Source organism: Colias eurytheme, chromosome 14 (genome assembly GCF_061535395.1).
Source record: "Colias eurytheme isolate Ceu_HAF_F1 chromosome 14, ilColEury1 Martin Lab GWU primary, whole genome shotgun sequence".
Lineage (NCBI taxonomy): Eukaryota > Metazoa > Arthropoda > Insecta > Lepidoptera > Pieridae > Colias > Colias eurytheme.
The window spans coordinates 5,995,392-6,139,570 of NC_142993.1; the positions used below are offsets into that span (position 1 = coordinate 5,995,392).

Below are 144,179 nucleotides of genomic sequence, written 5' to 3' on the forward strand. Positions count from 1 at the left end.
CACAGTTATCAATTAGAGGTAAAAAATAGTTTATGACCCACTATCATACGTACTGTAAAAAATATAAAATTGACCAATTTCTATAATATTTAGTTGACGGAAGTCGCGGGTTCGAGTCCCGCTTCGTGATCATATTTTTCTATTCTATAAAAATTTATATAAAATTGCTATTCAAGAAGGAGTTTGAATATGGATGAGAGTCTCTGTTAAAAATGTTAGGCAAATTTATGTAGTTTGAATTGAATAACTATAGTGATGTCTTTCTTTATTTCAATTTCAATTATAAAACACAGAAACCGAAATACCATGCATGCTCGCTGCATTCGATTCGCGTTTGCACCGAGAAGTGACAACAGTTTTTCTGAATATAGAGGATACATAAATACACTTTGCGAAATGACTACCGAAGCCTCAAAGGTGACGTGCTTCGTATATTTTTTTCCTATTAAAATGAACGGTTTGTATCTACCGTTGCACACAACAAACCTTTCAAACGCTGCATAATGTATAGTTCGTAGGCAAACACGAGCGTTTTACACAAACATTTTCACCAACAAAACAATAACATGTAAATGCATCCACTACACAAGAATCTCGGTATAAAAATCCCCATTTGTAAACAGAAAGTGCAATATAAATTTCTGCAGTGCCATAATCCTTTCTATTTATTCATTATTATAAATAACAGTAAAGCAATTTGCGAAAGGTGGCTAAGGAACGCTTCTGCAAACCGGAAGATATTTCCTTGTGAATTTATTATTCATCGCAGCACGAAAAGTTTAGAGAAATTCTCAGAGTTATACGAGAAAAATGTTGGCACAAACAGAATAAAGATGGCCGCGCGATAGATCTGCCCATTCGATTTATAAATATTGTTTGCCGACAAATAGCTGTGATTGTATAATATACTCTTTATATTTTTATTGAGATCTTCTTTTCAGAATTTATGTACTGACCTGTTTGAAAAATGTATTTTTTTTTATTTTTTTATGTCAAATTATGTTGTATTAATCATCGCTGACCTTTGTGTCAACTATGAGACAATTTATACAAAATAATAAATACGATAGTAAATCATAATATAAACCTGAAATATTCAAAATCAATTAAATTAAACGATTTATTTGTGAAACTACAAGATTGCGGTAATTGTTTTCTCAAATAATATACATAATTATTAAAATATTGCGGCCACCGCCTGTTCGAACTGATTAAAATACTTTAAACGTCCTAACATAAATTACATTAAATTACGGCATACATTATATTAAATTAATAGCCAGGCTATTTTCGATATTTCCAAATTATTACGGCATACATCTGCTTATTAAATTTTGCGATACAATTTAGTACAATTATAAATATGTTCTCACTTATTTCGTGTATAAATGATACGAATTTTGATATTTCTTAACTTTTTAATGAGCCAATTATAAGATTTAACAGTTAACAATACGAATACGAAACTTAATGAAGTCTCAAAATATAAAATATTCCAAAATGTTGTTGAGAATCGCTAAAAATAATCTCATCATTATTTCAGGCTTGTAAGGAAATTTAAAAGAACCACAAATCTCCACATAATTTAACAAAAAAAAACCTCTTATAAATATTTTAATGTAATCATTACTTTTGTATGTATATTTCTCAAATATTTTTCAAAGAACAATCTTCCTAAATTGGCAAAAGTTATTATCATAAATTCACTCTTTATTTTTCTTTACATACCTATTCTGTGTTGTGTATTCATGATTACGTTTTCTCTACTCTAGGTACACTTGGAATTATATTTATCATTATCATTTATTATTATAATAGCGATACCGATACATACAAAATTTAATATTTATTCTTTGCGAATGCTATCAAGTTGTAAAATAGTAATTATATTTGAAGAATTTTAATCCTACTAATATTATGAACGCGAATACGAATACGCCATGATGTATTTTTGTTACTCTTTCACGCGAAAACCACTGAACGCTATTTGATTATTTCCTATGATAATGGATATGCTATAGAAATATAGCTGTTTACTTTAACGCGGGTTAGCTACTATGAGATATGGATAGCTAACTTAGCAATAGAGGTATTTTCCTTTCAACTAATCGGTGGGTTTGAGGTGCAAGTTTATGATCCATGTAGTGTCAAATCGAACCGATCAAACAGCCAATTTCGCATCTTCAATTATCTATTTCAACCAAAGTTTTTATTCTTTTCTTTATTGTGCGCTTGGATGCTGAAAATAAATATAATTATAAACAATATAAAAAAGAAACGCTTTAATAAGTTAAATATAGAGTAAACCATGCATACGATTTGTTGTCGTTGACTGTCGGCTGTCGTTATTTCAGCGATACAAAGATAACCGACACTCAATTCTACATAATAATCCATATGCACATTTACCAAAATCTACGGCCAAAATCCTTTCATTTTTTCTCAAAATAAACAAAATGTTTACTTACGTAATTCTAATTATAGCATTTCTAAAACGCACGAAGGCTGTGGTTAGTATGAAATAAAAGTATCCATAATTGTTTTTCCCATTTTCTTTCGTCCCCATTAACCAGGCTCGTAATTTTATGAACCCTTGCATATGTCATTATAATTCAACATGTAATTAAAATTGACACCGATTCAAAATGGGATCCTCATTCGGGTTGTTGAACTATTTTTTTTTAACTTAACAATGTTGACTTGCATTCATATGACCCCATCTATAGTATTTAATATTATAAAGCGGAAGAGTTTGTTCATCAGAGTTTGTCAATCTCAGGAACTACTGGTCCGATTTGAAAAATTATTTCGGTGTTAGATAGCCGATTTATCGAGAAAGGCTGTATATTATCATCACGCTAAGACCGGAGTGGAGCAATGCGGGTAAAACCGCGGAGCACAGTATCATCATCACTTAGTATAAAACAAAGTCGCTTTCCCTGTCCCTATGTCCCTATGTCCCTATGTCCCTTTGTACGCTTAAATCTTTGAAACTACGCAACGGATTTTGATGCAGTTTTTTTTAATAGATAGAGTGTTTCAAGAGGAAGGTTTATATTTATAATAACATCCATTAAATAGTGGAGAAGTACTGTTATTTTTGAGGTTTCTAATGTGATGTCGTAAAAAATTACATTTTTTCCGCTTACATTGCAAACGCAGGCTGAACCCTACGAGTTTTATCAAAATAATGTACTAAGTATTATACACATTGAAAAGGTCTACAGAAAAGTCCGCGATGGTATATGTCTATCTCTTATGGATAACCCACAATAACTTTTTTTTGTCATTTACTTTTTACGACAAATAATGGCTAATTTTCGATGCGATTTTAACCAATACAGCATTAATCCTTAACCAATTAAATACCTTCAATACATTGTTCATTTAATATAGATCTATATGCCCCTTTACACCGTATGATTTAAGTGAATATTTTCGAAGATATTACAGATTTAAAAATTGCGGGACGTAGCGTTTGCGGCGGTACCGGCCGGCTATATAAGGCTATCTATTTTATACCCGTGCGAAGCCGGGGCGGGCCGCTATGTTTTTATATACAACGTTCACAGTTTTTCTGTAGTGTATTTAGTATCAGCATTGCACCCGTGCGAAGCCGGTCGCTAGTCATTAATAAAAAAGACCATAAAACATAAATCATTATTTGTAAATCCTACTAGTATTTAAAATTTAAAAGATTGTATGTATTTTTCGTACATATTAAAAAGTAGGCTTTTTGGATTAAAACCTGTGTGTGGCGAGTAAATCGTAAGAGCAAATTTCGTTTTTAAAAACATAATTTATTACAATACTTACACTCTGACTTTTTTTAACGCATAGCCGCTTGTAAGATAGGCTAGAAGATATACTTTAGATATAACGAATTGTTGAGTTGAGATGACTGTTCATTTACCCAACATATTTTTACAATTGAGTAGATTAAAATAATTTCTTACATCTGAAATAAAATCTTGTAAATTTACATTGTTAACAATCTAACTGTACATGATAACTAAATGAATAATTTCCTTAATTACATAGTCTCTCTTTACGTTATCTGGTTGAAAACTCATAATTAAGTTGAGTGTCACATGAATATAAACTGAGATTAATAAGGGCCTTGTATGTAAAATATTTTCAACGTATTTGCAAAATTAGTCCTCAAAGTAGTGTCACATAATATGACATAACACGAGAGCGTGAAGCGGCATCAATTATTATGCTTCGCGTTTGAGAATTTTGTATATAAAACCACTGAAACGTGGGTTTAAAATGCACATAATTTATGTATAAAGCGATGAATAGGAAGTGTATAAATATGTGGTCCGGTTTGCTGTGGACATGGATCTCGAAATAGTAAAGCTTTCTGAACTGTAAGCTTTTACATATATATTTAAAAGACTGTATATTAAAGGATTTAATTAATCTATACTAATAAATCATAAAGCTGAAGAGTTTGTTTGAACGCGCTAATATCAGAAACAACTGGTCCGATTTGAAAAATTCTTTAGATAGCCCATTTATCGAGAATTGGCTGGATAGGCTATAGGGAGGATAGGCTGTATATCATCACGGTAAGACCAACAGGAGCGGAGCTACGCGGGTAAAACCGCCTAGCATCTATAATGGCAGAACACAAAAAATATAAGAAATAGGGTTGTCGTTTTTTAATCTGTTACTGGACTACACGAATTCCGTAGATGTAGAGCATATTATTTAATTAAAACATAAAACTAAAATTTACACGAATTTGAAATGTTCATGTTATTACACTCATAAATTGTATGAAGAAGGAAAATATGCACGAGTGTCTTCGTATATTTCAACAAAATGCATTCTCCTATCTAGGGAGCACAGTCTAAGACGTGGATTACGTACACAAATAAATGTGTTCTTACTGATATTCAACGTGATATGGATATAAGACATTGTTTTTCTTGACAGTGTATAACGATTCTAATGCTAGTTCACGTTATTGAAGTTTAAATAAATAAATAAATAAAACATTAAATTTATTTGTCGCATGAATATATTATCTATGCGATTAAAGCCACCATATTATATGCTCTTCTTTTCATTCGGTTTCATTAAAAAAAATCTCAAAAATAACGTGTTTTTCAAAAGACATTTTTAACACAAAAGATCATTGCCATTCCCATATTTTATAGTTCGTCCATCCCATAACAGTAAAATATATTATTTTTTTGAGAACTCGTATGATTGTTAAACGAGATATTAGACTTTGCATATAGACGGTAATTTTAGTAGTCTATAAAGTTTAGAAGTGAAATTTTAAAATGCACTTCGAATAAGGGTCACTGGTTACTACTATTAAATTCAATAAATAATCAGCTGATATAAAAATGTAACTGCATCCAAATCAATCAATAAAATCAATTAAAAATCTATCGCAACAATTCAAAAGCAAACAAACCCACGGACGGAGCTTGTGTCAACTGTCAACACGAAGCATCAATTTACAAGCTACTTTCCGAGCCTAATGTGTTAAATATGGCATCGTTAAATGGCTCTTATACGTAATTAATCAACGTTGGACACAAGTGGAACTCATTAAAAACTACGAAAGCCACTTCGAAATATTCGATTTGCCAATTCACACTTCAACATACGTAAATCAACCGTGAAAAAACGTGAATGCCGTGTTTTATAAATGAATACTTCATTTAATATCACTTCATTTAATATGGGAAAAACAAATGAAAATACTTGTTTAAATACCGGTCAAATGTGGCTACTTGACCACATTTTTTTACTTTTTCTTAGCTAACTTATTTATATTAAACTTTTATTAACATTTTATGATTTGTTCATGTCATGAATGATTTCATCATTCACTTTTACTAGGTATTTATTTAAAACTAGCGGTCCGCCCCGGCTTCGCTCGTGGTACTTACATGTTTACGTTTTCTCTACATAAGAACCATCCTCGTACTTCAAGGAATATAATAAAAAAAGAATTATCGAAATCGGTTCAGCCGTTCTCGAGTTATGCGCTTACCAACACATTTTGCGATTCATTTTTAGGGTTCCGTAGCCAAAATGGCAAAAACGGAACCCTTATAGTTTCGTCATGTCCGTCTGTCCGTCTGTCCGTCTGTCCGTCTGTCACAGCCGATTTACTCGGAAACTATAAGTACTACAGTGATGAAATTTGATGGGAATATGTGTTGTATGAACCGCTACAAAAATATGACACTAAATAGTAAAAAAAAGAATTGGGGGTGGGGCCCCCCATACATGTAACTGAGGGATGAAATTTTTTTTTTCGATGTACATACCCGTGTGGGGTATCAATGGAAAGGTCTTTTAAAATGATATAAAGTTTTCTAAAAAACATTTTTCTTAAAGTGAACGGTTTTTGAGATATCAGCTCTCAAAGTCGTAAAAAGTATGTCCCCCCCCCTCTATTTTTATAACTACGGGGTATAAAATTCTAAAAAAAATAGAGGTGATGCATGCTAATTAACTCTTTCAACGATTTTTGGTTTGATCAAAGTATCTCTTATAGTTTTTGAGATAGGTTGATTTAACTGTAATTTATTATATTTGCTGCTACGGAACCCTTTGTGCGCGAGCCCGACTCGCACTTGGCCGGTTTTATTATATATTATAGATATATTAAATCTGACATTATTTACAAATAAACGTAATACAGGTCAAGTTGACACTGATGTGGTATCTTGACCTTGCACATCAGTTTTCATAGGTAGATGCTTAACATTCTTGTTTTAGGCTAAGTTGCTATTACTTTTTAATTCTTCGACTTTTTAAATATTGCAGCCCGAAGCTTTACAATAAACTGTTAGGCTCTGGCTACCTGGTCAAGTTGCCACGGGATTTGTAATGATTTCATACAAAGCATTACATGTCGGATAGGGTTGTCACAAACAAGACACAAATTTTAATGAACTATTTATTTATTAAACTAAATTTAATACATATGTATATGTATATTACTTAATACTTATAGGTATTTATTAATAGGTAAGGAAACATTTATTTTTCATTAGAAATAAACTAAATCGTTGTCATCAAAGAGAGTATAAGTATCTGGATTGTCCGAAATTTGCAGCAAATTTATTGATTTTACTATGCAAAACTCGAAACAGATAAAAAAAGGAAAAAATGCAGTCACGTTATTTTTTGTGTCAACCCTAGGCGTAGGTCAAGTTGCCACGCAGCGGTCAATGGCAACTTGACCTAACCTGAGGCATCAATGCCCAAGCAAATATTTCGACAGATGAGCCTAAAGTTGGATAGTTCCCACTGTAAAATCAATCTCTAGGGTTTATTACACAACATATCAAAACTGTACTCACCTGAGATGTGCAGTTTAAGCTCTACAAACATAATAATACTGACACCGGCAAAAGATCCTTAGTCACAGTCACACTTCGATACGTTATATTGCGAGAACCAACAGCGTTACCGCTTTAAAATTAAAATATGTTGCCAATGAATATTTTAAAAACCTACCAACATCGATACGTTAGGTCAATTTGCTTTCAATTCTACAAAATTTGATATTTTGTTGTTAAACGGAAGGTGTGGTCAAGTTGCCAAGTAAAGGTCAAGTAGCCACATTTTACGGTAACTCTTTGTAACGCTAGCTAGTGTTTTAGATAAACGCTAAAAGTTAACAACTATCACGAATTTTGGCAATGCATTGCAGAATTTGCGGATGAGTTTTACTTTTTACTATATCGTTTACAAAATAAAATAAAGGATGTTATAAACAGATTAAAAATACCGTTGTTGACTGACTGCTTCCTGAAATAGGTTTAGAGTAAAAGTCATTTAATTATTATCTAAGTTATTTATTTTTTGTACAATTATTTGTCAATGGTAGAGTATGAAGGTAATTTTTTGTAAATAATTTCGCATACGATTTCATGTAAGTACATAAAATTATATTAGTATATCTTTATATACATTTTTAAAGATTAATAAAAATTCATTGCCAATCCATTTCGAGGCGGAAGGCGCGGGTCCGAATTCCGTCTCGTGATCGAATTATTTCTATTCTTTAAAAATATATAAAGTTTTAGCTTCAAAATAATAAAATTATTTTGAAGCTGAAGCTGAAAGCTGAAAGCTGAAGCTGAAGAAGAATTAAGCTGAAGCATCTTAACAATAGGTTTTTGCATAGTATTCTGTCGGATAAGGCCGTATACTATTCCTGCATCCCTAATTGCTCTTTAATCCAATTAGATAAAGGCTTAAATTGTCTGTTCGAGATTTACGGCTAGATATTAGTTACAAAGTCACAGAAACAATTAAAGCCTGAGCTTAAATGGCTATTAGGTTTCCGAAATAATTGTATTAGCTAATTTTGAATCCCTTCGGGCGCTTGTGCACTACAAGGAATTTTACTGTCCGGCATTCCGATTTTATACGGTCCGGTGTGGCATGAAAAAACCGATGAATTGCTTGTGCACCTGTCCGTCTTTACTCGGATCAGTGCGGTACAGTTCAAGGAAGTATGGCGGTATAATGCTATCATAAATGATTGTTTTCGCGTTTTACAAGAAACGAGTAAAAATATAGCAGGTGAAATATTATATTACTTCGTTATAATAAAAAGTAAAGTTCCGTAAGAGATTTAAAATGCGTGTTTCACTTATTTATTTTAATCGGTGACGAGGAGCTAAATCTATTCCCACTTGAACTTTAACTTACCAACACTTACTTAGATAATAATTATAGGTCAATGCTTGGTCAATGTATATAAAATAACAATACCGACTTCTCAAATCTCATTGCCAGCTAAAAGAAAGTAAAACAAGAGCTTGCTTTCAATTGGCATATGCAATAAAAAGAGTAAAATCCAAGCAAGTGGGCACTCGAAAACAATTATACCTACCTACAGCGACTCGTAAACTCAAAAAACCATCCGGAATAGGGAAAAGTAAAATGTCGGACAGTAAAATTACGTATAGTGCACAAGCTAGTATTTAGATTAATTGCGTGCCATACCGGACCGTAAAAAATCGGAATGCCGGACCGTAAAATTCCTTGTAGTGGACAAACGCCCTTCACCTTACTACAAATTTGTTTAAAAGCGTTCTTAAATATATTTAGAATTGAAACTAATAATTTAAATTTTAAACTGAAATATATGATTTTTTTGTGTTGTTTTAAATTTATTGTTATTTAATGTTTTTAGACGTACTATAAAAAAAATACGCATGGCACTCGAGGACTGCCGCGGTAAAGCTATTGCATAGCATCGCATCGCTGTGCCGGTTGGAGTGGGGGTGTTAGGTTTTTTCGTTACGGAATTTTTACATTTGGTCGCCGCGCTCGAAGTCTGAGATAAAGCTATGCAATAGCTTAAAATTTATTCTGTTTCAGATTCCTGAGATAAGTGGACTAACTCTTTACCTTTGCAATATTAGTATAGATACACAGGAGTCAAATTCAGACCAAACTTACAACCTACCTACGTACAGAATCTCATCTCTCGGTTGAGTTCACAACTCCATGCAGTCTACGGCGAGTCTGCGAAGTAATTGCTAATCTGTTTCCATTCAGAGGTGATAGAGTGTTTCCAATCCACGCCATACGTTTTAATACTTCTTAATACAAATTCTTTCATAATGGCTTCATATAAATTTCATTATTAACAGTAAGATGGTTGGCTTTGATGTTGTTTGGGTGAAGTGGTAAACGTGCGTGTAAAGTGAAAAGTTGTATCATCTTAGCACTTATCAATAAATGATAAATCAGAATACAGTTATCAATTTTGTTGTGTTGTAGGTAATTTATCTTAGTTATTTGAATGTATGTTAGCAATAAAATGCACATAAATATTTTAATTAATGAATAAAATATTTTGCACTCTTGTAAAATTCTTCTTGTAAGGGGTAAATTCTTGGAAAATTGCATTGTGTTCAAGAAAAAAACTTGTTTGCAGATTGCCTGTACATATTTTGAACTTTTTACAATACTTCTAAAATGACATTAGTTATCGATCAAGCAATTGCCTCACCTAAAAATATGTCAAAGTTTTGTCGATAATGATAAAATGGATTACGTCATGAGCGAACTTGTCTCCCAAGCTGTCGATCCGAAATGACTCGAATCATCTATCAAAATGTCGAGGAAAAATCAAATTATAGTCATGGGAGCTTATCACAAAGTATACGCGTAACTAGTAGAGCTCCCTGTCTCCACTCGTGTTATAAACGCAAAAGATTGTGAGGATGGATGTCTGTTACTTGTTTGTTGTTGAAATTTCGTACAGAGATAGATTATTATAGATGGATTATAGTGTGTACTAGCACATGTTACTTTTCTTTAGGTACAAGATAAGTCAAGACGCGGGTTAAAGCTAGTTTTACTTTATTTAGCGTTTCAACAGTGTTCTTTTAAACTTATATGTTACAAAATATAAGGAAAATGGCCGTATATTACCTGTGCTTCTAATAAGTTTTGTAATAAGTAATTACTGAAGGAGTAATAAATTGAGCAGTTCTCATTATCGGTTGTGATGAGGAAATGATCAAGTAGGTATACTTAATAACTTAGGTAATTAATGTAGTTTACTTCCTTGTGTTTATTACTTGCTGGCTTTTTCATGACTGTTGGCTTTTTTTAAAGTATTTTTTCACATTAATTTGTTTTTATCAGTTACCTACACTAATTTATTGCAGAATAATTATGTACTTAGTGAATTCGTGGCACATTCGTGGTGTCAATATCAACCTTAAAAGGTAAAAAACCTCTAAATATTTTCTGGTGAACTTATAATCTTAAATTAATTTATATTATAAGTATATCATTTTTATTAGATATAAACTATTTTATTCATCACAAACCGTCGAATAAAATTACAACCAACAGATTAACATTCATTTTTCAGACACACGTTGCCAATTTCCGTGTAACTTAAAGCGAAGTCAGGGTAATCACTTTACCCGTTTTCAGCTCTACCTAGATACAGTTTAATTGGTCGTTCAATTGACGTTCGCGATAGCCCTATTAAGCTGTTCTTTATCGATTATTGAATGAATTCAACTTTCAGTGCACAATGGCATTCGTAAATCGCTGACAAAGGTGCTTTTACAGTATTGCTCGCTTGTTGATGTTTGTAAGAGCGACTTTTGTATTCTATGAAAGCCAAACAAGAAGACGTGAAGATGTGATGAATTAAGGGCTAAATCACTGCCTTTTTGATGCTTACACATTTTATTATATTCTATTATAGATTTAAGTACCCTTACATGTACACAGGTAATAAAATAAAACTATGGCATACATTTATTAAAAATGGTTCTAATTTACATACCTACTTATTAGGAATACAACTGTGGAAATAGAAGACATTTATTTTATAAATAATATACATTTTATGTTGTCGAATGATGTGTTCTCAATATAAATCAATCTCATGTTCAATGAAAAGCTAAGATGCCCTAGAAAACGTATTACCCTAGTACGTTTTATTTGAGAAAATGAAACCATTTTCTGTCTTGCGTTATTCATAAACTTATTCATAAAATAAAAAATAAATGACAGAGGCGATATATTATATTTGATAACATACATTCAAGAGTGATTGTTCACTTAAATAAATAATACAGAGTATAAATATCGACGATTTGTAAACCTTAAATCAATAGCTAAAGGAAAAAACATTACTCTCCCTTACAAATCGTACAGCGAATAACCGAAACAGATCACGTAATAAAACGCAGATTGACCGTATTTTCGGCAACGTACCTACATCACAATAACATACGCAATGAATAATGCTATCTAGCATCGTTGGACATCCGACGCAATAGCCATTGAAAAGACGAGCCTCCAAATCATAAATCTCCATTTTTATGATCTATGTGTCATCCCGCGGATTTCTCCTAACCAATATGAGCTTTCAAAGCGCCTGCTATAAAACAAGGCTTATGACGACGTGTCAACCCGAAATTACAAAAGCAGGTATGAATTATCATTGCGCACAATGTCACAGCTATTTCCAATAATACAATAGCTTTGTTACGCTGGACCGATTTATCGAAACAATAGCGTGATTTGCTCCGTCCCAATGAATGAATGAAGATTAATTTCTTAGATGTAAAACGTCACAGATCTCACTGACAGCTCAACAGTGGGTGAACGGGTACTTATCTCTCTGAATATTTGCCAGCAAACGTTATCATTTCAACGCTTTCCATTCAATAGCACTTGAATTAAAAAAATAAACTTCCATTTAGATCGCAATACTGGAATAGAAACGGAATAGAAAAATCATACTGTTTTCTTTGGAAGACTTGATTAAAAATCGTAGTTTTTTATTGAATCATTTCAATAAAACCTATTTCGTGCTTGTTGTCGCTTTGTGATAGATTATTTTTAGAAAATAACAACTATAGTCCTAGTGCTATTTTTGATTGTGAATCTATTCCGGGTGAATAGTTTTTATCGATAATAGCGTAGATAGTTTAGCTTCGAATACCGTAACAAGAAGCGATTGGAAGTAGGGTAAAAGTATTGTAGAAATTAAATACTTTTCTGCATTTAAAATGCACCTCGTTGTTTACATTATTCATATCGACGTTTCAAATACTTTCCATCAAGCCTGTGTATTACATACGTTTTGTTATCTCTAAATTAATAACCCAAAAGCGACCTGCCTTTATCTAGTCCGTTTAGTATTTTACTATGATTGATATTGTTTGGGTTCATGAACATTATTTCGATTATCAATTTACTTGCTGGTATGTAATTAGGGAGTAAATAACTATAAGGTTTCGCTTTGATATGAATCATCTAGGTACTAAAAATAATCTGCAACATTATAAGTGATTTACTAATTCTATAGTTTTATCCATAAAGCGATTACAGGGTTTCACTAAAATATAAGAGTTAAAATTTTTAAAATAACTAACACCGACACATGTTTAATGGTGTAAATATTTTGAAAGAATTGTTTGATATAGTTTCCAAACTAAAATATTCTATAAAAATAAAGTGTAAACCATGGGTTCCAGTACAGTATAACAGTGTAACGGCGCTGGCTGATATCCAGGGCTAATAACTACATATTCAAACCTTCAGCTGCTAAAGATTGATGACTTAGCTTTTCTATTACGAGTTTCTGATAGTATTTTTTGCTGACTCACATTGTATGAGATTATTTTGTAATTGTTTCCTTTTATAGAAGTCGATTATTGGATTAGATATATAGAGGGAAAGTTACATTAGTTATTGGCGTTAGTTTAACATTTGATATCATTTGTATGAATGTTATTTTAGGAGGCATTGTGTGCTAATGTTATTTACACATAATATTTCCCAATAGTTTAATGCTTCGGTTCTAATGCCATGTTTTTCTTAAATAGGTGCATATAGATAATGCAATAGTGCAGACGTGTCGTCTGATGATCGCGTAAATGTGTGTCACACTATTCGATATAATCCTCAGAAGATATTGAGATAATTAAGGTAATGTATATTACGTCTATAAATGTCTTTGTGGATATACTTATCTCTATTATTATTCCTTTCTATTCATGCATTGTACATTCAATACATACATACGATACATTCTATGTATAAGATATCATAAATTAGTGCTTATAATAATTTTCTCAGTTGAATTTGAATAGAAGACTAATTATTCCATCGAATCCTGAATATATACAATTTCACACAATCGGAATCTAATTCACTGTTATTAATGAGTATATAATCTCTATCAGGCAATAAAGGAGAATATATCTAAACCGTGGTATTTAAGAGGCCAAGGACTTTGAAATTCGGAGTTTCTAGAATAGAGGAGGTTATAATGATTTAATAATATTTTCATCTATGTATGCATATTAATTGATATCAACTAGCTCCCCCTAACGCTGGACCATGACGTAACTGGCATATCCTCTAAACAAAAGTTTAGTAATATGATATTTGTACAATTGTATATTAACTAAGCAGAATGTATGTATATAGTAATTTAACATTTAATTAACAGTTATTCCGATATCACAAATCTCTGTAGATTTTTAAGCAGAATGTATATGTTATATATTATCTTTAATGAATATTCTTATATCACAAAGCTCTGTAGATTTTGTAGCTTAAATAAAATCAATAATGTAATTAAATAAAGCGATCGAATAATCAATTAATTACCACTATCCCGTCATCCGGTAAGGAAATAGGATTGGTATACATTTAATATTATGATAATTTGAATTAAAAACTTTTATTTCAAATACAATAACCAACTAATCAGCCAATTCTTATCCTTCATAATAATTCAAAGGGAAGTAATTCATTCCTTTTTATTGTTCACCGGTAAATTTGATTTTTGTTAAGAATGAACGATATAATACCAGCCCGTAGAATCCTTAAGCGGTTTTGTATTGGAGCGTGCAAATCGTGCAATTTGGCGAATACAATAGGTAATTTTGATATGCCTTGTTCTGAATGTAGAAACTGACGTCGAAATTTGAAGTCCATTCACTTGCTTGAGGCAAGCATGAACCAATTTTTGTTTTGACCGATTTATCGGCATAAATAAACACAGGATTAGGTGGGAATTTTTATGTTATATTATCTACATTTTTTTCAGGGATGATTTTGAAAATAGATACCTTCATTGTGTAATTATTGTATAAGAGGATGTATAGATAGATATTAGTTACAAACTCGAGTCTTATTATTAGATACTAAATTATGTTAAATTTCAAAAATAAATAATATTCAGTATATGCGTACCTATTACGTACCTATATCAACTTATTATAGCTATTATACATCAAAACGAATGGATGATATCAAATATTATATAGGAGTAAATTCTATCATTTATGATTGATCCATTTCATATTATGACTGTATTGAAAAAAAAAATAGATAAAAGGTACCTATTTTTTATAATTCTGTATCAGAAATATATTTTCTGGGAACTTCAGCACAAAAGAACTGCGATGAAAAATTCATAATATTCAAACACGAGTGGTTTTCAGGCAGTCTACTTCAAACAATTGGCAATTAAAAACTGGGGGCGTTTAAATTATTCATTTATTACTATAGACCGCTTTTTGAAAAGGTTCATTAGGGCTTACAATCTCGATAAGTTCAATCAACTAAATGCACGACAAAACGTAATCGAAAACTCATTTATACAAAAGGCCGAGGCTTAGAAAAAATCTCCCGGAACGGAAATTAAAGCGGGAATCCCAGATATTATTCATAAATTTTATTTATATTTCAGTAGCCACGGATCAAAGGAAGATTTAAATCTGTTTAACTTTGAAAGGTGTTGAATGCTCGGACATTTTACCCGTTTTATTGAAATGGACATTCTTTGTATTTTTGGGGATTAATGGGTTTCTTATATCCATATTATATTGCTTACATTTTTGTACTTTTAAGAGAGCCTTCTTGGTATGATGTTCTAAGAAAGGAGGAGCGGAATTTATATTGAAATGAATAATTATGTAATTAAATTTCCAGGAAAAAAAAACTTGTGAACAATCGCTTAAATTTGTTTGTTTATTCGTTGTATTATATTTTGATCCATCCTGAACTGTAGTTAAAAAGTTGATAGTCATATTAAGATTCAATAATTTTTATAAGCCTTCAAATGTGCTTATTTAGAAATAAACACTATAATAAAAACGAGATGCTTCTAGCTTTGAACAAAGATAAATTTATTTATAATAATGGAAAGAGCACAAAGAGCCGTGTTAAAGGTTATGCTGCATCTCCCTATCCGCTACCCAACTGACTTGCTTTATAAGGAGATTGGATTGTTGAGCGTCAGAAAATTATTTATTCTCAATGTAACATTACTAACCCATAAAAATATTCTCTCTTCAAGTGATCACGCTAACTTACTCAACAATAGAATATATAAAATTCCTTTACCTCAGGTTAATACCTCCTTTGCCAAACGATTTAGTCAATTCCTACACCCGCTTATATATAACCGCGTCAACCAGGCATTGCATTCTATTAGGCAGAGTGGTGTCGCAAAGGCCAAGAAAATTATTAAAAAATGGTTACTCTCTTTGTCTTTTCAACAAACGGAAAATTTGATTAGGTCTTTAATCTAACGCTCACTCACAAGTTTTACCCCATGCATCTCTTATTCAGCACACACACATATAAAAAGTATCTATTTATTTATATTTTATTTTGATATTTATTTATTATTTTTTGTTCATTTAAGTTTTATCTAATGAAATAAGGCATAAGGAATAAAATATGAATTGCAATTTATTCTTAAAACATTAATAAATCGACATTTCATTTACATCCTTGTCTAGTTTTGTTTGTTTCTTTATATTTTGTACTGATGCCCACAATACAGGCCACGAGTCTGGTGTGGGCATCTTGGTTCAAATGATGTATAGAGTATACTACATATTTACTGTGTTAACAGCCTTATTGTAATAAGTTCAACGAGATTGTATGCTTGATTTTTTGAATAAATATTTTTTACTTTACTTTACTTTACTTTAAATTATAGAAAACTTGACGAGTACTACCTATTCACGTGTGTTTAATAAAATTTAATTATTTCATAGCTTTTTGATTACATTACAATGCTTATATACAATTTGCATGAATGTTCTTATTCAAAACAGTTTCCAACACAATTAACTTACAAAAGCCAGAAAAACCCAAATCCCTTGATTACAAAATTGTCTGCATATTTCAATTAGAATACAATTTCGCTATAATGAAGATTACAGCTGTCTGGTTTGTTCTACTGTTATGAATATTATTATTACTTTTCAAAGCTGAACTGTTTGAATTGGATTAGGGTCCTTGTGGACCTGATGTAACTTTGGTTTTGATGAAGGCTTTGACATACTTATTGATACTGTGGCTAGCTTAAAGACCACAAAGCTCGAAGGTCACCAACATTACTAGGAAGGTTGTGTTTTGGAACATAGGTAATAGGGATTTACCTATTACATGACACCCTGTAGCTGAAGCGGTTTGATGAATTATTATAGCTTAAGAGTTCATGATACATAATATTAATTAGACTAGATTTTACTGCATAGGCAAAAGTAAATCAATGCACACATATTGTTTATTGTCAGTTGTGATAATGTGTTATTTTTGTGTATAAATGTTTGTCTATTGTCTATTGTCTAATGACGCATATCGCATAACAAGGAAGTTGTTTAGTTTAACGACTGCACTGGAGGGTATTGACCGCAGGTTTCGTTCTCGTTGTGGACCAATTTTATGTGTGTGCATCATAATGAAGAATGAATGAACGAAATACTCTTTATTTTACAAACACAGAAATAAATTTTGTTACATTGTAAAGATAGCTTATAATAGAGATGTACAAAGAGCTGCTTTATCGCTCGTGATAATATGTAAATATGGGACTTTATTGAGTTTAATATTCTTTATTTCTTCTATTAATAGCAAATAGCTACACTACTAGCACTTGCTACTACACACATATTTCATAGTCATGCCCTTTCATCGAGAAAAATATTTTTATTTTAGCCCATTATAAAAGAATATGGTACAAAGTTCCCACAGTGCAAATACTGACTTGAAAATGTTCACTAGCTCTTCTCCTATATGTCATTCCCCGGTCAAATCAAATTTCCGTTGCATTAGATTTAGATAATCAAGGAATTCTATGCACCTAGATATGCACACAATACATGGATGTATAGAAGAGAGATAGAGACTTCTTGATTGAAAAAATTGTACTTATAAACGAAAGTTGTCTTCCTATTTCAAAGATGCTTCTAAAATATTTACCCGTTCATATAATTTTCAATAAAAAATCACTGATTTAAGTGTAATGACCATCGAGAGGATATATAATATATTTTTAGTAATAAAAACACAACTGTATCAAATCAGTACTTAGTTCCAAATAAATCAGTAAGGCACGACAATATCGCGATTATAAATCTAAAAGAATTTATTTTTAGAACGTAAAAAAACTTAAGGTTAGTGAAATCGACGCTCCATTTAAAACTAAAGTGCTTAAAATACGTTCGAAAATACCGAAAATAAAAATTCAACCGGTCGAAAACTTATTTGCTTACGGAGAAAAATCTTATCTTTTAAGGGCCGTGATTTGTAGCGCATGCGTTGTAAATTTTCATCTCCTTCAAGCCAGTATGTACGGTATCTCGCTCCCCGACGGACTTGATCAGGCATGACCTTTGAAACTCCACATATTTACGTAAAAATATCGTATATTTTATGTGAATATTAATTTGAAAAAGTGTACTAAACTGAGATATTCTATCGAACTCATGTTTGTAGAGCTGTATTGAATTGTTCGTTTATTATTGTTGGTGTTTATAGTGGTTATGAATTTGTAAATGTGCAAGTTGACATTACAAGAAAGTTTAGAAGTTTTAATTAGGTAACAATGGATAGTGAAATTTTGGTGAGTTTATAATAAGTTTGACTCATTTTTAGATAAGAAAAAATTGTCCTTTAGCAATTTTTTTGTGATAGTTATCATAAAAAAAAATAAGACGTTTTAATGGATACTTCCGCGCGATTTGAACTGGTTCGCGTTATTGCGTAAGCTTTTCATCTTATTTAAATTGTGTGATGAACGTATTGGCTTCGAAAATTTGATTTTTTGACGGATACTATGAATTTAAAATTAAAATATATTATGCAGTAGTTTAGGCACCCTATTTAAGTATTCTATTGATATTCTGCAATTGCATAGTAGATTTTATAAAATAATAAATAATATAAACTCACCTCAATGTGCAATCAATCAATGCGCTTTATGATTATAATATAAAATTTCGATCTGTGTCAAAGGTTATTGTTAAATGAACAATATCCTGGACGTGGTAGCATTTAAATCACCTAAGAGCACTCTGAAAACCAATTTTGGGTCAATTAATACTTCAGGTTGAAGCAATAGCCATATTTGAAGGAGCATTCAAGTATTGAATTCCGTTTGAATATACGTTTTATGCTTCGGTATTCCTTTTTTGGTTGTGATTAGAAATTCATAGCAGTGATATAACTATATTTTTTAGAGTTTGAAGAAATCTTAATTAGGTTTTCAGAAAAGTGTGTTGTTTTATTGTATGTTCATTATGATTTTCTCAAATTCAGAAAATTGGTAAGACCTGTTTAGGCATTTAAATTTTGGTATTTGTATAATATCTAGTATATGTGAAAGTTTCGTAGCTAACTGCTACGAATATATATAATTTGCGTAGTTCGTAGCGGATAGCTATTAAATTCCGTAGTTCACTACGAACATTTATATTCGGTTTATAGCCGGCTAGCATTTTATATTTTTTATGCTTTTACTAAATGAATAGTGATCAATTATCTACATATATTATATTTTGGCTTAATATTACTATGATTGAATGTTTGTGTTATACGTTGTGTTATAAATTATTTGCTGGTGCATACTATTGTACAACTCAGACTTCGAAATCATCTATAACTTAGTCAAGATTTACGGAGTCAGATATTATAAATAATATAAATAATTAAACACATATATGACAATTAGTTTATTAGGATTTTGAATATATAGAATTAAGGTAGTAACGTTCTTCTTATAAGTAAAGATTATACAAATAAGTATATTTAAGAATGCGTCGAAGTATAAAATTCTTCAAGCAACATGCTCGTGGATCTTAATTTATATATACGCTATATTTCATCAGAAGCTGCCAAGCGCTATAGTTCTGAAAGCCTTACAAAAAACTTTAATAAATTATTAGAGATTAGGCGTCGTACACAAATATTTCTTTAGAAAATATGAAAAATGTGTTCATTTTTTATCATGTCATCTACTATTAACGTGTCTGGCCTAGTATAGAAGGCTTAGTATAAATATTTTATAACAACTTGTTCTTAAAGCCTTAAGCGAAAACAGCAATAACCACGAAGTTTAGTCATAAACATAAATTGACTTGGACTTTAGCTGATTGTAGAGTGAAATTATCTATATAAAAATTATAGCGAGATTAGAAATCTAAAATCTATATATATAAAAGAAAGTCTGTATGTTCCAACACTTATAACTCGAGTTCTACTGAACCAATTTTCATGGTTTTAGATTCGTTGGATTTGTCTCCGTCCAGAATAGAAGAATAAATCATAAAAACAACAAAAACTAGACGAATAAATATTTTCCCAAAATTTTGATTTTCGTACATGTCAATCATTAGTTGTCAATCCTGTCAAATACGGAAAATAATGTTTGACATTCATGCGTTCAAAAATGTAATATGTGTATTGTGTAAAATAATAAAAAATTAAAAAGGGTGAATAAATATTGTTTGTATTTATTTTAAAATCAATTATTAAAAAGTGCAATAAAAGCAGATACATAAAAATTCCTCAAATGTTTGTGTTTACGCGTGTTTTCAGAAATTAATAAGGTATTTTTGGTGGGGAAACTAACCAAGAAGTTTAGTTCGATTAATTATTAAAAAAATTCTATAAAAATGTAAAAATTCTGACAATTATTTGTTGCGATTTCGTCGACTGCGTCAACAATATTGCTATCAAATTGCTATAAACAAGCTAAATTGCGTTTTGAAGATTACATCCATTTATGCGATGCAATTAGCACAGAAGAAGGTGCAGAAAATGTTGATCTATTGATTATTTTACCGGCGACATACACAGGTAGCCCAAGTGAATATGCGCAAGATGCAATGACATAATAATATGTTCGTCATTATGGTCGGCCAGATTTATTCATTACATTTATATGTAATCCGAAATGGATGGAAATTATTCAACTGCTGCTTCCCGGACAAATATCAAGTGATCGGCACGACATCACCACACGTGTTTTCAAGCAAAAAATCCAATCACTGATGAGTGAGTTACATTAATGGAACACATCTTTGGGATTATTCAATGATGGATGTATTCAATCGAATGACAACAATCTGGCTTGCAGCATGCACACATTTTAATTTGGTTAGTCGAAAGGATTCGGGCAGATAAAATATATGAGTGTGCGGGGATTGCTAATCCTGAAACCGATCTAGACCGACATAACGTTGTTATCACGAATATGATTCATGGACCGTGTGACACCATCAACCACCAATCACCATGCATGGTTGACAGTGAGTGTACCAAAAGGTATCCACGAAAATTGATGGCAGAGACCATCACAGGCAACGATGGTTAGCCACTGTATCAGCGTCGATCGCCCAATGATATTGGTAAAATTATTATCACAACTAAAGTGAAACGAAACGATGGCGTGGTCGATAACAGTTAAAGAATGAAAAGAGCTAATCCATGCTGCACAAATTATTAAAATTCAGTCATTTTTCTCTGAGACGTGTTTGAAGTAATAAAATAAAATACTATTACATTCATCAAAGCCTAAATTAGTTCAGCTAAAAGGTAACACAACATTCATTGACAGGGCGGTACAAAGTTCGCCGGGACAGCTAGTATAATATATAGGAAGCTGTTGGTTTTCTGTTGGAAGGCCTTATTTTTTATTGTATACTTGCTTTCCGTCCGCGGTATCGCCCGCTTCGTCTAAAACCTAATAAATTATATTTTAAAACCTTTTAAAATGAATCACTCTATCTATTAAGAAAATCGCATCAAAACCCGTTGCGTGGTTTTAAATATATATATGCATACATGGGAATATAGGGACAGAGAAAGCGACTTTGTTTAATACTATGTAGTGATGATATTTCATTTCCATTGTCGTTCGTAGGCGTTTTGAGAGTCGTGTCATCTCAAATAAGATTGGCGCAATATTATACAGACATACCGTAAAAAACGTACGTAAACGTCCACGTACTGGACGACGAAGCGTGGGACGACCACCCACAAGATGGACAGACGACCTGGTCCGAGTGGCAGGGAGCCGCTGGATGCAGGCCGCTGGTGACCGGTCGTGGTGGAAAACCCTGAGGGAGGCCTTTGTCCAGCAGTGGACGTCCCACGGCTGAAACGAACGATACCGTAAAAAATATATTTTAGTTCGTAACCGAATGTGAGGTAATAATGTAAGAGGGTTTGCATTTGGAAATATTTTGTACTTAAATAGGTATAGGCATGTAACGTTGTTTGAACTTAATTTTGATAATAGTTTTTTTTTAATTTGGTCAACCAACATTTGTTTACAATGATTCTTAAATATAATTATTATTATAGCTGCAAAATTAAACTTAATTATTAACATATATTGTAATTGTCTGTGTGAGCTTTTCCTGTGATCAAAACGTAAATGACTAGAAAAGCTACGCCTACGTTACAATATCCTCGCCCAGATTAGACAGGAATTATTTTCATCTATCATCAGACCCATTTCTTCGCTTATTTTAGTTCTTAACGACCGTTTAACAAAATATTGTGAATGTTTATTTACCTTCTTATAAAATTACAAAGAAATATATAATTTAATTACTTCTTAGTCTTTTGGGAAATAAGGAACTTACTAATTTATGTCAATAAAGTTATTTATTTATTTAATTTTCTTTTCCATACAGGAATATTACTGATAATAAAACATATTTGACCATCAGCTGCTAGCCATTCTGTTTTGATTTTACTACGCTAGTTATACGAGCATGTCGCAGTTAAGAAAATATACGACTTAAGTAAATTACCCAATCGCTTCCATTAACCAAATTAATGTGACGAGAACAAACAAATAGCTATCCACTAATGTGATTACTCTAATTATATTAAAGTTTATGTTCCCGTAAAAAAACAATTTATGCAAGGAAATGCAGCTTTTACTCAGCAAAGGTGCTTTTTCACTGATAATGTGCGAGGATGTGTTGGTAAGAACCAATCATATTGCTTCATTGAGTTTGAAGTTTTAATCGATACTACTGGTTATTTACAAATACATTCCCTACACATCCTCGCACATTATTGGTGGAAAAACACCATTACTGTAATTTTATAGAAAGAACTCGAATATACTGTAATCGCGTTTTCTCTAAAGTAACACCTGGAATACTAATCGATAGTTAAACGATTTTGCACTGTAAATGTTATGATGAATTCCTTAGTACCCTGTGTAATTCAGATTGATTGTGGCAGGAAGCGATCCAGCGAAGCGGGGCATACTATCACAATTCACACTATGTATTATCTCTGTGACGTATAATTTATATCTTGACTAGCTTTCAACCCGCGGCTTCGCCCGATGTATCTAAAACCTAATAAATTATACATATAAACCTTCCTCTACAATCACTCTATCTATTAAAAAACGCATCAAAATCCGTTGCGTAGTTTTAAAAATTTAAGCATACAAAGGGACATAGGGACTTTGTTTTATACTAAGTAGGTAGTATACGCAGGCGAAAATCATTGCCTATAATATGTAATTATATAACTATTAATATTTTTATAGTGAATATAAACAATACCACAATTAGCACGTACGACTAATCTTGTAAACATTAGTACAAGTTTACACCAGGATTACATAAGCGAGTGGAAGCTAATTGTTTTTGTAGCATATACGAGTGTTGTAATTTGGATTACAAATGTGGATTTGCTTTTAGCCCTACTAAATGTGGATCCCCGGATCCGAACGAGTGAATTAAAATTCAAATCACGTGCGATGTGTGAGCACGATAAACAAGAAAATGGTTATTTATTACAATCCTGCTTTGACATGGAAATAAATTGTCAAAAGTCTTATCGTTACTATTCTGAGTAATGTTACTTTGTATCTGATTGGAGAGAACATCATACTTATTCAATATTCATACTAGGTACATATTTGCCGCTGTTGTACATATTATATATTATATTTATTTTAAGTTTGTTTTATATCATAAGTTATCTCAACCATGTAACAAACTGCATTTCTGTGTATGTACAATAAAGAGCACCTATTCATTCATTTGTACTGAAATTAAAATTACTTCATTTATTAATATTTATCACTAAAATAATAAGGTATGTTACATTAATGTGGTATATTATCATAGAAATATTTGTGAAGGTCCATAGCAAACTATTAGAAATGCCTTAAATGTCTTGAAGGGATGACATTGGTATTTATGTAAGAATTCTATATTGTATCTATTAGGCTGTAGGTTGTCTTGAAGGGAAAACCAATATTAAGATCTGTTATGTTGAAACATTCCTTTATATTTGAATAACTATTGCTAACAGTTACTCTTCAATAAGAAATAGAATATTTGAGAAAGATGTGAATACATTATATTAAAAATAAGCTGCAAAATAAAACAAATGATACATATTTTATGAATATGATACTTAGCTTTATCGTGTGTATATTATATTATTACACTATTTTGTTTAAAGGAAATTCACACAAAATGCTATGCTATATATTATGTAGATTACTATGTGTTGTTTTTAGGAATACAAAATATGCTCGATTTAATCTATCTATAAATTTTAGGAATTCTCATAATAATCATCCTTTTGATATGCGTATAAAATTTCATTTCTCAGTACCATAATATAATATTATTTTGTCATTTCGTTGAATAATTGATTTAAATAAACGAATAATCATTTCTACGTATCGTAGCTTAATTATGATATCAATGATGTTCATTGTTTGTTTATAAAACATATTAGTTTGAACAAACCCCATATCAATAAGCGGCTCAAAATTAACCACTAAACCGTAAATTTCAATAAATGGACTATGAAAGTAAGCCACAACTAAGAGAGATTAATTGATATCTACTTTAATCAAGTATTACAAACAATACATACTTGTTGTGGCCATTTTAATAGTTAAACTGATACATTTTTTAACTGGCAGAATCATTTTTCTGACATTTATAAAAATAAACATAATTTTTGCCTTGTCTGTTAACAATAGGGTTGACTGAAACAGTGAGTATATAGATATTACGACGATAAAAATATCATCTCATATTTAGGGCAATGACATAGAAAATTACACATGCCAATGTCTAGCTTATCCAGAGGTCATCTATAAGTTGGATGTCGAAAATGGGATAACTTTAGTATCATATCAGTAATGAAGGATGACGAATAGTCCAATGATTTTACGTAGTGGAGATTCGACATAAATATATTTTAAATAGAGGGGTCTGCATAGAGCTAGCAGCCTCGCGAGGCAATTGCTTCGCGAAGCAGCTCGGTCGGTGTGGACGTGGCTGAGCCGAGGAAAATGTTGCGTCCCTTTCGTTTATAAACCTTTTCAATAATGTTCATATTGTGAAGAAAAATATTGTGTCTTATGAAAGAAAAGAGATAAATCGTTCATTCGATTTTGTAGCCTTTGAGCCTTCTAGAATTTCTAGCCTAATAATATTAACTTGTTAAGTGTACTTAAAATTAATATCTTTGGCAATTCACACATCTTCATCGCCTATTCCTAATCTAACTTTTTCAGCGAGATATTCAATGTGATAATTGACCCATTGTTAACAATGTACATTAGAATATTTAAAAAAAAAAAACACATCCAGAACCAGACTAACATATTTTGTTGTTGTTCATTTTAGCATTTTGTAAGCTACATACTCTTAAATAATTCAGTGATATAAACCACTGGTGACTGGTCAATTGGATCGTCGATATCTCATTAAACGATACTATCTAGTAATATCGTAATAGAACCAGCATTACAAGCTATATACGAAGATAGATGAATAAGCAAATAAGACAGTCCAAGAAGAATTGCTGAAATACAAAATAAGCATGCACAAGGAACATTTATCAATGTCAGGCGTAACTGTAATCGTATTAGCATAATTGAATCCAGATTTAGCCAGATGAATTGTAAACATTGTTTGCTTATTAGAGCATGTAAATGCTATATTATCGAAATGCAAAATAATTTAAATAACATCAGGCATTTAACGGTCTAATTGCTTTACAAATAAATGATATTGCACGTATTATAACGAATGTAATTCTAAATGTGCTATGAATAATAATATTATGTTTTAAAGAATAAATATTAATAGTGTATATTGGAGTATCGTTTATTCTAAAGTTTTGCAGATACATTTGTCTTCGTCGACTTTGAATAATCAATCAACCAATTATTTTTAGACGTTGTTAATCCATCCTGTCAGCGGATATTTTCTCAAATTAATTAAATTAAATTAATTTATTGAAACGAAAAGTTAAGTCGGCAGTTAAGTAAAATTGATTGAAATTAAAATATTAGTTAAATACTTAGGTTAAAAAGAAGATTGGTAGACACAAACAACTCTCACTCGTTCGTTTGGGATAGGTAATCATTATCAGAAAAAAATGAGCTTTTTTCTATCTTTTCTTAATAATGTGCAAATAATGACAAATAATCACATTACCTACTACATAATATAAAACATTGTCGTTTTCTCTGTCCCTATATCACAATGTAGGTATGCTTAAATCATTAATAGAATTGAAGAGGAACTTTATATTTATAAACTAGAAGAAGTACGAAGCCGCGGGCGGAAAGCTTGTTATATTTATGAGACGAAGAAAGATACGAAATGAAAACATTATAAAAATACGTGATAGCACTAAAGCATCATAATAAAAAAAAACTCATCTTGAACTAATTTTGCATTTCAATTATCCAGACGCGTGAGAAAATCTCTTTAACAAACACGTCAAGTTAATGAAAAATAGGCTAAAGGAAAATTTTATAAGTTTTTGAACAGCCTTCGACAATTGGCTCATTTTCAGCACGTGTCCCCTTTTTATCGTACCTCATTGATAATCGAAACGAATTTTTTTAATAAATTATTCATGAGTTTTATATTAAGACCAGAATTCTAGAATATCAGTATACATCTAAATAATTAATCTTTGAGCCTTTCTATCTTGTAAAGCCGTATTTTTTTACTTACATGAATGTAATAATATATCAGCATACACATTATATAGGGCACCATATCCACAACATATGATTTCCTAGCAGAAGTTATATTTTGCTATTGCTCCTTTTTAACTGACTTCAAAAAAAAGGAGGGCCGGCCTGTATGTTTTTTTTTATGTATGTACACCGATTACTCCGTGGTTTCTGAACCGATTTATGTGATTCTTTTTTTGTTCGATGCGGGATGGTGTCGAATTGGTCCCATAAAAAATTTATTCGGATAGGCCCAGTAGTTTTTATTTTATGAGCATTTTTGTCTGTATTTGTAAATGTTGTAAGTGCAAGTTTGAAGTCGGTTGTTTTTAACGCAGTTATTGACTTGTTCATGTTTAAGAATGAAAGAATGAAATGAAAGAGAAAGAACTTTACTGTGTCTCAACAAAACCGCTAAAAAAACATTAACCGAATTGGTCGAGCCGTTCTAAATTCTTACGCTTAGCAACACATTTATTTTTGATGTGACAACGTCTTACAATTCGATAGAGCCGGCTGCACGCACGAAAAAACATGACTCATGCGGCGTTACCTCGCTCTGCGGCGTTCCATGTAAGGCTTGAAGTGCAAGCGAGAGCACATTTTTCTACTCATGTGGTGAGAACGCGGATCGAGTGACAGACAGAAGCACAATCGGACGTTGTCACGTTCAACTATCGTCAGTAAACCGACTTTACAGACAACCAATTTTTTTATAAAGCTCACACTTTCGTGAAGTACAGTATCCTCTTATAAGCCTTAAGACAGACACGCTTCACTTTTGTATTATTATATAGCATCAAGGTCTTTCTTTTTATAAATGGCACATCCTGGTCCCATTGAGAAAGGCTTCTGTCAAGATCAAGTTATATTAAGATTCTCTTCACTTAAGCATAAACTGTACTGTGTGAATATATTATCTTCTCTTATATATAAAAATGAATCGCAAAATGTGTTGGTAAGCGCATAACTCGAGAACGGTTGAACCGATTTCGATAATTCTTTTTTTATTATATTCCTTGAAGTACGAGGATGGTTTTTATGTAGAGAAAACTTAAATATGTACCACGGGCGAAGCCGGGGCAGACCGCTAGTCTTCTTATATATAAAAATGAATCGCAAAATGTGTTGGTAAGCGCATAACTCGAGAACGGCTGAACCGATTTCGATAATTCTTTTTTTATTATATTGCTTGAAGTACGAGGATTGTTTTTATGTGGAGAAAACGTAAATATGTACCACGGGCGAAGCCGGGGCGGACCGCTAGTTGCAGATAAAATTAAATTTTAACAATTATTGAACTTTAATTTAATTTACTTGTATAGTTATGTATCGAAAAATTAAAAAAATCTATACTAATATTATAAAGCTGAAGAGTTTGTTTGTTTGAACGCGCTAATCTCAGGAACTACTGGTCCGATTTGAAAAATTCTTTCAGTGTTAGATAGCCCATTCATCAAGGAAGGCTATATTATACCATCACGCTAAGACCAACAGGAGCGGAGCCAGCTAGTATTATTATATAATTTAAAGTTATGTATAACAAACACCAGAGTGATTTAAATTTGCTAAACTGATAATACAGAGAGGTTATCACAGTTCTAACGAACAAAATCGTTCTTATGTTAAAATCTGGGTTATTACTATCCTATAATTATTCATTATCTTTAAAGAACTACCTTTAGCTTACAAATCCATTATTTAATTTATTTATATCAAACTTACATTTTATTCAAACGTCACCCGTAATTCTTTAAGAAGTGACGAGACCCAAATTCAATTCTACTTAAATCCAAAGAGAAATTTCAATGAGGCTATATTCAAATTATAGATTAATGGAAGTCTATAAAATTCACGGCCCAAGTATATAAAATTTTTCTTAAGTGATTTATTTAAATGATTTTCATTAATGAGATAGATATTAAAAGTTTTGGACTTATACAAAAATTTAAGAAAATATTCACCAAATAATTGATATTCAGTTTGATATTTTGCATTCTCTGAAGGAAGCAGGAATTTAGGTAATAAACGAACAGACATTGTTAAAATTAAAAACAGAAGAATTTTTAAAATACCGAAAAATATATACAGGTAAATTTTTGTTATATGAATACATTTCGTATGTGCATAAAATGCTATCCAACATATATCATACAAAACATAATTAAAACTCAAATATTATGTTGATTAAAAAGGTGGCGAATAGTACAAAGAAAATGCAAAATATAACGGACCGAACGGACCGCCATCACATACATGTTCGCTATTTTTAAAAGAATCGACGCGTCGATTCTTTTAAAAATAGTTTGTCATCTTCGGTACACCAATTATTCTTTTAAAATTAATTCTTTCGCTAAGAAATTAAAAACATTTTTCTATAACAATAAACAGTTTAATCTTTACTAGGTTTTTGATTTAGTAAGTTTATTCAAGTTGCTCTATACCTAGGCTAACCTGCTTGATAGTAATATTTTTCCAGATTTATTCCATTTTATTTTAATAAAATCATCAGCATCATTCAACTATCAGCTATTGATATAATATAAACATTTTTGTTTCATTTATAAAATATTTATGAGAGAATGAGACAAACACTAAAGAAGCCTGTATTCATCGATTTCCAGAACTATGGTAATCAATAATAGTTCTCGTTTTCTGCAGTCTGTAAAAAAATTCTCAAACAAGAATACGTGAAACATTTCAAGCTTTCAGTATTTTTAATCACTTCTTATAAATTTCATATGACAAAGTTATTCTACCCTACATACTATTCAAGGAATTCAACGGTAAAGTTAAACAATTGTCGCTCATATATTATTTCATATTAAACACCGCTAAGAGAAGTTTGCTTCAGTCTCTCTTATGTATTCACAGTTTTGAACCTAGTCGATTATAGTATAGAAATTCAGGTCAAATTAATTGAAAACCGATCATTAGAACTATGCCGTCAACTATGAAAATTGTATTTTAGCAGCGTGAAGCCATGAGGTATACCTATGTGTTTAGTTCTTACATCCGCTATCGACAAAGTTAAATTGTTTTGTATTTAGAGTCACGCTTTGCTGCAGAGGTTAGATTATTAGATCTTATAAATTGGGTTTTTCTGTAATAATAATACTATGACAATTTAGATAGTAGTCTGTCATTGCTTTTTTAACTGATGAAATCAAAATGTGGCACGAAAGAAAAACCTAAAGACTTAAAAATTTAAATACATTATTATTATTCGTGAGTAAATTTATTGATGTTATATACAATGTATTTGCTTTGGCAATCATACCGTGAGTAATTTGTGTTTAAGATTGTCGATCAATTTTTAAACTAATCGTTTTTCATAAGCTTGAATGTATATAAGGGTGATTATACAAAAATGGGGTAACTTTTGAGGATATTTTGTTTACTATATTTTTTATATCAGATTGTTACAAATTAGGGTGTATATGATAGCTAATCTAATGAATATATTGTTCCAAATCGGGCCAGCCAGTTTTTTAAGTAGATTGTGAGATATTTTAAATTTTCTGAAATTGGCCTCCACGGGACTGACGAGGCTAACATGGTACTGATAAAAAACACAATTTTGTAATATTCTTAAAGAAATTGAATGAAAATTACTACAAATCTCTCAGTTTTAATAATGGCACATGTCTTTTAAGTATTAAAATCACTTAGTTACGTTTAAAAATGATAATTAATAATATGTGATACTGGGAAAAAACAATGTCTCAAGTTTCAAAACAGCCTTCTGACATTTAACGCTACGTGAATATTCTTACTCTCTTACTTAACTTTTTCTACTTTGACTCAGTTTTACTTGATATTTCAAGTAATTCACAAACAATAGAAACAAAAAAACGGCCAAGTGCGAGTTGGAGTCCTAAAAAACCTATTTTTTATTATGTTTGTAACTAAAAATTTACACTTTTAGCAATTTTTCCTTATCTGTGTTATAAAGACGTTGCTATTTACCAAGTAGAAGTAAACTTTATAGCAGTTTATAGTAGACTGTATACACTGCAAGCATCCTGTGTGTTTTTTTATTCCCTTGCGAATATTTAATTTTGCGGAAATTTGCAGTATTAACGGATGTATGTACCTTTTGATTGCGTTGCGTTATAAGTTTGATTTTTTTACAGCCCCAAGGGTTCTTAATCTTGAGTATCCAATATAAATTTCAGATTGATACCTCCACGCGTTCCAAAAAAAACGTCTTAACAGACAAACGGACAACAAAGTGATCCTATAAGGGTTCTGTTTTTTCCTTTTGAGGTTCGGAGCCCTAAAAATCTACCAATATTTATGTTAAAAGTACTAATTATAGTAAAATTAAAAACCAAAGTCTCGAATGAAAGTCTCATCTGAGTTTTCATAAGAGCCCCTTGACATTTTTATAATGTTATTAAGTATATTAATTAACTTTTATGTTATTTTGAGGTAATTTTACTTCACAGTAATATACGTATACGTATTTATCTGATAAATATAAAAAGCTATGCCCTGAAAGCATCAAAATCAATAATTAAAATAAAATAAGATCTTTTTTAATTAAATTATTAGTAGTTTGTTTCAATAGCTCTTTTCTTTGCTACTCTTTCTTAAATGTTTCTTCCCTAGTCAAATTCAGGTTCTTTTAGCGTGGCGCATGATGTTTTAAACTGAAATATAAAATAGAAATGCTTATACCAATAGCAATCAAGATAAAAGTTCTCAAAAACGACAGAATCATCAGTACTATGGGGTCGCGTCAGTCCTCTGGCACGATATCTGACAAAGGACTGATGCCAGCGGATTGATGAAAAGGGACTTAATATGAGGTTATAATCACAAATTATGTTTTTTTGCCTAATTTCTAATATCAACAAACTATATTTTTAAAAATCATAGTTAACCATTTATAAATGAAAATAAAAATCCGATTAACAATAAAATAACGACTCACCATAGGACTGAAATGTTGACTGGCGCAGCAAGATTTTAGAGGACAAACACAACCCTAGCGCTGGTACAGTTATGACGGCCGTCAAAATATGCGGTGCACAAGTAACTTCATTACCAACATTAATACTTAGACAGGGATTTGACCTCGACTTGGTGATATTTAGCGAGAATTTCGAATTTAAAAAACACACAACGGACTGACTAGTGAAAACGATGACAAAGTTTAATTTTATTTTTTAAATAAAATGGAAAACATTGCGTTATGAAATTTGTAGTATATAATACTATGTACATCAAAGATTGTAGTGTTTTTGTAAGTTTTCTTAAATCGATGATAATGTTTAAACGATAGTCACTTGATTGTTGGTTTTCGGAGTTGTGACATGCCAAAGTACTGACATTTGAGGTATTAATTTATTTTTTTTATTCATTTGTATTTTAAATAAAGAAGTGAAATTGAGTGACCAAATAAAGGACGCTTCATTGTTTTAAAATAGATTGTTATTTGAATAAAATATAATAAGACTTTGTTTAAATTGGCTGATGACATCGAGTTACCCCATTTTTGTATAATCACCCATAACAAAATGAGTTTAAACGTAAAATTTGTCTTCTTTCTCAATTGCTTGAAACTACACCCACATCGATTTTTGATAAAATATTGTGATATTATGCGGATTTAAGTTGACAATTTATGAGTGAAATTGCGAGCGTATATTATAAAATCTACTAGAGGTCCGCCCCGGCTTCGCCCGTGGTACATGTTTCGCAATAAAAGGTAGCCTATGTTCTTTCTCGGGTATCAAAATATCTCCATACCAAATTTCATGCAAATTGGTTCAGTAGGTAGTTTAGGCGTGATTGAGTAACAGACAGACAGACAGAGTTACTTTCGCATTTATAATATTAGTATGGATTTATCTTTATTAAGAAGAAAAAAATGTTGATTATATTCTCGTAAAGCAACCAGATAGGTACCATTAAAATAAAATTTCAAAAGGAAATTACCGCTATGTTATAAGATCTCAAAGTCAAAGGCGCAAACTAAAAATAAAATCATTACATTAAAATTTCTCCGATTTAAATGAGCATGTTGTAATTATAGAAGCCAAGAAATATACAACCCAATTAAAAAGCCATCAACAGGTGTACAAGAGAAAATAATAAAAGAGAAACGTTCAAATGATTTATTCTTAAAAATTAATGTACACGAATAATTTTACCTCGAGAACATTTAGTGGCCAATGTTGTAAAAGCTCGTGAGGCCTTTTCAAATGCACGAGCTTCTGTGAAGCGTGAAAATAGAGAACATTTTTCATGAAAACCCGCAAAAATGTAACGTCGCATTTGTGTTAGTGACCACGATGTCATTCCTGTCGATATTTCTGGAAGCTATTTTTGTATTGTGGAAAATATGAGCAGAGCTGGGTAACGAAAATAGTGGAATTCTTAATATGAAAACTGTTGAAAATGTAAATATGACACTTCGAATTTTTTGTAGAGTCCCATTTTTTTTACGTGCGTCAAAGGTTTACTTTTGTCACCAATTCCACATAGTACCACACTGTACAACATTATTATTACTTACACTATGAATCTATAATCTGTTTAGTACCTTTTACATAATTTTTATAGTCAAAATATAAGTCATTGTCTTTATTATTCAATTCCTGTTAGGCAATAATAATTAATTTATCAGTTCCTTGGTTCATACAGCTCAACTGTAAAACAATAATTTCACACGTCACTTAATTACAAAAAAAAAACAAAAATATTGAAGTCTTCATTTTAAATAGAAACTCACGCGGAAAATTCACTATTGTGTGCGCAGCCAGCTCGCTGAACATCAAAGGACTTTTGAGTGTCAACAACATGAAGTTAATTCTTACAAATTATTGTTTTCATCAAGGAAATATTGTTATGTCTGATTTTATAGCGCGAAATTTGAGCCATTAAAACCCAGTCAATTTTAAGTGTCAGTGTTATTACTAGGGTTCTGTAATTACACCACTTCTCTAATTTAGTTAGGTTTTATTGCTAGCGTAGCAATTTATTGGATTATGTTTAATGCGTAGAGCTTATAATTATGAGGTCGAGGCGTGGTTGAAAGGGCTTTTTCATTTCAGTGGTGACGTTAAGCTATTTTGGCTGAAATTTGTGCAAGTGATGAAGCAGGGATAATGACGCTTTGAACAAGTAATGAAAAATTTTGTAACTGCAATTATTTCAAGAGGTTTTATGCATAATATGATGCCATGAATGAACGATTTTTTCAACTGATTTTGAAAATTATTTCACATGAAGAAAGTTGCATTGTTACAGAGTATTATAAATTTATTTTTGTTTAACGGAGGTGAACACAGGGGAAGTGGCAGGTTTATGATACTTGATAATATTATACTTTAATAAAATTCAAATTAATTATTGTCGAACAAAGAAAATTAAATTTTGGCAGAGCGCAATTTTCTATGATAAAATTTGTCTCTAGAAAATTTTTATTTTTGCTCTATTTAAATAAATTGGGCACAAATATAGATTATCTAAGCTTAATTTGATTGGATAAGATTAGAAATGTGATATTGAGGGGATGGCACTTATAAACTCTATTTTACTTCAATTAATTTTCAATTAATTCTTGTGATTAATTCTATTTGCTATTTTCTAACATTAAATTCCACTATAATTAAATTATTTCAACGTTTTGAGAGTCCTTATATGTTATCACAACGAATTTAAAAATACGATTTATTTTAAAATATTGGCGTGTAATTTTTATCACAAAATTACACACCATAATCCATACTATCCATACTAATATTATAAATGCGAAAGTAACTCTGTCTGTCTGTCTGTTACTTAATCACGCCTAAACTACTGAACCAATTTTCATGAAATTTGGTATAGATATTTTGATACCCGAGAAAGGACATAGGCTACTTTTTATCCCGGGAAAATGATGTAATCCCGGAAATCCCACGGGAACGGGAATTATGCGGGTTTCTCTTTGACTGCGCGGGCGCAGCCGCGGGCGGAAACCTAGTAAATTAAAGAATTATATTTTAAACTAACTTGATTCGGATTTTAAATCTGCTTGAGATTAAAATAAATCAATTTTTAATCATGCTAAATCTTAATTACGTAATTCTACCGCTATATTTAAATATATATATTTAAAAAAAGCTTTCCGCACGCAAAAATAATAATTTGTCATCTTCTATAAACATTTCCACTCATTTATATCCAACATATTTTGTTTTTCACACGCACTAATAACACGAAATACCTTTTAAATTTAACTAAGCCGTCGTTTATCTGGAACAGGTTGGTATTTCCAAAGGATTACCCGGTACGAGTTTTATGTACCTGTTTCTGAAATAACTTTCTAAATAAAATGCTTTCCGCGAATTCATCAAACGTTCGCTACAGTGTGTTTTACGCGTGTAACAATTTGTAACATTTTACTATTGTAAAGTTTTTATGTACCTATGTATTTTTTACGAACGTGGTTCTAGTTTTAAATATTATACTAACGAGGCTTTATATATTTATAAATACTCAACGACACGTCGTGTTGTTACAGGACTTAGTACTAAAAAACAGTTGTACATATTTAAATAATTTGTTGGATTTGTCTTCGATACTATCAGGTCTTTAAAACTTGGTCATAGTAATACTTTGTTAAAATATTTTATTGTAAAGTTTATTGTTAGAATAAAATATTTTAACATTTACCAAAGATTCGGGAAGCAGTATCTATGGAGAAGAACTGGCAAGAAACTCCATAGTTGTTCTTTTAAAATCATGTCAAAATATGAAGTCCTACCACAGAATACATAATAGTAGCTAAACGCTACAGAACGGACACTCTCCGCCTCCCGCCAAAATTAAACTTACCTCACCCCCGCGCGATCAGACATAAAATGGGCCATATTTTTCTGCAAGGACGATACGCAACGAAGATTGACAACATTAATCAAATTGACTTAAAAAGTAATTTTATTATTTTGGATTTGTGATTATCGTTTTTCGTAGAAAATGGTTAGATATTGTGCTGTTTACGGATGTATTTCATCAGAAAAACAAGATTTTTTTTTTACGCTAGTCACAAATGTGCCAACCATAAAGCGTTAACACACACATTTGCAGTCTCTACGGTGTGACTGTCAAAACGATCATTTTGTATGGAGTGTCCGGGGTGTGGTCCTACTATAATAATTATATTATTATCTAACTCATTTGCTCAAATATCTTTAAGAATAAAATCAATACTCAGATCGCCCTTAAAAGCATGCGTTGACATTTTTTCTTCAAAACCTTTTTGCAAATCACGCCAAACCTCCGGAAAAGGTTTCAATTAAGCTGCCCTTTTCCGAGAGCAATTAATGACGATGTATCCCAAGGGATATTTGATATAGTTAGATTGAGTTAGCAGACTCTTTGTGTAAATATTTATTCGCTGTTTATTGATAAAAGATTTAATATTAGTTCCAAGTTTGGCTCTTTAGTCTGGAAACGATTCAGGCCTTGAGGTTAATCTTATCGAGTATTATGTCATTAATTGTTTTCAAGTGGAATTCCTTCGTAAAACAGTTGAAAATAATTGTGTCCATCTTGACGCTGTACGTTCTACTTTCTACGCATTCGGTACCTTAGTGTGAATTTCGATTTATTTTATAAAAAATAAATAATAATAAAAAAGAGTTTATTTTCTCACATTGGTTACATTAAATAAGTACACATTTCCATTACATATAAATAAGTGTGAGACTGGTGCCTAAACTAGGTAATAAAAATTACCTGTATTTTAGGTCACCAGGCCCCCACTCCTCACTTCGTTGGATCACATTTTATTTATACTTGTTGAGAGAAAAGAAAACACTAGAAATAAGAAAAACTACAAAGAAAATGTATCCATATCGGTTGCTATAAAACTTTTCACACAAGGTTATTCTTAGCTTCTTCGCAATCAAGGACATACATCAAAATATTAGCAATCGCTCGCGTATTAAAACTTACAAGCCCGAACATGAAAACAGTTAAAAAGTTATTACGACCCTCATAAAAGCGGGAGACTGAAATTCAAGCTCGCTTATTGCGGGGCAAGTTTCAAGATTATATTCTGTAAGATTGTAACACGCCTAGCTACCAATTGTCTTTATTTGTCTCTAGATAGATATAGGCCTTAACATTTACAGCTCGCGGTGATCATATTTTTTACGAAAATTGTGAATATTGCTCCCTAACGGTCTGACATTTTGGAGATATGCGGCTGGTATTGTCGTAACTCGGAGTAAATAGTCGGCTTAACGGTTTTCCTCGTAATTCAGTTGTTTTCTCTGTTATTAGCATGGAAATTATTCGATGCTCAACTGTAGTTGAATAAAACATTTTCATTGTAATTACTTCTTATAGACAAAAACGATTTTCTTTCTCGGAATATTCATTATATTATTACATTGTGTTCGAATATTATAATATGAATACAAAAAGTTCGCTGGTAATATTCGTATTCTTTTCTTCTTTGTCTTTATGAGGTTGTTATTTAATACCTACAAATGCATCATTTTGTTATTGATATGGAATTAAAATAATTTTATATAATCATCCACTTTTACTCCATTAAAAGTCCACACTTGATTCTATTTTAAGAATAATCAGTCCCAAATCCATTATTAAACTTAAGATCCTATAGCAGCTAAGAGCCAGATGAATTTTACATCTGTTCTGTTCTGATCGATTTTCTTTTCGGCTTAATAAAGTTATCCTGTATTCTTTTCGGTAAGGTATTTATTGCGTAACGTTTCATCACTATCAGCCTTTTTACCGACGTTACCAAAAAGAGGGCTGTTCTTAATACGTTTTAAAGTGAAACTTTTATTACATCGTCTCAAACTTTTTGGTCTGTAGTGCATGTCGCGTGACGGTCGGCTGCCGAGTAGGTATAAAGCAGTGTTCGGAACCGTTCGAACAGTTTCACTTTTAACGTGGTTTCATAAAACCACACAACATTTTTTGTTTAATTGTATATACAAAAATATTATACTTAATGGACGTATCGTATGGAGGCCGCACTTTGCCACTCACATGTTGAGACTGGAAAGGGTCCAGAAACGTTTTTTATGGCACTTAGCTTTTTCTAAAGGGAAAGCTAAGCAGCTGTCCTCTTACAAGGAACGTCTAGGCTTTTTTGGAATGCACTCTTTATCAACCCGATTTAATGTCAGCGATATGTTGTTTCTCTTTAAAATTCTTAGGAATAAAATTAACTGTCCGGGCATATTACATCTGATAAATTTTCGCGTTCCATCCAAGTACCCACGTAAATGTATTACTCCGCTGTGTCCGCCGCTACGTAGAACGGTCCTAGGGGCAAATTCACCCATCGGCAGATTATCTAAATCCCTAAACGAATACAGTGATCTAATAGATATAAATGCAGACAGTGTGGTTAAGTTCTATAATGCTTCTCTCAAATATTTCAAGGAAAAATAATTGTATTAAAATAATTTTTAATTTATTTTATTGTAATCTTTTTATATTATTATTATTTTTTTTTTAATTTTAATATTGTAATTAATTGAATGACGATTTTGTTTTAATATGAATATGAATGTTTACATTGTTTATAAATAGATATTTTCTAATGTTTGTCAAACTATATTTTTGTGTAGAGATTATTATAGTTATATAAAAAAAAAAATTTCAATTTTTGTGTTGGTTTTTATGTATTTTAATTTTATACTTTAAAATTGTAATCTGAATGCCGATTTTATTTTTAATATGATTGTTTACATTGCTAATTAATATATATTATGTCTGTCGAACTTTATTTTTATGTAACTAGATATTATTTATATAAAAAAATGAATTTTTAAGTTGGTTTTTATGTAATTTAATTTAATATTTTAAAATTGTAATTTTGTATTCCGATTTTATTTTAATATGACTGAAATTATTTTTTTAAATAGATATTTTATTGATAATTGTTAAACGTTATTTTGTGTAGCTATCAGTTTTTTTTTGTTCTTAAATCATAACCGTTTTTGAAGGCATGTGGTGTTAGCCTATAATTAATTGTTGCACTTGATTTGTTAAATTGCATTCTCCTTGTATGTCTAAAATTAGTGTTAACAATTGTTGGCTATCCTTTGAAAATAAATAAATAAATAAATAAATAATGTTTTTAACAAAATAGAGTATAGGTACCTAATCTATTATTAAGTACTAAATTTGTTTTTTACTGTTCTGTGTTCTAAACCACATTCTAAACAAACAAAGATCAAACAAACAATATTTCGATTTAGATTTCAAATAATTTTATAACAACACAATACTATCTACATAAGCACAGAATTAAATATGAGTACTTGTGTAATATAAGCTCATGTTTCGTGGAAGTGATTAAATTTAAATTATTCTTGTGTCAAATGCACTACATAATATTAAAATGTAATATTTTAATGTTATGTTATTCAGTGCAAATGGATTACACTTAGGTATATAAAAATATAAAAATGGTTCTCTCTCTGTTTTCAAGTTAATATATTATTATGCGATGTACTTTGTACATGCGAAAATTAAATTTATAAAATTTGATTGTATTTTGGTGTGTAAGTTAAACTTTTATATTATTTTCGTATAACAATAGAAGTGGAATATTATTGTAAAACGCTATATTATATGTTTAGCGATTTTACGCACGGTTATACATTATGTAATTAAATAATAATTTAGATTACCTTATAAAAAAGTCAATCTATTTTATTTGATCGTTCGATCTGATACCTAAGTAGATACGTAACTATATACTCATAACCCGTACTGGATTAACAATTGACCTATATAGTCCCCCCACTGGGATCACTGGTCTTCGCACATCCTGTTTAGTTCAGCCATTATTTGGGGTCAATTGTATTTAATTTATTTATAAAAAATAATATCATAACAACCGACTACACTAGATGAAGTAGATTAGACTCTTGTTAAGGTTTCGTTCACGGTTTTTTAAGTAATAATAAAGATGTGTTTGAGTTTAAACAGATGGTTTTTACATAGGTATAAAATAAGTAAAATAAGTAAATAAGTAAGTATAAGTTTACGCGATATAAGTTTTAAACATTAATGGATTATTTAACCGAGAGTTTTCTAGAGGCTTCTATAAAATAAACAAAAGCAAAAAACCGTGAAGTATCGCTAAGTGGCTATCGAAGCGTTGCTTAATAACTCTTTTCTGAATAATGGCTTAATGGGAGGTAAATTACGCTTAATCAGTTGCGTGTAGTTATTAACTGGCCATTACCGTAATCGAAATGAACAAGAATAACAGCTTTTAAAGAACGTAACGATAATTATCGTAAAATTCGAGAATGTTCGTGCTCATTTACTTATATTCAAGCACTATTCAAGGTTAAAAATCGAATAAAATTCATTTCACGCAGTGTTTTTCGTGGTGGTTGAGTCACGTTTCAGATAATTCAAGTTGCTTTTTATTATAACAAAGGAGAAAGTTTTCAACGTTTATCTGTAACTTTATAATTGAATTAGAATAAAAATTGTTTGTAAAAAATTCTGTAACTGAAAAACAGTTTTTACATTGCTAGATTCGTTACGATAAATTGTGGGGTATTGTAATGATTTATTTTTACATATTTCTCTAGGTATACCTACTGGTTACTCTATTTAACTTCTAGATAGTTTTATCTGTTACATTTAAGGCCACGATGTCTAACCTCGACACATTTACCTTTCCAATGCCGACACATCTCAAAGTCTGTGGGGATAGAAGATCCAATAAGATAGTGAGAGGGAAAATCAACATAGGTGTTACAACATTGACGTCCATTTGACTCACCATTTCAAGGAATTAAGAAACCCCAAAGATGTGTTTATTTATTTATTTATTTATAATACTTCATTGTACAAACATGAATGGACAAAGCAGAAAAAAAAGAACAAAATTACAAAGGCATCATTTGTACAAAAGGCGGCCTTATTGCTGAACAGCTTATGTGTTGTACGCTTTTAAAACTACTGGTATCAATAAAGTCAATATTTTAATTATAATACAATGTATTATCATTCCTTTTGTGTAGTAGCGTTCTATAAAAAGATGTCAAGTGAAACCGCGTTCACAGTAGTGGAACTTGTAATTTTCAAGGAAGTGAAATAGTGCGCAATTTACAATGCTGTAGACCGCAAAATACTTCTGGCCACCGGGACTCATAGTATATGACGTAGTTATTCGAGCGAAACTTTCTGATCTGGGATTTGAAAGCTCTAGAGCATATTTGTAGTTACATACGTATCGCCTAAATTCCCTAACCTCGAGACAGAGTTAGTTTATTTCGATTACATATATATAATATTGTATATGTGATTCTCAGAACTAATTAGTTTAAAATTTTAATGCACTCTACAGTTAGACTGTAGTATTTATTACCTAATCCTGTATTTCTTATCGGATGTAAGCCAGATAAATATAAAGAGAATATTAATAGTTATAACATTTAAAAATAAACGATACGTACTAGTTACTTAGTAAAATACTGTGTTACATGTTATGTTAACACATCTATTAAAGGAATAAAGGACTTCATTATTCCTATATAAAAAATATCTATCAGAAAAATACAAATTTCTCTCGCTAACATAGGTACTATAAAATATATAGTAGGATCCCAAAATTCTCCAGCTGGTATTAAATTCGCGTCGCTGTGCGTATTTGAATGGGACATGATCTTACAAACAAATTTATTCAGAAAAACTCTTATAGTTCACGAAGATTAAACCTAAAGCCGTGAATAAGGGATTTAGAGCGAAATGAGCCACCTCTCCGAGTTCCTTTTAACAGCTAATCCCGTTATCGGATCTAAATGTTCATTTATCTTGCCTAGTCGGCATTGCCCAACGTATGTTAGAGCTGCTTTTTTATTATCTACCCTCAAAAATAAAATTCCGATCTTATTCCTGTAAGAACTTCGCGATAAATCTGGGATCCTTTATCTTATACTAATTTGCGCGACCTAAATTCTTTGTTACTTACCCTTTAAATAAATGGTTTTAATTAGATCATTTTATTCAGGGTCCTGTTGATTCTTAAGTTCTATGTATTAAAATGGATATTTAGTTATATTAATGAATAGACAATGACTTTAATAAATAATAAGGAGCTATCTCATTACTATTCAATAATGTTTTCACCAAAACTTTGAAGGTTTCGGCGGAAAATTTATCTGTTTGTAATTTGTTTGATGTTCTTCCAAGTAAATAATAATTATTGTTTATAAATATTTAAATAAAATTCGGTAAGTTCCGTGAATACTTTCCTCCGCAAGAACACCTGTTTTTATGAAAAAGTAAAATACAAGGTACTTTAGAACCTTCTAGGATCCTATATAATTATTACTTTAATATACTGAACAGAAAACAATTAATGATAATTAATAACAATTGCATTAACCGTCTACACTTGTACTTATATAGCAAAGCAAAAAAATGTTCCGTAAAAATGTTTCTCTCAATATCCGCAACATTATAAACATTAGAAAGTTTCTTAATTAAACAACTTCATTCACCCCGTAATAGAAGAAATATGAAAATCACAAGGTAATTTATAAGTTTCCAACGCACATATTACTAAAGTTGGCCTTACTGCATACTTAAATAAAGTTGTTCGTACGGCTTCCCTACAATGGTAGTTCACAACAATAACAGGGCTTGATACTGGCTCTATAAACTAGTCTTTTCTTTTTTCCTCGTTTTGTAATGATTAACCTCGATCTCACAATTATGAAAGCAATCAACATCAATACGAAACGCTCGTGCGGGAATTGTTCCAGCTTATTTTTAGATCTACGAACTAATGCGGTCTAATCGTTTTAGGGTGGGTTCTTAGAAATTATTTTTTACCGTCTATATTTAGAGGAAAGAACATTTTACGAACATAAGCACTTTTTCCCCTAAGGCTTATGATACACCTACACAGTAAAGGGCACCCAATATTATATTTATGAGATAATAATTAGAAAAAAATATTCAATATCATAAAATTATAATTTGTATAATTTTTTTCGTAAAACCTTTTGAATTCCATAAGAAATTAATGTACCCAAAAGAAATTCTATAAGTATAATGATTCATTTCAAAATTAACGTTTATACATATTTGATTCCATTTTGCCGTGTAAAATTAATTTCTCCTTACCTTAATTAACAAAATATTACTAACAAAACGGAAATTCATACATTGCGCAAAGATACACACATTAAACGTACTAACTGTTTCCTAATTACGTATCTACTAAAATAAAACACATGTTTGCGAAGTAAGCAGATGTTTTATTTAATTAAGTTTCCGCTTCAAAACTATAAATCAGCCCGTGAACTTTATGAACGAGCGGGAATAAACATACACTTATGAAAATCATAAATATACCGAGTTTATGTCAAGTTGAGATAATATTTTTAAAGTGCTGTTTTTCATTTCACACATATTTGTTTTATTTTTTATTTATCAAAAGGTGTTCAAAGTGAAGCATTCTCTAAGCGCTCTTTTGAAATTATTGAAGTATATTTTTTATACGTAGCCATAACTATTTATTCTTTTTTTAGTGTTAATACAAAGTTAATTTTGTCATCTGATTTCTGATCTGGATCAAGGAAGTAGATACCGTCTTACTACATTTACCTTACAGAATATTCTACAACTTTAATGCACACGCTACACACGATGCACTAAAAATATGTAATTACACATCAAGCATTCTTCTTTTTTCGTAGCCATATTAACAAATAAATAAGTAAAATAATTATCAATGGTACAATTTTTAAAATTCCGTATCGCATTTCTGACTATTCACCTCTCCACTAACTTTTAAATATCTTACTGAAAAATTCAAGAACACAAAACAAAGAACATACTTTCTATGAAATTTTATGCACCAGTCTAAAAAATACCTACAATACCTATAGGTGAATCTGCTGTCTCTAGATAGTAAGGTTGCCATTGTCCTAACTCAATTTCTTCTTGCATTTGTCGTCACGAAAAACGTCGACTGAAAACTCATCGAACAACACGTAGTACAAAAAAGCTTCTAGGAAAATGTTCATTTAAAATCGCCGTCCACCTGTTTATTCCAGAATCTGAAAATATACAAGGACTAAAAGTTTATTCATGCTTAGAAATTCGAGTCAAGTGAAATGGAATTTATTATTAGAATAAAGATGGTCCATTGGCGGGATAACTTTGAGATTGAGCATTCACAAGAGAAGTCTTAAGAGATTGAAATTCAATGAGCCTTTACGCTTTCTATTGCGCCAGCAGTGGACTGGATCTCATTATCATATTTGTTGGCATTTCTTTTAATATAGATTACACATGATGTTCCCACAGAGGTTCTGAACACTTTATATTCTGAATCAATTTACATTCACTTAATATTGTTATTTTAACAGAATGCAATTGGAATAGTTATTTTAAAATTTGGAATAACGAACTTAAAAACAACGTGCAAAAATTACAATCGGTGAGCTACATCGAAGCAACTGAACAATAAAGTTTTTATTTCATACAAAAATGAAGTAGTTATCAATACAGGGCTTTAATTAAAATTACAGTGGAACTTGCAATTGTCACGTTCAGGTTTAAAAACCTTTTCATACAAACATTGGGTTAATACAAGCTTTAATTAAACAAAATATTGTGGAACTTCTGATATAGATAATTGTAAAGGATGATGTTATTTGTATTCGTGCTTTTTAAAGTAATTTAATTTTTATGCGTGTTTTTATTGCTAAAAAAATTAGCTTAATTATAAGCTTTTTATTAAATTAATTAATTAAAGAGAAAGAATAATACATTAACAATATTTCAGATGATCGTAAAAAGAGTAGTATATTGTAACATTCGAATGTATTAGAAAAAAATATAATTGAACAACTATTAGAGCAGATTTGTAAACTGTTTGAATATACTATGACTTTTAAAATTTCAGAATTGATTCACGCTTTTAGGTAGATTCAATTTATGCTGATAAAATGTAGGTCAAAAAGATATCTCAGAAATTGAACTTATTTTCTTGATATTGTGTGGCTCCTGACACGAAAAGTATGTGGGAACTTAATGAAATTTTGTGTTCAAGCTGGAACGGTCGATTACGCTATTTATTCAGGTAAAACAAGGAAGCTATTTTCTTTGTGTATTCTCCAAGTGGTAAATGTAAGCAGTAAATTTAACCATACAATAACTCTTTAATTCTGCTTATTCAATGATGTGGATGTGAATTGCAGAGCTGAAACCAGTCCGGTTTGGAGGCAAACCGAGCTATAGTGGCATTTACGTGAAATACTAGGGAATGCGTTATTTATTTGTGAGTTCCGATTCATATTGAATCCTTGCATTTACCTTTTATAAACAATTGCAGAAGAGGTATAAAGTAGTAAATTAATACTGATTATTTGAGCTGCATTAAATAATAAAGGCATATGCTGCATTAAATAATTATTTGGTGTTGTAGTTAACGTGATTGAGTACGAGTGTAAAAAGTACCTGTACATGCAAAACATTTAAAAGCACACGTGTATTTTCCAGCAATTATAGCAATTGCAACAAACTGCTGAAGCGCTTGACGATTTATCAAAGCGTTCGCTAATGTTATACTGTTTGGTCTTATTAGCCGTAAATTGGCAACAAAGCGATTATTCCCGCTGTACAGTGTAATGTAAAACTACCACAACCGCACTTATCCTGCCCATAAGTCCCGATGTCTGTTGCAATTCTCATTTGTTTTAACTCAGCCCTCGATAATTCGCTCGGCTGACGGTGTGCAAGCTAACATTGGATAGTTGGAAACTTTAAATGGTAATGAATCTAGCGATGTGTTATGAAATAATAAGAAAAGAGAAGAAGTATATACCCAAATTATTTATTGGTAAACCTTCGTTGGAAAAACCACACGTCAAATTTCTAATGACAATAAGTGAAGCATTTAAATTAAAACTTAAAGATTAACAGATGGTAGTGAAGAAGAACCTGTTTTCCAAGTAACAGTACTTTTAGCGAAAACACATTAAGGATTAAGGCTACAGAACATGGCCAAATACGTAGTACCTATATGGTGACACATATCATTATTCTCTTTGGTTCTACGACACGCCGCGGCCGGTTACATTACGCTTAGTAAGTTTTCCTTCACTGATTGGAGTAGTGCTGATGTAATAGCACTGAATTATGGTCTAGATATAAATGAAAATTCTCCTGTGTTTGATACAAAACGTAACGCCTTACATTTCCAAATGTTTATTTCATATCTGTTACGACGCTTATTACATAAAACGTAAATACGATTTTTGCTGGTAGAAAAATTACTAAATTTGAATATGTAATCTACGGGATAGTACAAATGGTCGGTAGGATCATATCAAACTTTGCTATGTCACGTATTACCCATACGAATTCTACGATCCTTGCAATGACTATTGGTTTAGCAACAGATGTGACATTTCATTTTAAGCGCCAAATGGAGATGATTACACTCGTTTCAAGCGACCCAGATTTTAGAAGTGCTTATGGCAATGGGTACATACTATCTGCGCTTGCATATAGACAATGTATGTTATTTAATAAAAAAGTTTAGTAGCAATGGCGACAAATTTATACCAACTTTTATTGGTCAATTATAACTGCAAGTTTACTTGGCGCAATGATCCCATATTTGAGAAATATAATTTTCTTCTTTGCATTTTGTTAATATCTATTTAAACTATTTAATAAACCGAATTAGGGAAGTTGCAAACAATTGGACTGGACGGACAATAAAAACCTAAAATAATGACCTCGATACGCGCTTCAATTAAAAAACTTAAAATCAATATTGATCGAACACTACAATATACGAATAACTCACGATGAAGGCATATTGGTCAAACAGCAGAGCACTCAATGCCTTCGCTTCAATTTTTCGGAAGCGGAGTGAAGTATAGCTCCAACTTCTGTGATGTATTTTAAAGCCAAACTTTTGAAAGTTCTGCGGCTGCTTTCCGTTCGAGTATGATGCTTATCACCATAACTTTTATTTTCGCTTCTTGAGCAATATGTCTGGTTCGTGTATAATGAAATTGGTTTTTATGTTGGAGACGTTATTTTTGGATGTTTATTTATAGTCGAAAGTATAAAGTTTTGTTAATTAATTAGCTACTAAAACAATGGCTAATAAAAACACTTTAATCAATATTGTATTGATTTTTCATAAAATACTGATGAAAATGCATGTACAATTTTGTATTGAGTCCTAATTTAAGTGTAAATTTAAGTAATTTGATATAATTTGTGTAGTACAACCAAGCAAGTACTTAGCCTTAATACGAGCGTAGCCTAACTGTTGGCGGGCGTGTAATCAGTGAAATAAAATGGAATGAGGGTGGAACAATCACGGAATATGACCCTGAAGTAATACTATTACTCGAAATGTCTCACAATGGTAATCTTATCGCGGTATATCAGTGAAAAATATATTTGTTTGGCGCCAATTTATAGTTGGTTAGTTTGGTTTGTTACAGTTTACGATAGGAGTCATGAGTGCAATTTTAACAGTAGTACTTAAAAAGATTATTATTACTTATTATTTACCATTCTTCACAATAGTTGAGCTTCCCAAGTAGTGTCTTTTTTAATCCTTTCTTTCTGATAGCATTACGAGATGTAGTTTTAAACTGATCAGAGTTTTCTTATCGTATTTTTTATTACTGTGTTTGTGTTGTTTCATGAAAAATTACGTTAGAAATTTCTCATACAATATTGTAGGTCGTAAAGCCTATTTAGCTCGCTCATAATCAATTCCGGCAAATCCCATCTTATTGGGAGCTTATTTCATAAAATAATCTACTTTCCAATTTCATGTGATTAGCTTTAATGGTTTCAGCTCGATGTTTAAGTCAATTAGGGAGTTTTCGATTTATGGAAGCATATTGTATTGAAAAAAATACACAATTTAACGGGTACATTTTCTTCCGTTATAAAAATTGTATGGATATAGGTTATATTTTTTAAATTTAATGGCAAACAGTTCTATGGATGCCATTTTTAGATATGCTCGGAACCAGAGTTTTTTAAAGATAGAATACTTTTTCGTTTGAAATATATTGCAATATAGTGTACAATAAAAGATAAATTCGCGTTTTACAGCACAGTGTGGTCCAGTCAGAGGAATGTACTATATCTGTCTGTTTAAAATAAATGTTTCTTTGTTTGTCCAGAACTCATTTATTTTCTATGTATTCAGTAATACTGTATGTTAAACATATAAGTTATTGATGTTTCTGAATCTGATCAAACAAATACTGAGTGAATATAAAGTAACCTACCTATATTTATTTTATCATGTAATTAGTCGTAGATCGTATTTAAATGATAAAAGTAAACAAATTTAAATCCAACTCATTTATTTTAGCAACATTTTAAATACCTAAGTATGTATTTTATACATTTAATTATTCTAAAGAGCCCTTTATATTTTCCTAGCTATTTTTCGTTATTTAGGACCTAGGCTCTATTTAACTCTTATCCTTCCCGAAACAATGATTAAGATACTCAAATGTTTAATCAAACAAATTGAAAAGAAATGCTAATAAATTAAACAATTCACTACAATTAAAACTTAAGTCCGTTTGCTCGTGGCTAAAAAATTTGTTTTCTTTCTGTAATAACTGTTTCTTATTTACTTTCTTATCATCTTATTTCCATAATAAAGGAGACTTGAGAGTTATTGGTCGCTAACCTTCAAGCTGTTTTCAATTTACACTTAGACGAGCGTAATGTTTGTAACATTACTGTTTACGAGCTTAATAACAATGAAATGAATATAAGGGAAATTACTTAAATATAAAGGAAAATGATCCGCGAAGCTTATATTTTGATGGGTTATTTTGCATGCCAGTTACGCCTCTATTTTCTAATTTTGTGTTACTCTGAAGATATTAAAATGTTATCTTGAAATTGTAAGCGTTCTTTGTTTAAAGAAAACACGTATTACTTACTGAAAATTAAGATCAAATGTTGTCTCATTTATTACGATGAAGCTCACTACTTATATCAGTGTATTTTTTTGTTGAGTTCAGTATTTAATTTCTTTTTAGATTCATTATAATTATAGATGAGCTCCAGTTACGTATGTGCTACCGTAAAACAGACAGATCTAATTTTACTAGTCTCTTCTATTTAGTTTTTCCTGTGTAAAACTAAAATAAAACAAGAGTTGCAAGTAATGAAAAAGTAGCGCAATTTAAATAGGTTTCCTGAAACTCATCTTTGTGGACTAATTCTATTAAGGTTTTTGTTAACTTAGTTCTTCTCTGTTAAATATTTTGTGTTCATTACAATGTAAGCAGCTTGAGATAGTTCTCAATGAATGGTCGAAATTGTTTGTAAGAATTTTATAGGAATGTTTGAAACTGAAACGAGACAGCATCTCAAACTCTTATATTTGAGACTGCTTTTCCGGGGTAATTAATGCTTAGTTCAGAACTTCGCGGCTTCTTTCTTACGAAAATTTTAAAATATCTCGATTCAAAAGTTACAAGATGGGAAGAGTCATTAAAAATCTAGAAGTATTTTATGATGCAACGACTCCTATTTATTTTTGTTTGATGTGTATTCTGACCGTTATATTCTAGCTGTGTTTTAGTTTGGATTAAGTTCTTGATAAATAATGTATACCTACTTAAAATAAAAAACACTTTATTTGCACACACAAAACATAACAAAATCAAACAATAATAATATACACTGGAGCGGTACAAATAGGCGGCCTTATCGCTAAAAAGCGATATCTTCCAGGCAACCTTAGGATATAGGAAAAGTTAGAAGAAAATGAACAATTGGATAGTAGAAGGAGCATAGCGAAGCATTATAAAAAGTGCAAATAAAAGTAGGAAATGGTTACATAAATACAAATATTAATACATATAAATATAATATATATTATATATATAGCGAATAAAGAAAAATAAAGAAAATAACAGGATATAAGTAAGTAAGATAGATAAGAACGTATGAAACATTTAAACGTTAGTTGTGAAGATAATGCTGTTTGACCAGATACTTGAAAGAGCTGATAGATTGAGCTTTCCTGATGTTTAACGGGAGCGAGTTCCACAACCTTACAGCTTGCACGGTAAAGAAAGCATCGTAAAAACGAGTTTTGTGAGCGGGCATGCGAAGCGTAAGGTTGTCCAAGGAGCGTAGATCGAGTTCATGGGAAGAGCCCAAGAACACGAATCTATTTTTAAGGTAGGATGGGGATCTAGGATCAAAAAGGATATTGTACAGGAGGGAAAGGATGTGAGTATTCCGGCGAAGTCGGATGGGCAGCCAATTGAGTTTCGAGCGATATTCTGAGATATGATCATATTTGCGCAAGTCAAAGATGAATCTGATACTTACCTCGTGTAGGATAAATATTTTATGTATAAATGATAGAGTAGCAGTTTCGGTGCAAGGTATTTTAATTCTTAATGAATGTATGCTATCTTACAGAATTTTGATGCAGATTCATTGGTTTTTCTTAAGTTTAGTAAAAATGTAAAAGTATGACTGTTCTTTTGAAAATTTTTACTGAAGAAAATTTTGAAATTTGTGAACTTGGTAGATGCTCAGTTTCTACTTGATGTATTTAAGAGAATAGGTATTTCGGATTAGTACAAAATCAACAATTCTCTGGATATATATCGTAGTGTGAAAATATTATATACTTTACATATTTTTCTTAGAATATGAACTTAAACTATAATTTTAATTATTGGAATTTCTTCCTGAACTTTTATAATGACCAACAGTTCTTCGAATAAGAGCAATTAAATAAAATGCATTCTAGACATTTCATGAAGTCGATGGAACATTCCATATCGATCTAAAAAGCTGTCTTTTTTCATTAGAAGAGTCTTGGTTAAGGTTCCGTATGAGATTTTTTTCTTAATAAGATAGAGTAAATACAATTTTTTTTGCCTACTAAGGTGATATTCTTCATTAGCATATTTTTTTATCTAAAACTTACTGTTCCAGCATGACGGAAATGAATTAGACATAATATAATATTATAATGCTTGATGGATTTTAGCTATAAAGTGACTAAGTAAGAGTTAGTAGTTAGTATTTATTATTTTAAAGATACAATATTTACAAAATGGACATAAAATTTAGGTGTTGTTTTGTTGCCTACACACTTTGTAATAAACGTTTTGTTTCAAAATAAAATATAACATTGATTCATAAACTTAAACTGTGGCAAGTACGCGTCATATTCAGTTGACTCTTTGTTGCCAAATTAACAGGCTTGTTTTGGCTGCATTCAATTCAACAAGACTGTTTCACCCCCATCCGAGATCTTGCTTAGCCTTTAGAGATACGTTTAATCGCCTAGCATCGTCTTACGTTAGGTATCAACGCTTCTTACGTATTGGAAATGCACTTTATGGTGACATGAATGTAATATAATTCTACTCTCTACACTAGATTCCGGGTATGCAGCAAGAACATGATCGTCAAGTGTTGCTATACAGATATTATATTGGTATGTAGTTTCACATGTTAACTGTTATCCTTACTAAAATTATTATTGCGAAAGTGTGTTTCTTTGTTTGTCCTTTGTCACAATGCAACTGAAGGATTTTGGAGGCTAGAGGCGACATAGGCTATTTTTAACGCGGTGCAATCTTATTCCCGTGTGAATTTTCTCTGACAATGCGGTCGAAGCAGCGGGTGGAAAGCTATCTATATACTTCATAAAATATATCAATTTCAAATTCATCTGTTTTATAAAAATATTTGAATTCCCGATAAGGTTACGGGCAAGGATACAACGTATAATGATGTGGTATTATAATACATTAATAGGTGACGTGTTACCCGTCGGAAAAATATCGTAATCGCTGTCATTTTATTGATGGATGAGCGATTATCTTGCTAGCCCATTCCGGCACCATCCTGTTTAACCCGGAACAAAAATTTATATAAACATAGCCTTTATCAGTCAGGAACAATGTAGCTTTCGGGTGGTGAAGTAATTTTCAAATTTTGTTCAGTAGTTCCAGTATTTTCTGGAAATAAACTATTGAACAAATTACAAAACCTTACGCAATATTGGTATGGATAGCAAAACGTAGAGATAATCTGGAATATACATTCCAAAAGTATGAACAATTTACTACAATATTAATTGGGCCAAATGTGTAAACGCAATACCATATGTGAAGAATTACGGGTGTATGTTAACAAGGTTACGAATAACCCGAGTAATTAATCAGGTAAGGAAGCTCAAAAGTTTCCATTTATCCAGCGGATAATCCCTTTTGAAAATTCATTAATGGAATCTTCATTGTTTGCGAGATTTTAATGAAAATCGCTGAGTGAGATGGATATTCGACCGCACCTACATGTTTATGTTCACGGTAATGTACCTAATATGATTAACTCGACCAGTTATTTATGAAACATTTCTTTAGAAGTTATTGAAGTAATTCATTAACAGTCATGTATAAAATAAGATGTTTATAAATTTATAAATTTAGATGTTTATTCAAAGCTAAGTATATTATTCCATTGATGCCAAATTTATGTCCATAAATGTGTTTGAACACGTGTGTCGCTTTCCATTACGATATTCAAAAGTCGTAATATAAAACCGAAAATAGTTCTATAGCATTTTTGTGTTGGTTTTATGTGAATATTATACAGTTTTCGCGAAAATAAAATTTGAAAGGGGCAAAGTAAAGGATTAAATTTAGTTTGGGGAACTGTTATCGTGCGATAACACGGGAGAGCTGCGGGCGGAAAACTTGAATTTTGTAAGCGTAGGCAAATAGGCGGTAAGCCTAATTGGCCCTCTACACAATGGGCAGCGTTGGCCCAACAAATGATTGTCGATGTTTGTCGCCATTACGGCGATTACTATGAATAAACTATAATATGTACAATGAAAACCGATCACAGACATTTTGGCCCTCTACACTATCATGATTGCCTCTAATTGTCCAATGCTACCAATTGTGAAGAGAGCCCATTAAATAAACAGACAAATGTGATTATCAATAGAATAAACGAAGCTTTTATGTAAAAAAGAAAATATCTTTTTCGTTCTATTGGATGTTATCGAATTTAGCGCCGACGTTACAAATTGGGCTCTCCTAGGATTCGATATAAAGTTTGATTAGGAAACGGTATAGGCTTTGTCTATAACTTATATTTAAGGCTAAGATCTTTACTAGGAATGAATGCTTTAATTTATTTGGACATAAAATCTATACATAAATTAAGTAAGGTCTTTTCATTTTAACACATTATATATCGATATTTATTTATTTGCTTATTATTATTACCTTTCATTACACACATTTTATTGGAAAATTAAACATGCCTTTTGAAGTCAACAGATGAGGAAGAAATTCTTAATAAATTGAATGGTTCACAAGGACTTCCCGCTGTTCAAAACAAATTAAATTCATCTAATTAAACAAATTAAATTTGTTAAATAATTCAGTATGATTTAATAAAGTGGAAAGGTATTTTGTAATATATTGGATACTTAATGCATTTGTCTTTATAAATTAATTATTGCATAATATTGTGTTGACGCCTTGTGTGCAAAATTGTTTGTTGCACACACACGCAGGCTCGCGAGTGCTCATCGGCCGATCGCCCCCCCCCGGCCCCGCGCGCCTGATTCCGCAGTCCGCACTCTCAGCTCCGCGGCTCGTGCGAACGGTCGACACACGCATTAACTATTGTAATAATTGTTTGTACTTATAAAGACTTCTGTATGTAAATTGCCGAGCATAATTTTGTTATAAACCTTGAACTATCATTACGACTTATTATTTCATTATTTCACCGGCGACGAAGCCCTTAAGCCGCAACCAGCCTCTTCATTTTGGTCCTTCGAGCCGGATCAAAATCAGCAACTACAGAGGAAGGAATCGCGCACGTGGCAGCCATTTTGCGCCGGTGGAGACATACAGAGCTGAGAGTCACCAGATTTGGAAGCATCGAACTCGCACCTACTTCAATGGGATATTTGTGAGAACCGGGGAAGTGGCGTTATTGTGAGTTCGTTCCAATTTTTTCCATTAGGAATTTAATATTGAATCTTTCAGATTCATTTCAATTGAATCTCATTTGAATTATATCTCATTTTGCTTTTTACTTTCGCCTTTAGTGCGGATCTAAAAGCGTTACCAATTATTATCTATTGTTTGTTTCGTGCATTGATATATGCGGAAACCTCATTAAATCATTATCTACCAATTACATCGAGATTTAACTGCGGTTAATCTCATTTGAATTATATCTCATTTTGCTTTTTACTTTCGCCTTTAGTGCGGATCTAAAAGCCTTACCAATTATTATCTATTATTTGTTTCGTGCATTGATATATGCGGAAACCTCATTAAATCATTATCTACCAATTACATCGAGATTTAACTGCGGTTAATCTCATTTGAATAACATTAAATTAAAAACATTACCTAAAGATTATTTCTTTTCTTTCTCATTAATTTATAAAATTAATTGCAGCATTTTATTGCTATACAATCTCATAAAATCATTTTCTAGTTCTCAGGTTGTGTCGTCTGTACATAAACTGTTAAAAAACATATTTCATTAGAAACGTATTATAATTCATTGCTTTCGTTTTACAGTTGATCCATTGCGAATCACGCGCAGCGCAACGTGACTTGCATTCAGGTGGTAACGCGGCGGTAACCGATCGGTATAATTATACCGAATCACCCTCACTTCATATTCATAAATATAAGTATTTTCGTTTATTCATTTCATAATTATTTTTGCTGTTCTGTGTTTTTTGTGATTCATTAGTATCAGAGTTGTGTAATTTATTAATAGTTCAGGTAAATTAATACATTTTGTATCGTAAGTAGGTCAACTAAAATTATTGAATACAAAATGGATATTTCGGTTTTGAAAAAGCAACGTGGTACATGTAAACAGAAATTAACAAATTTTAAAAAATTTTTAGATCCTCTCGATGAGTGTAAATCATTAACTAGACTTCAAGCAAGTGAACTTAGTGTTCGTTTGTCAAGATTCGAAGAACTTTATACCGAATTTGATAACATTCAAACTAATATAGAACAATTATGTGATTCTTCAGACGAGGAACGCGAGGAGTTCGAGAGCAAGTATTTTAGTACTTTCGCGGTTGCCAAGGAGGCGCTGGCGCGGAGCGGCGAGAGCGCCCCAGGCGACGTCGACTTATCGGTCTCAGGTTCTAATTCTGTGCACGGAGGTAGGCCAAACCTTAAACTTCCTACTATCCACTTACCTAGCTTTTCGGGTCAGTATCAGGACTGGCTTGAATTTCATGACACATTTAGTTCACTCATACACTCAGATGAATCAATTAACGAAATTACAAAATTTCATTACCTACGCGCATCTCTAAAAGATAGTGCAGCTTTGATTATTCGAGCGCTAGATTTTTCAGCTGATAATTATAGTATTGCTTGGGATCTACTCTGTGATCGCTACAACAATAAGCGACTTCTTGTCAATAATCACATTCAGTCAATTTTTAATATCGAAATATTAACTAAAGAGTCATCCAAGGGTATGCGTAATATTATCGATAATGTAAATAGAAATCTTAGAGCACTAAAGACGCTGAATTTACCTACTGAACACTGGGATGCACTTATCATCTATATTTTGTCGAATAAATTAGATTCAGTTACAAGTCGCGAATGGGAAACGTACCGCAACACATTTAAAGACTTACCTACGCTAGAGAATCTCCTTACATTTCTTAAAAACCGGTCTGATTTACTAGAAACAATGGAGGAAGCCAGCGCTAAACGCCGGCACAGCGACGTCACACATTATCGTCAGAAATCATTAGTTGTCAATTCTTTATCTCCTCCTGCTACTAATAACAAACCACAATATGTTTGTTCGTTGTGCAAGCACAATCATCCAATATACCGTTGTCAGAAATTCAAGTCACTTTCATTAGAACACAGAATGCAAAAAGCTAAAGGCTTAAAATTATGTTTAAATTGTTTGCGTCAAGGGCACAATGCCAACGCATGTAAATTCGAATCTTGCCGTTTTTGTAACAATAGACTGAACAGCTTATTACATAGACACTTACCTTCGGGTGCGACGTCCTCAGCTCCCGATCAAAATGTTGTTCTATGCGCAGCGCCGCCGCTGGCGCAGCCCACACAGATGCAACCTGAAACAGAAACACCTAAAAATTATAATACAGAAGACAATATCGTCTTATCAGCAATTCATAATAATTGTGTCTTACTGTCCACTGCTTTAATCCAAGTGCAGGATAAGCATGGCCACAAACACACAGTGCGAGCCTTATTAGACAATGGTAGCACATCAAGCTTTATTACCGAGAATTTATTAACTAAACTTAACTTACCGACCGCTTCGACTTCGTCATTGGTTGAAGGGTTGAATTCTCAATCATCACAATTAACTAAACGATGTGAAGTTGTCATATCGTCGCTTATCAACTCATACACGCAGAATATTAATTGTTTTGTAGTGCCGCGAATTACTCAAAACTTACCCACTGTGTATATTAACTATAAATTATTAAATATACCAAAAAACATTACTTTAGCTGATCCTACATTCAATGTGCCGTCTCAAGTAGACATGCTGCTTGGAGCGGACATATTTTGGAGTGTTTTATGCTCAAAAAATATATATTTAGGCAAAAATATGCCCACATTAAGCCAGACCACGCTTGGTTGGTTAATATCAGGTCTAGTTCAGATACCTAATAATTTAAATACAGTCCACTGCAATCATATTACTTTGTTTCATGATAATCAACTTCACGATCTTGTTTCACAATTTTTTGAACATGAAACTGTACCTACTCATAAACAAATATCAAAAGAAGAAAAAGAATGTGAAGAACATTTTTCGAAAAATACATCACGGCTGCCTGACGGGCGGTTTGTTGTGACCATACCTTTGAAAGAATCTCCCACCAAACTGGGTGAATCATACGAGCGAGCTTTGTCTAGATTTTTATCATTAGAGCGTAGATTTAGTAAAGACCCGGTATTCAAAGAACAATATTGTAAATTTATTAAAGAATATATTACCTTAAATCACATGTACGAAAATAAAAATCCTGAAAAAGATATATACACTTACCTGTTGCCGCATCACGGTGTTTGTCGTGAAACCAGTTTATCTACCAAATTACGCGTTGTATTTGATGCCTCTGCGGTCACGACCTCTGGTCTGTCATTTAACAATATACAAAATATCGGTCCAACTGTTCAAGATGACCTCTATAGTATTTTAGTTAGAATGCGCCAACATAAATTTATTGCCACTGCAGACGTGGAAAAAATGTACCGCATGATCTATGTTCACGAAGATCAGCATCAGTTGCAACAGATATTATGGCGATTTGAGCCTTATGAACAAATAAAACAATATAAGTTAAAAACAGTAACATACGGTACGGCATCCGCGCCTTACCTTGCGACTAGATGTTTAAAACAACTTGGTTTAGAATGTCCCGATAAAGTTATTTCTGAAATTATTCAACGCGATTTTTATGTTGATGACCTCATCACTGGAGCATCATCTGAAAAAGAATTACTACAAATCTGTAAGGGAGTCATAAAGCAGTTACAATCGGGTCAATTTCATTTAAGAAAATGGTATTCAAACTGTCCTCATATCATTAATGAAATCGTTAATGAAAGTGTAAATGACGGATTACTTAACTTGAGTAACAACGAATATTCAAAAACATTGGGTCTCCTTTGGTCGTGCAAAGAAGACAAGTTAATGTTCGCAGTAAATATAAAAGAAAACAAACTCGTCAGTAAGCGTACTATTTTATCGATCATGTCACAAATCTTTGACCCATTAGGCATAATTAACCCATGCATACTTAACGCAAAAACTATTTTGCAAAAATTGTGGTCCTTAAAAATTACATGGGATGAAACCGTTCCTGCAGATATTGCAATTTGTTGGCAAAAATTCATTGATTCGTTACTATATATCAACTATATACGCGTTCCGAGATGCATTGTTTGCGATGACTCAGCGATCATTGAGCTCCATTCATTCAGTGACGCATCGAATTATGCGTATTCGGCTTGTGTTTACATTAAATCCGTTTCTTACAATAACAACGTTTCTGTTCACTTATTGACAGCGAAAAGTCGAGTCGCCCCATTGAAACAGACAACTGTACCGCGGCTAGAATTGTGCGGAGCACTTCTCGCTGCAAAATTAGTAGATAAAGTAAAATCATCGCTTAGATTACACATAAATAATTGTATTTATTGGTGTGATTCAACTATTGTGCTTGGTTGGATAAAATCTTCAAAAACTCATTTATTAAAGCCGTTTGTTTTTAATAGAATTCAAGAGATTCTTGACAGAAGCGAGTCATCTGCCTGGCGTTACGTACCCACCAGCGTTAACCCTGCCGATATAGGCTCACGAGGGCTAGACGCCAAACAATTAGAAACTTGTGCATTGTGGTGGACCGGGCCGGCATTCCTGGCGCAAGATGACTCATCATGGCCAACCCAACCAACAAGCTATAAGCAATCTGAATTACCAGAATTTAAGGTTCAATGTAACTTGTCGACTACTCAATTAGATCATATCACATATTATTCAAATTTGTTTAAACAATTCTCTAGTTTCAACCGATTACAACGTATTGTGGCTTACGCTCAAAGGTTCATTCATAATTATTGTAATAGGAAAAATAAGCGTAGTGGTCACCTAAAAATCCATGAACTTAATTCTGCTCTAAGCGCACTTTGCAGATTCGCACAGCGTGAACATTTTTCACAAGAATATACGTTATTAAAAAATAATAAAAAATTACCTATTAAAAATTCATTATGCAATTTAAATCCATTCTTTAACAAAGCTGACGGACTAATGCGAGTGGGAGGTAGACTTAATAACTCTTTTTATGATTTTGACACAAAACACCCCATATTGCTTTCATCAAAGCATCACCTCGCAGAACTCATATTCAGACAATATCATATTTGGCTGATGCACGCTGGCCCACAGTTGCTTTTGGCTACCTTGCGTCACAAATTTTGGGTTATTGGGGGCAGAAACTTGGCTCGCAAAACAGTTCAAAGATGTATTAAATGTTGTCGTTTTTCGGGAAGGATTATACAACCAATCATGGGCAATCTTCCCGAACAGCGCTTGCATGCTGAGTTTCCGTTCACCAACACTGCTGTTGACTACGCCGGACCGGTCATGATACTGAACCGTAAGGGAAGAGGAAGTAGAACCATGAAATCCTATCTTTGCATATTTGTGTGTTTAGCCGTCAAGGCCGTGCACATGGAACTTGTGACCGATCTGAGTAGTGAGTCATATTTAGCTGCATTAAATAGATTTATTGCTCGTAGGGGCAAACCAACAAACATTTTTTCTGATAATGGAACAAATTTTGTAGGCGCATGTAATGAATTATCCAAATTCCTTAAACAAAATTCTGATACTATTAAATCACAAACATCGAACATGTCAATTAACTTTAGATTTTCACCAGCTTATAGTCCACATTTTAACGGATTAGCTGAGGGTTCGGTTAAGTCATTTAAACACCACTTGAAGCGAGTAGTAGGTTGTACGAATTTAACTTATGAAGAAATGAATACGGTTCTTGTACAGATTGAGGCGATCTTGAACTCAAGACCCCTCACCCCTATTTCTTCAGATCCATCGGATCTTACAGCTCTCACACCATCGCATTTTTTAATTGGACGAACAATAACATTTCTGCCTACTCCCCAGGTCAAGGAAACTACTGCTGTGCACACTCTTTCACGATATATGAGAACACAGCAACTGAAAACCCATTTCTGGAATAGATTTCATAAAGAATACATTACAGAACTTCAAAAACGACAGAAATGGCGCAAAGATGGAGGACAGCTCAAACTTGGAGAAATGGTCGTAGTAAAAGATGAGCGACTGCATCCGAACCAGTGGCTTCTGGGACGAGTGACTCGCCTCCACCCCGGCTCCGACGGCGTGACCCGCGTAGCTGACGTCCTCACCTCTTCAGGGATACAACGACGGGCCTTTAACCGACTGTGTCCCCTACCCATCGAAGATCAGAACTCCGTTCCTGGGCCGGCAACATGTTGACGCCTTGTGTGCAAAATTGTTTGTTGCACACACACGCAGGCTCGCGAGTGCTCATCGGCCGATCGCCCCCCCCGGCCCCGCGCGCCTGATTCCGCAGTCCGCACTCTCAGCTCCGCGGCTCGTGCGAACGGTCGACACACGCATTAACTATTGTAATAATTGTTTGTACTTATAAAGACTTCTGTATGTAAATTGCCGAGCATAATTTTGTTATAAACCTTGAACTATCATTACGACTTATTATTTCATTATTTCACCGGCGACGAAGCCCTTAAGCCGCAACCAGCCTCTTCAATTGCGTTTTTTAAATGAATGCTTCTTTAAGGATTAAAGGTGTAAAACATTTTTAATATATTATTTTTAATATATTATAATGTGGTCACCGACTGTAAGGAATATGTGTGTATTAATTTCTTTATTAACAACATTTCGTGGTTATGTATTATCTCATTTCCGTAATTATATTCTAAATACCGTTATATGAAATATCGCATGAAATGTGAGCTTTCATTTGCACGAATAATTTCCTCATACGGATTATTATTGCACATATAACGTGAAGTTCCTAGAACTTCTATATTACCCGCTAATACAAGTTATTAAAACGATAGCGATGGTAATAAACCCCGGATTTCTTAGGAAAACTCTGTCCCAATATTATTAGTAGAGATTGCAGCTGCAATAGTTCTCAAGAAACTTTATCTGTAGTAGATACATTGTAGTTGACATTTATGATACTTATTTTCATTGTATTTAAAATGATCTTACGTAACATAGTGACGTCATAAAGAGCAATTCTTCTTCTATTATAGCACTACTATTATAGCACTGAAATGAGTAGGTAGTAAAAAAGGTGATTAGAACAATAAAGTGGTAGGTCAGTATTTGAGCTTTAGCAGACAATATGACATATTATACAGTATAATTTATGGAAAAAGGCACTCACATTATATTTTTTTGCGGCTCTTGGCAAGTCATTTTTTCTGCAATATTTTGACACTTAGATTAAAAAGAATCTAGTGTTCCACATTCGTTGGTAATTGTAACGTCAAGAGACTATATTACGAACAGCAAATAAATCTAGATTCGAAATCTCATTCGACAATACACCTGAGACCTGTTTGAGGTTGCGTTATTAACAGATGAAGCTTCAGCTATTCATTTACTTCTTTTATTGAAGCTTCTATGGCTGCTTTTTAATTACAGATTTCACTTGAATGTAAAAAGAAGGGGTGAATTATCGATCTATATTGAAGACTAAAGAATTAATATCAAGCATAGCGTTGAAAACTGACTACGCGCTTAAAGAAAATTATTAAAATACATTTACCTAATGCATAAATAAAATATAATAATCTAATATAAAATACAGTAGACTACGAATTAGTTTATTATACCTTTAAATAATATGTACAGTTATATATAATACAACGCAATATAGGCGTATTAAAATTTATCGCATGTTATAATAAGCTTTCAAATTTCAATATAACAAAAGTCCACAGCTCTTGATAGTGTTTATTTTACATACATACGTTTTAACGCATGCGGTATTTTATCGAAACTAAAATTAGTCTTCGGTTTTCAATAATAGCGAGAATGTAACAAAATTTAACATATTATGTTGTTGTTTGCATGTTAAATTATTATTACATGTACAATTGGTCCCTATCGGATAATAGTTTAGGTAATATGCCTTTTTGAAAACGCGCTTCATTTATATTTTAAGGGTCCTTTTTTGTTTATGCTCGCAGTAAGTAAGATTCTTAGTTTATTTGAAAAAAAACATTAGCAAGTTTTGAACAAGGAAGTGTTGGTATTTAAGAGACACGTGTAACCTCCTTTTAGGTTGTAAAAGAGAATGCGTTCCTTTGCGTCCATTATTTATATGCCCTAGATGGACGCCACATAGAGAATATTTTCCACCAAACAATACAGTCTCCTGCAACGCCTTACAATGTTTAAGTAACAAGCTTTTATTAGTGACCTGACCTGAAACTATAGAAGGCGTAGGTGACAACGCGTCTAACGTCTTTACTGGGCTTCTCACGAGACCTGGGGTTAAGTTATTAAATATAATACAAGGCATTACGCACTTGGAGGTATTCCCTTTTGCACACATCTTCCACATTTCATTATTACACAGCCGACCGCGACGTGACGTACATGTTTTTGTAAATTGCCATATTAGAATATTCTTCAGCGTTGGAAACTGTGAGTATGTGACTGGTTATAAAGCTTTCGTTTAGTGTCGCTTTTATCGTAATATTTTATGAGTGATATATTTTATGGATCTAGAAATATAATTCTTAATAGTGATAGTTACGAGAGAATTTTAAAATTTTAGTGGATAATATTGTAGTTTATACTTACTTATATAATATAACGCTATTATTTTTATTAATTGATAATCATTAAATAAATGAACTGTTAATATTGATTATCACGGTTGTAACGGCTTAGTTAACAATACTATACTGTAACTCGCACACTGGGTGCAAATTTCGGTCGTCATTAGCATTGCTATTCAACATGGTCAAATAATACTAGTATTAACGGTTCTCTCCAACCTTAACCACAATCACTGGAATAGGATTAGTTACGTAAAAATATAATAATATAAATTATAATCTACGTACCTATATATTTTAAATATTCATTAATGCGAAAGTATTTGATGGACTCTACGAATATTTTTGTGTATAAACTATTTTATAAATAAGGTTTGTTAATTGTGTTTCAATGTTAAGAAATGTGGAATCAGTGACTTATTAATATTAATTTTCTCAAAGCGAAAACATTTAAATTGAGCTTTAGTTTCAAACAATTTAATTATACATATTTCCTTGCCCAATTGAAATTCTCGAGTATTAAAAAGACGAATCGCTCGCGTTCAATGAATTACAAGGGAAATATATTTTTATTTGGGATATTCCTCAATATTATGTTTGTTTGCTAGAAAATATAAGTAAGCTCGGGTGTTTTATAGCGCAGATGCTATACGGGTAAAGAGGCATTATTTTCAGCCATAGCACTCGAAAGTGCGTTAACTTACGTCATGTTGCGTATGTGAAAATGTTTCGTTCTACCAAATGTTGTGATAAACCTTTATCGAGCACATAGCAACGTTTGTTGGGAAGTTTTCTGAGTCGCTATGATATCGTTAAAACTTATATCTTAAGGAATTTAGTAGCAGTGGAGAAGGATTTTTACAATGCGACTCGGATTTTTCTGCAGCTTTTATACAAAGTATATAGAGTAGTTTTATTACGTAAATAGTCCTGAAATATTTAATGGTAAAAAAATCTCTTTCGGTATTTTGGCAGGAACGCTTAAATGTTAACATTACTGTCTAGTTAGATTTAAACACTTTAAATTATGAGTAAAATAAAATTACTAGATTTTTCCAGAATCTATGTCTAAAGTGTACGAGTATTTTTATTAGAGTAGTAGTTTTATTTCATAAAATTACATGATGATTAAATCACATAATTTATTCATATTTTGTACAAATATTGCACGAAACTGCAAGATTAATATTATATAAACTAAGAAACATAATATTCATCCAAGTAGTAAGGCCATTATTTTTTTATCACTCATTTATATGTTATCTTCTTCGTGGATTCATTGTCTTTACTTTTGATACCATCGAAATATACACTTTATATTCCTCCATTCAACTTCGCGAGATAGAAATCTATGAGGGAATAAATTCTCATTTTTAGGTTCTTCGGAGATCAAATATTAATACGCACCTACTTTTATTTTTCGGCAACGACCATCGGTGTGATATCTTGAATGTTCTTTAGGGAGCTGAATAAATAGTATGTATCTTATCTTATTCTCTTTAATATTAAATAGATCGTGTTACAATCAAAGTGCCGTAATAATTTATGAAAGTGTTTTATGTTTGTTTATTTGAATATCTCGTAAATATGATACTTTATTAAATAAAGTTTTATTTTGATACCTACTCCAAAAATTAATACGCGTGAAACCAAGACGAGGATTAAGTTTATTATTATACGACACATTTAAAAATTAAAATTGGTACCACCAAAACAATATTTTCGAGTACTTCTTAATTCTACAGGCGTATCTTTGCGTCATTAACAACGATGTGTTGCCCGACAGGAATATATAGCGGTGCGTCTTTATTGCTCCTGTGATAAATGAAGCACTAGTGTTGAAAATATCGTTATATAAGTGTAGAGTAAATCCTTTCAACAAATTGATGTTACATCAAATACGCATTACGGATTTACGGCGGATATTCAAAGTCGCCGTGAGCTTGGGAAATTATTGTAATTTTTCTGGAGTAGCTTCTTGTGTTAATGTCGGTTGTTGTATAAATTTATGCTGGATGTTTTGCGTTTGGATTTAATAAAAATTGATACTTAATTATAAGGAAAAAAATGTTGTGTGGTTTTATGAAACCACGGTAAAAGTGAAACTGTTCGAACGGTTCCGAACACTGCTTTATACCTACTCGGCAGCCGACCGTCACGCGACATGCGCTACACAGACCAAAAAGTTTGAGACGATGTAATAAAAGTTTCACTTTAATTGTAAGGTTGTAATTATAAGGGTACTAAATTGAACATGTACTCTGTTAAGACTGGATGGTTTCAGTGGTAAATCTTCATTATCGAAGAGCTGATTTTAGCTGATTTGTGTTAGCAAAACTAAATATAACAAACTTGAACAAACGAACACTAACAAATAATAATTCTTAAAATTAACTAGCAAAGCAAATGGAATGCTCATATCAAACAGATTAATGTGTTCATAAGTAAAACACTATCGACATATTCTTCCAAGTTCCAATCCATCACTTGAACAATCACATGGGAATACTCGTAGTCTCGTAGCTAGAAGTCTTCACTAATGTGTCCATAAAAAACCAATAAACCGAAACTGGCAGTGACAAACGACAGAAATTCTGCTAATTGAATACCATCCAAGTTACCAAGTTCACGGAACAAGTGAATAAATTAGAGCGGGAAAAATAAACGCCAGAAACTTTTTACGGACCAACTTCAGCCCTGCAAATGACTTGAATGTCGCACTTTTTAAATAAATTGATTTCTTTGATTCTCGCTGTGAGATTTACATTTCTATAGGTATAGGTTTAACTTCTTCGTCGGTAAAAATTATATCAGCTCGATGGTTTTTAAAACCAAAACACATATAAGGATTTAAATATTGAATTTTATAAATTATAGGGCAATTACAGAGAAAATGCTTTCTATTTTATTACATTATTATTGATCATTTATTTTCGTTGGTTGTTTTTACTATATGAAAGTTCCGAAATATACTAGTGCTAAAAGCACTCACTAAAAGAACTTTACTCTTATTTTACCTTCAATAAAAAATAGATCTTCATCTGACATGAAATAGGCATTAGTCGTGAGAAATGCTTGGACTTTCTGTCTTTCTGTTTCTGTTTTCTCTTCTAAAAGAAACTATTGCAATAATAATACCTCGGTACCTACATTTAAATGTCTAATTTAAATGAAGGTATTTAATCTCAATTGAACATCACCTTTTAAATTATAAATCGATTCATTAATTTGTTAATAGCGATATAATCAAATCGGAACATTCTAAATTTTGCGTGTGCGTTTATTATTTATAATTCAGCTTGAATAATGGAACATAATGATTTTGCGATATTGTCGAATTTATCAATTAATTTCGTAATATATCGAAATGATCAGTCATGCGTACGTTGAGTTTTTAGGAGCTAGGGTTTAATAAAATCGAGGCTGATTATTTCACGCTTAAATTCTGTTGGATGGTGTTCATAAGTCAATCGTACTATGCTTGTTAGTCCATTGAATGAGTCCCTCCAAGGGGGGTCTAGAGTGCGTGAGTTAGTAACGTAAGATGTTTCTTCGGAAACATGTCAAGAGTCCCTAGGTAATAAACATACTAAAACCCCGGAACACTAGGAGGAGCCCCGGAGTGGGGGGAGGGGGGGAAAGGGTCCATTTTTTCATTTTTCGCTTAAATCTAAAAAACAGTACATGTTAGAGAAAAACTTTTAAGAAAAAGTTGAAAGGCCATAAAATTATCTACAAGTTGTACCTGAATCATTTTTTCCTATATGGTACCGTTTCTGAGTTATACGCAGTAAAACATGATTTTGGCTCAAACAATTTCCACATCAATCGATCAAAAAATATTTCTTTCTTCCAAAAAACTAAAATGTGCAACTTGTGACCGGTACTGATAGATTGCTCTTAATTAGGTCTATAATTGGTAAAATAAACACATTCCTCCATGGAAGGCTTTAGGAGGAAAAGATTGTCAAAATATTATATTATGGTAGTTTGAGTTACTGAACTTGATCTTTTTATTTTTTTCTTCCAAAAAACTCAAAAGTGCAACTTGTGACCGGTACAGATAGATTGCTCATAATTAGGTCTATCATTGATAAAAATACCAGATTCCACCCCGGAGGCGTTTACGGGGAATTGGATTTTATTAGGGTAGTTACGATACTTGGACTTTTTATTTTTTTTCTTCCAAAAAACTCAAAAGTGCAACTTGTGACCGGTACAGATAGATTGCTCATAATTAGGTCTATCATTGATAAAATTACCAGATTCCACCATGGAGGCGTTTACGGGGAATTGAATTTTATTAGGGTAGTTAGTTAAAAAGTTCAAGTATCGTAACTACCCTAATAAAATTCAATACCTCCTAAACGCCTCCATGGTGGAATCTGGTTTTTTTATCAATGATAGACCTAACTATGAGCAATCTATCGGTACCGGTCACAAGTTGCACTTTTGAGTTTTTTGGAAGAAAAAAAATAGAAAGTTCAAGTATCGTAACTACCCTAATAAAATTCAATTCCCCGTAAACGCCTCCGTGGTGGAATCTAGTATTTTTATCAATGATAGACCTAATTATGAGCAATCTATCTGTACCGGTCACAAGTTGCACTTTTGAGTTTTTTGGAAGAAAAAAATAAAAAGATCAAGTTCAGTAACTCAAACTACCCTAATATAATATTTTGACAATCGATTCCTCCTAAAGGCTTCCACGGTGGAATGTGTTTATTTTACCAATTATAGACCTAATTAAGAGCAAACTATCAGTACTGGTGACAAGTTGCACTTTTGAGTTTTTTGGAAGAAAAAAATAAAAAGATAAAGTTCAGTAACTCAAACTACCCTAATATAATATTTTGACAATCGATTCCTCCTAAAGGCTTCCATGGAGGAATGTGTTTATTTTACCAATTATAGACCTTATTAAGAGCAATCTATCTGTACCAGTCACAAGTTGCACTTTTGAGTTTTTTGGAAGAAAAAAAATAAAAAGTCCAAGTATCGTAACTACCCTAATAAAATTCAATTCCCCGTAAACGCCTCCGTGGTGGAATCTGGTATTTTTGTCAATGATAGACCTAATTATGAGCAATCTATATGTACCGGTCACAAGTTGCACTTTTGAGTTTTTTGGAAGAAAAAAATAAAAAGATCAAGTTCAGTAACTCAAATTGCCCTAATATAATATTTTGACAATCGATTCCTCCTAAAGGCTTCCATGGAGGAATGTGTTTATTTTACCAATTATAGACCTAATTAAGAGCAATCTATCAGTACCGGTTACAAGTTGCACATTTGAGTTTTTTGGAAGAAAGAAATATTTTTTGATCGATTGATGTGTAGGGTAAACTCACCTAATTATGTGACTCACTTAATTCGGAGATACAACGTTTGGACTCTTTTACAGCGTTATAGGAGTAAAATCCAATACATTAAAATTAACCCTATGGTATGGTAATAAAGCTTCTTTTCGTGTACAAATTTTTGTTAAAATCGTGCGGGTGAGATAGTAACAATCACGGGATTTGTCACTGCGCCCGCCATGTTTGACGTTTCACCGGTAGCGTGCAACTGTGCTGTCATTATTTAATTAATTTTAAATAGAAAAGGTGAGTGTAAGTTCATGATACTTTGACAATTAATTGTTAAAAACATATTCTTGTTGATACCGATAAAGGTTTTAGTAATTTTTCATTTGTTTTTGCATAATACCTTATTTCCTGGGTTCAAAAAGTTAACGATTTTCAAGATTGCAACTCAAAACAGTGTCACCGAATTAACCAAGCAAATTTTTATTATTTTCAATTCGTGTATAAATAATTGTTTTTAGTACGTATACGTTAGTCGTTTAAGTCAGAAAATATTTATTTTTACTCAGGTTTAAAAGTAGGATCGCTTTCAAGCATTTTAAAAAAGTCCGTTATTTTTTTATCACATAATTAAGTGAGTTATTTTTTTTATTTTAGACAGCATGGAGGAAGACAAAAATAAAAATAGAAAATATAATGAAACAACGCTGACATCCGCAATTCAAAATATTCTGCAGTCAAAAATGAGTCTGTACACTGTTCACACAAACAATTATAAAGTCCAATATTAATTTTTTATGGTTCCCCTCTTTTGATAATTTCTCATTGATAAATAAATACATAATTATTACTTTCAATATGTTTATATTTTTTATTAATTGTATTTTTTTTTTACTTTTGTGTTAAAAAATAATAAATACTCACTTAATTCGGTTATAACAGAATTAGAGAAGTACTATCACCGAATTATGGTGATTGTCACAGAATTAGACAAGTCATCGCGGTTTGATTAAGCTCATTTTACGCTGAGTTAATTCATATGTGTTAAGATTACACTTGCTCCATATGATAAATAGAAGATTGATTAATGTTCCTATTAAAAATAAAAATAAAATTTATAAAGTTTAACCTGTTTTTTTTTTCATATTCTGTTTTGTCACAGAATTAGATGAGTTGACCCTAGTATGGGGAAATTGTTTGAGCCAAAATCATTGTTTACTGCGTATAACTCAGAAACGGTAGGATATAGGAAAAAATGATTTAGGTACAACTTGTAGATAATTTTATGGCCTTTCAATTTTTCCTTAAAAGTTTTTCTCTAACATGTACCGTTTTTGAGATTTAAGCGAAAAATGAAAAAATGGACCCTTTCCCCCCCTCCCCCCACTCCGGGGCTCCTCCTAGTGTCCCGGGGTTTTAGTATGTTTATTACCTAGGGACTCTTGACATGTTTCCGAAGAAACATCTTACGTTACTAACTCACGCACTCTAGACCCCCCTTGGAGGGACTCATTCAATGGACTAACAAGCATAGTACGATTGACTTATGAACACCATCCAACAGAATTTAAGCGTGAAATAATCAGCCTCGATTTTATTAAACCCTAGCTCCTAAAAACTCAACGTACGCATGACTGATCATTTCGATATATTACGAAATTAATTGATAAATTCGACAATATCGCAAAATCATTATGTTCCATTATTCAAGCTGAATTATAAATAATAAACGCACACGCAAAATTTAGAATGTTCCGATTTGATTATATCGCTATTAACAAATTAATGAATCGATTTATAATTTAAAAGGTGATGTTCAATTGAGATTAAATACCTTCATTTAAATTAGACATTTAAATGTAGGTACCGAGGTATTATTATTGCAATAGTTTCTTTTAGAAGAGAAAACAGAAACAGAAAGACAGAAAGTCCAAGCATTTTATTCAATGGACTATGTCTCCTACGTAATATGACAGGATAATAAATCCAAAAGCTCAACGATAGAACTGTTTTATTTCGCCTCAAATGAAAATTTAAATGTGAAAAGCAGGCAAGGCTAGTAGTAATTAATGTCTTTGTTAAATATTGGCCTGATTTGGTTCGTTGGCACTTAAAAAAGTTTTTAAGTAAAAATACAGTCGGAAAGAATTCATTATTTTCGCGATGGACTGAAACCTGAAAACTTTGTTTTTCGGACAATAAGACCAAAGACTCTTTCTCTTAGTTGACACATTTTTTTGTTTTCATTCATAGGAATGAAAAAAAAAAACTGTATAAAAAGCGAGAAATACACATTTAATACACAATTTGGTATTATACAACGTTCTATCCAAATCAGGTAACTGAATACGGATAAATCTAAATTGAAATTTGCGTTAAATTGAATTTTGTATTACCCAATGAAATCCAAAAGACTCTTATTTATGTGTCGATTCGTCTGCAACGCCCACATCTCGGTTCGGGTAAAAATACGAAAATGTTTCCATCAGCACATAACCGCAAATTCTCCTACATTGAGATAAGCTTTTAACACTTTTACACGTACGTTTTAAATTCAAATAAATTCTCACGTGTTTTGGGTTTAAGTTATTATTGTAAGAACAAAACTTTAATATAAATATAAATAAGTAAGTAAGAACAAAACTTTAATATAAATATAAATCTTTTACTGTTCTATGTTATTTGTAGAAATATAATTGTGTTAAAAATATTAGAAATTTATAAAAAAAAACACTCATAATAATATGTTCGTTCGTTGAAGCGGGAAAGCATAACAGACAGACAGACAGACAGCTGAGTTACTTTCGCATTTATAATATTAGTAGGGATATAAATTGTGAAATTGTGTACAGTAAACATAAAATTGTCAAATAAACGAACAACTAAAAGTAAAAAGAATTTCCTCCGAAACCGCTTTTCTTTGTAGAGGTCGAATGAGATAATAGCCATAGTTACCCCATAAGAAGCTTCGCTGGTTTTTCCCACTCATATTGATGTAGTTACTTTGATAGTATCTTTATAAAATATAAATGACTAGCTGTTGCCCGCGACTTCGTCCGCGATTACGTCGTTTTTCGTCATTCGTCGTTTAAAAAAAAAACGTGACACTTTATTTTTGAATGTTCTTAATTGTCTCTTATAAAAATTAACTACATTAAAATTGAATACTCTGATAAGAAAATCTTAAAATCGGAGGACATCGAAAATCTGAGGAAAACATGAGTGAATTTGATTTAAATTCTACATTACTTAGTAATTCAAATAATAATCTAAATTAAATGTAGATTAACAGTTTGAGCGCATCATTATATAATATGTACCTAAGTATTAAATTACGTTAGTTTACATAGTAATTTTACTAAAAACACGATGACTTTCTTTCGCGCTCGGTACAATAAACTAAGCATGTTTGTGGTACGTGGCCCGCGTCACTCGACCCCCCGTGAGTTCCCCTCCGTTACTATGCGATAATACATTCGTCGCCCTACCGTAGGAAAAATTGTAATATTTTAAATTCGAGAAATATTGATTTCATGTATTCGACTATTCGTTGTAGTCGAATACAAAATATATTTGAAGAAACTTAGGTTGGCCTTCAGGCAAAAGGGATCCTATCAAATGATAAACTTGACCTTGTATCTTAAAAGTAAGCATGAAAGGATCCTCTGATAATTGTTGAGCACCAAAGGATCATTTAAAACGCACTACTATAAGAGCGAATATTGTCTAAGAACTGTTTAGATTGCACATGTTCCTCTAAAAGTAGTGATTTCAAAGGTTCTGGTGTGTCTTCAAACGAAAGCCGACTCCTTACTCCTCTTTAAAGCATTACAAAAAGAACATACTACGTTAATATCGCCTATACAGAAGATGATCTGTAATCAATTGTGAGGTTATAAGCAAACCCACTTTTATATTTGTCGGACCACACCACCGAATTCGTAGATTGATCTTCTATGTTTACCTCTAAGTCATTAAGACTCGAAATCTGTCTACAGTAAGACGGGCCTCTCGCTATTCGTCCGTTTCAAGAGACCAAATAGTTTCAATTCTTAATCTTTCATTAAACAAACTTATTAATCGTACTTGTCTCAAATAATGGTAATATTCGCGTCCCTACTCTAGTCATTGCTTATGCTCATGTTCATCTTCAAGAGATCGAATAATATTATGGTGCACCCTATCATTTGTCAAACGGTCTTCATATTGAGTAAAAGTTTCAGATTATCGAGATAAAATATGCCATTTGCGGTCAGCTGTGAGACGTTATACCCTCTCAGTGAAGGTTTCGGTCTCACAGGATAGTACATGCCGTTCGCGGTCAGCTGTGAGCCGCAATTCTCGTTGTGAAGCGATTTCAGGTTCTCGGCATAACACATGTTGTTTTCGGTCAATAGTAAGCCTCTTACCTCTAACGATCCTTGAGAACTCTTATTTCTCATTTTCTTAGCTTTGCTCGAATTTCGATATACAGATTTTTTAGGTGGCACTGATGCGAGTGAATAAAAATTAAGTTGAAACGGACTGAGAGTGTTATAAATTATAATCATCATTCATCATCATCATCAATACATATAATAAAATTGTGGAAAAGCGATGTCTGTACAATGAAAATATGTAGAAAAAAATTAGCAGGTGTTATTATTAAATCGATCTTGAACCCAAAACTGTAGTTAAAATTTTTTTTGTCTGTTTGTATGTATGTTTGTGCACGCTAATCTCAGAAACGGCTTATCCGATTTAGATGCGGTTTTCACTAATGTATTGTGGTAATCTTCATTTAACATTTAGTGTTTAATCCATGTCAATCGGTTCATAAATAAAAAAGTTATGACAATTTATAAGTAATCACGGAGAACATTTGCTAATGCATTTTATTTGCATTGTTTATAAATAAAAATTCATAAACAATAAATTTATAAAGAATAGAAAAAATTCGACCACTAAAGAATGCTCGTTCGAGTCCCGCCTCGTTATCGAATTTTTAAAACACGAAGATTTTTAAAAATGTAACCAATGAACACAATCAATATTAGATTAACTGTAATGGTGTCTAGTTTGACTTAAAATAATAAACATCTACCCTCACTTTTAAAAATGTAGTATATTCACAGTTCACACGAATTATAAGCGCACCTTATAGGGAAGGGAAGATATGGGTTAAAGAGTTAAATAAATAAATAACATAATTATATTTAAATTATTAATTTTTAACATTGTGTCCAGTAGTGTTAACATGTAAATTGATTTGATTTTTACGAAATCTCATAGATGGCGCTGTTTCAAATTTGTATACTAATAAATTCATTAAACTGATTCTCTGCCCAAATTACGTAAATGACATAGTTTTTATTGTGTAAAGCTAGATAATAGCATGGCTTACCCGAAACCAACATTTAAACATGAGTCTTTAGATTGTACGCTGTCGTAATACACGGAATACGTAAGTAAAAAAAAAGGTTCACAGCTCCTCCCCCGGAGGTGATAGCATGATAATATGTTTAAAAAAGCCTCACTCGAACTGTTAGTAATATTCATGCAAAATTTGAAGTCAATCTATGCAGTACTTTTCGAGATTAGCCTGGACAAACATACAGACAAACAGACAAACAGACAAACAGACAAAAATTCTAAAAACTATGTTTTTGGCTTCTATATCGATTAAATAGATCATGGATTATGTATTCTTTTAAAAAATATTCAATGTACAGTTTTGACTTTGCTACGATTTTATTATATGTATATAGATAATATTGAACTGATTTTTCTGGAATTTAACCAAGATTTTTCTCATTTTTTTTGTGATTATCTATGTCTAATTTAGGTACTTGACGGGATTATCTTTAATTATCTCTGCAATGAAACTTTCAATCAAAACTGTAAAATTAATAAATTTATGACGGATGTCTTTGAAAATGATTAGGGGTAATTTTTTGGAAATTTCTTCAGGTATTTTAGATTTTTTGCGGCATAATATTAAATTTTATTTGCAACCAAATTTTTTGTTTGCCAAATCGCTTTTTAACTGCATTTGTATGCAAGTATCGAATAGCTTCATGGTCCCACTGCATGTTTTGATCAAAAAATAAAGTCTATTATAATTTTTTTAACATTGAGTTAAATCCTGACAGTGACAATGTTTAAAAACTTTTAAATGTTTAGAAATTGCACACAAAAATAACGATATTTAATTTCGTGAATATAATAAAGTTTTGATAATAAGTATATCATTATATTATACGATTCAGATAATAAGCGGGTCACGTTATTACAAGTATTCTAGAAATTTAATTAGCTCGTAGTTCCTCCGTTTTATATCACTAATTGCTTTTATTATAAATAACTAGCTTTCCACCCGCGACTTCGCCCGCGTTTTCAAAGAAGAACCCGTAAAGTTCCCGTTCTCGTAGGATTTCCGGTATAAAACCTATCCTATGTATGAATCCAAGTTATCATCTATATGTGTGCTACAATTCATTGTAATCGGTTCAGTAGTATTTGCATGAAAGAGTAACAAACATACGCACACATACACACACATCCATCATCATAAACATTCGCATTTATAATATTAGTATGATAGAATAGGATTAGTAGGATACTTCCTAGGATAGGATGTGATCAAGTTCTAATAAACATTCACTGATTGTGGAGGATTCTAGATTGTTCCAGAAACTTTTCATGTTTTATAAGTAAAGTCTGAATCAACGAGGACAGAACGCATCTTCACCGTATTTCCAGGAAAATATGAAATTGTCGTTCGTTGCAATTTTATTGTACAAGTATTTGACTCGGGTAATCCTAAACCGTGTTATTGTTGAGAAACTGCAGATGCTGACAGACTCCAAATAATATTTCTATTGTATGTATTGTATAAAATATACTTTCGAATTGTTATGGTAAGGAGTATATGAAATTATTACAAATGTAATTTTACTTTTAAACTCACTTTATGCTGTTAGAGATATAATATAATTTATAGAGATTCAGAAAAGACTGTAGTACTATAAGAATTGATTAGATCAATTAATGTGTCCAAAAAATAAATGTTTATGAACATTTATCCTTATTGCTCTCCAAAATGAAGACGAAGCTACAATAAGACTATTTTATAGCTCATTTTTATCATCAGTTCATTCAGTATAAAGTCTGACCCACAAAGGACAAGAAACGAAACAAAGAATAACGTCTCCGAGAAAAGAAGAAAAGTATAAATTTTCGTATAATTTTTGTAGACTTTCCACATTAACATTTCTTTTGTTTTTGAATGATGGACGTTTGGAAATGTTGCGATTTTGATTACTTATTTAGAGGTTCCTTGTCAACTGAATATTGTGTATTTTTCTAGTGATCTGATTAATGTTTTGTAAACTTTGTTTTCTTCCAAACATAACTAAATACAGAAGCATTCTATAGTGTACCGATACAATGACAAGGATAGGTACAATTAAAATATTAGGATAAAAAACAAACATTATTACTAATAATTCAAGATATTTTCTTTACTCTCGATTGGCCATTAATAATATCTTTCCAAACAATGTACACTTATTGACTCAAGAAAAATATATAAAAATTTATAGATTACTGATCAATATGATGTCTCCAGGGATTTACTTACCAGATATTGGTCCAGACATTGTCTCTTGAAAGATATATAAAGACAAACCAAACCGTCTGATATTATGAGGATATAAGTTCAATAATTCCTTTATTAGAGTTTGAGGAAAATCTATGTCTTTTCCTTTATCTTAAATATTTAAATCGCAGTGTGAAAGTAAATTTTCTTCTTTAGGTATACGTTTTATAAAAGTTTACTCTATATTTATTTTAGAAGACAGACATAATCGGATGTTAGTTTTATCAAAATTGTTGTTTTATATTAAGCGAGTGGTAGTAGGTACATAAAGAAAATGTTTGTTTTCAACAAAGTTATATTGAAAACTATTAAAGTAGCTACATATTTCAAAAATAATCAATTAGACTTTTATTTCTATCTCATTCTGTTAAACAAATCTGAAATCCGCTTATCGAAAAACTGTAATATTAAAGAGTAGGTAGTATTTATTTTAAACATAAGAAAACTTTTACGTTTACAAAAATCATAAATTACAATTTTCAATAACACGGTCGAGCCTAAATTTTAAATGAATCCCGCCATTTTGTCTTAAGTAAACGCTTTGAATATAATAATTAACTTTACACAGTTTTGAATAGTTCCACGAAGTAATACCGCGGAAACTTATTCAGCCCTATTAATGCTCAAACAAACTATGTGAAACAAGCTTTACTTTGCTTTGTGTTGTTGGATAACTGATTGAGTATTAATATTGATTTATACTTTATATAAAATGTACTTGTATATTATATCACTGTAAAATTTTATTAAAGACGTAAGATTATAATCTCGTGAAATTACAAACTAACGAAAATTGTGCTTCAACACATTCATGATTATATTTTTAACATTACTAACACGTAATTATAATTTAAAATAAAGTCGGTGATAGTAATTAGTAGGTATAGTTAGAATGAGTTGAATGAATTTTTATGACCATTCCTTTATCGTAATCGTTTCCGACTTGAAAGTATCAACAGAAACTATGGAAACATCGAACACATAAAAAATATGAAAGAAAATTCTTGAAGTTGGAAATTCTTGAAGAAGTAGGTACAAAGTTCATCGAGTCCGCTAGTAACTTTGTACTCAAAAGAGTATGCATTACAAAGTATGAAATATTTACTAAGTAGCTGTAAAATGTAGTAGTATTGAAAATATACATATTTTTTAATTGTAACGCTTTCAAAACTAACAATAATATTGGAAGCCATAGGATAACATAGGATTTTATAAATACCGGTTTAATGTTAAAAAAAAAATGACGAGTTACGATTTTATATTAATTAGTCAAAATTCATATATCTATCATGTATCTATCTATAATTCGGTCTGTGATTATTTCAGAGTCACATTTTCTTTCTTATATTGGTCGTTCAAAGATCTAAGACTATGGTCTATGCCATGGTCTATAAATTTGAAATAAGAAGTAAATTTAGTAATCTGTGGTGGAAAATTGTAAAAATCTCAATCTTTAGTATCTTTTTGTGAAGTCCTGTGTAATGGATATCTTTGCATAGAAGTTTGTTCTTACAAACTTCCATGCAAAAATGTGACAAATAAACGACCGGACACAAGTTGGAATTCTGCGACGAGCAAAATTAAGGCGAAGCACGTGTCCACTCGGATTTTGCTGGTCGACATTCCAGAGATTTTTCTTTTTCTTATTCAACTTTGAAACTTTGCTGGCCGTTGACAAAATTATTTTTATTTATTTTTTTACCAACAGAAAGTTCGTCGCAATGTAAAAGCTTTAGAACTCTAGAAACGTGACGGATTTAATTTGAGTATTTGTAGGTATTCATTCTTTATTTATACTTATTAATCATGAACAATGATTACAAAGATAAATAGGCTTTACTCGTGCGCAAAACAATTTGTCATTCAACTCACGAATCCTTTTACTACTCAAATAAGCCGAAATTATAAATGAGTTCAATGACGCAGCATTTAAAATATACGTATAGTAAATCCGGGTCAAGTTGCTCAGAAAAACAAAACACTTTCTTAAGATTGCTCATGGCTATTAATCACATCCCATGTTCCCCTAGAGACGATATTTTCCAACTAAATGTCTCCGAACACTATAATGTATGAAGAATGTTTCGCCATTAGCGACGGATGTTCAGTGAAAACGTCTTCATAACAACTCTTAGTGATAGATACGGATGATTAATATTACCAACGAGAAGCATTATAGACAATATCACCGTATTAAGCAAATAAACTTCTCGAGACTTTAATGGTGTTCATATTGATATGAACTGCAATTTCTATTAAGTGTCTAGTTCATAAAATGAATAGGTAGAGATTATTCTAATGCAAGGAGAGCGATATTTCATACATATCTCCAATTCATTATGTAATTATTGTATAAGCCAAAATTCTGCACGTGCACAAAAAATTAAAATGAATTGGTCATTCAAACCTTTTACACGTGCTCGAGACTTTATATCGTAAAATGCGGCGTGAAATACATGAAGTACATACACTTTTAAAAATGATAAAATTTTGACAGTTAATTAAAAGTTTTTCAGGCTGTTAGCTGAATTCATTTCACCCGAAAGTTCTTTCTTGCTTTTGCGTATGTAATAGTCTTTATGAATATCACGACTGCGTCTTTACTAACGTGGCATAAAAAGACTGCAGCTTTATGGAGCCACGAACTAATTAGTAACATGAACGAGGATAGAGTACTATTTGTGTTAGTAACGAGCGTGTAAATGTAAGCTAACTCGGAAGGCGGCAATAAACCGATATCGTGTTGCGTGACTGTGGTTAGTTTCTAAACCAGGGTACCTATAAACCCGTGATTAAGCTTTGTTTTTTCCATGCTAATGCTTTTTATGATCTCATTTAACATTGTATACGTTAGATTACGTTCAACAATGTACAATATGCAAATTGTGCATGTTAGATTGAAAATTAAAAAAAAAGGCTATTATAGAATTATATTCATGAAAGTGTCGAACAATCCAAACCGTTTTAATTGAGCAAATTTTGTAAAAAACAATTACACAAATGTTTTATACTTAGGTTTTATATTACTAGTGTCTCTTACAAATAACCCGAAATTTTGTGGGTCATTTGTAACAGGATGGCGGTTCTACAGGGGTCTTAGTACGCAATGACAAAAAGAAAAATGATGGTCAGAACGCTGATACCGGATACCTTAAGATACTGTAATATAAAATATTACAGTATCTTAAGATAAAATATTAGGTATAATATCTTCACCGTGTGTGACGCGCTTTACTCTTTACATTTTTTCGAAGTCAAAGAGATATTAATATTAATCGTTATTAAAATAATTTGAAAAATAGTAAAACTGGTTTAATTTGCTGCTATAAGGTAGTAGCTATTTTAGGTTTCGCCAACTATTTTTAGTCAAAGTGCCGGCTCTCGACTTTCAAAAGGAGATTATAGTCGCAGAACCCGTTGCGAACTCAGCTTATTGCATTCCCTTGCTGCTTTGGCGTAATAATACACATCTATTCAAACAATTCGCTTTTCATTGTTCCAATAACACCTCATAAATAAATAATGGACATGTTCTTTGTAATTTATACGTGCAAAGTTCTTAATGAACATCGCGTAAAAGGTAAAGTTTTGAGTTTACCGCGAGCACTTGAGCAAACCAGTAAAGTTCGTGCCGTCTAAACCTAACTTCCGAAAGACAAAGTAACTCCGTATTGCAGGAAGAATTTGATGTTATTTACCTTGCGGGTGCTTTGGCAGTTAATAGATTAAACTATTTTATAAGTTAAAGGGCTCTTGTTTGTAAAACTGCGATTTTACTGCTGTAATAGTATTAAATCTGGCAAATGGACTATTACGAAAATGATACACATAATTAAGAACCCAGAAAGTCCATTCTTCCAAGAACGCACACGTTAATTTCACAACAATTGTTTTACAATTTAATCAATTGATGAATATCACATATAATGCAAGATAAACAGCATATACCGATATATATTTCATTTAATCGTCTTTATTATAGCTGTTCCGTAAATCAACAATAAACAAAAGAGATCTACAATAAAGGACTGCGGAACAACGAAAATTAATAAAAAATGGGTCCGTAAAAATTTATCGATGCATAAATAAGCCAGTGTATATATCAATATAAATACAGAACAAACTTGCGTTTACAATGTGGAAAAATTCGAACAAGCGGTTAAAATGATTTAACGCCAAATGAATCAAACTGAAAAGCGTCAGCGATATATTAACTGAAAATGATATTTTCGATTCGGATTTCATGAAGCGTGTCCACTGATCGTAAACAATCGACTAGTGCTAACGATAACCGCATATTGTGGTCAATGTATTTGTCACAATCTATTATGATAACCAATTTTGTCAGATGAGTTTTAGTACTTTATAATATAAAAAGGATTGACGAGCGTTTAAATTTTGATTGCAAATATAAGAGGCGTTTTTATTTTGTTCTTGCTTTAGCGTTATTCATTTTTAAACATTTATTCTTAACTAGCTTTCTCCCACGACTTTGTACGTGCATCCCCGTTTTTCCCCGTTCCCGCAAGAATTTCAGGAAATCCTTTCTTAGCGAATGCCTAACATCTACCTTCATGCCAAATTTCAGCCCGATACGTCCAGTGGTTTGGGCTGTGCGTTGATAGGGGAGAGCGGGGATGAAAGTCACATTTTTAACTTTTTTTATGTAACTTCCAAAATACGTTGTTTAGGAATGATATTTGTATATCAAAAGATAGTGTAATTATTCTGTTACAAAATAAATAAACGTATTTTTGTGTAATATTATCAGTTGTAGAAATATTTTGTATTTTCACTCTAAAGAAAAATGTGACTTATAACCCCGGGTCAGGCATGGTTGTCACAATGCCTAGGGTAGGTAGTCACGTACTAAATAACAGGCAATTTATAAATAGAAAGTCACACTTTGGTCTTATAATTTTACGGAATAATTTTTAATTAAGAACTCTTAACCAAATGAAACCGTGTCTACGGTCTTTATTTCAGTCTGAATATTAATCAATCACAATTTTAGCAAACAATAATAATCGTGAGTCAATATAGAGTCATCAAGGACAGATGGACTTCCAGCAGGTTTGTTAGGGTGATTTTCCGGTGTTGATTGAAAATTTACGGCTAAAACAAACAACCTCAAAACGCAATTAAAGTCATCTCGCATACAGGGGGCTGGTTGATAGGTGACAACCAGCCCCCGAAAATTTGTGACAACGAGCCCCATAACACGTTTTATGAAAATAAAATAAATTCCGATCAATGAATATCTAAAAAACTATACTACGATATTATAAAACACATTTCATCATCATCAAATGAACTGAAAGATTATTACTGTAAAACAAGAACGTATAATTACGAGGTTCGACACAGCAGCACAAAAATTTACTTTTGCTGTGCGAAAACAACACGTGTGAGGCCCTCACGGCAGATCGGAGCGGTCTGACGCGAAGTTGGGACAGCGTTTTCACTGTATCGCTCTTGCCACGCTGTTCAACAGACTTATTCGATAGTTCAGTTTTGTGTTAAGACCGCTGTGACAAACAACCCGTGAGACAACCAAACCCGGTCTCCCCTAGATCACTATATCAGTTACCTTTCAGTTTTATATATTATATAGATAGATTGCAGTTATTATGATTTTACTACTTTTATTATACGTAAATGATAACGTTAAATATTTTTGCTAATAAAATCGGGATTAGTATAAGTATAAGGATTGTACAGATTAGTAAAAAAAATACTGTAAATATATCACAGTCAAACATTTTCGTTTATTTGTATATAATATTGAAAATGTTGCCAAGTGAACACGGGCCATAACAGATCAATAACGGTGTGATTAATTACTTAGTACGGCAATTAGCTGTGCTTTGCAAATTATCATATAATATAACAATATTCTGCCTTATTGGCACTATCTGATATCAAACGAAGACTATAGGTATGCCTTAGGTACGGACATCAATTATTACGTAACGTGTTATTAGGGATAATTAATGTATCATCACTACATAGTATAAAATAAAGTCGCTTTCTCTGTCCCGAATCCCGATGTCCCTTTGTATGCTTAAAACAACGCAACGGATTTGGATGCGGTTTTTTTAATAGATAGAGTGATCAAGAGGAAGGTTTTAGTATAAAATTTATTAGGTTTTAGACAAAGCGGGCGAAGCCGCAGGCGGAAAGCTAGTTTATTACATAAATAAAAAAATAAATAAATATTAAGAGTTTTCTGAAAGTTTGTTGGACGTAAAATCAATCAGTATTTACCATATTATTAATTCTACATATCGTTACTTTTAAGATTATTATTTGCGCAATATTTTGATGCTATGTTTTAATCTCAACCACTTAATGCAAACATTTGGTCACTAAAACTGTCCGAGCGGCGTAGATAAGATTAAACAAATATTGTAAAGGTACTTACGCTCAATAGAAAGCTCTCATTACTGGACGCGTAACCAGACTTTTGCTTCAGAGTTCAGAAAATTGTGATTGTAAGTCTAGTTGTGTATTGTAGGTTTACAATTCAACAACAAAAGTTCCCTTAATTTCATTTAACATCATGTATCTACATCACATTTAAAAGAACTTCTTTCTACAGATGTTTCACGGTTGATAGCGTCCACGTGGAGCAGACCTCAGCACCCATGAAGCTAGCCAACCATGAGTGCTTGGTGCTGCGTCGTGATCATGGTGTCCACGATTAGTACTGGCGTGCTCTCTCCCGCGCCCATGAATGCGGAGGTCAAGGAAACTTATGGTAAGTGTTTATGAATGTGATGGTTCTTGTATTGGCTGCAGTAATACATACCGCCATAGTGATACAAAACACGTACAAGTAGGTACGTTGGTAAGTATATGACTATTTATGTATTCAGTTGAAAAGGACAACGGTGTTAGGCAAACTTCTCCTTTGAAATCATGCTTACAATAATTAAAAGTAACAATTTCTTTATTTCTGAAAGTAGAATAACAAATAATATTATTATTATGGTATTAGCAGGTAATTTCTTAATCAAAATAGGTTTTCTCAAAACATTAAGGGTGCGTATAAAGCAAAATTACCAATCTTCTATTAGATGACACGTGTAATATTCAAGACCAAATCTAAAAAATAAAATATATATCAAACTAGATGATATGTTCAACGATTCTGTTCAATCAAAAACATAAAATATTAAAATTGACTCGATAAAAAAAAATCACCAAGTTAGCTCTAATTTTCACACTTTTACGTTTTCTACTTGACATGGTAATACTTATTATGATTTTTTTTTTCATAAACAATTATATTAAAACATTTGCAAGATATTTGTCAGAGCATTTTGTGTAATTACTTTTAGTTTTGGTTTTATCTGCGATAAACCACTTTTATCGTGACAAAACCAAACGTTTATCTCGAGAAAAAAAGAGCGCCAAAAGTGGTGTATCGCAGATAAAACCAAAACTAAAAGTAATTACACAAAATGCTCTGACAAATATCTTGCAAATGTTTTAATATAATTGTTTATGAAAAAAAAAATCATAATAAGTATTACCATGTCAAGTAGAAAACGTAAAAGTGTGAAAATTAGAGCTAACTTGGTGATTTTTTTTTATCGAGTCAATTTTAATATTTTATGTTTTTGATTGAACAGAATCGTTGAACATATCATCTAGTTTGATATATATTTTATTTTTTAGATTTGGTCTTGAATATTACACGTATCATCTAATAGAAGATTGGTAATTTTGCTTTATACGCACCCTTAAAAGAAATAAAAACAATGAAAACTTGTATTTTCTGAAGTAAACAATGTACTTGACAAAACTCAACAACGTTAACGGGAAATTACACAATATAAACATATCGCTATAAAACTTAGTCAATAAATCGTTTCAGATTTATCTCTGTTGTCACTAAGTAAATATATAAGGCCGTTAGTCCACTTAAAACGGCAATAAAAGCCTAGAAACTAAAATATGTCCGTAGGTCTGTATGTGTCATATTATTTACAGTATATATAAATAGCAAAATTACATACTACTGAGTATTATTTCTTTTACAACATACTTAGAAGGCAAGAATAGACTGAATTCTAGATAAAAAGTCCTTAAGAGAACAATATTGTAGTGTGTAGAAAAGGAATATCACATCACCACAAGCACAAACTAGATTTCTCTTTCATCATTTATGATACATAATTGAGAAGAGATATCTAATATAGGTATTATTTTTATCTTTAACTTGCCACAAAGCACAAAGGCACTAGAAAACACAACATAGTCCTTATAATAGTCTATACTTTAGAGTCTCTAGAAAGTTCTGTCTGTCTCTGTTGGTGGACAAACGATATTATATCGAAGTTAGCGAAGTTGTTTGGCACTCGTCACGCCTCAAGTGTCGGCCGGCTTTGAGGGCACTCGAATACATTTTTGCAGCTCGTAAGTTACGATCTTTGAACAGGTGCTTGAATCACAAAGCGGATCATGAAGATAATATAGAAATTTCTATATATAAACCTCTATTTATCTTGGAATATCATGGCGCTTTTGTTTATATTTTGATGTAGGTAGTATGAGGCAAATTTCCTGGAAGTAAGGGGTATTTATTATTGTGTTAATACGAGTAAATTTAGAAACGCTATTGACACGTCATAATATATAAATTTCATAAATGTGCAAAAGGAGAGCAGGTTATACAAAGACGAGTTGGTAAGAAACTGTATCGGAATGTAAAAAAAGGTTTTGAGAATAACAATAAATAAATAGCTAATGGTTGGTGTTGATAAAAAAATTGCCTAGAATAATAATTACTACGGATGTCCTTTTGGGTATGCCCAAAGGGACATCCGTAATGATTATATTAACAACAGAATAATTTATTAATTATGAATTTCATCTCAAGACATTAAATTGAATAGACAAACATTCGGTCCTCTTCCCTTCCGGCTTTAATAAATTTTGTGCCGCTATTTTTTATTATTTACTCAAATAACAACGTAATCAATCGTCACAATTTGCGTAATATACAAAGGCCTTTTCGGAGCTTCAAATGTAAATATTATTTTGGTTGCGATCACGAGTATTTTGGTAAATTCGCGTTATTCGTTGTTTGCTAAACGGTTAAAACGAACTGGGTAGATTAAACGTTTGATTCAATGTATCATGGAGATATAAACATTGCTTTTAGAAATTTATTTTGCATAGATTTATTTTTTGATTGATTTATTATTTTATGATATCATCAGTTTATTTGATTTATTGTTATCACTGCGGGAACGGGTCGTGTGGATTGATGTTACAATATTATGTTGTTGACATAGTCGTTCTACTTTTAGTAAATGTGAATATTACATTCATATTATATATTCATAGTCGCCATGCGTTGAAACCAGTTGAAACTAAATAGGTATTCATTATAAAAACAAAAACTAAAAGAAAAATACCGGCAGGTTCGACCACGAAGATATAAAGATTCTTCTCAGTGGTATTCTAAAACAAACAACAAAGATTAATATCACTATTCTTGCTGGAATGCAGAATCCAATCCTAAAATCCGTGTCTTCAAGAATCTAAGGCGCATTAAACTTCGTGTCAGCCATCCTCAGCTAAACCAACGCAATCTAAACTTTGAACAATACTCAGTCGCAGAAAATTGTATTCTCGGGGCATTTATTAAACACTTTAGCGTAAGCAAAATGTATTCAGGATATACAGTTACCAAGTTGTTACGAAGACTTAAAATATGCTGCATTGTTCATTAAATTGGTCGCGTTTTCCGCAAACCGTGTTATGTATGAACTAAACTAATTTACATGCAGCGTTTTGGGTAACGTCAAATAAACGCTATTTACGAGATTAGATAATGGGAGCATTATGCGAATTTAGATTTTTATTTTATACTTTAGTTTGGTGAGGAACGAATAAAGATAATTGGAAACAAACGGCTTGTATGCCAGACTTTCAATTTAATAATATTAAAGTATTGAAAACGTTTTATAAGAAAACAGAACGACCGAAAAAAATGATTGTTTGAAAGACCGCCCTTATTAAATTCAGTTTATGCAATAATAAGCACAGTCACTAACGTTAAATTAATAATTATTTGAACTTCAAAGTGTACAACATATTTTATTTAATTTTCTCATCTGTCTGTTTCAATTTGTTATTTCATCAATTTATGATCTTAAAAAGAGCGAACGTATTTTGTGAAAAAGTTTTAGATTTTATATTATTTATATCTTAAAAGTAAATTAGGTTGTATTTTGGAAAAATAAACGTAAACAATCGTTAAAGATAATAAAAAAAAAACAAATCTAACACAACGTAAGCAATTAACTTTTTTCTTTTATTATTTTTATTATCTGTGTTGACCATGACGTTGACCTTGAAGCTAAGAAACCTGATTGGTCACAAGACGCTAGCACGGACCAATCAGGAACACGGATTTTGGACCCGCGAAAAAAGATGGCGGCTGCATTTAGAATCGGCGCAGGGACCACGATCGGTAATCGATATATGGATAAATTTAATCAAAATATTGTTAAGTGAAATAAAATAAGTTTTAATACGAATGTAAAACGTTTTTTTCATGTATGTGTGACGGCCACCATTAGGTATAAGTACTAATAATATGTTTCTTTTATTTTCCATACAGATCGTCAATATTGGTATACACAGGCCCAAGAAACGTTACAAAAGCGACTTCAATACGCAACTGGAAAAAACCCTATAGCCAAGTAAGTGTAATTTTTTATATAATTATTTATATATTTAAGTTGTATTGTATGTACCTACGTAGGTATACCTATGTATAAGCTTTTTCAGATGATAGATACAATGATGCATATTATACCTACTTTAAATTGAAATTTTTTCTCTGGATTACATCAAAACGGCGAAATTAAATTGAATGAAATTTTTTCTAATGTAAATTTGATATTGCATGATTATTATGTACCTATCTACTATCAATATGGGTGCATATTGAATTAAATATCAAAAGGATAATCAATTTAAGCCTTAACGTGGCGTAAAATTCACGGTCACAACTTTGAAAAAATTCTACACAATGTTCCTGAAACTGTTCTATTATGTACCGTTTCGCTGTTTTTCATCGTAATTTTAAAGTAATTTATAAAAGTTTACAATCTCATTTTGTTCGTTTTCCCCAAAGATTTTAGACCATAAAAAGGCAACTGTAATTTATCAAAGAACGACCTTACGAGCAATTTACTCTGTGTAACGAGTCCGATAAATTAATAGCCCAAAATAATGTGACCCTCCAAAGATTTTACTTTAATGGTCAATGTCAACACGTTACTTATCTTTTATTAGATTTATTTTATTAACGTTGTATTCGTAAAAATAAAGCTACGCTATTATTACATTGGCATTCTAACAAGCTCTTTCATAAAACAATCTAGTTTAGGAGTCGGTTAATAGGAATTTATAAGACGGAATAGGTACATAAAGTGTTGTATTTTATTTATTCATGGCACGGCATCCAATAATCGAAAATATTATAATACCGATAAAGCTCTTGAATCGGAAATACGCAGGCTTTCGCCCAAACTGTTTACTATAAAGTTCTAACATAGCATGGATCGTCTTTGAACATATACCTAGTAATTGTTGCGTGTTTAATGTTAATTCAACCCAATAATGTTAAGCGTTCTAGACTGTGAAATCTTTGCAGAACGACACAAAGTATAATCAATCATGACTCATGAGGCTTCGATATCATTGATTAGACGTAGATTATTTAAACTCAAATTCTAAGAACGACTGAAGTCTGAACATTTATCAACCCAATATTCATTCTTAATTAATAAAGGTATAAATTAGTAGGTTTAATATTCGATACATATAAACAAGAAAACTAAATAAATAAATATAATCATAAAAGTTAGTATCTAGATAGCACTAAAACATAAGTTGGTGATTTAGATTTTTGACCCAGTTTATTACATAGTATGTGGCGTTCATTTATGTCGCACATAAAAGCAGCTTTCTCTAATAAATTTCAAATTCAGGACAATCATAAATAATTCCGCGCCAGAGAACTGAGATGACGCCTTCCATCTTTGCATCGTTAAGTGCGGGTTTTCGTAGGCTTCTGTTATGATATGGGAATTTAAATTAAGATTGCTCCTTTAGAATGTATTATTCATAATGAAGTTTGTTTTGCTGGAGTAAGTGATTTTAAGTGTTAGTAGATTGATAGTTTGGATAAGTATTTAGTTCTTTGACAATGACTATAATAATATTATCCAGTACAAACAGTTTTTCTAAATACGTAAGTAAATATTATTTTGATATCGAGACTTACCTATTCTTATTTTAATTTTTATAATACACGGTGTTTATTACACTAAAAATTATGTAAAATTTAGCATTACTAAAACCAAAGTACATTTATAACTTTATTTTCGCATCTTTTGACTAAAAACAATAATTGCACTTACGAAATTTTACATATTCTGCATAGGTATACATTAAAATAGCTCCTCCTACAGCTCAAGAGAGCTATTTATTACCTAAACATAACTGTATCTGTATTTACTCACACAATATTATTCCCCAGGAACGTGATACTGGTAGTGGGAGACGGTATGAGCTTAACAACCGCAACCGCTGCGCGAATACTGCGAGGACAACGGCGTGGTCAGAGCGGGGAGGACACAGACTTAGTGTGGGATACATTCCCTGCAGTTGCATTAGCTAAGGTAACGTCTTCTTGTTTAGAAGGTTTGTTTGTAAGATTCATGTGCCCAGTACCCTTTTGAATTTGGTCAGGTGTCAGGTAATACTTGAGTAGAAATTGGTCTGTTTATTGAGGTATGTGCCCCGTGAGCAGCTTTTGTATAATATGGTAAGGTAATGCCTGAGTAGATTGGTTTGTTAGTAAGAGGTGTGTTAAGGAAGTAAGTAGCTAGTGTATTAGGAAACCTATTTGGTTGGAGGCTGGTTGTTTATAAGAGGCATGTATGCGGTAATGTAGGGAGTAGCTTAGTATTGAGTAGTTCCTCCATCAGGTAAGGTAATGTCTTCTTGGTTAGATACTCTTTTATTAATTGTAAATGGTTAGAGAGAAAATTGTCGCATTACCTGGTAATGTCTGTTTGGTTGGACACCAGTTTGTTTATCAGAGGAATGTGCACGTTTAATAGTAAGTAGCCGTCGCATTAGCTACGATAATGTCTTCTGTTTGGTTTGGGTTTGGTTTGTTTGTAGAAGGTATGTGCTCCGTAGTGAGCAGTTCGTGTACAATGCTTTTCACTAATGTTATGTGTTCTGTTTAATCATAGACTGATTAAATTTAATTGGTAGGTATGTGCTCGGACAGTAGTTAGCAGTTGTTGCATCAGATGATAAGGTCGTCATATGTTTGGTTTTGAACTTGAAATTTATAATAGTTGTATAAGGAAAATTAGATTCTTTATTTTTTTTAAAACGACATTGTACATAAATTAAATAAGTACTCCCTAGTAAGTAGTAATCCAACGTCGCTGCCCACCACAGAATGTGCCAATTAGGTCCTCAATACATTTTCCAAGCCCGGTTCTCGACGTAATTAAAAACGTTTTAGTGGCCAAGCGGCTAAGAGCTTTCTTAAATTAACTTAAGTACAGGCCAAATAGTTTTTGGCAGTGTTGGTTGCGGACGTTACAACCGATTAAACCGTGTGACGTAATCGACGCTTAATAGAGCTTGTTAAGCTTGAATTTGCGATTTTGTGTGAATTTGCGAATTTGCGATTCTTATACTAAAAGGAAATAAGTAAATAATTGTTTTCAAGGTATAATTCAGACCTGGTAAAACATTGTTTAATATTTGATAGCGGTGATTAAAAACTGTCACCTCTACAAATAAACTGCTGGCTGCTCCAAACTGCTGGCAGTTTATCCACCAAATTTTATGCAAAATAAATTATTATTTATTTTTCACTTCAGAACATATTACATTTCTAAACCAAACATCTGTCTACGACCCAACATAATTGTTGAACGTTACACATGTTCCATTTTATTACATCTTTTTTTAATTTACTCAGCACGAAAATTTTAATATTGTTTCCAAGAAACGGATTCATAATAAAGATTCCTCGAGATATATTACATTTCACATTTACATATCTTATTTTCGTATTACACGCACGCACTGTAAAGATATTTAATTAAAATTAAGGCGTATACATTGTCTTATCATACGTAAAGGTCGGGATTAGAACAAGGGAGTCAAGATTGCGTTACATAAATATGAGCACACTGTACTAAGCCTTAGCTAGTTACTTTTTAATTAGGCATTAATTCTAACTCGCACGCCTTGGTTTTCATCCTTATTAGCCAGTTTTGTAGACGGATTATTAAACAATTTGCCATCCTTATTTCACAAATGATAATAATGAATATCTGTCTTTTGTTTTGTAACTGTACAGCTACATCTACTTCATATATAAATTGTGTTCACCTAGGTACTAATTAGCCCATTGAGCCCCGAACGGCCCGATCGGTCCACGACACAATATAGATTTTCTATTGTGTCTGTGATTCCGGGGCCTGAGTTATTATTTGGTTAATAGGTTATCTTATAAAATCTGTTAAAAATATATAAAACCATCTTACCTTACAATATTATCTTATCATTTATTTTCCTACACATTTCTAATCATCTGCCACAAAACTTTAATTTTATTTTCTTCAGTACAATTTTAACAACATTAAATACAAAGCGGAGTTAAGTACAAATGTTTAGCATTACACAGTGGTGATTCGTGTGCGAGCCCTGTTTCCACATGGGCTTATCCTGCGTAACATGAAGATGAATGAGCAGGCGTGACCTTATTGTAAGGATCACTAACTTCTCATAGTATCAAAATTGTAAATAGGAACAATTGCTTGTATTACATAATATTTATATAATAAAAATGTATCGCCAATCGCTAAGCTTAAAACTCGAGAAACGAAGAACTGGACCAATTTTTTTCCGTTTTTTTTAAGGAATAATAAATGATCATAGAGAGAGAACAAGAAAAAGGGCATTAGGGCAGAATAACTTCTGCCGGGGCTGCGAGTATTGTCGTATATTCTAAATCTGACCAAATTCAAGATTTTTGTGTAATGTTGTAATTTAATACAGTTAAACGTACGTTTATCTAAAATGTTATCTGTATTATTTGCCGGAATGTTTATAATAAATAAATATTATTCAATATCTTATAAGATTTCTAACAGAACCACGCGGTTATAACTAACGTGGTATAAGTCACACTGACTTCTCAACGTAACCCAATAATTTAAATATAATTTCGTCGCATACATTGTTAAAACAAAGCTTCATTTGCAATCTACATAAAAGACTCGTTATTGTAAGTCCAATTATTTTAAAGTAGCATAATTGTGACTGAATTCAATATGTTAACTAGAGTGTGATTAAATATCTTTGTATTGTTTCAACACAATGTCGACAACTATATTATGCCTTTTGAGGGGTATAAGTATACGTAGTAATTTATAAACCGTTCAAGCTATTCTCTTTACCCTACTAACCGAATATATACAATTGTTTTGTCAAACAATCTTGGAACTTGCTCCATTCCTCAACGTTTGTATAGTTTTATATTTGTCTAAGAAAAGTAAATAGTATTACTTGACTGTTCAACTATGACCGAAGTATTTTTCTATTTGTATAAGCAATATTTATTACATATAGAAAATACTATAATATTAGATAAAATTATGCTTAAAAGTTGAAAATTAGATATTTAAACATGAAAAATTCAAACTCAAACTCAAACTCAAACATTTATTTATTCAATTGAGTATTTGAATAAAAAAAAAATATTGATTTTTTTTATGTATTTTGAAACTTTATTATTAATAATATTGATATTTAATACAAATAACTTCAAAAACATTTTTTTCCGTTAATTATAAGCAATTAAAAATTGATGAAATTTAAATTAGAATCACGTGACTAAAAACGCGCCATGACTGGTCACCACAGTTGTGACGTCATAATGTTATAGCTATGTATTAACTGCAGTACATAGCGTTTACGGCTATTACACGTGACTAGACAATAATATTGAAAGTTTATTGCTAAAATACGATTTGTTAGTTGGTTCCGAATTAGTTAGTTAGTTACGAAAAAAATAAGAATCATCAAGAATAGATGTTGATATATTTATGATCACCGATTTTTGTCAGGAGTTGCCTTTGTTGTATTCGTACATAATGGTACAAAACGATAACTTTTGAGGTTCGCCATTTTTAATATAAATTTAAGTAATATAATTAACAATAAATATTTTTAATATGTAATTTAATAATGACAACAAAATTAAATAGATCAAAACACTGTATTAACACGCTTTTATTAGCTTCACCTGTATGTTTGTATGTAACAGAATCCTTTCGAAGTTTCGACTCGATTTTGACCCACTTAAAACCGACGGATTTTGTTCAAATTTTGAACACTTATCAAGGTCCGATGACAATACAATAATATCATAAATTTATCCTGATAAGGATCGCCAGGATCAGCTTAAAACATATGTTTGTATGTAACCAATTCTCCTTTCGATTCGATTTAGACCCACTATAAACCGACGGATTTAATTTAAATTTTGTATACTTATAAAAACCCGGTAACAATACAATAATTTCATAAATTTACCTTATTATCCTGTTAAGTATTTCAAACTATATTTATTGTTCTATCAACTGCAATGAGTGAAAACTAACATTATGACGTCACACGCGCTTGGGTGACGCTTCGGGAGTTGCCGGCGTGTCTTCGGTACTGCATTCAAAGACTAATTTTTATTTTGAAATAACTTTTGAATTATTGCAAAAAAATAAAAATAAAAACAGTTTTGTTATAAAACTAATATATAATCTTTCCATTTATCACAAAAAAATTTTTAATTCAAATACTCAATTAGACTTCTTCTAGAAGCACTTTTGAAACGTCATTAGGTACATATTTTTAACATTTACCAAGCATTTACCACATATTTTTATTCAATAATATAACACCAAAATTCAATGTACCTAACAACTAATTAAATTTTTATAAACTATGATGATGTAAATGTGAAAGTAATGAAGGCATATCTAAATCACAAAGTTTTGCCGTAATTAACAAACTAAATGTTAAACAGTTTCAAGTTTTAGCTCATAAATTTCATTAAACGAATATGACGCGTGAGGATTTCCAGGTTGGAGAGTTCGTAAAAATGATTTTTAATGCCTCTCCTTACATTTCCCGACGTATTTTTATATAATATACATTTTATATTACGCTGGTTTTTGTAGACATAGAACTTTCATAATGCTAATTATTTAGAGAAGTAAATAAACTACACTTCCATAATTCTTTAAGTACATGTCTATAAAACTATTCAGGTGAATTACAATATATTTAGTACGAAAATTACACAACAACATAAAATTTTCTTTCTAATTTAAGTCATTACTTTTATAGACATACAACGTGGACGCGCAAACCGGGGAGTCATCAGCTTGTGCAACTGCACTTTTATGTGGTGTGAAGGCGAGATATGAAACATTGGGCCTGGACGCAGGAGCCAGGTTCAATAACTGCGCTTCTACCATCAATTCTAAGGTCACTTCCTTGATTGATTGGGCTCATGATGCAGGTAAGCAAAAACATATTGTTTGCAAGAGTTTTATTATCTAGAAATATAAGAAAGGCTTATGTAGATAATAATTATTCACATAATACAAATTCACCATGGATTAAGATCAAATTTGACAAGATCTTAGACAAGATATAAACAATTCAAATGTTGTTTTTATCTGAATTCTCTCTATGCATTTTAATACTTTGCTAAAAAAGTTTCAACAAAATCAGTCCAGGAATTATTTCTCGAAACCAGCACAACAAACTACACACATGTTCATAGTCTTCTACAGTTTTATAACATGTAAATATAATGAAACGATGCACGAATAAATAAATAAACATTCACATCACCAGAATTGTTGTTTACATGTCCATGGAGTACAAATAATAATTTATAGACCATTTCGTGTATCCTACATCCATTTACGGAAGATTATGAGTATTTATTGTGGTTTGGAACATCAATATTAGGTTGTCTAAAAACAAATTGCCGGTATTTTAGACGAAAGTCGAGATTTCATATTAATTTTGATAATATCTCGATAAAGCTAAATAATTTGTGAAATGAACCTGTATTTTTTTGTTAATCAAATGGCTAATAATTATCAACTTCTTTTGTTTAATTAACCTTAAAGCTTAATATTTTGTATTTTCAAAGATCTTATTTCACAAGCAAACCGAAAAAGTGGTTGCGTTGGTAACCAAAGCAAAGTTGTGTGTATAACGTTATCTATGGTTGTGAACCTAAATCAGAACTTCTTACATTGAACCTAAAAAAGCTTTTTACAGGCAAATCAATGTTTCAAAAAAAGACGTGTGGCACTCGGGGACTGCCGCGGTAAAGCTATTGCGTAGCATGCCTTCAAGCCACACCTCCGAGCCCGTCGGAGTGGGGAGCGTGAGGTCTTTTCGTTACGGAATTTCTCGATTTGGTCCCCGCGCTCAAGGTCCGCGATAGAAGCTATGCAATAGCTTAAAAACTCTTTTTTACAGGCAAATCAAGTGGTATAGTAACAACAGCACGGATAACCCACGCGACGCCGGCAGCACTGTACGCCCACGCTCCGTCTCGGTACTGGGAGGATGATAGTCGCGTGCCACCCACGGTGCGACGCGATTGCAAGGATATAGCGCTGCAATTGGTGGAAAACGAACCCGGACGGAGTATTAATGTATGTATAATATAACTAAGAATAATAATAATTTGAGCAAGTTATTTTTTCTATACAGCGTGGGTGTGTTATTATAAAATGCTTCGAAATTTTTTAATAAATTAAAAAAGAGCGTGTGTGCTGAGCACACTTGTCAGAAATGAAACTTCTTTGGCAAGATTCAAAGTTACCAAAATCGGCGCCTTAGTGCATGACGTGGCGGTATTGGCATGACGCGACCTTGAAATTTTACTCTCACGCCTAAAGAAGTTTCACTTCAAAAGGAAAGTTCTCTCCTTCTTCTTATGAACATTGCAAATGCTGATTGTGTTTACAAATGTTTACGTTTACGATAGCATGAAAGTCCATTAAAAAATCAAATTGTATTCTAAATGTAAATCTTTAATCAATTACGTGGATTAGGTAGTGTAGATTTGTGTATGTGTGATACAATACAATGCTAATTTGCTATACCTAATTGTTGCAACACGAAATTAGAGTACAGTTTAGACATCAAAGGTATAGCTATATCTTAAAGAACTTGTAAATACAAGAGAGATGAAATATTCAATGCGAGTCTTTCTCACATGAATATAAATTGCGTGAGTAATGCCACTTATCCCGATGTAAGTTCAAACATCAACAGCTTATATTTAATTCTTTGTGTGAACCACTTTTTACATCCTTTGAATTTTGATATACAAAAACCTAGATCCTAAAGTATTTATTGCTTCTGCTATAATCAAATACAAATGGGGTACATAAATATTGTTATTATAATATTATCTTACACGTGCTTACTATCAGATTTATGTCCTATTTGCTTTACGCCCGCGGCTTCTCCCGCGTTTTCAAAGAAAAACCTGCACAGTTCCCGTTCCCGTGGGATTTCCGGAATAAAACTTATCCTATGTGCTAATCCAAGTTACCCTCTATGCGTGTGCTAAATTTCATTGTAATCGGTTCAGTAGTATTTACGCTAGCAATCAGATTGATGACCTATTTATCTTATTTGTGGGAATAATTTGACTAGATAACAAATAAAAACAATATTATTAAAGATTCAACAGCCCGATATTTGGTTGTTTGATCGATGGTATGCAATTACGTACAGACAGAAATATCCAATTTAGTCGGAACCGAATTAAAATGTTAGTTGTTAAATATTTTAAAACAATTTTAGTGCTGCGTTTCTGCGAGTTATTTCAATTGAAACTAGCAATAAAACTTCCTTTGTTTTGCTTATAAAATATGCGTTTTAAAGCTCTACGTTTTAATTATTATTGATTATTTTTCCGACCCCAATATCGACCAATAGAATTGCACCATACGACGTCACGTGGTACAACCTACGTGGTATTATACTGATAATTTTTTGAAAATTTTCTCTGGTCGTTGACGTCAAACTGACAGGTTGAATTCAATTGTGAAATTATTGGCCGACATTTGGGACGGAAAAATAATCCCCCGAATACCACACGAGCTTCAAAATTATCTGGCATTTCCCTCAAGGTTCCCTGCAAACAAATAAAGTTGTCAAGTTTTTCAGGAAAAATCACTCGCGCTTCGCGCTCGTGATTTTTTAACCTTGACTAAAAACTTGACTCCTTCATTTGTTTGCAACGAACCTATCGGAAAATACCCGATAATTTTGAAGCTCTTGTGGTATTATAAGTGAAAACTTTTTAGAAAACGTTATATTCAGGATTACGTGAATTGAATAAAAAATAAACTCTTTATTAATGAAAAGTGATCCAAAAACAAAAGTAATACTGATAAAGTAAAATATTTATTATCTGTATTTCTTTTTAAATTGCGTGCCTTCCTTTTGCTGTGTATAATCTATGGTCTCTACTCTGTGGAACATCGAAGTGATTGTATCGTACGAAAAAGTAACTGCTTAAAATACAAGAAAAGCATTTTATTTGCCACTCTGCAACAAATACGATTAATAATTTATAAAATGCTATTTTTAGCAGATTCCTCTCACAAATTTTATAATATGTATCTATACCTATCTTATTAAAATGGCAATTATAATATTTTTCCTCAGCTTCATTATACGCGATATTCTCTTAATGTATTTATTCTTATTTATAAAAGCTTCACAATTGATTCTAACAGAAATTAGTCTTAAATTTATCTTATTCTTAACTGATTTTTCTTGGTATTAGGGAGTTTCATTTCATGCTTAATCGAAAAGAAAATTTAGCTCCTACAGGTTACATACCTACTAAAAATACGTTAATATTTGTTATTTATAATATAAATATTAATGTTTTCAATTTTAATAAAAGTCCCGTGCCTCCTTGTTTTCTATGTCTTACTGATTGAATATTATAATTATAATTTTAATTGAATATTAATAAAAGGCAAGTAGATCGTCTTTTTGTATCCTGCTAGAGATAATAATATTTTCGTACAACAAAAATTAGTATTTTTGTTAAAATTCAACGAGAATCAAACTAAACCTGTACAAGAAATTGTTAAAGTTATCAAAATAAATATAAATGTATTGTCCATTTTTTCATTTTGAAATTAACAGTGTAAAGGTCATCTTTTATCAGTGTTTAGAGCCGGAAAATTTAGATATTAAATAAAGAACAATAAAAGTAATTACACTGAGATTATACAGATGGATGGAAACAAAAGGCGAAAAAATAATATCTCAACAGTAATAAAATATTTAATTAATTGATACAGTCTTTTCCCGTGCTATTTTCGGGATAAAAATATCCTGTGTGTTAATAAAAATTATCTTCTATTTGTGTGCCATATGAAAATCGTTTCTGCAGATTTTCCGTAAAGGAGTAACTGACAAACAAACATACAAAATTTATAACAACAGTAGTACGAACCTAACATTGAAACCTACAACATGATTCACAACATTTCAATTACAGTGTGTTCCCGCACTACAGTTTCTAAGCAAGCTTGTGTGGACTTCAAGCTATTTGTTTCAACTGGCGTTACGTCTCTTTTGTTTATGAAAAGCAGCTGAGATTCGCCATTGAGTGGCATTGTGCTTTGTTCAACTTGCATAGTTAATCCTTTGCCATACACATTACAGCATTTATTCAAGTTTAGAGTGTTTAATTCTCGTTAGCTATTTGCATTTTAATCGTGAACGTTTATCGTGTGTGAAAAACTTAAAATAATAAATTAATATTCTAGTTTCGCACTTTACAAAAAATAAAAAGAAAGGTGATATTTTTTTAATTACCACATAAAATAATGCAAATTTACGCGTAGTTTTTTTTTTTTTAAAAAGTATAAGAATATTTCATGTTGCTCACTGGCACTGTTTGGTTTAATTTTCCAAATAAATGAGAGAAAGAATAACATTTTCATTGAACACTGAATAAACTTATAGCATGGGGAAATGTAAATAGCTATTGACCAGAGACCGAATATCAGAATTCCGTTGTTTGTATTCTCTATTACCATCTCTACCAAACACGTATCACGAATCTGGAAGCTAATCAGAGTTAGATTAATGCAATTATTCGAGCCAATAGGTATACAATGTAATTGTATTCTGTTGCTTTCACGTAGGTACTATAACTGATAAGCGAATTATGTGATATATTCTTTTGTGAACAACAAGTGAACAATTATCGAGTCAGCTATTATCGTACTATAATGCATATTCCTCATATTGTATGAGACATGAGTGGACAATGGATATGCCTTATAATTGTTATCTATCTATATTTTGTATTTAATTTTTTTTCAATGTTCACAATAATTATTTTTAGTCGGAGTGTAAAAATAGCAATCTGTTATAGTTTAATTAATACTTAGAAAGGGTCTCTATTTATTACATCTTAATTATCCTCAATTTTATTGTTAACGATTCGTTGTAGCAACACGGAACTGAATTCGGACATTTTTCTCACGGATATTGTATTTGAATTTGTCAATAATGATAAGAGAAACATAGAATTATATACAAGATCTTCAGAAGAATAGTAATAATCTATTTCAAATTACACATGCTTTTTTATTTCCTAGGTTATAATGGGTGGTGGAAGAAGACACTTCTTACCAACCGTAACACCAGATCCAGAGCATCCAAATCGAGAAGGCAGAAGATTAGATGGCAGAAATCTCGCAGAAGACTGGGCAAGGGAAAAGAAAAGGCGGCATTTACGAGCCCAGTATATACATACAAGAGAACAGCTGTCCAAACTTGACCCACGGTCGGTGGATTATTTGCTAGGTAAGAATGATTAGACAGGAATAGAGGAACTTAAGATTATTGTAGAATTTTTGATTCTAAGAAGGTTTTTATTAACATAGACAAAAACCTACGATACTTGGGTACAAAAAAATATAATATGGAAAAAAATAGTCATGTTAAATATAAATATAATGCCAAAATTGTTCTAAATAAGTTACAAAGAATGTTTCTGTAATACTGGATGACAACTATTAAAGTATCACTTTATCATAGGTAGGTACTTCCTTTCCTTATAGGTCAAGTTAATTATTACCGATGCTATGGATTTAGCATAGATATGTTTGTACAATTCTAATTTGCTTGATCTACATTTTGTTCCACGATCCGTGGATTATTTGCTACGTAAAAATAATTACTTTCAGGCTTGAATGAATTTGTAAAAAACAACGCGGAATTTTGGTCAAGGCGGCTTTGATCAAACTTTTTTTCCTTAAACGCCGTTATGTTAATCATTATTAACGATACCTACTACTTAGTTTAAAACAATGTTATTTTTTCATTTAATTTCAAAATTTATGAAGTAAATTAAACCGTTAAGTGATTGATTGTCTAGCAGAGTTTAGTCATATTATTTATAAACTTTAGTCAATCTATTTTTATTACACGAACACTTCCCTCGCACTATACAGATCGTCTCATATTACAGTCTATCTGAGAGCGCTCTAGATACGTCCTAGGTATTAGTCATTCTATTGCCATTATGCAACAGGATATCCTATATCACTGAGAGCGTCATATGGTTAGTCAGAGAGGCGTAAAGTGATGCGACTTGATAACGCAATATCAACCTTAATAACACACGTTTGAGATCATTAATTCTATAAATTATTTAATGCACAAAACTATATTATGTTACGACTCGAATCATTCCACTTCATTTGATAGCTAAGTTCATAATATTTTACAAAATTTGTGAAGCATATTATTTTAAGATCGAGGTAAATAATATCAAGCATTAAATTGACATTCATTTAGCTACAATAGAGTCAGAAGTCAATGGAGTTAAAAGGCGAGGGATATTCACCATTTTCCTTGTTTATTTTCGTACAAAGAAAGAACAGAATTTCCGATAATATCATGAAGCCAATATAACACCGCCCTCACCACAACTATTATTCTAACCAAGAACTATTATTAAATGTCACATCCACAAAAAGTTAGTCATATATAAGTTACTGCAATCGCAGTTGGAACGATGTTTTCCGCGATTAAATTTCCGTTCAAGGAAGTTTCACCAATCTTGAAAGTTTTCCATCGTCTCACATGTGCATCTTGGCACAGTGACAAGTTTGTCTGGCCAATTTGGCCTGAAAACATACAGACTATATTACCTTGTAACCGAGTTTGTTGACGGTAAAAAATGATGCGTGTCAGGAGGAAGGTTGCCATTTAAATGAATGATCGGGTGATGCTTTGAACTTTTACAAGCTACAAAATTGTATAGCATTTGCCAAAATTTTTCAATATATACGACTGTAAGTTACACGTATTCTTTCATTTATATTATCCTATCAATTTCACTATCCTGTTTGTAAATCTTCTATGAGGAAAAATATTAAGGAGATAATATGGGAAATGCTTTATATTTGATTAGTTTGGTTTTGAATTTATATTTTTGGTTTTATGGCATTCAAATGCTTTATAAATATAAATTTATAAAGAATAGAAAAAATTCGATCACGAGGCGGGACTCGAACCCGCATCCTACGCGCCATTCCGGGGCGGATGCCTGACCAACTCAGCCACTCGTGACCCGCCAGAGTAATCGAATTTATTCTATTGGATTAAATGGTTGTTAATCATCTCAATAGATGGCGCGCGGTGTGTCCCTTCAGACACATAAAACTGAAAGAATAGAATAAATTCGATTACTCTGGCGGGTCACGAGTGGCTGAGTTGGTCAGGTATCCGCCCCGGAATGGCGCGTAGGATGCGGGTTCGAGTCCCGCCTCGTGATCGAATTTTTTCTATTCTTTATAAATTTATAGTTTGGTTTTAACAAGATTAGAACCCATTAGTAATTGGCCTCATAATCCGTTCATTTATCTAAATCAATTTCAGTATATTAAGGTTCATGTAACTTAGATTATGTAGTAAGCTACACAAAGAATAAATAAATACAAAAAATATTTAATTATGACGACAAAAAGTATACCACTTCGACAGCCAACGTTTATTCTACAATCTCTTAACAACTTGATAAATAAACTCTTCAATCACATAACTATTAAAGTGACTATTACCATTTACAAACTCATCCGCATCAATGGCGTGCTTTCAAACCGTGCAATATATTTGACGCTGCAATTAATTAAGGGTGTCTGAATTCAAACATTTCTGGGGAAAATCACTCCAGTTGGAATCCTTTTAGTCGCTTGACTGACGTCTCAGTAAACATGAAGCAGTATTGCTTTATTTGCTCTCTAGACTTAATGGAAATGCGTCTTGGGTTTTGCTTATGCTTTAAAATATTTAAATTCGTTTGAAAAAATATGAAGGTTAAGTAAATGGTAGGTGTAATGATTTTGATTGTTTTATTAAGGGTCAGGATTTACCTAAGTACAGTGTTTCATTTTAGGTGTAAAGTACTTGTATAAAATATGTTGTGGTTATAATGCTTTTTAAACATAAATTAATAATTACTCATATAGGCGCTAAAGCAAACACTAATAAAATACTTTTACAGTCGTGCCACACGTTTACTACAGCAGTAAAATAATTTCGAATAAAGTGATATAATATATACATTTCTTGTTGTTGTTTACCTGTTTTTTTATGTATTTTACTAAAGTTTTATTGTTACCCTAATAGCCACTGACTGTGCTAGTTCAGTGACCTTAAGTAGATGTTAACCTCATAAAGAATTCTCTGTTTTGCCTTAAATAAAGTATCCCGTACTTCCTGCCTCAAGAAAATATAAGTGAGTAAGGTTTCATGAGGTCTTTGACCTTTATACAATCAGATTAGGACTTAATACACGTGTAACAAAATAAGTCTATTACGAACGAACATTTAAATGTTTTTCACAGACTAAATAACATTAAAACTTCATCCAAAACACCACATTTTTTAATTAATTTTAAACGAACTTTATGCGAAGATAAATTTTAATGAATCCGCTGCTATCTTATTATAACTCTGTTATGGAATTATCTACTAATCTAAGCGGGCTTTATAATGTTTATCTTTATAAGCGGCACCTATTAATTAATGAAAAGGAGTAATTATTTGCTTTATTAGTATTTTAATGAGAAGCTCGAAAGATAGATCAACAATTTAATATTGTCAACAGGATTAGGGCTTTCGTACTTAAATATAAAGGCTGAATTTTGTAGAATACTAGCCGCGATCTAAGCTATTCTCGGGTTTATCTCTCTCCTATTTCATATAATATTGTATCTTTTATTATTATAATATCTATCTATTTGTAAATTAGTCCACCTTCATCATCATCATCTTCAAAACCTTTATTTCTTTCTGTTATAAATATCACTACGATAAACTTTCTTAAAGTTAACATTTAACATACCTATATGTATAAAAACAACAAAAAGCCAATAAGCAGACCCATGAAGCAGTTTAGATATTGATAACTAAGTACCAAACTGCTCAAGTACCAGCAGTGGGAACATAATGGGCTTAATGATGATGATGAAATTAAACCAACTTATTATACAGGTGAATTATGTATAATTATTTCATCACCTACAGGTGATTAAACCAACTAATAATTATACAGGTTTATTCGAATACTCCCACATGGAGTTCAACGCGGAGCGAGGAGCGGTAGCGGACGAGGACGGCACAAGCGCAAGCGGAAACGTGAAGGCCGAAGACCCGTCACTCGCTGACATGACACGCGCTGCCCTTTCTATATTGACAAAGAATGATAAGGGATTCTTCTTATTGCTCGAGGGTGAGTTGACTTTTAGTACTTTCCGTGACACTATGTCACTCAAAATTTTAAGGCTTTGTGTAAAAGTAAGGAAACTTTGTTCTAATGTGATTAATATTAATATAACAGCCACGTGTAGCTATATAGTAATTATAATAGTAAACAATTAAGTTTCGAGATATATTCCCGTATCCATAACATTAATTAATGGCTTCCTGTATCCAATTTCCCGAGTTCTGCCTTCCAATGCCGCACATTACTCAGAGATGACTTGCAAGAGTAGAATTATTTACCGAACGATTAATTTGATTGATTTTCATCCTACACACTTAATACAAAGATAGAATAGCGAACATATTTTGCTATATTACAGTTTGCTGATTGTGTTCGAAATAAAAACCAATGATTTTATATAAGTAAAATTGTGTACCTATATTATATCTCCAGGAATCATCAATCATCGCAATGTGCCACATTTTACTTCAGTTGTTTCTTTTTCGATAACGAAATGCCATCTTGCTTTGAAGTCTAATCGTGTGTGCGTCTACCTCTTTACATTTCATTTTGAAGAACAATGAGCGTGATTTCATAAATTTGTTATAGGTGGAAGAATAGACCACGCTCATCATTACAACAATCCATACAGAGCGTTAGATGAAACGCTAGAATTAGAAACGGCATTATTAGCAGCACTTGAGAAAGTAAACCCGGCGGAAACTCTGATAGTGGTTACAGCTGATCACGGGCATGTGTTGACGTTTGGTGGTCAGGCTACGCCTAGAGGGCATCCTATTTTAGGTAAGTTATTTAGGAGTCTGCACTTTAGTTTAGGTAAGTTATTAGGAGAACTGCACATTGAATGTTTTTTGAAGAGAAAACTTCTTTAGCAGCGTTGAGCACTTTTTCTGTAATGGGTATAAAATTTTAAACTCGCGTCAGGACACGTGACCTGATCGAAAAAGCGTAAGACGGATACCATTCCAAAATATCAAACATGCTCAACGTTAATAATCAAGTTTTCACTTCTGCCGGCACTCCCGGAGTGCAACCCGTCTTTTTTTTTAAGAATACGTGCTAAACTCAATAGTACTGCATACATTTGCTACAAATTTTTCATGAATATTAGATACTTAAAGATCGGGTCAAATCGCGAGGCTAGTTAATGAATAAACGTGTAATGTTCATAATATATTTGTTAACTATATTTAGGGCTTTGATAAGTCAACGTAATTCCAATCATTAGACAATTTGTAAAAACCATAACATAGTGCATGTTTGTTAGAATAAACTTGTCAACTTCTCTCTTTTAATAATTCTGTTTATTGAATATAACACGATGAGCGTAAGACAATTACTAATTTCCTATACGTAGGTATTTACTGAAAACTTAACCACTAGCCTACTGCCTATTCTGTAATCAAACAAATAATGCAAATAACTTGTTTAGTTATTAATTAGCGCAGATCGTTATCCGTTTGTTGATACAGTTAAAGCAAGCTAAATGTTTGTAATTATGGTCTTGTGAGTTTCACTTCTGTAATTAAGTTGCGGTACGATACTGTACAAATTAGTCTAGTCATTTGCGAATATAATGATGTTGTTTTGATTTACGACGTTGTTTGATATACTCTGCGGAAAGATCGTTTTGATTTTATATCTAAGAATCTGTATGTTTATGTCGTGCTTGATAATATCAAGAATACGATGTCCCAAGGCGAAATGTAAGGCAATATTTTTATGATATTTGGCTTAATGTCAACGTCCTAATAAAATAGCTTTAGGTTGATGTTAGATACAATAATGTACATAGAGATTCTAATGTATAAAAAGTAAATAAAATATTGTTTCACTCCTATCTTTAAATGATTTTAGGAGTAAATGTTACTTTTAATCCCACATCCTAAGTTACCATGACCGTCTTTTCGTTCCAAAAATCTTTGCACGATGTATTTTTTATACACAAATATCTATTTCCAGATAATATCATGTGATTTGTTGTCAATGTCCCCAAAATTTGTTGTTTCTTATTTACTTAAAACTTACGATTCGATACTTACGGAAGTATTTAATCCAGGTGCAGACACAGTACCATCAGAATTCAGATATAGATGGTCTGAAATACACAACATTACTCTATGGTACTGGACCAGGTCACTCTGATCCAAGAGCATTACCATACAATGGTACAGCTTCTATGGCGGTAGATGTAGTTTTAATCCCACAGTCTAAGTTAGTATGACCGTCTATTCGTTCCAAAAATCTTTTCACGATGTATAGTTTTATTACAGAGACATATTAAATTTCTTAATTATATAAATTATTTGTTTACTTACTTACGATTCGATACTTACGGAAGTATTTAATCCAGGTGCAGACACAGTACCATCAGATATAGATGGTCTGAAATACACAACATTACTCTATGGTACTGGACCAGGTCATTCAGAGCCAAGAGCTTTACCATACAATGGTACAGCTTCTATGGCGGTAGATGCGGTACATGCAGCTGCTGTTCCAAGACAATGGTCGACGCATGGAGGGGAAGATGTACCTATATATGCGCTAGGTATGTTTATAGTTGTAGTTAGTAGTGCAGTTTTAGATTGTTAGATTTGATATAATATCGGTATGAATTTTGTGAGGTATGAATTATGTTATGCTTATGGTACAAATTGAAGGTATGGAGAAAAATTCCTCTAGTGAGGAAAAATGTATTCAAATTTGCTGACAAGTTTTATCTTTTATTTACTGAATTCTAGTTACTGAATATTTTTATACTGAAATGTGTCATAAAAATAAGTTTATCATTTATTCAATTCTATTTAATATAATTTATTATTAGCTACAGCTTAAATAAATGCTACAAATGCACTTGCATGTCAACATTTTTTTCAATTATTATAAGAAAACTGTTTACTTCGTGACATGTGTGAAAATTGTCCTTATGTATTTATTTATTATATATTATCTTACTCAATAATATTTCCAAACACTTGATCAAATTAGAAGCACTATTAAATAAATTGCACGATGCTCGATAACAGTATCATACATAGTCAATTGTTAAAGTTTGTTCACGATAATGCATTCAGTGTGACGTGTCTGGTGACTCGCCAGACTGGTTCGGACGCTTGGGAAATTGGACAGACCGATTGTTTCATTGTTATTTGTATGTGGGGCTTAATCAAACTGTGATATGTGTGTTTGTCTTTTAATGGCTGATTTATGAAACTAATAATTATGATGAATGCGCAAGTGGTGTGTTTTGTACTGTAGAAAATATTGGTTTGGGATGTTTTTAAGACGTGTTAGTTATTCTTATAAATAAAATATATGGTATGAACGGATATTTATGATTGGTATATTTGATTAGTCTTCACTTAGTTATAATATAATGCTAATAATGATAAAAAAACTTATTGAAATAAGTTTGCCCTAGCCCTAGTAGTAAAGCAGAAACCATTAAAACAAGAAAAATATGGATATAATAGTACTACGATACGATAGAAAAGACGTGTGGCACTCGGGGACTGCCGCGGTAAAGCTATTGCATGCTATGCCTTCAAGCCACACCTCCGAGCCCGTCGGAGTGGGGAGCGTGAGGTTTTTCGGTACGGAATTTCTCGATTCGGTCCCCGCGCTCAAGGCCCGCGATAGAAGCTATGCAATAGCTTAATAATATTACTTTATTGACTAAAAAATTTTTTTCCTTACCATAGGACCAATGGCAACAATTCTATTCACGGGGGTAGTAGAGCAGAGCTACATACCGCATGCGATAGCGTATGCGGCCTGCCTCGCGCATCAGGCACGGCGTTGTATAGAAACCACCTTCAATTTTAGTAAACCACAGGTAATGGAATAACTCTAGTAATATTATAAATGTGAAAATAATTCTGACTGTCTGAGACAGTGTGTGTTTGAAGCGTGGAAAAGAGACAGTCTGTCTTTTTTCCACGCTTCAAACACTGAACCGATTTGGATGAACATTGGCCCAGAGATAGTTTGAGACCTGAAAAAGGAGATAGGATAGGAGATAGAAAAAAAGTTTTATTTTTATTTTAATACGACTTAAGATTACATTTTAATTTATAACTTTGGCTATTCTAAATTCTGAGATTTCAAATACAACATTAACTTCGGATGTTTTAAAAGAGTAAATCTTTATAGATGCCTACACTTATACTACACATTCAGTGATATTTTTATCATGTTTTATACTTTAATTTTACTCTTGAGTGACATAATTTTTAATCTATATGAAACACTGGTTATGTAGGTATATAGAGACTGCTCGAACTAAAATACAATATTTATTTCCAACAGATAAAAATACCAAGTTGTGTTCCACCCGAAGTGAGCAGCGTGTCCGCGGACGAACAGCGAAGCGAAGGAACAAGCGGCCGGCGAGTTGTTGTCGCTTCAAGCGTTATGTCAGACGAGCGAGTGCGATCTCAATCCGCTCCGCTCATAACCAACCGCTACCTTATACCGATCGCGCTTATTGCAAAACACTTTTGTAATTATAAATCGATTTACAGTTTCATTGGACTCTAGGTGGATGGGTTGTAAATAGTTTTGGAATTGTATGTTTTGTCACGAATCACTGATAGACCGCTCCGTTTTTGGCAAGTTTCACGAGTAGTCCGCTCTGTATGGGCGTGTTTGCTTTAGAAGGTAATGGTATGGCAATGCTATAAAAAATGTGTGCGTGTACTAGTGTATACACGTAAGAAGTGAAACTTCTTTATGACTTTATTTTTCAAAAAATAATTTCCTATATGCAACATTACAGAAATACGTCGAATCGATAATAAAAAGATGGCGCGTAACGGAAAAATGTCACGCGTAACGAAAAAATGTTACACTAATTTTTTTTTTGCAATCCCGATAAAGAAGTTTCACTTCAATATTATGATTAGTTATTTAAAATCATGTGAAAATGCTCTATTTCATGTCCTTTTCCTTTAGCTCCCACTTTTTTTCCGCGCTGTTGCCGCGTCGTCGCCGCGACGTTGCCGTGCTGTTACCGTCTAATGAAATAACGGCCTAAGACCAATAGCTAACACAGTTTCATATTAAATCACTACGCAATTTAAGTGTTGTATATTGATAATTTTTTAACGTTACATTTCATTCAATATATTTAAGAGATTTTCAACGAGTGGCTTTTATTTACTTTATATACCATAACTAAAAAGCTTCGAGTTTCATAGATTTTCAGTGCCTTTATTTGTGTTTGATCCCAGTTTTTCAATTTCTTAAGTGAAAGTTTCAATCTCGTATTTTGTAGCGTATTCTTAGATATTATATTTTTGTAGTTGCTTTTCATTTTAGAAGACCTTTATGCTTCTTAATTTTTCATTTTGTTGTCTATTGTTAAACTTCCAATATTTTTGTTAGCTCTAGTGTTATTGTCGACACTTTATAGTAATAGTATTAATATAATTATTTTATACTTTTATGTATTCACCTTTGGTCTATAAGTTTCATATATGCATAATTTTCTAGAAGGTCATTTGTATTCATTATGCTTCGTGAATTTATTCAGCTACTAATTACACACCTAATTTGAGTTGCCTTTAGTTAAATGCTTTGATTGCGACAAAACCAGTGCAATTAGCTTAGCTTTTTCTGTTAAATCATTCAGTTGAATTGTAATACATTGAATAATATAGTTGAATAAGGGTTTGAAAATATTGTTAAACAATTTGTAATGATTTCGTTGTCAAGAAAATATATTTTTTAGATACAAATTCACTGTAAATAAAATTGTATTTGGTATATGTAAATAAACTATTGTAATTACTTGGCGTTTTATTATTGCCCCTAATTTCTTACATTAACACATTAATTTTTATAATCTAGTTATCTATAGATTTACATTTTTTTTATAGATCATACCTACCTATATGTATTTTACGATGTTATTTCGCTCGAAGCTTGAACCATCGATTTTATAATTTTACGACTTGAATAAGGGTGGAGGCACACGATGCGTTGCGGCGGCGGTCCGGCGCCGGAGCGGTGTCGCTGCGTCGTCTTACATAGAAATATCTGTGGCATGTCACACGATGCGCTCCGGCGCCGCACCGGACTTGTAACCACCAAGACGAGGCGGGGAGGGGTGAATGCGGTGCGATGTCGGAGCGGCACCGCTCAGTTGTTTTGCATCATAAGGAAGGACACGCTGTGCAACGCTGCTACGACGCCGCTGCGACATAAAAACGTTACGGCGCCGCACCGCTCGTGTGCCCACTGACACGGTGAAATCTTTGCGGTGCGGCGCCGCAACGCATCGTGTGCCCCCGCTCTAACATGAGGCATATCTATTCAAAGTTATTATCACGAATCTGTATTTGAAAGTTCCGACCGTTTAATTACTTATTGGCACACGAATTTAGATCGGGGTTAACAAAACTTTTTAATTTATTTCAAATTTTAGTACTTTATGTATAGGTACGTAAAATCCTTTATTATTACGACGTGATACAAACTTGGTATAAATATTTAATACAGCCAATTCGTGTTCCATAATTTAATTTGTAAGAATAGCCATAATTTTCGGGTTAAGTAATTTCGGGGTATAGTTACAAAAAGAAACAAATATGCAACATATGAATCCGTTTTAAAAATGACTCACCAATTACCTCTATTAAATTGCAGTTTTATTTGATTAAAAGACCAACTTCTTAGTAACTACACTTTGCAAGGCAGTTAATAAGCGATAAGAGGGCCACTGTGAAAATATGTTTTTAGACATGATCACAAGAAGATAAAGCGCTTATGAGATATTTGAGCTTAAAGCTGATAAAATATACCAATGTCAATATGCCCATAGCTTTATTAATTCTTATGAAATGAAAAAGATATTCAAGAATAACAGACCAAGCAATGCTACAGTAATACATGGAAATTGACAATAACATTAATAAAAATAAACGTAAAAACTATGTTAAAAAGTATATGACTGATCATAAACCCCATGAAACAACGGTCGTAAAATGCGAACTACAAAAAATGTTTTCCAAGGAAATCAAGAGGCAAAGTAAGAAAAATATGCTTTTGCAAAGGAACAGGAAATTGTAGGGATTCTTTAATAAAGTCAGAAATACATCGCAAGTTGTCTCGACTACTATGACTCATTTTATTTCACTATTTTCTTTTAAATTGTATACTCCCTTGTAGTGATTATCACAAAGTACATCTTAATATATATAAATCTCGTGTCACAATGTTTGTCCTCAATAGACTCCTAAACCACTTAACCGATCATAATAAAATTCGCACACCATGTGCAGTTCGATCCAACTTGAGAGATGAGACGTTGCGCCTGTTTGTCGGTCTGTTCGCGATAAACTCAAAAACTACTGCATCGATTTTCATTATGTTTTTAATAATAGATACCGTGATTCTCGAGGTAGGTTTTAGTATATAATTTGTTAAGTTTAAGAACACGCAGGCGGCGCGAACAAGCTGCGGGCGGAAAGCTAGTAAGATAGAAAATTGAGATTGGGGTAGTTCTACAAAGTATGGAAGAAACTGAGTCTCATTTCGGCCCACATTTTTTTAAATGTTCTGTTTGCGGAATTCAGTCTAATGACAAGAGTACAACGTCTCTAAAAGTATATAGAGCGGAACAGTCAAAATATCTAATAGTTTTCGATTTATGACCATTTTAAGGAAATCAAGCCACAGGAAACTGAGCAGGTCACCAGGAAACTGAGAAAAACACCAAAAATCGGTAGAGATCAACGAGATCAACGTTTATTTATCATGTTTTACATGAATTTGTATTATTAAATAAATTTTTAATGGTACTAGTACCTTTAATAATAACGAAAAATAGCTCTATGCTTGGCTTACATACTAATTCTATAAAGAGTCTTGAACAGGAACTCTATTCATCAAATGATCATTGAGCATTAAGAATTAAGTAAAATCTTCTTCAAGATAGTTAACAACATGAAAATAATGAAGTCTGAGACTTAATGACACTTCAACCTAGCATTGTACTTAAATCTAGTAAAAGAAAATAATAAAAAAGGTAGGTATTTTAACTTTGGCGGTTGAAATTGATATTTTTTGTTTTATGGCATTCAAATGCTTTATAAATATAAATTTATATTTCTATTCTTTATAAATTTATATTAATAAAGCATTTGAATGCCATAAAACAAAAAAATATCAATTTCAACAAAAAAAGGTCGTGTTCCATCGTTACAATATTGTATTCACTGAAAAGTGTTTCATATTGGTTGAGAATTGAGATGGTTGTTAATCATCTCAATAGATGGCGTGCGGTCCCTTAGACACATAAAACTGAAAGAATAGAATAAATTCGATTGCTCTGGCGGGTCACGAGTGGCTGAATTGGTCAGGCATCCGCCCCGGAATGGCGCGAAAGGATGTGGGTTCGAGTCCCGCCAAGTGATCGAATTTTTTCTATTCTTTATAGATTTAAGCTTTGGCGGTTTCAATACTATATTATTTTTATGCTAAATTTTAAAACACAGTCAGCTGAGCAGTCAGGGCATGTGAACAATATAAAATCGCCTTTAATGAATCCATCATGTGCACAATTATTGCATAGTAGACACTGGAACCAGCCATTTCCTGTAGTATCTTCGCTGTGTGACCACCACAGATAAGGCACTCACAGTCACTGTATTTATTATCCTTTCCATTTTTTGCCTCTACATTTCTTGGAATTCAATTTTCGCTTCTGTTTTGAGTCTGTTTTTTTTATCGTAGTCTGTGTTTTTTATTTTTCAGCTGCCAATCTCAGGGGATCTATTTTAATTTTTTCATACCTCAATTTCTAGCTTTCCTTTGGTTTCGCAATTTTTTCTGTACAACAAAATATAATATTTAGTGTTCAAAATGCAGTGCAATGCAACCAACTTTATTTTACGCTTACATGTGTATAATCTTTGTTATTAGAAAGATTTATTTTTCTACTAAGTCATGACATAAGTTAAGTTGTAGTGTAAACACCTACAATCAAAATAGTACTAGGAACTGCCAAGATCGGTAAAGTTTCTAAAAGATATCTCTATCTCTAAGCATACTTAAAGATGACCATTACCAATACTAATTATCTGTAGATATTTAATTACGACAGCTACTCAAATGATTTATTTCATTATTTTATACGTAGTTTAATGTTTATAGGTAGAAAGTTTTAAATTATCTTACGCAGAAACAATGTTTTAGTGTGAACTTATCAGGATCCTGGATGGTCCTCAGTATCCTGGCTTTCAATTTTACAGGAACCTGAGACCAGGATCTTGAGAATATCTATCTAATATTAAATAAAACATATCAATTTACAACATTTAACCAGAATTAAGCAAAACTAGGCCTTTGTGTCAGCATCTTACGTATCAAAACGCTATATTTCCTAATATTATTTATTAATTACGTAAAAAATATCATACCAGGAAACTGGGAACTTCACTGATTACGACACCATTTCCCTTGCTTACCTCGCCGGGCTGACTGTACTACGCGCTAGGTGTGAATAGCTAGATGATATTCTTTGTCTCTTTCGTACGTCTGATTGACTCAGCTGAACGGCGACATCGCACGGCAAAAAACCTAGCTGTTATTTGCTTATTTTACATCGACCAGGATCCTGATATGAAAGCGTGGGGACAAAATGTTGACAATATTTTTTTTATGTTTTTTTGGGAAAATAAGATAAAAATTATTCTACCTAGCAAGAAAACACAGTAAACTCACCGATTTGGCTTTCAAATTACCTTGATACAGAAAAGTAAATAAATCACGACGAACTTTAAACCAGAATTTGTCCGAGGGACAGTTCAGGATCCTGAGAATTTGACACTTTGAACAAAGATTTCGTGGTATAAATAATTTTTTTTATTAATCATTTTCAGTGACCAACAAGAAACAACTTTAAATAACAGTATTCCGTAAAAATTAATTACTTTGAAACGTTTTTTTAGTATAATTTGACTGAGCCGCTAAAAATTCCTTACTTTGTAGAACTACCCATTGGTGATTCATTAAACTAGTATAAATTCACCCTACCCACATACCGTTTCGTATAATATGTACATTCATACCTTATATACCTTATTAATTCACTTTTATTACAATTAACTAAAATTACTAACTTCTAGTAAAACTTTTCATACTGCTAGCGGCAACCAAGCTTATTAGTACCACAATTACATTCATCTAATTACACAGCAAACAATTAGATGCACATAAACAATTGCTAATTAAATATACTCGGTAGAGTAGATCTTTGGTTGTATCTCCTAGAAGCGCTTCTGCATTACAACGTATGATACAATGGAAGTTTCTACACGTGTAACGAAACAGGTAAAGACTAAGCTGCAATAGTAGGTATATAATATTAAAGTAGGTATATACATAATACAGTGTGGAAATTTTCCATGGGCCCTGGAGGAAAAGTACATGAAATACTGGAGATAGCAAATTTTGCTGAAACATTCATTTATTTTAAAAAAAGAAGAATTTTAATTTTTAGTTAGTACGATTCCCGGTCAAAGCAAAATATGAATTTTCGAAAATCTTTGAATGCAGTTCCAGTCAGCAAAATTTGCAATCTCCAGTACCTATTTCAAGTACTTATTTTCCCTCCAGGGCCCATCGAAAATTTCCACACTGTATATTACATCAAAATAAAGTCCATTTATTAGGTAGAGAATTCGTAACTGCTTTTTTTAATTATGCGTATCTCTAAGCTCTTGAAAAAGATAGACAGCCTATTGCCAGTCAATAAATTTTTAGAAGATTGTTTAAAATATTTTGTTTATCACATAGTTTAAAACATGTTACATTTGATAAAATAACAATTTCATTTGATACAGATTTTACAGGATATTTCGGTAGTGAACCGTCTGCTCGCTGCAGGATTAATATTACGATGTAGGAAGTCTACTTGTTGTAGCCTCTGATTAATCGTCATGTCCGACACGTTATCAAAAATTGTTCGAACCGGGCCGTTAAATTAAATTTTTATATCCTATAATTTGTTTTAAGGTTTGTCCAACAAATCACAACTAGGATCTTTAAATAATAGTGTCTATACCAGAGCAAATATCTAAAGTTTGCTTATATAAGTGTCATGTTCCTAAGAATAACTTCTTTTTATTACTTTATATTAGCTTCACCTGTATGTTTGTATGTTTGTAACCGACTTCATTGGGCGCGATTTTGACCCACTTTAAACGGCCAGATTTCGTTCAAACTTTGTAGATTTATTGAGGACCGATGACAATACACTAATTTGATAAAATTTTCTATTTTTTAGTTCGGTTTTCTGTAAAAAGCGTGTTTTTTTAGTTTTATTAAACTATTATTATTACAGAAATACTTAGAATTTTCATCAGAAATGTCGCAGGTGCATATCCCCGCTATAAGGAAGATATAAAATCGTTCCTAGAAGGCCCAATTCTATTTGTTCAGTCTGACTTGAGATTAGGATAGAAATGAAAGAATCAACAAAACTGAATTCTTTTCACTGCTTGTTTACGGCGTGGACGCGTTATTTGGCAAACTAAAGTGGAAATAAAATGGGATAAAATCGTTTCATCGCGACAAAAGTTATTCCATATCGCAAATCACAGCCATACAAATAAATGCGGTCAAGTTCCAAACACCGAAATATAAGTTACTAAAACTTACATTACTTCGCAAAATCTATTACAATTTTTCGCCTATATAGGTAGTTATTTAGTTGGTTATAAATAAAAGCTAGTATGGAACTGCTGTTTTTTTAATGTAATTATCTAAACAGTTTTATCTTTATCAAATGGAACGATTTTTATTATATGGGTATATTATGTGAATAAAATAATTGACTATAAATTAATTTGAATTGTGTAGAAACGATTACTTTAATATAATATTTAAATAGGTTTTTGGGAAATACAATAATCTGCTGACTTATTAAGAATACTATAAATTACAATATATTTCAAAAAGTGTCTCGATATTATTATTTATACATAATATATAAAATATCATCTATAACCTAATTAAGCTAATTCAAATTAGTATAGTTCATCGAATAAAATCATAAACATATACGGTTCTAAGAAGTAGTACATAACACGTAGGTACCCCAGTGATTTGTAAGAGGCAATAAATCTTAACATGCTTGGCGAGACTCCGAACCATCTCATCCGTCTATATTGCACTTGCCAACTATATTTAGATGTCTTTACACAACACTATTAAGATACCAAATTGAAATGTAGTTTACATGCATACTAATTAGTATGCAAACGATGCTCTGTGTATCTGAACCAGTTATAGTTACCGATTTCTTCTCTAGTATGCAGGTAGGTATATTATATGTCTTCAATATTTAGGAATGGTAATGTGAAGTTCATAACGCGAAAGTTGATCTATGTATGTGCACCATTTATAATAACTAGGTTTTTTTCTTCCTTATAGGTAGGTATAATCATAATTTTTCAATGTTTTTCCCAATATTTACGAATGATGATGTGAAATTTATTCTAGATTTATTCTATTTTAGGAAGATCTGAAAACGATTTTCACGTAGATATTCACAAATAATCATTTAATTATAATACAATATTATGGTCCCATTTTACGATAAAGACAAGCAAGAATTGTTCACCTAAAAAAGTAAAACCGAAAGTTTGAACAAACAAAAATAATAAAACACAATACCAATTAAGAAACTCCGTCGTGTTCGGAAATGCTGATTAAAAAGAAAATATTTCGCACAAAAATAAAAAATAAACAGAGGATGCGTCTCTTTGAAGATGATTTAACATTTAGGTAAAAGGTGTTTTTTATTTTATTTGGCGATTCTGGCTATTTCCTTATTATAGATATTAAAATCATTATTTTTAATATTTTCTTTTATATATATATATTTTCTCTATAGTGTTTATATTTAGTACCTATATATATCTATATATATATTTTTTTTGATACTTGTACAATGTAGACTTTCATTAATTTGCTGTATACATAGCATAACATTTGGTTATATATTAAAATGTCCATCACAATTTAAGCGATAACATTCTCTATATTATTTTGCAATAATAGTTTATTAGCTACGTGACGTTGTACGACGGTTAGCCATCTTGATATTTTCTTCATAATATTTTATGGAACACGTGTTGGGCTCATGGTATTATATTAACATTTTTCTTGGCATTTTTTGAGCTTAAGAATTTATTACTGTCATGTGATTTCTATCGAGGTTCCGTCATCTTTTTTGTTATGTACTTTACAAACCTCAGTTAGTTATTCTAAATAAGGTCTTTATGTAGGAATTTGAAAGGACCTTTCTAGGTTATCCTTTATGTGTTGACCCTACGGCTATCTTTATAAAGGTGACAGGTTGGTTGACGAAGATGTATCGCGCAAACATTAGGCTCCGCAGAACCTCTACCCGAATTCCTTAAAGTGACTGACTGCCTAGAAAGGTAGGTTCACTGTAGATTTACTAAACAATATTACGTTATATACCCTTGTATTTAAGGTATTTTATACTTATAATATCTCTAGTTGTTCTAAAATCCTTGTTGATTGATAGTTTTTGTGTGTTTTTTTATATGATTTAAAAGTACATGTAGAGTCTGTTGTTGTACGATAATATAGATTGTCTCAATTATTAGTAGTATTGCGATGAAACATACCTTATGTAAGGAATGTTTCATTGCGTGCCGTGGCACGAAGATATACTTATCTTCAATTATTTGATCTAAATTTATAACTGAATAAGCCGTGGAATCAATAACAAAAAGTGATGGATCTTACAACTACATTCTCGTTATCACAAATCGATTTTAAAACCGAAGGTTGATACTATGACAAATTTCACTAAGATATATAAAAAATAACCCAATTTTAGTATACAAATAGAGATATAACCGACGCGGAGTCAACATTAATTTTGGTTTGGATACAGCTGCTTGCCACGCCAGTAATCAAGTGTATGAAATATTGCAATGTACTCTGCATTGCAAACCTTAAATAAATGCGAATAAAACATTTTCCAGAATCTTCGTTATAACAATTATAGTTGCATTACATTTTAATAGAGCGAGAGAAATTTTTGTTTTTGTTTGAGTATACGAGGTTTCACGTGTTATTATAAGCATTACTTTGATACTTTATTAAAATAAATATCACTGCAAGCGTCCATATAGTTTTTCATACAAATATTAAATCACAAATACATACAAAAACTTTTACTACAAATTCAAATAACTGTTTTAACTCGTTCGAGAAAGGTTACGTTCACAGACATGTATCAAGACATGTCTTAATACATGTCTGTGGTTACGTTAATAAAAAACCTCCATTAAAAATATTATGTTATAGGTTCACATTTATTCACTACTGATAACATAGTACTACTAAAACTACATGTTTTGGGTATTAATAAAGTGATTCTCGATCCCTAAAAAAATATTATTTATTTGAGTTACAGATACAACGTGTGATACTGTCACTGTCAACATAATAGAAAACATAAACATTGTTTAATTTGTAAATTTATTTCTTTCAAGTTGGCGTTTAGATAATCCATACTAATATTATAAATGCGAAAGTAACTCTGTCTGTCTGTCTGTCTGTCTGTTACTCAATCACGCCTTAACTACTGAACCAATTTGCATGAAATTTGGTATAGAGATATTTTGATACCCGAGAAAGGACATAGGATAGGTTTTATCCCGGAAATCCTACGGGAACGGGTTTTTCTATGAAAACGCGGGCGAAGCCGCGGGCGGAAAGCTAGTAATATATATAATATTATAATATGTAGGTATCTAAGTATGGCAACATCTCTCTTCCCTCAGCATCATATAGGTATAAATAATAATCTCATGAACGGATATTAAAACTCGCTATAATATTATCCTGTAATATGTAATATTTATCCTGTTATCATTATAAAAATCGTATTAAGATTTTGTGCAAGATCTTTGATGTTTCCCCAATCCAATGTATTTATAAATAAAATTATTTTTGCAATTTCTCATGTATCATGTTACGTATTATCGACTTATGTTCTTAAACGTCATAACCTTATTGGTTTATTGCTTCTATCTTTTATTTGGTATAATAATTTTATTGTTATTTTGTTATGAACAATCTCACATAAGGTCTTCCCGACGCTGGTAAAACTTTATTAACATCTAGGTATACTAATATTATAAAGCTGAAGAGTTTGTTTGTTTGCTTGAGCGCGCTAATGTCAGGAACTACTTTTCCGATTTCAAAAATTCTTTCGGTGTTAGATAGCCATATTTATCGAGGAAGGCTATAGGGTACCTAGTGCACACTAAAAGTTTTGCGTTTCTGGCCACCCATAAATGTTTGAATTTCGAGTGTTATATTTTTTTAACATATGATATCTCATAAGTTAAGGATAAAAAAAATTTGGGGGGAAGCGCTTGCCAATTTTTTTTTATCTCAAGTTGAAGTTTGTTGTCCGTAGCAAAAACGGAACTAACACGAAACAATTTTAGGGCGATGATTTTTGATGATTTTAAAAGTTTGCTTTCTCCGAAAGCTTGCACTGCTCGCCTTCAAAATACTTTTGGGAGGGAAGCACCTCATTTGAGCACTGTAAGGCATTGATATGCTGAATTTCATCGAGGCCGTGTTTCTCTCCATGATGAAATTCCTGAAGGTCGACCCTTCAACTGCGATCAAGGAGGAAAATATGGCTACCGTCAGACGTCTAATTTAAGAAAATTGCCATATCACTTATTAGGAGATTCGAGGACATTTGGGGATTGGAATGAGACAAATTCAGAAAATTTTACATGAACATTTCAAAGTTAGGAAGCTTGGTTGTCGGTGGATTGCTCCCAAACTCAATCCAGAACAAAAACGACATCGAGTAGATTGGTGTTCAGAAATGCTATTAAAGTACGATTTCGGACATTCTAATGCCGTGTATAATATCGTGACAGGATATGAAATATGAATATATGGTTATATTCCAGAAAGTAAACACCAAATATTCTTTGTGGGTGTTTGAAAGTGACAGCAAACCAACCAAATTGAGGCGTGCGAGAAGCGAGGAGGGTTGGCAAACAAATGATTGCATTATTTTTCTCTAAGACGAATCCTGTCTGCACTATCCCACTTGAGTAATAAAAGACTGTTAATGCCGAGTGGTACACCACTATTTGTTTGCCCAATGTCTTAGAAAAAATAAGAGAAAAGCGACCTAGAAGTCGCATCTTGTTGCACCATGACAGTGCTTCGGCGCTCACCGCGAACAAAACAAAGTCATTTTTGGCTTCTGAAAACAAAGAGCACGTGACTCATGCCGCACGCAGTGCTAACCTAGCACCTTGCGATTTCTTCCTTTTCCCAAAAATCTATGATTCAATGAGTGGTTCGACATTTACGAGGCCAGAAGAGGCCGTGGTTGCTTTCAAACAGCACGCAGAAAACATACCCTCAGACCAATGGTCCTCATGTTTCCAGAAATGGTTTGAACGGATGAAAAAGTGTTTTAAATGTAACGGAGAATACTTTAAAAAGTAGTAAATATAATATTAGACAAATAAATTGTTTTATTTATTAGTTACGCAAAACTTTCAGTGTGTCCCACGTATAATTTATCATCACGCTAAGACCAACAGGAGCGGAGCAATGCGGGTGAAACCGCGGAGTGCATCTAGTAATAAATATTATAACATTATAATACCTATACAGTTTACACCCACGTTATTGATGTTTTCTTGAATTTATTATTATCAGTGAAAACTGATAAGTTCCACACGTGTATACCCACGTTTATTTCTCGCTTTCGTAAGATTATAATTCTAATCTCTTTGATCGTAATTATAACTCCTATCGGACTATCAACGTTCAGAAATTGTATTTTAACCTCTACAGATTCTGTTATGTATAGGCATAATTCATTAAAATTACCTTTGAAAAATTTTAAGATTATTTTTTTATAGTAAGTAGTTACCTAGTTTCACGTTACGTAAATTGTTAATAGCGATGGTTTCAAGATGGTTTCTATTACATAATATTTAACTTTCGAATTCATCATTTATATCATTAAAACTCTGTACCTAGGAGGTACCTGTTCACTCTACAATTGAATACTACCTAATTGAATACTAGACTGTACTCACCGGAAAACAAAGGTTTACCAAGCATGTGCCAGTCCCTTGTGGTTCAAAGTAGAAAGTTAAAATAGTTGTGTTGATACAACCAAAAGAGCAGTTGACTATAAATTAATTATCTCCATTGTTACTCCTAATGAAACATAACTATTATCAATTTCTTGTATAAATAATTCTAAATCGATGAATAATATAACAATACTTACTGAATTATAAAACGTTTATCACTGGAACTTCATCGTATTCAAACCTATCATTATTACAATCTGTCGACTCTGATTTAATGGACTCGATTCAATCCGTTTGAGATTCATAAAGACCTTATTGGATCCTTTGTTCTCAGGTTTGGTATCTACATTCAAGCTGAAATATTAATGCTAGATAAAACAAATCTTAGTTTAAAACTCCAGTCCAGATTCAGTTACAAAAATAGCTAATGTAAACAGTAAATGGAAACAGTTTTTGGTAACTTGCGTTAGAAAAATCCAAATTTAGCTTATATTTATCATAATATGTTTATTTACGGATTAAATAAATTGCTCAATAATTCATGTGTTACAAATTAAAGGGTTCGTAAATATCTAGCTAGATATTACTTCCCAAAAAATTGTAAACAGCAGTAAAAGAAAAACTACTCTACATTTGTTTTAAAATAATATAATCTTCTCAGTTTTGTTTTTGTTTAGCTAAAAGTGAAAACACATCCAGTATATAATAATAAAAATACATTTTCATCTATATATTCGTATATTTTAACGTAACGTAACGTAACAGTAACGTAAATGACGTATAATTGCGGCATTTCTATACAATAAAACATTAACAACTTTATGTGTTTCCCACAAACATTGACTTAACGAATACCTTTTTCGAAGGAAGAATGATGTTTATATAGGCCACATTACGTTTATTCAAATTACCCTTTTATCTCATGTATAAGCTAATACTACTGAAAGGGTCGTATTGTCACCTATCTAACAACTATAGAGACAGTAGGTATTGCTGACGTTTACACCTGTTAAAAGAATATACCCATTTGTATCTTTTAAATAATTGTATGTAATCTGTTTACGTAATCAATTTGTTGGTAAAATACGTATGCATAAATAAAAGGCAATTTTCAGTCCTGAAGTATTTCATACATTTTGTATATTATATGAACATATTTTCAAAAATAATATTGTTGAAATATAAATTAATATAGGCTTTAGAAATCAGTCGCCAATTTTCCTTTAGAACTAACGTCTAATTAGATAAAATAATTTGATAAAATTAATTTCCTAAGAAAATGTAAATGCTCTTCATTTCCTTTTTACGTAGACTTTATTATAATTTGGCAATTAATTGAATAAATGCCACTACAAAAGTCTCCAATGCTCTAAGATTTATATAAAAATTACCATTAGTTCTATGTAATTTTTTTAAATACTTTTAATTTTGAAATAATAGTTTTTTATACATTTTATTTTCAAAATCTTTGAAATTAAGATTTATTGAATTACATTATTGAAATGACCTTGATAAATTAATGTTATTTATAAAATGACATGGAAAGGACTTCTTTTAGTACCATTTTTGCTCAATTTGTATACTTTATAATGGGTATGATTAAAATTACAAAAGTTTTCAATTGGTATCCAGAAAGTATGTGATATAATTATTATGCACATATAAGGATAAGACTGAGCAGAAGGAAAATATATGCAGATTTATAATCGTTTGAAATAAATAAAAAAATAGTAAATAATGGCGATTAAACCAATAATAAATTGTACCAATTTTTATATCAATGTCACGCCTAAAATCCTATCCTATACGCTATAGCGATCCGCGGGCAAGGCGATTCACACCCTGCCCACCGATATAAAACCTTTTTATTTTAATAACAAAAAGATTAAGCGGTTTACCTACTGTTAACCTGAGCCCGAACAAATACTGGCATTTGTATTAATAACTACAACGTGTCTTGTTTTGTTTTGGTAGGGATCCAGGGGAAATGTTTCGGTAAATAAAATCAAATAGGATTATCACGATTATTGACCAAGTCAGAGCGGAACAAAAATAAAATGTACAGAACACAGGATCACGTATGTAACAAATAAATATGGAATTGAAGAGGGGTTACGTTTTTACGCATTACGAAAAGCATAGGTCGTCATTTTTACCGACTTCAAAAACAGAAAGAGCTGTTCAATTTGATAGAGCTTTCCCAGTTAACCGATTTTGATAATTGTTGTTTTAATTTTGAAAACTGCTTGCAATGTGGACCACATTTAAATTTGGATTACTTCTGACCAATTGAAGTTGGTATTAAGTTATTTGTTAAAAAAATTACTTACATAATATACTGGAGTATATTATTTTATATATTAAATCAATATGACGAGAAACATGGCAGAATTTCTTACGTCTAGGAACGTATTCCATTAGTAATTGTACGTGGTATGAAGTCGCGTTATTTCATCTGATAGATTGATATTAATTACATTTCTAAGTAATTACACCTGTACCTTTGAATAACGTGAAAACATAACTAAAAATATAGGTCCTTCATTTCACGTTATATTCGTCGAATAAGCATTAAATTACCTACCTACTTGAAATTTGTTTTAAATATATTATAGCTTCGCGAAACCTTTTCCGCGAGGCAGCTTGGTCTATGTGGAAGTTCCTCGGCCTGGGAATGTTCGTGTACGGATTTTTCCGCCAAGGCCAACATTTTTCTTTCATGGTGTGTTTGAAATTAAGAAATAAACAATTTTTAAACAGTCTAATCACTACATAGTATATATAGCACTTCTCTCCGCTGTCTGTGTGTATCTTTCTTTTGAATTATTTAACAGATTTTGATGCGGTTTTTTATAGATAGATGGTGATTTGAAATAAAAAAGTAGGTTTTAGACCAAGCGGGCAGATCGGTGGACGTAAATCTAGTTATGAATATATTGTGTTGAGTTTGATAATAATAAAACAATAGCGTACTACCAATACAACGTATAAGTACATTTCCAACTTGAGTGGGAAATGGATCAACGGAAAGGTAAAACGAATCAATTACCTTTCATAAACTTTCAATAAATTCCATTACAGCCGGAGAAAACAAAGGATTTAAGGAATTCGATACGGAATAAATGACCCATCTTATCTTATAATATCTTAATATAATATTATATAAATCTCGTGACACAATGTTTGTCCTCAATGGACTCCTAAACCACCCGATTATAATAAAATTCGCACACCATGTGCAGTTCGATCCAACTTGAGAGATAGGATAGTTTAAACATGTAGGTACCACGGGCGAAGCCGGGGCGGACCGCTAGTAATATATATATATTATAAATCTCGTGACACAATGTTTGTCCTCAATGGACTCCTAAACCACTTAACCGATTATAATAAAATTCGCACACCATGTGCAGTTCGATCCAACTTGAGAGATAGGATAGTTTAAACATGTAGGTACCACGGGCGAAGCCGGGGCGGACCACTAGTATTATATATAAATCTCGTGTCACAATGTTTGTCCTCAATGGACTCCTAAACCACTTAACCGATTATAATAAAATTCACACACCATGTGCAGTTCGATCCAACTTGAGAGATAGGATAGGATAGTTTAAACATGTAGGTACTACGGGCGAAGCCGGGGCGGACCACAATTTATTTTATATAATTCATTGAGAATGGAAAATGTTTCTTTAATCTGTTATAGTGGTTTATTAATATTTTAATTGGCGGTTTTCTGCGTGAATGAACTTTCTCATTGGTTAAGTAATAGTTAATTCAGTAACCTAATATTTATTTAGAACTTATTCATAAAAAAATTGCTTGCTTTATACGATCTTATTTCTTAATTTATGTATCGCTATTATTTGAGTATCATAATACACTATAATAGAAATATGTTCAAAATATACACATAACAGTAAGTACCTATTAAAAAGTTATAGTGAAATGGAAGCGAACACACATACATACATAAATAATATATACGTATAAATGTAAAATATTTTGAAACATGTAGAGGTTAGGCAATGAGCCAAATAATGCATTCAATTATTAAAACTTCTTAAAATAAACAAAGGAAAATTTTTGTATCACATAGAATTTTATTTAAAACGTGTATTGTACAGCTAAAAGCCACAAAAATAAACAGAAAACCGAACATGCGGGCGGACGGAGCAGTTATTTGCATATGCTGCGACTTATCAATGCGCATTCGAAACTGTATATTTGTAGCTTATGCAGTTGTTCCAGCTTTATAAGTACCAATTAGGAGAAAAATAAAATAAATTGCATTTCATTTCATATCAATTAACTAGATCGTTTTTCTTACGGAATTTGTTTTAACGGTTAGTTTAGAGGTTAGACAAGAATTCTTAGCAGTGCACGATTAATAGGACTAACTTGTATCTCTGCTCAAATATTTACAGGAGTAATTTTATGAAATAATTTAATATTTACTAGGTTACCATTATAATTTTAAAATGGTAACCAATAAAGCCACTTCATGACAATATTCATTTAAATATTTTCATACTATATCTCTCATTTATAATGAATTAATGTGTAATTTATCACAATATATACCTAAATTACACAAGGTTCATAACCTACATAACTTTCAAATATAATCTATACTAATATTATTAAGCTGAAGAGTTTGTTTATTTGTTTGAGCGCGCTAATCTCGGGAATTACTGGTCCGATTTGAAAAATTCTTTCGGTGTTAGATAGCTCATTTATCGAGGAAGGCTATAGGCTATAATATATCATGACGCTACGACCAACAGGAGAGGGGCCACGCGGGTGAAACCGCGCGGAGCAGCTAGTGATTATAATAAATTAGAAATAATTATCATTGTTTGTCTTGTAATTTAGTTAACAATTTCCTTGACTCTCAAAACGAAGTGAACAAAGTGAACAGGTAAATCAACTAGTGAGGAAAACATCTACAGAACAAAGTTGTAGCGAGCCTTGTTCATAATATTGTTTGGTGAATAATATAATTTGAATACTGATGTAGTTTTCGGAAGCGAAAATTCAAATGACTGCCTTCAAATATTGTTACAAGTTTGTTTCATGTGAAATAGGCTTTGTTTTGAAAATATATCGTTGTTTATTAACACAATCTAATTCTTATTTAAATGTACAAAGGCTGAAGTCTCTTGTGTAAGTACACACATTACAGTGTCATTTATTTTAATAAATATAAAAAAAAATATCAAATTCAATACTGTTAGCTTAGTACCTAATGCGTGTTTTATGTTAGTTTGGCATCTTATTTATAATGAATAAATATTTTAAACAAAATTTTCACATAAAATATCTAACTAAGATCTTTTGTTAACTAATAAATTCAAATTTTACAACAACTTAGACTCCTTTCAACAACAAATAAGCGGATTATATTTGAGTGACCATTAAATTGCTGCATAAGCCTCTTATTAGGTTTTACTCATTACGTAGAATATAACAAGGTCAATGAATTATAATTCGTCAAAACAGGGATAAATAAATAAACACACAAACGAGTAATCTATAGAAAAATATAAGTATATTATAAATGGATATTGAAATGTAATTCAATATCCATTTATAATACAAATACAAAATAGTACATTTCCCGCGGTTGCCCCATTAGGGTCATAATCACAATAAACCAGTGTACAAATCTATAGTGAAATAACAATGCTAATCCTTCTTTGTTCTGAAGTAGGCTAGGATTTCGCAACACAATGTCGACCCTAAGTGTCCTGACATTGTTATGGTGTGAAACCTTTTAGCTTAAACCATATTTGTTAGCTGCATTATGTTGAAAAACGGTGTCTAGTGAGGTCATGGAAAGTAACCTTGTTTGACCCCGTGAATAAGGGATTTTAAGTTTTATAAATACTTAGCAGTTCTAAACAAAACCTATAAAGATATCGCTTCTAGAAATGACGTTGACCCCAGCTCTGCATATTTATGCCAAAATGTTCATTTTTTAAGTAAGTACCTGAAATTTCTTTTATGATATTTTAATAGTCCTATTTGTGTCGAAATTGATGTATATTAAATGCTAAACGAGTGCTTAATAACATATAATAGAAAAACAGCGAAAGATAAACATACTTTCCAACTCCGTTTAATGGGATGATATAAAAAAGCTATTCATATAAAACAAAGTCGAGAAAGTTCTAACATTTATAAATCAAGAAGGGAAAAAGCATATTTTATGTTCTTTAATTTTTTTATTTTACTCCTCTCCAAATAGCATTATTGCTATTAAAATTCAGAAAGTACTAAGTATCAAGTCTAATTAAAAATGATTTTCATAATGCGAAGTTCACCGGGTCACCCAGTATTAACTTAATATTATGAAGAATTAATTTTACTTTTCAAATAGTTTAAATATTTTTCAAAAACATATCGACTTGTTTTCCATTTACCAAAGTAATGAGTTAGAAATTATGTGCTTTAAAAATTATAACACAAGATGTTTTTAAATTATTATTTGTATTCAAAAAACATTTAAATGAAATACAACCGTTAGTGACAGAAAGTATTATTCATTAAATTGCTTTTAACATCGTGTAAATCCTAAGCTTGCTAATTAATTAAACCATCAGGAATTCCCACAAAAGCTTCAGTACAATTTGAAAATGGGGTTTTATGTAATGTAATACTAAAGTGAAAAACCAAAATCTCTCTTAACAAAATTTGTTTTTGTCTTAATTAACTGTGGCTATTTTGGTACAGTGGCTTAGCCACTAATCTGCTTGTTTTTGGAAAAGGCAAAATCTAGACTATTTCTAATTGATTTATTATGTACTTATAATATCACGACACACCCGTATATCCTAACTTATATTATTATATTATATAATAGTTTATGATCCCACCGCAGGATTAGTGCGTTCATAGTTTTTTTTCTAAAATTGTATGTAATATATTTATAATTAGGAGAATATATTATTATATCGACTGGGTAGCCAGTCAAAATTTGGCCACAAGCATTTATAATTTTTTTTTCTAATTGATATTTCAGAAAACCTTTCACTTGTTATAAATATTTAAAATGTAGTCTACAATCTACATCATGGCAAATCATAGGTACAATCATATCAATATCATATTATATAATCATATACGTCGTTTAATTTAGGCGCTTAGTATTAGGATAGCCGAATATTTGATTGCCTCATAACATGCCGATTAAATCTCACATTTCAGATCCAATAAGATAAATTAGTACGGATATAGACTTGAATATTAAATTTTCTATCCAACCCTTTTGTATGTAAACCTAGATTCATTTTAGAGAACGGTTGGCTGAAATTTAATATGCTATGTTGTACGTATTAATTTACCTCTGTACTTAATAGAGCTAATATTATATTAAAGAGGTAAAATTTCTGTTTGGATATAAAGGGAAAATGCAACCTATTATATGAACTATTAGCTGACTTTCGCGGTTTCACCCGCGTGGATTCGCTGCTGTTGTAAACACTGAAATATTTTTTTAAATCGGACCAGTAGTTCCTGAGATTAGCGCGTTCAAACAAACAAACAAACAAACCCTTCAGCTTTATCTTAATATATATGTCACGGCTAAAGGTAGGTGAGAACATAAACTTAAGATTAGCCGGCTAAACTTAGGTTTATTTTCGACGAGGTGTTAATGTTAGTTTGTTCTATCTTTAGCCGGCTAAACTTAAGTGTAACCGCAGGCCCGTGGCTAAAAATGTCGGGGTGGGTAGATTTGGTTAGCGCCGGGCCGGTGGAGGGCTTGAGGGGCCCGCACAGTGCCAGAAAACACTCGCCCTGTTCCTTACATGTATTATAGTAACCAAATCTACCCACCCCGACTCAGGGCAGAAAGCTGGTGGCTAGGTTAGGTTAGGTTAGAACTCTTAAGACCCGCACGAGCCGAGCGAGCGCAGCGAGCGTGCTGCGGCAGCAGCCGGCGAAGTGCCAGAAAACACTCGCCCTGTTCCTTACATGTATTATAGTAACCAAATCTACCCACCCCGACATTTTTAGCCACGGGCCTGCGGTTACACTTAAGTTTAGCCGGCTAAAGATAGAACAAACTAACATTAACACCTCGTCGAAAATAAACCTAAGTTTAGCCGGCTAATCTTAAGTTTATGTTCTCACCTACCTTTAGCCGTAACATATATAAATCTCGTGTCACAATGTTTGTCCTCAATGGACTCCTTAACCACTTAACCGATTATAATAAAATTCGTACACCATGTGCAGTTCGATCCAACTTGAGAGATAGGATAGTTTAAACATGTAGGTACCACGGGCGAAGCCGGGGCGGACCACTAGTAATATTAGTATAGATTTGATAGGTATATAACATTGTTATTTAGATTTCTATGGTATATAAGCAGAACTATTTCTGTCATAGCAAGTAAGTATTTATACTTTCCTAACATTGGTTTGACGAAATATTTTTTTCTAAGTTTCAGCTAGTAGAATTGAACTTCAACGACATTATTAGAAACCTCCGTGAATGATTCGAGAACCGTTTATGACGTTAAAACAAATAAAAAAACCTACAAGAGGAAGGAATAGAAATCTGAAGAAGGCCTCTTAACGTGATGGTCCAATTTAATAGAGACAGTGCGAGGTCGCAAAGCGCTGACGCACACGGAACGTGACGAACGATACCTTTGCACCTCGGTTCAACGACCTGTAATGTACTTCACAATAAAACTGAAAATTCGATAGAACTCAATTATCATAAAAAAATTCCATAATAAGTATTAATAGAAATGGCTTCACTCTAAGTTTTAAAATTAATCTGGTTTAACAAATACAATTTTCGTAAAACCATTTGAAATAAGTAACTAGAGGTATAATATTAAAAATAGGTATAAATAAATATTATATGGTGCGTTCAGTGTTATGTGTAATATAATAATATGGTTGGTATATTAACATAATTCATGATTTAATTTATTTTCCTTTGTAATAAAAACTAAAAGATGATTAACAAAGAAAATTCATACATTGTAACGAAAAACGTGTCCAACTAAAAAAGGTTATGATATAAAATTTTATATCACTTATAAAAAGCGTGAACTCGGACGATCAATTAATAAAATTTATAACAAACGACAGACGACAGAGTGATCCATAAAACGACTAGACTTTGGAGATAAATTGCTAAAATTGTGCGCCAATATTTTAGCTGAAACATGTTTTAGTTTATACAAATTTCGTATGAAACTTTATCGAAAATATTACTTGGTAAAATTGCAAAGCTCTTCGGAAGCCGACTATTTTATTGCAATCTATCTGTTGAAACTTTTATCGTGGTTACGAAAATGTTCGCGGAGATAAAAGTACTTTATTTGAAATTACCGTTCGTTATATTTGTTTTCAGTTAGAAGTTTTCGATGTTAGCTGTGCACGGAGAGTAAACTAGAGGGATAAAAAGAAATACTGAATATTTTTACAAAAATTTGTTAGGCACAAAGAATAGCATAGTTATTGACAATATTTTCTGGTTTGAGAGTGTAACTTTGCTTTACCTTATCGTAATTTTCATCAATATTATTTTTTTCATATAATTTAAGAATTGGGCTCTCTCGCATCCCTTTTCTTCAATTGAATAGGATACTTATAATTTATATTAAACAGCTTGTACATATCATTTTATTTTCTACGCCTTATAACATTTTACGTTTAGAATATCGCATGAATAATCTTTTGAAATATATCACTTTAGAAACTGGCTCTACACTGATATAAGGCAATTTAAAAGGATTATGCGTGCAGCGAAACATGATTCACGTCTCGTTCCTACAAAAAATAACCAAATTTTCACTTCATATATTATGTTTTTCTACGTGAAAATGGTAAAATATTATACATAAAGCAAAACGGTGAAATATCTCTTTATATTCATGTTCGTATAAGGAAAGACTAATAGGTTCTCCTAAATCATTTCGTGAAAAGATTTCTATGCTAGAAGTATACTGCGAAACCGTTAAAATTGCTTATTAAGACCTTGCGGGATTTTCGGGAATGTTTTTTTTTATTATATGGAGTATTAGTACCTACCTACATCAAAAAATGCAGTGTTCATTCTTGAAGTATGTAAATAATAATAAATTCCCACATCTATAGGTACCTAGTTTATGTTATAAGAATTTTGTTTGGTCATGTGTTTTTTATTAAATTTAAAACAGAAAGTAGAATAAATAATAAATAATCAAATATTACTTCTTCAACTTATTGAAATTTTTCGATCAATCCATTAGTATATAATATAATTTCAACAAATGCTTTTCAGCTCTTCCAAGAAGAAGGGTTAGGTTAGGTTAAGACGTCTCGCAGTTTAATGTAAATATTGGTATTTTGTTTTTCTTGTTACATATACTTAATGGATGAATGAGTATTCTAAAAATATTAAATATACGATTTATTTACCTACGTTAAAATTATACCTACATCTCTTCAAAAACCCATCAAAATAGAATCAGCAGTTTAACGGTGGTTTTTCAATAAACCAATTCATATAGAATATGAGTGTTTTAATCGATTTTCAATTCGACGAATTTAACAACAAAATTTATATAATTATTTTCAAGAAATATACAGATATAAATATCTACTCAAAATAATAATATATAGGTTTAAGAACACATTCCTTTGCGTTTTGACGTTTGGCTAAAGACCACGGTCGGAAAGAAAGTAAAGTTTACAATTAACATAACTTTGCTGGTTCTTTGACAAAATTTTATTTCAATTCTTTGTGTTGTAATTTTTATATGAATTTCAAACTTGTAACCGAAATTGTATTAAGAATTTTGGACAATTAATTACGTGCTTAAATCTTCGGATAAGCGGCGTTGTCTTTTCAAAGTTTTTAAATATTCATTTTCCGAGTAAGACGCACTGAAATGGGAAATAAAATAAATATCATTTCCTGTTTGTACGTCGCGTAGTACAAAAAGTGCTTTTTCTGTATTTGATTAGTAACGTAAAAGAATATTCACATATTATTTTATACGAGTAGGTATAGCATTAATCTATACTAATATTATAAAGCTGAAGAGTTTGTTTGTTTGTTTGAACGCGCTAATCTCTGGAACTACTGGTCTGATTTGAAAAATTCTTTCGGTGTTAGGTAGCCCATTTATCCAGGATAGGCTATGTATCATCACGCTAAGACCATCGGGAGCGGAGCACTGCGGGTGAAACCGCGCGGCACAGCTAGTATTTAATAAGATCGGCGTTTGTTTTTGATTAGTAATATATTCATCTAAAAATATTTAACTGACTACAAGGATAGTGGTTTAGGCCTAGTGGCGCAATAACAGTGAATAATATAATTATTATTATTATGCCATTAGTTCTGCAATTTTCACAGGTTTTAATGGTACGTTTAAAAATATATCTATCATGAATTGACAGTAAAACCAAATATGTTACACATTAAAACAATGGCTTTTATATAGCAATTAAATAACACTGAATGAATATATCACGTAAAATATTCAATAATAAATTGAATTTTAAACGCGGACTTCAATACTGAAATCTTGGTTTAAATAAATGGTCTATTGAACTCGACAAGCCTTTTAAATTGTTGCATTTTCCATGAAATTGTTTCGTAAAACAGACAAATAGCTTTCTAGAACTTTCCCCCGAGAATACCTACATACTAAGATTTATTGTCAAACGGTAAATCTTCGAAGATGCACATCGTTTGAATCGGAACTATAAATATTCAAAGTAAATATTGCCTTTTTAGGAAGACGAGAATGTATAACGATACATTGTCTCAAGCCAGCCTTGGAATATTATTGTATTGTTGTAATAAATTATTCAGTTGTATGATATATTGCTGTGCTCGAAGAAATTTACTGATTTATAAACCTCGTTCCTGGAATGAAATATTTAAAATTCCTTTCAAATGAATAAACATTTTGATTATCATATTTATGATAACTGTTGCATTGTAATTTGATTAAATCGTTAGCATTATTCTAATCAACATTTTAATAGTAAATAGGCAAAAGGAATTTCAAATAGAAAAACACATAATATGTATTATGTATAGGTACAGATACTGCATAGTTTAGCGCAAAAGCGTTTTCATTTAGCTTTATTTATGAGGCCCTGTTGTCAATCAAACTCTTCAAATATAAATAAAAATTAAGTCTAAACGACTAATTAATTAGTCAAGTCAATGTTGTGTTGACACAATTTCAAACCACAATTTCCAACCGACGCGACGTTAAAGGCGAATAGAAAACATAATTATAGATAAACTGTTAATAGGCACATAATAAAGGCGCCTGCTAAAGGGCCGGTTCCTAATTACTCAATTTTGTAAAAGTTGGAAAGTCTACAAGCGGTATAAAGGGATTTTCCACTCGCCTTCCTAAATACCTATTTGGAGGGGATTACTCGATGAAGTAGCTCATCAGAGTACCCAAACAAAACAAAGTTCTCAACCAGAACTTATTTATTACAGGCCTGACAGTTTGGACAGGGCATAAACAAGATAATTAAACATGTTACAGTTTAAATGAATTCTTTAACTAATTGTATTGCTTTTCTAGCACGTTTTTTAATGTATAATTTGCGTGATATGCTTACTTTTTGAGTTGTGTCTGTTTTCTTCTTTTTTTGTTATTTTTTTCTATGAAATGAAATTTCAATTTCTTGATCGTTTTTTGTTTATTTGATCTAGACTTTACCTAAATTATTTTATTTGCTTACACCGTTACTGAAAGATTATTAGGTAATCATATGGAATTAACGAAAAACAGACCTTTAAACTGAATGGCATTGAATTGAATTGGTTGTTGTATTTAATTTGCCAACAGTAATCATAGGTACGTAATAATTTTCTTGAGCAATATGTAAGGAGGGAATTGTCTTTAGGTCGATCTCCCGTAGAATTAAACTCAAGAATTACGCCAGAAAGAGAATTTGTTTTCTTTAATTATCTTCCCTTCGGCTTTAGATAGGTATTACCCCAATTAACCAAACAATTGCCTAATTTACATTACGAATTCCGGCAAATTAAACTCTCTTAAAGCCTGATGAAGTTGTAGATAAAAAGTGTCGAATTCTTTCCCTTTACATTTTCCTCGGTTAAATACGAGTACATCTGTCGTGTTTCCGAAAACTTTTATTATCTCTGCTTAAAAGGGGTAATTGGAATTCAGAATAAAGTATTTTGAACGTACGAATGTGTGTATTATATCGATGTTACAAACATTTTATTAGGTAACTTTATTTGTTTTTTTTTTTTTATATGAGAAGCTTGTACAAAATATTGGTCAAGGACAAAATAGCGAGCTTCGAATAGATAATAAAATAGTCAATAGTACTAAACTAGTAAAACTATTAACATATCCATCTATAATTCGTAGTGGGCCTAATTTGTGGTTATGGTTCGAAATTAATCAAACACGGTCCCTAAGGGCAATCCATAACTGAGCTTGGAATTATTGATGAAGATCTCTTTATGAACACGATTCCTCCATCAAACTTATATCTGTCACAAACAATTACCTTTGACCCTTTTGAGTTGTTCTTAGACTGAATCAGTCCTTTAGATTGGATTACATGACACTGCTACGTGCTATGTACCTATCTACAATTTGTTTATTCTTCATAAATATTCTCTATTTTATTACCACAGACCCAGCTTATGAACGTGTAGAAAAAAGGTTTTCTTAACAAATATAGTACGTATTTTTAGATAATATATCAAAGCGGTAAAGTATATATTTCATAATAAATCGACGGCTTCCCTAGCTGGAGTTTCTGCTTATAATTTCATTGTTATGGCGTTTTATGGGGGCGTAGTTTATGTGCTGTGAAATATAATATATCACTCTAAGTATATACCAATTATGAATCATTCAATGAATGTATTTTCGGTAAATTCGTACATAATATTTTCGGTAAAATATTCCACGAGAATGATTATTTATTTTGTAGCTGATTTAAAATATGAAAATGATATTATGTCCCCATAATAATATAAGCTTAATTTGAAAAAAAATGTGTAACAATATAAAGGATATTATCTATGAAATTACAGTTGTATTACGTATTTAAAGTACAAATAAATGTATACCATTCTAGTATATCCTTATAACCGTTTGTAAAATCTATAATTGTGATGTCAAGTGAGGTTTAACTCTATAAAAAGCGGACAAAATTTTCAAAATTCCAACCGTAAGACCATGAGGAACGTAGGTAGATAGAATAATAATTTTATTCTTATGATAGTTTACTGAAGGTCTCGTTATTTATGTATGACTAGATTTCCGCCCGCGGCTTCGCCCGCGTTTGCAAAGGAAAACCCGCATAGTTCCCGTTCCCGTGGGATTTCCGGGATAAAACCTATCCTATGTGTTAATCCAAGTTACCCTCTATATGTGTGCTAAATTTCATTGTAATCGGTTCAGTAGTTTTTACGTGAAAGAGTAACAAACATCCATACATCCATACATCCATACATCCATACATCCATACATCCATACAAACTTTCGCCTTTATAATAGTATTAAGATATTTGTGATGATATAGGTACATTACAAGACTATTTTTTAAATCTTGCAGATTGTAAAGACATGATACTACTGTTTTTACAATATTTTCCGCATAATTTTCTCGAAACGGACGGGGTCATGAACTTGTACCTCAAAAGCAAATAATGTCTTTCATTGACTCGCTCCTAATGACTGGGTCGGATATCCGGCAGTACGTCCTTCATTAATTCCCAGATACATACAGATGACACGTAGGTAGATATTACTATTTAGATTCAATAGCGGTTTGCGTTGGTATTAGGATTCCCAGGCTGTATGTAATTTGAGCATCGTGAATTACTAAAACATATTCAATACTTGTAATGTATATTCTTAACATGACTATTCAAAAGTATAAAGTGGTTTTTGTATACAGAAATAGTATATTGGAATAATTAACTTTTTGTGATGGTTATACAAACTTAACGGGTAGGAAATGTTGGTAATTGGGTAAAAGTCTACAATTCTTAAAAGCAAAGATGCGAGTATCCTACTTGTTCAAAACTATGAGTCTCTTAAACACTCTTGACGATAAACTTTCACCATATTTATATAGTCATCTTGAAGTTGAAAATGTAATCCAGATGGTAAATTTTCTAAGAGACAAAATGACTGTGTTTGAATAATTAGAACTAGTTAACTGATTTTCTTTTACCATTAGAACTCTACATCTCTACCCCAAAGCTAACAAAATACATGCTTTAATTCCGAGTCAATCCGGGTGAGGCCAGAATATCAGCGAACCCTATAAAATACATTTCACTATAAAATTTATTTATAATATATCACCCTACTCAAGAGGTCTACCCCTCTTTTACGTATAATGTCATTGTCAAGCTAAAGGTCGAATGTGAGACCGTAGAGGTATGAGATATAACTTTTATATTAATTTCACAGAGTAAACAAGAATAAATTAATATAATAAACTTCATAATTTTGATTAATTGTGGTGGCTTAGCGATTAAGGTTTCCCAATAAAAAGGCGATTGAGATTTGTTTATTACCTCGTTGTATTTTTCAATTAGCTTAAGCATTGTTCCCATTATCATCTGTTATTTACCTAGTGTTATTTACCTAGCGATAAGCCTTTTGCTTATTCTTAATATATAAATACATATATAGCAATAAAGGATTTTCATTTATTTATTCATTTAAATGGTGAAGAAAATATCGCAATAGAACTCATCTATGATCTACCAAGCTGCACGTGGTCACCAGCATGGTGTATTAGATTAGATCCTATAGTTTCATAAGAAACTTGCATGACCCAATAGGCTGTTAACCCCAATAGGCTGTTATCGATGATATAGCATTGCATACGGGTATAATTCCGCGTTGAACTTTGCTCTTGCCAACAATAAAATAATATGATTATCAGTTTAAAATATTTGATTTACGAGTGAGCAATAAAATACAGATCTGAAAATATCAATAAAATACAGAACATTCGAGTTGGAACGTTAGAGAAAAGAATTTCAATATTTGCCTTTTCCTTTCGAGTCTGAGTTAGAAATGTTTACCATAAAATGTGGGTATGCTAAATGCACTGTAACAATTATATTTTCAACAACTCACATGAGTTTTAACTCTATTTCATACTATTATGTACTTATAACAGAATGCACTAAATTATAGGTACATACCTTTAATGTTTGAATAGATGAATACGTACATAATATTGGATTTAACACGATTCAAATGTTTAGGTAAATAAATACCTACGCATGCTTTTTGATGAAATAAACATTTAATTCAATGATCATTACGTTCTAAAACTCGTATTTTCATATTCACGTCGATATTCTGTCGCAGTAGTTATCCTAATTAAAAACAAAGAAATGCCACGCACGTACCTTTTAAATAAAAGAAAAATACGTTGTTAGTTCAAGCAGTGTGCGGTTGAAAAGATTCAAGTATTCGCTCTAGCTTTGTAAAGGGGTGGTGTCATTTTACTTCAAACTTTTTCAACACGTCGTTAGCGTCAAAGAAAGTATTTATTTAAACCTTATTTTCGTATTCTTTTTAGTTGTAAGGACTACGCAAACTCTAAGGTTAGCATAGCATAGCATAAGCATTAAGACTATGCAATGAAGACGACGTAGGTACCTATGTAATATATGAAAGGTAATCCATACTAATATTATAAATGCGAAAGTAACTCTGTCTGTCTGTCTGTTACTCAATCACGCCTTAACTACTGAACCAATTTGCATGAAATTTGGTATAGAGATATTCTGATACACGAGAAAGGACATAGGATAGGTTTTTCCCGGAAATCTTACGGGAACGGGTTTTTCTTTGAAAACGCGGGCGAAGCCGCGGGCGGAAAGCTAGTCTAAAATATTTGTAAATATGAAAAGTTTAATATATTACGTAGTATCAGAAAGTGCTAGTTCGTGAAACATTGATTTCATACAATGATTTTAAACATTTTTTACAAAGCCGTAGAGAAGTAGATAAAGCTGGAAGACCGTATGTGGAACTGGTTTTTCAATATAAAAAAGTTATTCTACTTGAAACATAGTTTTAATGCATATTACTCCGAAATAAATAAAAGTTTCATAGACTGCATTTGCGTACTTTGGATTTGTAACTTCGCAAAATGTATGAATAAATCGATAGTAAGTAACATTCGAATTAAATGCAAAATAGATTTTCCAGTACGCAAACTTCGTTTAATTCGTCCCATATTTTTGAATTCACCGAAATGTTTGAAGTATTTAGCTCCGAAAATTTGCAAAATCCGCTAGGTGGGATCCGTAAACTGAATGTTTTAAAATTACGAGATTTACTGCGTGTCTACTGCTTTGAACGATGTACTACGGAATATTTTAAATAGCTACCTTACTGTGACAAAATGAGATATAAATTCCGGTTTTCTTTCTCTGTACCTGTAATAAACATTGAAGCTAATTCAATATTAATAAGAATTTCATTTTCCTCGGGCTAATTAATCATGGACTAATTTTATCGAGCGTGTAATCGCGAACATGTAAGAGCGAATAAATTCATTTATAAATGTTAAGATTAGTGGATAAAAAAAATATCCCATGTGTTGTCATAATATTATAAAAAGCGAAAACTTTCATTTCCTGTTGCACTTTTGCACAACACTACAAAACTGTGACTTTAGGGATTGATTTTAAAAAAAAGCCTATGTTAGTGGTGACACTTCAACTATTTTCATTCCAAATAACATAATCAGTTTATAGTTACAGACAGTCGAACCTTTTATTTATAAACCACTACTGTATCGCGATGACATGATATTCAGCACATTTTTATTGCAATACGAAAACAACGTTGTACGTAGATATCGTCGCGATACGTGAAGCACTCTAAAATACGAAACTAGAAATTCATCGAGTATCAATGTACCTGTATAGTACAAAAGAACTTTTATATAAATCGATTCAAACATGGTAATGCTGTGTAGTCTCAACCTAAAATAATTCTTTAAATAAATTGTTATTTTTTCTTATAGCTGTTGTGATTCGTACTACAGAACATCTCAACGTATAAAATTTATCCCAAACCATAAACCACGTACAAGAAACATAATATTTTAATTGATGAAAATAATAGAGAAGTGGAATTTGGAAAGGAAGCTTTATTGTAATTTAATTATCTTAGCGTATCGGAAATTAGTAATCTGTACTCAAACGAGATTATGATTAGGTACGCCAGATTCAAGTATCATACTGTTTGAAATTGGGAAATAAATTAATAAAATAATACCTATGTGAAAATATAATAATAATTACACAACAAAACTTCTATAAACAAGGTATCAAAGATTTTACATAATCTTATACCTATATAAAATTCTCGTGTCACAATGTTAGTCTGCATACTCCTCCGAAACGGGTGGACCGATTCTCATGAAATTTTCTGTGCATATCGGGAAAGTCTGAGAATCGGCCAACATCTTTTTTTCATATGTACCACGGGCGAAGCCGGGGCGGGCCGCTAGTATTAAATAATATTTTGTCGACGATTTACGCTCTATAGAACTCTAAAATGGCCATGAAATGAAAAATGCTTTAGTAAAAACTGCGTTTACGACTGTTTCTAAATTTTTGCAAATTACCCTGAGGGCTGAGGTACATGAGATTTTGTGATGGATAAGGGTCTTGTATTATTCAACTCTTCAATTTTTAATCCTTTGTCTTCTAACATTCCGAAGTTTTTTACTAACATAAATGAATAGGGACTCTATGGCGATATTAATAATTTAATTACAGTCTATTGATTTCGATACAATTTTAAAACTGATTAAAGGAGTAAATCATTTAATTATATTGAGTTGTTTATTCTCTATCAAAACTACAAAATTAATGAAGTTATAAAATTTGACCTTTCAAAGACATTTTTATATACCAAATAAAGCTTTGAATACCAAATAAATATTTTGATTGATTGCAATGAAAGTTTCAATAGAATAAAGCCCATTTGTTTTATTAATATTAAATCTGAATAATATGTAGCTTTACAGATTAATCGCTTTTTATAATACCCATTCAAAATTATTTGACGTAAGTAAATTTTAACAAAGGTAATTAAAAAGTTGGGTAAATTACAAAGTTACGGAAAGCCGGAAAATTTTTGAATGTGAATTTTAACGTTATTAATTTAACATTCAGTAAAGAATGCTTGTACGAACCCTTAAATTTTTCGGTTTCGACTTTGCTTATACATTTTTAAACATAGGAACAAGCTTCAATATAAAATAATACAATGTTAATACACTTTTTATGCCAGGAACACTGGTTATATCATGCAATATTGTCACAAACTTAATAAAATAGCTTTCCCGCCCGAGACTTCGCCCGCTTTGTCTAAAACCTAAAAAATAATATACTAAAACCTTCCTCTTGAATCACTCTATCTGTTAAAAAAATTGGTTGTCTGTAAATTCGGTTTACTGACGATAGTTGAACGTGACAACGGCCGATTGTGCTTCTTTGTCGCTCGTTCCGCGCTCTCGCTTGCACTTCAAGCCTTACATGGAACGCCTCAGAGCGAGGTAACGCCGCATGAGTCATGTCATGGCAAGAAGATTTCATAGATTACTAGCGGTCCGCCCCGGCTTCGCCCGTGGTACATGTTTACGTTTTCTCTTCATAAGAACCATCCCCGTACTTCAAGGAATATAATAAAAAAAGAATTATCGAAATCGGTTCAGCCGTTCTCGAGTTATGCGCTTACCAACACATTTTGCGATTCATTTTTATATATAAGATAATTGCATGATTTGATTTTTTTCTCACTACCTGAGTAATTAGAAAGTATCTAAATAGAAATCACAGACTCTGTCTACCTATTTTTAATAGATATCTTAAATTGGATTGATTTTTTATTCAAATATTACGTACCTACTGGGTAATTAAAGGTAGTTCATATTGAACAAAGATTTATCAGTAAGCAGGTACAGGTAAATTTTTCTCTGCGTATTTAAACGTTAAATTAAGCTTTATTTAATTCAGATTGTTTTAACATATACTTGTATTGAAAAACAGAAATGTCCCACGGTCACAACACGGTCTCAATTAGTCGCAGACATGTTGTCAGCTTTTACAGGAAATAAGGGGACGGAAGGCGCACTTCCGTAGTGAGGCGAACAGCTACTATCTTTTTAACGAATAGATATGTTTGCCTTGATTTTTTTATATGTGCTACAAATACTACGTGGTTGAAATTGAATTAAATTTAGAGATTAGGAAACGGTATAGACCTATCTTCATAATAATATACTTACGTAAAAGTTTGTAAGGATTTATGAATAGCTAGCTGTTTGTTTATCTTTAATACTATTACAGCTTATTGGATCTACAAAAAAGTTGCACGGCGTAGATAACAACGTCTGAACGACGCGAGTGAAGCTGCGGGCATAATATATTATAGTCTTTTATAAATAGTCAAGTGTACATAAAGTCAGACCTTGAAACTTATACAGTTGATAATATAATATTCAGCAATTATGATATTGATATAACATATAATTATTTTCTACCAAAAATGTTTCTGGGGAAGGAGATACCACTCCAAATACTATACTTGGACAATAATTTTAATAATTTTGTATGAAACACAAAAAACAGTAAGTACATCAACCAACGGTAGTAACAAAATCCAACAAATAAAAAAACAAATTGAATTGAGAACCTCCTTCGTTCTAGAAAACTTGTAAAATATTGATCGATTAGCACGTGAAAATTTTACAAAGTTCGCCACAACACCTAACACATTTTAGTCTAGTAAAATAGTTCTAGAAAAATTTTCTTCTTTTGTCCTAGAAAAAATCCGTCCATCATTTAGAAGATAATCTGACCAAAATATAACGTTCAGCGCCTCAGTTGGTAAGTTTGATGAATGGTTTTGGTTTTAGTGACATATTCTTTGCTACGAAAATTATTTTTCTAGAAACGTCCCAATTTTGTGGCACATTTAAGTCGCTCTTCTTTTTAAACATTTATTAAACTCTATATCTACTTATTTTATTTGAATGTGAAATATTGTATTTCTAAGAAATAATGCAACATTATTATCAACTATTAATTATTTAGTATTAAAAAAAATGTACTTATTAAAAGATTAATAATAACATACGATTTCGATCATAAGTTGTTCTACCTACTTCATCATTATAAAACCCTACATCTTTAAAGCAATGTAAAACAATAACTTTGTGTAATATCGTTGTTTATTCGATGACTAGCAGTGCCCTGCGGTTTTACCCGCAGTGCTCCACTCCTGTTGGTCTTAGCGTGATGATACTTATATAGCCTTCCTCGATAAATGAGCTATCTAACACTGAAGAATTTTTCAAATCGGACCAGTAGTTCCTGAGATTAGCGCGTTCAAATAAACAAACTCTTCAGCTTTATAATATAAGTATAGATTATAAATAAATTACTTTGTAGTCTGAACTAATCTTTCACTCAGTTTTCCACAAAATACATATTTCCTTCATATCCGTATAGTAACAAGATTGAGTCTCTATTATTATTAAAATAGAAAATTAAACTGAAGTTAAACATTACTGAACTCTGAGCTCGGACCCGTTTCCTTTAGGGATTTGTCTTTTGCCTTAATCTCCAGATTTCCTTTTAAAACAGAGTTTTTAAAATATTTTACTTATATTTTCAGCGGTTTAGAATAAAGGCCATTCCATGAATAATTTGATGTTCCCTGATTTGAATATATTTAAATAAAGATAGTCTTATTCATACAGAATAATCATAATATAGGTTTATTTTAAACCAAGAAGAACATTAACCATTCTCTGTATGACAGACACTTTGCTGCTTAAAATGTGCTAGTTGTATAGAACAACCTTAATTTTCATTTTACTTTCACATTTCTGTTTATTTTACATAATTTTCAATAAACCGTCATTACTTAATTAACATCAACAATAACAAAAATGAAACTTTTCATATGGACAATAAATTACCTTCAATTTTATGAGTTCTAGCAATTCGAATTAATATGTAATAAATAATAATTATCATTACCAGTCTTTCCAGTATTTACCAAGAAAATTGTAAACCTTTATCAAACCAGTTTACTTTTGAATAACTAAATCAAATTGCAAATCACAATATGAAATTATTATGTACATAATATAAACACTATATTGCGACGAAAACGTCTCAGGACATCTATATCCTATTTACATAATAACCAAGAGAACCACCGTGTGTACCATTTACGGACAATGGACATTCTAGAACATTCTAGTACATAGTAATTTAGTTATTAGATCAAGCTATATCGTTTCAACTAGTATCTGTCAAACAACCGTGAAAGACATAATATTATTTCGAAGACCTATCGAATTTCTCTCAACGCGTCATACATGTTTATTCGTATTATGAGACAGGATATTGCTAGTATGTAAAAGAAAGTGGTTTTTTGCTGTCTGTATAAGCTTATCTACTTTCAAAGTACCGAAGCATCTGATTTTAATGCGGTTTTCATTGAGAGGAACTTTTTATAATAATCCTGCGCAAAGCTAGAGTCTGTTATTATATTCTACTATAAAATACACTTATTGTTCTCATTTAATTAAGGCGTCAAAATTCAGGTGTATTTAGGAAATTGAAGGATGCGTACAACTTGTGCTGTCGGGTGTACAAAGCGTAGCGTTCATTGTTGTGGCGGGAAAACCACGCTTTTTCAACAATGGCCGACCGAGTGACGTCACGAGATACAATCTGTTTTGTTCCATACAATCCCCTAGCTTTCCAGAATTCAACGTTTTAGCATTAGATTTATAGAACCAATTCGTTCGCAGCTTTTTTCATTATGTACCGTCTACAATAATATATTTTAATGTAAGTACTACGGAAAGTGTTGGGAGAAATTTTTGCGTTCTTTCGTGCTTTCATGGAACTTGAACTACCTTTGATTTTTTATTATCTATCATATTATTATTATCTTATTTATTATCACTAGCTCAGGTCATACGATTTTAATCTGAAAATTAAAAAAAATCCAAAGGGAAACATCATCATGGCTTAATTTATTACTAGATGAGCTCCGCGGTTTCACCCGCGTGGCTCCGCTCCTTTGGTCTTAGCGTGATGATAATACATATTACATATATAGCTTATAACCTTCCTCGATGAATGGGCTATCTAACACCGAAATAATTTTTCAAATCGGACCAATAGTTCCTGAGATAAGCGCGCTCAAACAAACAAACAAATAAATAAACTTCAGCTTTATAATATTATGAGTATAGATTATAACTAATTTATTATTACTAACACAACTATGAATTTCTAGCTAACACACTTTTCAAAGTACTAGGGGTCAATCACCGATAGTGAAAAAGATAAGGGTGAGGCAATGCACAAAGGGCTGATCAGTCTTTTACCCGTAAATATATTACAAAGATATGTGAAACAAGCAGAGCATTTGTTTTTTTACAAATTGCTAATGACTGATCATTATCAATTTGTGAAAAAAAACAAATATGTCATATTACATTGTATGACTATGTAACCTATATAAATACCATACCATAATAGTAATTAGTATATTATAGTATATAGGTAAGAACTGTTTTACCTTATATACTACTTACTATTATAGTAATAGTCTTAAAGCCAAACTTTGACAAAAACATCATCAATAATGTTTCTGCAACACTCTAGTAATAACTTTCTTTTTTCAAGACAAAATAGCGAAAATTACGAAGAAAGTTAACGATGCGTTAAAGGAGGAAAAACTTTAAAGGCATTTTGTAAGCGTAGCGAAAAATTCCGGTTTTAATATAAATCGTTAATAGGAAAAGTGTGTTTGAGGGAAAACGTTTTTTTTATGTGAAAGAAAAAATGTCAAAACCTAGAGCGTGATTGAAGAAAATAAATTTCAAAAGTTTTTTTTTGTTTATGTACTTATAATAAAGTAAAACAAAATATAAGCTTCAATATTTAGCTTGGAATCTGCATCTTTCGTTTTATTGTAGTGTTACAGATAATATTATAATACAAAGTAGTGCTTTCCCTCAAAACCATATAAACATGGGTGCTATTAAATAATATTAAAAATATTACATACAGAGGACGTACGTGTTGTGTGTACCTTCCTTATAATATTATTTAATTCTATTTCACAAGCATATTTCTATTTTCATATACCTATTTATATTTATTTTAATGAATGGGAACCTAGAAAAATATGTATGTTACTTAGAAACGAATGATCGAATAAAAAGAACTTCAAGGAGACGCGCCCACTTTCAAGATAAACGCCCTTCAAGAAAAAGAAACACGTGGACTCTGTGTACCTACATGTTGATTTAATCAAAAGTTTGAGTATGAGTTAAATAATCATAATCAATCAAGTTTAAATAGAATATATTAATATTAAATAGGTATATAATTATGTGTCTGTGCAGCTATCGAGAGTAGAAAATTATGATTAACAACAACATTTCTGGATGATAAACATAAATTTATAAAGAAACATTTGATAAACATAACGGTTGAAAATCGACACCTGAGCGACTATCCTTTTTTTGTATTTTCTAGATAAATCAGGATTTTTTTTCTTTATATTTATTCCAATGAAAATAAATTATAAGATTACATCAATAACTACAGGCATATATAATATTTATCCGTATACAAATTACCTTCAAACCTGACCATTATTATGTAATAATTTATTAGTAATCAACTTGTATCTTGTCTCTATAATTACCTACAACTAATTACCACTAAGTTAAAGGTACATACGATTCTGCATCAAAGGTTCGTAAAGCAATATTATTAGTTTCAGTAT

At 31.8% G+C, this 144,179-nt stretch overlaps 3 protein-coding genes and 1 long non-coding RNA gene across 4 annotated transcripts in view; 3 read left to right on the top strand and 1 right to left on the bottom strand.

The window, feature by feature from the left end:
* The window catches only part of LOC149902918 (uncharacterized), a 4,574-nt gene extending 2,824 nt beyond the window's left edge, over nucleotides 1-1,750 (bottom strand). Inside the window, exon 1 of the mRNA XM_090109701.1 lies at nucleotides 1,729-1,750. Coding sequence (XP_089965827.1) covers nucleotides 1,729-1,750 — 22 coding nt within the window. The remainder of the gene's footprint in view (nucleotides 1-1,728) is intronic.
* A 16,393-nt stretch (nucleotides 1,751-18,143) lies between these two features.
* Nucleotides 18,144-106,941, top strand: LOC149902919 (alkaline phosphatase-like). The gene is made up of 12 exons (XM_090109402.1): nucleotides 18,144-18,412; nucleotides 81,851-82,009; nucleotides 85,889-85,970; nucleotides 87,818-87,959; nucleotides 92,722-92,896; nucleotides 93,877-94,055; nucleotides 98,049-98,256; nucleotides 102,017-102,193; nucleotides 102,776-102,970; nucleotides 104,541-104,738; nucleotides 105,892-106,025; nucleotides 106,499-106,941. Exons 2-12 carry the CDS (start codon nucleotides 81,913-81,915, stop codon nucleotides 106,727-106,729), a joined length of 1,818 nt encoding a protein of 605 aa, XP_089965528.1. The 5' UTR covers nucleotides 18,144-18,412; nucleotides 81,851-81,912; the 3' UTR covers nucleotides 106,730-106,941.
* On the top strand, nucleotides 54,713-59,953 carry LOC149902920 (uncharacterized). Its single transcript, XM_090109702.1, has 3 exons — nucleotides 54,713-57,594; nucleotides 58,183-58,403; nucleotides 58,707-59,953. The coding sequence occupies exons 1-3, from the start codon at nucleotides 54,713-54,715 to the stop codon at nucleotides 59,951-59,953; spliced, it is 4,350 nt and encodes a 1,449-aa protein (XP_089965828.1).
* Nucleotides 67,638-68,467, top strand: LOC149902921 (uncharacterized). The gene is made up of 2 exons (XR_016457464.1): nucleotides 67,638-67,910; nucleotides 68,268-68,467. It is a non-coding gene; the product is annotated as an uncharacterized LOC149902921 (long non-coding RNA).
* Nucleotides 106,942-144,179: the final 37,238 nt, after the last annotated feature.

Coding starts and splice junctions, on each gene's coding strand:
- LOC149902919 (XM_090109402.1), top strand. CDS start 81,913: ATGAGTGCTTGGTGCTGCGTCGTGATCATGGTGTCCACGATTAGTACT. Junction 87,960..92,721: donor CTGCAGTTGCATTAGCTAAG/GTAACGTCTTCT, acceptor TTACTTTTATAG/ACATACAACGTGGACGCGCA. Junction 102,971..104,540: donor TAGAGGGCATCCTATTTTAG/GTAAGTTATTTA, acceptor TATTTAATCCAG/GTGCAGACACAGTACCATCA.
- LOC149902920 (XM_090109702.1), top strand. CDS start 54,713: ATGGATATTTCGGTTTTGAAAAAGCAACGTGGTACATGTAAACAGAAA. Junction 57,595..58,182: donor TGGTCGTGCAAAGAAGACAA/GTTAATGTTCGC, acceptor TGTTTTTAATAG/AATTCAAGAGATTCTTGACA. Junction 58,404..58,706: donor ACCAGAATTTAAGGTTCAAT/GTAACTTGTCGA, acceptor TCTTTAACAAAG/CTGACGGACTAATGCGAGTG.